At 41.7% G+C, this 144,179-nt stretch overlaps 1 protein-coding gene across 3 annotated transcripts; it reads left to right on the top strand.

The window, feature by feature from the left end:
- The first annotated feature begins 70,324 nt into the window (after positions 1–70,324).
- On the top strand, positions 70,325–143,853 carry GLS (glutaminase). Of its 3 annotated transcripts, XM_081876345.1 has the most exons (18): positions 70,325–70,715; positions 79,986–80,082; positions 80,598–80,719; positions 81,359–81,488; positions 82,354–82,433; positions 85,054–85,217; positions 89,354–89,412; positions 98,226–98,258; positions 99,611–99,669; positions 102,631–102,697; positions 103,394–103,444; positions 104,533–104,709; positions 105,663–105,794; positions 106,615–106,707; positions 136,503–136,564; positions 139,950–140,026; positions 140,125–140,188; positions 142,764–143,853. In XM_081876345.1, exons 1-18 carry the CDS (start codon positions 70,423–70,425, stop codon positions 142,918–142,920), a joined length of 1,917 nt encoding a protein of 638 aa, XP_081732471.1. In that variant the 5' UTR covers positions 70,325–70,422; the 3' UTR covers positions 142,921–143,853. The 3 variants fall into 3 exon arrangements, with proteins under 3 accessions (XP_081732471.1, XP_081732473.1, XP_081732472.1); XM_081876347.1 differs by lacking the exons at positions 136,503–136,564; positions 139,950–140,026; positions 140,125–140,188; positions 142,764–143,853 and adding an exon at positions 110,382–113,360; XM_081876346.1 differs by lacking the exons at positions 136,503–136,564; positions 139,950–140,026; positions 140,125–140,188; positions 142,764–143,853 and adding an exon at positions 108,352–113,360.
- Positions 143,854–144,179: the final 326 nt, after the last annotated feature.

Raw genomic sequence — 144,179 nt, 5'->3', positions numbered from 1 at the left:
AACAGTTTGGCACCATTTTTGAGTGAATTGGAGAATTTCAGATTTTTGCTGAAATTGTGACCCCGGGGCTTAGAAATTTTTTTTCCAACAGGTTTTGTTTTCGAGGGCAGATTTCTTGGCCTATGATAAAAAGGCTTCTGTTTCCACCGCCAAACCTGTAAGGGGAGATTTGACGAAAGTTTGGCACCGTTTTTGAGTGAATTGGAGAATCTCAGATTTTTGCTGAAATTGTGACCCCGGGGCTTAGAAATCTTTTTTTTCACAGGTGTTGTCTTCGAGGGCTGATTTCATTTCCTATGATAAAAAGCCTTCTGTTTCCACGGCCAAACCTTTCAGGGGAGAATTTGCAAGAGTTTGGCACCATTTTTGAGTGAATTGGAGAATTTCAGATTTTTGCTGAAATTGTGACCCCGGGGCTTAGAAATTTTTTTTTTAACAGGTGTTGTCTTTGAGGGCTGATTTCATTTCCTATGATAAAAAGCCTTCTGTTTCCACGGCCAAACCTTTCAGGGGAGAATTTGCAAGATTTTGGCACCATTTTTGAGTGAATTGGAGAATCTCAGATTTTTGCTGAAATTGTGACCCCGGGGCTTAGAAATTTTTTTCCAACAGGTTTTGTTTTCGAGGGCAGATTTCTTGGCCTATGATAAAAAGGCTTCTGTTTCCACCGCCAAACCTGTCAGGGGAGATTTGACGACAGTTTGGCACCGTTTTGAGTGAATTGGAGAATTTCAGATTTTTGTTGAAATTGTGACCCCGGCTTAGAAATTTTTTTCCCCACAGGTTAAGTTGTCGAGGGCTGATTTCTCGGCCTATGATAAAAAGCCTTCTGTTTCCACCGCCAAACCTTTCAGGGGAGAATTTGCAACAGTTTGGCACCATTTTTGAGTGAATTGGAGAATCAGATTTTTGCTGAAATTGTGACCCCGGGGCTTAGAATTTTTTTTTTCACAGGTTTTGTTTTCGAGGGCAGATTTCTTGGCCTATGATAAAAAGGCTTCTGTTTCCACCGCCAAACCTGTAAGGGGAGATTTGACGACAGTTTGGCACCATTTTTGAGTGAATTGGAGAATTTCATATTTTTGCTGAAATTGTGACCCCGGGGCTTAGAAAATTTTTTTTTCACAGGTGTTGTCTTCGAGGGCTGATTTCATTTCCTATGATAAAAAGGCTTCTGTTTCCACGGCCAAACCTTTCAGGGGAGAATTTGCAACAGTTTGGCACCATTTTTGAGTGAATTGGAGAATTTCAGATTTTTGCTGAAATTGTGACCCCGGGGCTTAGAAACTTTTTTTCCAACAGGTTTTGTTTTCGAGGGCAGATTTCTTGGCCTATGATAAAAAGGCTTCTGTTTCCACCGCCAAACTTGTCAGGGGAGATTTGACGACAGTTTGGCACCGTTTTTGAGTGAATTGGAGAATTTCAGATTTTTGCTGAAATTGTGACCCCGGGGCTTAGAAATTTTTTTTTCACAGATTAAGTTGTCGAGGGCTCATTTCTTGGCCTATGATAAAAAGGTTTCTGTTTCCACCGCCAAACCTTTCAGGGGAGAATTTGCAACAGTTTGGCACCATTTTTGAGTGAATTGGAGAATTTCAGATTTTTGCTGAAATTGTGACCCCGGGGCTTAGAAACTTTTTTTCCAACAGGTTTTGTTTTCGAGGGCAGATTTCTTGGCCTATGATAAAAAGGCTTCTGTTTCCACCGCCAAACTTGTCAGGGGAGATTTGACGACAGTTTGGCACCGTTTTTGAGTGAATTGGAGAATTTCAGATTTTTGCTGAAATTGTGACCCCGGGGCTTAGAAATTTTTTTTTCACAGATTAAGTTGTCGAGGGCTCATTTCTTGGCCTATGATAAAAAGGTTTCTGTTTCCACCGCCAAACCTTTCAGGGGAGAATTTGCAACAGTTTGGGCACCATTTTTGAGTGAATTGGAGAATTTCAGATTTTTGCTGAAATTGTGACCCCGGGGCTTAGAAATTTTTTTTCCAACAGGTTTTGTTTTCGAGGGCAGATTTCTTGGCCTATGATAAAAAGGCTTCTGTTTCCACCGCCAAACCTGTAAGGGGAGATTTGACGAAAGTTTGCACCGTTTTTGAGTGAATTGGAGAATCTCAGATTTTGCTGAAATTGTGACCCCCGGGGCTTAGAAATCTTTTTTTTCACAGGTGTTGTCTTCGAGGGCTGATTTCATTTCCTATGATAAAAAGCCTTCTGTTTCCACGGCCAAACCTTTCAGGGGAGAATTTGCAAGAGTTTGGCACCATTTTTGAGTGAATTGGAGAATTTCAGATTTTTGCTGAAATTGTGACCCCGGGGCTTAGAAATTTTTTTTTTAACAGGTGTTGTCTTTGAGGGCTGATTTCATTTCCTATGATAAAAAGCCTTCTGTTTCCACGGCCAAACCTTTCAGGGGAGAATTTGCAAGATTTTGGCACCATTTTTGAGTGAATTGGAGAATCTCAGATTTTTGCTGAAATTGTGACCCCGGGGCTTAAAAATTTTTTTCCAACAGGTTTTGTTTTCGAGGGCAGATTTCTTGGCCTATGATAAAAAGGCTTCTGTTTCCACCGCCAAACCTGTCAGGGGAGATTTGACGACAGTTTGGCACCGTTTTGAGTGAATTGGAGAATTTCAGATTTTTGTTGAAATTGTGACCCCGGCTTAGAAATTTTTTTCCCCACAGGTTAAGTTGTCGAGGGCTGATTTCTCGGCCTATGATAAAAAGCCTTCTGTTTCCACGGCCAAACCTTTCAGGGGAGAATTTGCAACAGTTTGGCACCATTTTTGAGTGAATTGGAGAATCAGATTTTTGCTGAAATTGTGACCCCGGGGCTTAGAATTTTTTTTTTCACAGGTTTTGTTTTCGAGGGCAGATTTCTTGGCCTATGATAAAAAGGCTTCTGTTTCCACCGCCAAACCTGTAAGGGGAGATTTGACGACAGTTTGGCACCATTTTTGAGTGAATTGGAGAATTTCATATTTTTGCTGAAATTGTGACCCCGGGGCTTAGAAAATTTTTTTTTCACAGGTGTTGTCTTCGAGTGCTGATTTCATTTCCTATGATAAAAAGGCTTCTGTTTCCACGGCCAAACCTTTCAGGGGAGAATTTGCAACAGTTTGGCACCATTTTTGAGTGAATTGGAGAATTTCAGATTTTTGCTGAAATTGTGACCCCGGGGCTTAGAAACTTTTTTTCCAACAGGTTTTGTTTTCGAGGGCAGATTTCTTGGCCTATGATAAAAAGGCTTCTGTTTCCACCGCCAAACTTGTCAGGGGAGATTTGACGACAGTTTGGCACCGTTTTTGAGTGAATTGGAGAATTTCAGATTTTTGCTGAAATTGTGACCCCGGGGCTTAGAAATTTTTTTTTCACAGATTAAGTTGTCGAGGGCTCATTTCTTGGCCTATGATAAAAAGGTTTCTGTTTCCACCGCCAAACCTTTCAGGGGAGAATTTGCAACCGTTTGGCACCATTTTTGAGTGAATTGGAGAATTTCAGATTTTTGCTGAAATTGTGACCCCGGGGCTTAGAAATTTTTTTTTTAACAGGTGTTGTCTTTGAGGGCTGATTTCATTTCCTATGATAAAAAGCCTTCTGTTTCCACGGCCAAACCTTTCAGGGGAGAATTTGCAAGAGTTTGGCACCATTTTTGAGTGAATTGGACAATCTCAGATTTTTGCTGAAATTGTGACCCCGGGGCTTAGAAAATTTTTTTCCAACAGGTTTTGTTTTCGAGGGCAGATTTCTTGGCCTATGATAAAAAGGCTTCTGTTTCCACCGCCAAACCTGTCAGGGGAGATTTGACGACAGTTTGGCACCGTTTTGAGTGAATTGGAGAATTTCAGATTTTTGTTGAAATTGTGACCCCGGCTTAGAAATTTTTTTCCCCACAGGTTAAGTTGTCGAGGGCTGATTTTTCGGCCTATGATAAAAAGCCTTCTGTTTCCACGGCCAAACCTTTCAGGGGAGAATTTGCAACAGTTTGGCACCATTTTTGAGTGAATTGGAGAATCTCAGATTTTTGCTGAAATTGTGACCCCGGGGCTTAGAATTTTTTTTTTCACAGGTTTTGTCTTCGAGGGCGGATTTCATTTCCTATGATAAAAAGGCTTCTGTTTCCACGGCCAAACCTTTCAGGGGAGAATTTGCAACAGTTTGGCACCATTTTTGAGTGAATTGGAGAATTTCATATTTTTGCTGAAATTGTGACCCCGGGGCTTAGAAAATTTTTTTTTCACAGGTGTTGTCTTCGAGGGCTGATTTCATTTCCTATGATAAAAAGGCTTATGTTTCCACGGCCAAACCTTTCAGGGGAGAATTTGCAACAGTTTGGCACCATTTTTGAGTGAATTGGAGAATTTCAGATTTTTGCTGAAATTGTGACCCCGGGGCTTAGAAACTTTTTTTCCAACAGGTTTTGTTTTCGAGGGCAGATTTCTTGGCCTATGATAAAAAGGCTTCTGTTTCCACCGCCAAACTTGTCAGGGGAGATTTGACGACAGTTTGGCACCGTTTTTGAGTGAATTGGAGAATTTCAGATTTTTGCTGAAATTGTGACCCCGGGGCTTAGAAATTTTTTTTTCACAGATTAAGTTGTCGAGGGCTCATTTCTTGGCCTATGATAAAAAGGTTTCTGTTTCCACCGCCAAACCTTTCAGGGGAGAATTTGCAACAGTTTGGCACCATTTTTGAGTGAATTGGAGAATTTAAGATTTTTGCTGAAATTGTGACCCCGGGGCTTAGAAATTTTTTTTCCAACAGGTTTTGTTTTCGAGGGCAGATTTCTTGGCCTATGATAAAAAGGCTTCTGTTTCCACCGCCAAACCTGTAAGGGGAGATTTGACGAAAGTTTGGCACCGTTTTTGAGTGAATTGGAGAATCTCAGATTTTTGCTGAAATTGTGACCCCGGGGCTTAGAAATCTTTTTTTTCACAGGTGTTGTCTTCGAGGGCTGATTTCATTTCCTATGATAAAAAGCCTTCTGTTTCCACGGCCAAACCTTTCAGGGGAGAATTTGCAAGAGTTTGGCACCATTTTTGAGTGAATTGGAGAATTTCAGATTTTTGCTGAAATTGTGACCCCGGGGCTTAGAAATTTTTTTTTTAACAGGTGTTGTCGTTGAGGGCTGATTTCATTTCCTATGATAAAAAGCCTTCTGTTTCCACGGCCAAACCTTTCAGGGGAGAATTTGCAAGATTTTGGCACCATTTTTGAGTGAATTGGAGAATCTCAGATTTTTGCTGAAATTGTGACCCCGGGGCTTAAAAATTTTTTTCCAACAGGTTTTGTTTTCGAGGGCAGATTTCTTGGACTATGTTAAAAAGGCTTCTGTTTCCACCGCCAAACCTGTCAGGGGAGATTTGACGACAGTTTGGCACCGTTTTGAGTGAATTGGAGAATTTCAGATTTTTGTTGAAATTGTGACCCCGGCTTAGAATTTTTTTTTTCACAGGTTTTGTTTTCGAGGGCAGATTTCTTGGCCTATGATAAAAAGGCTTCTGTTTCCACCGCCAAACCTGTAAGGGGAGATTTGACGACAGTTTGGCACCATTTTTGAGTGAATTGGAGAATTTCATATTTTTGCTGAAATTGTGACCCCGGGGCTTAGAAAATTTTTTTTTCACAGGTGTTGTCTTCGAGGGCTGATTTCATTTCCTATGATAAAAAGGCTTCTGTTTCCACGGCCAAACCTTTCAGGGGAGAATTTGCAACAGTTTGGCACCATTTTTGAGTGAATTGGAGAATTTCAGATTTTTGCTGAAATTGTGACCCCGGGGCTTAGAAACTTTTTTTCCAACAGGTTTTGTTTTCGAGGGCAGATTTCTTGGCCTATGATAAAAAGGCTTCTGTTTCCACCGCCAAACTTGTCAGGGGAGATTTGACGACAGTTTGGCACCGTTTTTGAGTGAATTGGAGAATTTCAGATTTTTGCTGAAATTGTGACCCCGGGGCTTAGAAAATTTTTTTTCACAGATTAAGTTGTCGAGGGCTCATTTCTTGGCCTATGATAAAAAGGTTTCTGTTTCCACCGCCAAACCTTTCAGGGGAGAATTTGCAACCGTTTGGCACCATTTTTGAGTGAATTGGAGAATTTCAGATTTTTGCTGAAATTGTGACCCCGGGGCTTAGAAATTTTTTTTTTAACAGGTGTTGTCTTTGAGGGCTGATTTCATTTCCTATGATAAAAGGCTTCTGTTTCCACCGCCAAACCTGTCAGGGGAGATTTGACGACAGTTTGGCACCGTTTTGAGTGAATTGGAGAATTTCAGATTTTTGTTGAAATTGTGACCCCGGCTTAGAAATTTTTTTCCCCACAGGTTAAGTTGTCGAGGGCTGATTTTTCGGCCTATGATAAAAAGCCTTCTGTTTCCACGGCCAAACCTTTCAGGGGAGAATTTGCAACAGTTTGGCACCATTTTTGAGTGAATTGGAGAATCTCAGATTTTTGCTGAAATTGTGACCCCGGGGCTTAGAAATTTTTTTTTCACAGGTTTTGTCTTCGAGGGCGGATTTCATTTCCTATGATAAAAAGGCTTCTGTTTCCACGGCCAAACCTTTCAGGGGAGAATTTGCAACAGTTTGGCACCATTTTTGAGTGAATTGGAGAATTTCATATTTTTGCTGAAATTGTGACCCCCCCGCGGGGCTTAGAAAATTTTTTTTTCACAGGTGTTGTCTTCGAGGGCTGATTTCATTTCCTATGATAAAAAGGCTTCTGTTTCCACGGCCAAACCTTTCAGGGGAGAATTTGCAACAGTTTGGCACCATTTTTGAGTGAATTGGAGAATTTCAGATTTTTGCTGAAATTGTGACCCCGGGGCTTAGAAACTTTTTTTCCAACATGTTTTGTTTTCGAGGGCAGATTTCTTGGCCTATGATAAAAAGGCTTCTGTTTCCACCGCCAAACTTGTCAGGGGAGATTTGACGACAGTTTGGCACCGTTTTTGAGTGAATTGGAGAATTTCAGATTTTTGCTGAAATTGTGACCCCGGGGCTTAGAAATTTTTTTTTCACAGATTAAGTTGTCGAGGGCTCATTTCTTGGCCTATGATAAAAAGGTTTCTGTTTCCACCGCCAAACCTTTCAGGGGAGAATTTGCAACAGTTTGGCACCATTTTTGAGTGAATTGGAGAATTTAAGATTTTTGCTGAAATTGTGACCCCGGGGCTTAGAAATTTTTTTTCCAACAGGTTTTGTTTTCGAGGGCAGATTTCTTGGCCTATGATAAAAAGGCTTCTGTTTCCACCGCCAAACCTGTCAGGGGAGATTTGACGACAGTTTGGCACCGTTTTGAGTGAATTGGAGAATTTCAGATTTTTGTTGAAATTGTGACCCCGGCTTAGAAATTTTTTTCCCCACAGGTTAAGTTGTCGAGGGCTGATTTTTCGGCCTATGATAAAAAGCCTTCTGTTTCCACGGCCAAACCTTTCAGGGGAGAATTTGCAACAGTTTGGCACCATTTTTGAGTGAATTGGAGAATTTCATATTTTTGCTGAAATTGTGACCCCCCCGCGGGGCTTAGAAAATTTTTTTTTCACAGGTGTTGTCTTCGAGGGCTGATTTCATTTCCTATGATAAAAAGGCTTCTGTTTCCACGGCCAAACCTTTCAGGGGAGAATTTGCAACAGTTTGGCACCATTTTTGAGTGAATTGGAGAATTTCAGATTTTTGCTGAAATTGTGACCCCGGGGCTTAGAAACTTTTTTTCCAACATGTTTTGTTTTCGAGGGCAGATTTCTTGGCCTATGATAAAAAGGCTTCTGTTTCCACCGCCAAACTTGTCAGGGGAGATTTGACGACAGTTTGGCACCGTTTTTGAGTGAATTGGAGAATTTCAGATTTTTGCTGAAATTGTGACCCCGGGGCTTAGAAATTTTTTTCCCCACAGGTTTTGTCTTCGATGGCTGATTTCATTTCCTATGATAAAAAGCCTTCTGTTTCCACCGCCAAACCTTTCAGGGGAGAATTTGCAACAGTTTGGCACCATTTTTGAGTGAATTGGAGAATTTCATATTTTTGCTGAAATTGTGACCCCGGGGCTCAGAAATTTTTTTTTCACAGGTGTTGTCTATGAGTGCTGATTTCATTTCCTATGATAAAAAGCGTTCTGTTTCCACGGCCAAACCTTTCAGGGGAGAATTTGCAACAGTTTGGCACCATTTTTGAGTGAATAGGAGAATCTCAGATTTTTGCTGAAATTGTGACCCCGGGGCTTAGAAACTTTTTTTCCAACAGGTTTTGTTTTCGAGGGCAGATTTCTTGGCCTATGATAAAAAGGCTTCTGTTTCCACCGCCAAACTTGTCAGGGGAGATTTGACGACAGTTTGGCACCGTTTTTGAGTGAATTGGAGAATTTCAGATTTTTGCTGAAATTGTGACCCCGGGGCTTAGAAATTTTTTTTTCACAGATTAAGTTGTCGAGGGCTCATTTCTTGGCCTATGATAAAAAGGTTTCTGTTTCCACCGCCAAACCTTTCAGGGGAGAATTTGCAACAGTTTGGCACCATTTTTGAGTGAATTGGAGAATTTAAGATTTTTGCTGAAATTGTGACCCCGGGGCTTAGAAATGTTTTTTTCCAACAGGTTTTGTTTTCGAGGGCAGATTTCTTGGCCTATGATAAAAAGGCTTCTGTTTCCACCGCCAAACCTGTAAGGGGAGATTTGACGACAGTTTGGCACCGTTTTTGAGTGAATTGGAGAATCTCAGATTTTTGCTGAAATTGTGACCCCGGGGCTTAGAAATCTTTTTTTTCACAGGTGTTGTCTTCGAGGGCTGATTTCTTGGCCTATGATAAAAAGCCTTCTGTTTCCACGGCCAAACCTTTCAGGGGAGAATTTGCAACAGTTTGGCACCATTTTTGAGTGAATTGGAGAATTTCATATTTTTGCTGAAATTGTGACCCCGGGGCTTAGAAAATTTTTTCCCCACAGGTTTTGTCTTCGATGGCTGATTTCATTTCCTATGATAAAAAGGCTTCTGTTTCCACCGCCAAACCTTTCAGGGGAGAATTTGCAACCGTTTGGCACCATTTTTGAATGAATTGGAGAATTTCAGCTTTTTGCTGAAATTGTGACCCCGGGGCTCAGAAATTTTTTTTTCACAGGTGTTGTCTATGGGTGCTGATTTCATTTCCTATGATAAAAAGCGTTCTGTTTCCACGGCCAAACCTTTCAGGGGAGAATTTGCAACAGTTTGGCACCATTTTTGAGTGAATTGGAGAATCTCAGATTTTTGCTGAAATTGTGACCCCGGGGCTTAGAAATTTTTTTTCCAACAGGTTTTGTTTTCGAGGGCAGATTTCTTGGCCTATGATAAAAAGGCTTCTGTTTCCACCGCCAAACCTGTAAGGGTAGATTTGACGACAGTTTGGCACCGTTTTTGAGTGAATTGGAGAATTTCAGATTTTTGCTGAAATTGTGACCCCGGGGCTTAGAAATTTTTTTTTCACAGATTAAGTTGTCGAGGGCTCATTTCTTGGCCTATGATAAAAAGGTTTCTGTTTCCACCGCCCAACCTTTCAGGGGAGAATTTGCAACCGTTTGGCACCATTTTTGAGTGAATTGGAGAATTTCAGATTTTTGCTGAAATTGTGACCCCGGGGCTTAGAAATTTTTTTTTTAACACGTGTTGTCTTTGAGGGCTGATTTCATTTCCTATGATAAAAAGCCTTCTGTTTCCACGGCCAAACCTTTCAGGGGAGAATTTGCAAGAGTTTGGCACCATTTTTGAGTGAATTGGACAATCTCAGATTTTTGCTGAAATTGTGACCCCGGGGCTTAGAAAATTTTTTTCCAACAGGTTTTGTTTTCGAGGGCAGATTTCTTGGCCTATGATAAAAAGGCTTCTGTTTCCACCGCCAAACCTGTCAGGGGAGATTTGACGACAGTTTGGCACCGTTTTGAGTGAATTGGAGAATTTCAGATTTTTGTTGAAATTGTGACCCCGGCTTAGAAATTTTTTTCCCCACAGGTTAAGTTGTCGAGGGCTGATTTTTCGGCCTATGATAAAAAGCCTTCTGTTTCCACGGCCAAACCTTTCAGGGGAGAATTTGCAACAGTTTGGCACCATTTTTGAGTGAATTGGAGAATCTCAGATTTTTGCTGAAATTGTGACCCCGGGGCTTAGAATTTTTTTTTTCACAGGTTTTGTCTTCGAGGGCGGATTTCATTTCCTATGATAAAAAGGCTTCTGTTTCCACGGCCAAACCTTTCAGGGGAGAATTTGCAACAGTTTGGCACCATTTTTGAGTGAATTGGAGAATTTCATATTTTTGCTGAAATTGTGACCCCGGGGCTTAGAAAATTTTTTTTTCACAGGTGTTGTCTTCGAGGGCTGATTTCATTTCCTATGATAAAAAGGCTTATGTTTCCACGGCCAAACCTTTCAGGGGAGAATTTGCAACAGTTTGGCACCATTTTTGAGTGAATTGGAGAATTTCAGATTTTTGCTGAAATTGTGACCCCGGGGCTTAGAAACTTTTTTTCCAACAGGTTTTGTTTTCGAGGGCAGATTTCTTGGCCTATGATAAAAAGGCTTCTGTTTCCACCGCCAAACTTGTCAGGGGAGATTTGACGACAGTTTGGCACCGTTTTTGAGTGAATTGGAGAATTTCAGATTTTTGCTGAAATTGTGACCCCGGGGCTTAGAAATTTTTTTTTCACAGATTAAGTTGTCGAGGGCTCATTTCTTGGCCTATGATAAAAAGGTTTCTGTTTCCACCGCCAAACCTTTCAGGGGAGAATTTGCAACAGTTTGGCACCATTTTTGAGTGAATTGGAGAATTTCAGATTTTTGCTGAAATTGTGACCCCGGGGCTTAGAAATTTTTTTTCCAACAGGTTTTGTTTTCGAGGGCAGATTTCTTGGCCTATGATAAAAAGGCTTCTGTTTCCACCGCCAAACCTGTAAGGGGAGATTTGACGAAAGTTTGGCACCGTTTTTGAGTGAATTGGAGAATCTCAGATTTTTGCTGAAATTGTGACCCCGGGGCTTAGAAATCTTTTTTTTCACAGGTGTTGTCTTCGAGGGCTGATTTCATTTCCTATGATAAAAAGCCTTCTGTTTCCACGGCCAAACCTTTCAGGGGAGAATTTGCAAGAGTTTGGCACCATTTTTGAGTGAATTGGAGAATTTCAGATTTTTGCTGAAATTGTGACCCCGGGGCTTAGAAATTTTTTTTTTAACAGGTGTTGTCTTTGAGGGCTGATTTCATTTCCTATGATAAAAAGCCTTCTGTTTCCACGGCCAAACCTTTCAGGGGAGAATTTGCAACAGTTTGGCACCATTTTTGAGTGAATTGGAGAATCTCAGATTTTTGCTGAAATTGTGACCCCGGGGCTTAAAAATTTTTTTCCAACAGGTTTTGTTTTCGAGGGCAGATTTCTTGGCCTATGATAAAAAGGCTTCTGTTTCCACCGCCAAACCTGTCAGGGGAGATTTGACGACAGTTTGGCACCGTTTTGAGTGAATTGGAGAATTTCAGATTTTTGTTGAAATTGTGACCCCGGCTTAGAATTTTTTTTTTCACAGGTTTTGTTTTCGAGGGCAGATTTCTTGGCCTATGATAAAAAGGCTTCTGTTTCCACCGCCAAACCTGTAAGGGGAGATTTGACGACAGTTTGGCACCATTTTTGAGTGAATTGGAGAATTTCATATTTTTGCTGAAATTGTGACCCCGGGGCTTAGAAAATTTTTTTTTCACAGGTGTTGTCTTCGAGGGCTGATTTCATTTCCTATGATAAAAAGGCTTCTGTTTCCACGGCCAAACCTTTCAGGGGAGAATTTGCAACAGTTTGGCACCATTTTTGAGTGAATTGGAGAATTTCAGATTTTTGCTGAAATTGTGACCCCGGGGCTTAGAAACTTTTTTTCCAACAGGTTTTGTTTTCGAGGGCAGATTTCTTGGCCTATGATAAAAAGGCTTCTGTTTCCACCGCCAAACTTGTCAGGGGAGATTTGACGACAGTTTGGCACCGTTTTTGAGTGAATTGGAGAATTTCAGATTTTTGCTGAAATTGTGACCCCGGGGCTTAGAAATTTTTTTTTCACAGATTAAGTTGTCGAGGGCTCATTTCTTGGCCTATGATAAAAAGGTTTCTGTTTCCACCGCCAAACCTTTCAGGGGAGAATTTGCAACCGTTTGGCACCATTTTTGAGTGAATTGGAGAATTTCAGATTTTTGCTGAAATTGTGACCCCGGGGCTTAGAAATTTTTTTTTTAACAGGTGTTGTCTTTGAGGGCTGATTTCATTTCCTATGATAAAAAGCCTTCTGTTTCCACGGCCAAACCTTTCAGGGGAGAATTTGCAACCGTTTGGCACCATTTTTGAGTGAATTGGACAATCTCAGATTTTTGCTGAAATTGTGACCCCGGGGCTTAGAAAATTTTTTTCCAACAGGTTTTGTTTTCGAGGGCAGATTTCTTGGCCTATGATAAAAAGGCTTCTGTTTCCACCGCCAAACCTGTCAGGGGAGATTTGACGACAGTTTGGCACCGTTTTGAGTGAATTGGAGAATTTCAGATTTTTGTTGAAATTGTGACCCCGGCTTAGAAATTTTTTTCCCCACAGGTTAAGTTGTCGAGGGCTGATTTTTCGGCCTATGATAAAAAGCCTTCTGTTTCCACGGCCAAACCTTTCAGGGGAGAATTTGCAACAGTTTGGCACCATTTTTGAGTGAATTGGAGAATCTCAGATTTTTGCTGAAATTGTGACCCCGGGGCTTAGAAATTTTTTTTTCACAGGTTTTGTCTTCGAGGGCGGATTTCATTTCCTATGATAAAAAGGCTTCTGTTTCCACGGCCAAACCTTTCAGGGGAGAATTTGCAACAGTTTGGCACCATTTTTGAGTGAATTGGAGAATTTCATATTTTTGCTGAAATTGTGACCCCGGGGCTTAGAAAATTTTTTTTTCACAGGTGTTGTCTTCGAGGGCTGATTTCATTTCCTATGATAAAAAGGCTTATGTTTCCACGGCCAAACCTTTCAGGGGAGAATTTGCAACAGTTTGGCACCATTTTTGAGTGAATTGGAGAATTTCAGATTTTTGCTGAAATTGTGACCCCGGGGCTTAGAAACTTTTTTTCCAACAGGTTTTGTTTTCGAGGGCAGATTTCTTGGCCTATGATAAAAAGGCTTCTGTTTCCACCGCCAAACTTGTCAGGGGAGATTTGACGACAGTTTGGCACCGTTTTTGAGTGAATTGGAGAATTTCAGATTTTTGCTGAAATTGTGACCCCGGGGCTTAGAAATTTTTTTTTCACAGATTAAGTTGTCGAGGGCTCATTTCTTGGCCTATGATAAAAAGGTTTCTGTTTCCACCGCCAAACCTTTCAGGGGAGAATTTGCAACAGTTTGGCACCATTTTTGAGTGAATTGGAGAATTTAAGATTTTTGCTGAAATTGTGACCCCGGGGCTTAGAAATTTTTTTTCCAACAGGTTTTGTTTTCGAGGGCAGATTTCTTGGCCTATGATAAAAAGGCTTCTGTTTCCACCGCCAAACCTGTCAGGGGAGATTTGACGACAGTTTGGCACCGTTTTGAGTGAATTGGAGAATTTCAGATTTTTGTTGAAATTGTGACCCCGGCTTAGAAATTTTTTTCCCCACAGGTTAAGTTGTCGAGGGCTGATTTTTCGGCCTATGATAAAAAGCCTTCTGTTTCCACGGCCAAACCTTTCAGGGGAGAATTTGCAACAGTTTGGCACCATTTTTGAGTGAATTGGAGAATTTCATATTTTTGCTGAAATTATGAGAATTTCATATTTTTGCTGAAATTTTGCTGAAATTTTTTTTTTCACAGGTTTTGTCTTCAAGGGCGGATTTCATTTCCTATGATAAAAAGGCTTCTGTTTCCACGGCCAAACCTTTCAGGGGAGAATTTGCAACAGTTTGGCACCATTTTTGAGTGAATTGGAGAATTTCATATTTTTGCTGAAATTGTGACCCCCCCGCGGGGCTTAGAAAATTTTTTTTCACAGGTGTTGTCTTCGAGGGCTGATTTCATTTCCTATGATAAAAAGGCTTCTGTTTCCACGGCCAAACCTTTCAGGGGAGAATTTGCAACAGTTTGGCACCATTTTTGAGTGAATTGGAGAATTTCAGATTTTTGCTGAAATTGTGACCCCGGGGCTTAGAAACTTTTTTTCCAACAGGTTTTGTTTTCGAGGGCAGATTTCTTGGCCTATGATAAAAAGGCTTCTGTTTCCACCGCCAAACTTGTCAGGGGAGATTTGACGACAGTTTGGCACCGTTTTTGAGTGAATTGGAGAATTTCAGATTTTTGCTGAAATTGTGACCCCGGGGCTTAGAAAATTTTTTCCCCACAGGTTTTGTCTTCGATGGCTGATTTCATTTCCTATGATAAAAAGCCTTCTGTTTCCACCGCCAAACCTTTCAGGGGAGAATTTGCAACAGTTTGGCACCATTTTTGAGTGAATTGGAGAATTTCATATTTTTGCTGAAATTGTGACCCCGGGGCTCAGAAATTTTTTTTTCACAGGTGTTGTCTATGAGTGCTGATTTCATTTCCTATGATAAAAAGCGTTCTGTTTCCACGGCCAAACCTTTCAGGGGAGAATTTGCAACAGTTTGGCACCATTTTTGAGTGAATAGGAGAATCTCAGATTTTTGCTGAAATTGTGACCCCGGGGCTTAGAAACTTTTTTTCCAACAGGTTTTGTTTTCGAGGGCAGATTTCTTGGCCTATGATAAAAAGGCTTCTGTTTCCACCGCCAAACTTGTCAGGGGAGATTTGACGACAGTTTGGCACCGTTTTTGAGTGAATTGGAGAATTTCAGATTTTTGCTGAAATTGTGACCCCGGGGCTTAGAAATTTTTTTTTCACAGATTAAGTTGTCGAGGGCTCATTTCTTGGCCTATGATAAAAAGGTTTCTGTTTCCACCGCCAAACCTTTCAGGGGAGAATTTGCAACAGTTTGGCACCATTTTTGAGTGAATTGGAGAATTTAAGATTTTTGCTGAAATTGTGACCCCGGGGCTTAGAAATTTTTTTTCCAACAGGTTTTGTTTTCGAGGGCAGATTTCTTGGCCTATGATAAAAAGGCTTCTGTTTCCACCGCCAAACCTGTAAGGGGAGATTTGACGACAGTTTGGCACCGTTTTTGAGTGAATTGGAGAATCTCAGATTTTTGCTGAAATTGTGACCCCGGGGCTTAGAAATCTTTTTTTTCACAGGTGTTGTCTTCGAGGGCTGATTTCTTGGCCTATGATAAAAAGCCTTCTGTTTCCACGGCCAAACCTTTCAGGGGAGAATTTGCAACAGTTTGGCACCATTTTTGAGTGAATTGGAGAATTTCATATTTTTGCTGAAATTGTGACCCCGGGGCTTAGAAAATTTTTTCCCCACAGGTTTTGTCTTCGATGGCTGATTTCATTTCCTATGATAAAAAGGCTTCTGTTTCCACCGCCAAACCTTTCAGGGGAGAATTTGCAACCGTTTGGCACCATTTTTGAATGAATTGGAGAATTTCAGCTTTTTGCTGAAATTGTGACCCCGGGGCTCAGAAATTTTTTTTTCACAGGTGTTGTCTATGAGTGCTGATTTCATTTCCTATGATAAAAAGCGTTCTGTTTCCACGGCCAAACCTTTCAGGGGAGAATTTGCAACAGTTTGGCACCATTTTTGAGTGAATTGGAGAATCTCAGATTTTTGCTGAAATTGTGACCCCGGGGCTTAGAAATTTTTTTTCCAACAGGTTTTGTTTTCGAGGGCAGATTTCTTGGCCTATGATAAAAAGGCTTCTGTTTCCACCGCCAAACCTGTAAGGGTAGATTTGACGACAGTTTGGCACCGTTTTTGAGTGAATTGGAGAATTTCAGATTTTTGCTGAAATTGTGACCCCGGGGCTTACAATTTTTTTTTTTCCACAGGTGTTGTCTTCGAGGGCTGATTTCATTTCCTATGATAAACAGCCTTCTGTTTCCACCGGCAAACCTTTCAGGGGAGAATTTGAAAGAGTTCGGTACCATTTTTGAGTGAATTGGAGAATTTCAGATTTTTGCTGAAATTGTGACCCCGGGGCTTAGAAATTTTTTTTTTCACAGGTGTTGTCTTCGAGGGCTGATTTCATTTCCTATGATAAAAAGCCTTCTGTTTCCACGGCCAAACCTTTCAGGGGAGAATTTGCAACAGTTTGGCACCATTTTTGAGTGAATTGGAGAATTTCAGATTTTTGCTGAAATTGTGACCCCGGGGCTTAGAAATTTTTTTCCCAACAGGTTTTGTTTTCGAGGGCAGATTTCTTGGCCTATGATAAAAAGCCTTCTGTTTCCACGGCCAAACCTTTCAGGGGAGAATTTGCAACAGTTTGGCACCATTTTTGAGTGAATTGGAGAATTTCAGATTTTTGCTGAAATTGTGACCCCGGGGCTTAGAAATTTTTTTTCCCCACAGGTTTTGTCTTCGAGGGCTGATTTCTTGGCCTATGATAAAAAGCCTTCTGTTTCCACGGCCAAACCTTTCAGGGGAGAATTTGCAAGAGTTTGGCACCATTTTTGAGTGAATTGGAGAATTTCAGATTTTTGCTGAAATTGTGACCCCGGGGCTTAGAAATTTTTTTCCCCACAGGTTAAGTTGTCGAGGGCTGATTTCTCGGCCTATGATAAAAAGGCTTATGTTTCCACGGCCAAACCTTTCAGGGGAGAATTTGCAACAGTTTGGCACCATTTTTGAGTGAATTTGAGAATCTCAGATTTTTGCTGAAATTGTGACCCCGAGGCTTAGAATTTTTTTTTTCACAGGTTAAGTTGCCGAGGGCTCATTTCTTGGCCTATGATAAAAAAGGTTTCTGTTTCCACCGCCAAACCTTTCAGGGGAGAATTTGCAACCGTTTGGCACCATTTTTGAGTGAATTGGAGAATTTCAGATTTTTGCTGAAATTGTGACCCCGGGGCTTAGAAATTTTTTTTTTAACAGGTGTTGTCTTTGAGGGCTGATTTCATTTCCTATGATAAAAAGCCTTCTGTTTCCACGGCCAAACCTTTCAGGGGAGAATTTGCAAGAGTTTGGCACCATTTTTGAGTGAATTGGACAATCTCAGATTTTTGCTGAAATTGTGACCCCGGGGCTTAGAAAATTTTTTTCCAACAGGTTTTGTTTTCGAGGGCAGATTTCTTGGCCTATGATAAAAAGGCTTCTGTTTCCACCGCCAAACCTGTCAGGGGAGATTTGACGACAGTTTGGCACCGTTTTGAGTGAATTGGAGAATTTCAGATTTTTGTTGAAATTGTGACCCCGGCTTAGAAATTTTTTTCCCCACAGGTTAAGTTGTCGAGGGCTGATTTTTCGGCCTATGATAAAAAGCCTTCTGTTTCCACGGCCAAACCTTTCAGGGGAGAATTTGCAACAGTTTTGCACCATTTTTGAGTGAATTGGAAAATCTCAGATTTTTGCTGAAATTGTGACCCCGGGGCTTAGAATTTTTTTTTTCACAGGTTTTGTCTTCGAGGGCGGATTTCATTTCCTATGATAAAAAGGCTTCTGTTTCCACGGCCAAACCTTTCAGGGGAGAATTTGCAACAGTTTGGCACCATTTTTGAGTGAATTGGAGAATTTCATATTTTTGCTGAAATTGTGACCCCGGGGCTTAGAAAATTTTTTTTTCACAGGTGTTGTCTTCGAGGGCTGATTTCATTTCCTATGATAAAAAGGCTTCTGTTTCCACCGCCAAACTTGTCAGGGGAGATTTGATGACAGTTTGGCACCGTTTTTGAGTGAATTGGAGAATTTCAGATTTTTGCTGAAATTGTGACCCCGGGGCTTAGAAATTTTTTTTTCACAGATTAAGTTGTCGAGGGCTCATTTCTTGGCCTATGATAAAAAGGTTTCTGTTTCCACCGCCAAACCTTTCAGGGGAGAATTTGCAACAGTTTGGCACCATTTTTGAGTGAATTGGAGAATCTCAGATTTTTGCTGAAATTGTGACCCCGGGGCTTAGAAATTTTTTTTTCACAGATTAAGTTGTCGAGGGCTCATTTCTTGGCCTATGATAAAAAGGTTTCTGTTTCCACCGCCAAACCTTTCAGGGGAGAATTTGCAACAGTTTGGCACCATTTTTGAGTGAATTGGAGAATTTCATATTTTTGCTGAAATTGTGACCCCGGGGCTTAGAAAATTTTTTTTTCACAGGTGTTGTCTTCGTGGGCTGATTTCATTTCCTATGATAAAAAGCCTTCTGTTTCCACGGCCAAACCTTTCAGGGGAGAATTTGCAAGAGTTTGGCACCATTTTTGAGTGAATTGGAGAATTTCAGATTTTTGCTGAAATTGTGACCCCGGGGCTTAGAAATTTTTTTTTTAACAGGTGTTGTCTTTGAGGGCTGATTTCATTTCCTATGATAAAAAGCCTTCTGTTTCCACGGCCAAACCTTTCAGGGGAGAATTTGCAAGAGTTTGGCACCATTTTTGAGTGAATTGGACAATCTCAGATTTTTGCTGAAATTGTGACCCCGGGGCTTAGAAAATTTTTTTCCAACAGGTTTTGTTTTCGAGGGCAGATTTCTTGGCCTATGATAAAAAGGCTTCTGTTTCCACCGCCAAACCTGTCAGGGGAGATTTGACGACAGTTTGGCACCGTTTTGAGTGAATTGGAGAATTTCAGATTTTTGTTGAAATTGTGACCCCGGCTTAGAAATTTTTTTCCCCACAGGTTAAGTTGTCGAGGGCTGATTTTTCGGCCTATGATAAAAAGCCTTCTGTTTCCACGTCCAAACCTTTCAGGGGAGAATTTGCAACAGTTTGGCACCATTTTTGAGTGAATTGGAAAATCTCAGATTTTTGCTGAAATTGTGACCCCGGGGCTTAGAATTTTTTTTTTCACAGGTTTTGTTTTCGAGGGCGGATTTCATTTCCTATGATAAAAAGGCTTCTGTTTCCACGGCCAAACCTTTCAGGGGAGAATTTGCAACAGTTTGGCACCATTTTTGAGTGAATTGGAGAATTTCATATTTTTGCTGAAATTGTGACCCCGGGGCTTAGAAAATTTTTTTTTCACAGGTGTTGTCTTCGAGGGCTGATTTCATTTCCTATGATAAAAAGGCTTCTGTTTCCACCGCCAAACTTGTCAGGGGAGATTTGATGACAGTTTGGCACCGTTTTTGAGTGAATTGGAGAATTTCAGATTTTTGCTGAAATTGTGACCCCGGGGCTTAGAAATTTTTTTTTCACAGATTAAGTTGTCGAGGGCTCATTTCTTGGCCTATGATAAAAAGGTTTCTGTTTCCACCGCCAAACCTTTCAGGGGAGAATTTGCAACAGTTTGGCACCATTTTTGAGTGAATTGGAGAATCTCAGATTTTTGCTGAAATTGTGACCCCGGGGCTTAGAAATTTTTTTTTCACAGATTAAGTTGTCGAGGGCTCATTTCTTGGCCTATGATAAAAAGGTTTCTGTTTCCACCGCCAAACCTTTCAGGGGAGAATTTGCAACAGTTTGGCACCATTTTTGAGTGAATTGGAGAATTTCATATTTTTGCTGAAATTGTGACCCCGGGGCTTAGAAATTTTTTTTTTCACAGGTGTTGTCTTCGAGGGCTGATTTCATTTCCTATGATAAAAAGGCTTCTGTTTCCACGGCCAAACCTTTCAGGGGAGAATTTGCAACAGTTTGGCACCATTTTTGAGTGAATTGGAGAATTTCAGATTTTTGCTGAAATTGTGACCCCGGGGCTTAGAAATTTTTTTTTTAACAGGTGTTGTCTTTGAGGGCTGATTTCATTTCCTATGATAAAAAGCCTTCTGTTTCCACGGCCAAACCTTTCAGGGGAGAATTTGCAAGATTTTGGCACCATTTTTGAGTGAATTGGAGAATCTCAGATTTTTGCTGAAATTGTGACCCCGGGGCTTAAAAATTTTTTTCCAACAGGTTTTGTTTTCGAGGGCAGATTTCTTGGCCTATGATAAAAAGGCTTCTGTTTCCACGGCCAAACCTGTCAGGGGAGATTTGACGACAGTTTGGCACCGTTTTGAGTGAATTGGAGAATTTCAGATTTTTGTTGAAATTGTGACCCCGGCTTAGAAATTTTTTTCCCCACAGGTTAAGTTGTCGAGGGCTGATTTCTCGGCCTATGATAAAAAGCCTTCTGTTTCCACGGCCAAACCTTTCAGGGGAGAATTTGCAACAGTTTGGCACCATTTTTGAGTGAATTGGAGAATCTCAGATTTTTGCTGAAATTGTGACCCCGGGGCTTAGAATTTTTTTTTTCACAGGTTTTGTTTTCGAGGGCAGATTTCTTGGCCTATGATAAAAAGGCTTCTGTTTCCACCGCCAAACCTGTAAGGGGAGATTTGACGACAGTTTGGCACCATTTTTGAGTGAATTGGAGAATTTCATATTTTTGCTGAAATTGTGACCCCGGGGCTTAGAAAATTTTTTTTTCACAGGTGTTGTCTTCGAGGGCTGATTTCATTTCCTATGATAAAAAGGCTTCTGTTTCCACCGCCAAACCTTTCAGGGGAGAATTTGCAACAGTTTGGCACCATTTTTGAGTGAATTGGAGAATTTCAGATTTTTGCTGAAATTGTGACCCCGGGGCTTAGAAATTTTTTTCCCAACAGGTTTTGTTTTCGAGGGCAGATTTCTTGGCCTATGATAAAAAGCCTTCTGTTTCCACGGCCAAACCTTTCAGGGGAGAATTTGCAACAGTTTGGCACCATTTTTGAGTGAATTGGAGAATTTCAGATTTTTGCTGAAATTGTGACCCCGGGGCTTAGAAATTTTTTTTCCCCACAGGTTTTGTCTTCGAGGGCTGATTTCTTGGCCTATGATAAAAAGCCTTCTGTTTCCACGGCCAACCTTTCAGGGGAGAATTTGCAAGAGTTTGGCACCATTTTTGAGTGAATTGGAGAATTTCAGATTTTTGCTGAAATTGTGACCCCGGGGCTTAGAAATTTTTTTCCCCACAGGTTAAGTTGTCGAGGGCTGATTTCTCGGCCTATGATAAAAAGGCTTATGTTTCCACGGCCAAACCTTTCAGGGGAGAATTTGCAACAGTTTGGCACCATTTTTGAGTGAATTTGAGAATCTCAGATTTTTGCTGAAATTGTGACCCCGAGGCTTAGAATTTTTTTTTTCACAGGTTAAGTTGTCGAGGGCTCATTTCTTGGCCTATGATAAAAAAGGTTTCTGTTTCCACCGCCAAACCTTTCAGGGGAGAATTTGCAACCGTTTGGCACCATTTTTGAGTGAATTGGAGAATTTCAGATTTTTGCTGAAATTGTGACCCCGGGGCTTAGAAATTTTTTTTTTAACAGGTGTTGTCTTTGAGGGCTGATTTCATTTCCTATGATAAAAAGCCTTCTGTTTCCACGGCCAAACCTTTCAGGGGAGAATTTGCAAGAGTTTGGCACCATTTTTGCGTGAATTGGACAATCTCAGATTTTTGCTGAAATTGTGACCCCGGGGCTTAGAAAATTTTTTTCCAAGAGGTTTTGTTTTCGAGGGCAGATTTCTTGGCCTATGATAAAAAGGCTTCTGTTTCCACCGCCAAACCTGTCAGGGGAGATTTGACGACAGTTTGGCACCGTTTTGAGTGAATTGGAGAATTTCAGATTTTTGTTGAAATTGTGACCCCGGCTTAGAAATTTTTTTCCCCACAGGTTAAGTTGTCGAGGGCTGATTTTTCGGCCTATGATAAAAAGCCTTCTGTTTCCACGGCCAAACCTTTCAGGGGAGAATTTGCAAGAGTTTGGCACCATTTTTGAGTGAATTGGAGAATCTCAGATTTTTGCTGAAATTGTGACCCCGGGGCTTAGAATTTTTTTTTTCACAGGTTTTGTCTTCGAGGGCGGATTTCATTTCCTATGATAAAAAGGCTTCTGTTTCCACGGCCAAACCTTTCAGGGGAGAATTTGCAACAGTTTGGCACCATTTTTGAGTGAATTGGAGAATTTCATATTTTTGCTGAAATTGTGACCCCGGGGCTTAGAAATTTTTTTTTTCACAGGTGTTGTCTTCGAGGGCTGATTTCATTTCCTATGATAAAAAGCCTTCTGTTTCCACGGCCAAACCTTTCAGGGGAGAATTTGCAAGAGTTTGGCACCATTTTTGAGTGAATTGGAGAATTTCAGATTTTTGCTGAAATTGTGACCCCGGGGCTTAGAAATTTTTTTTTTAACAGGTGTTGTCTTTGAGGGCTGATTTCATTTCCTATGATAAAAAGCCTTCTGTTTCCACGGCCAAACCTTTCAGGGGAGAATTTGCAACAGTTTGGCACCATTTTTGAGTGAATTGGAGAATCTCAGATTTTTGCTGAAATTGTGACCCCGGGGCTTAAAAATTTTTTTCCAACAGGTTTTGTTTTCGAGGGCAGATTTCTTGGCCTATGATAAAAAGGCTTCTGTTTCCACCGCCAAACCTGTCAGGGGAGATTTGACGACAGTTTGGCACCGTTTTGAGTGAATTGGAGAATTTCAGATTTTTGTTGAAATTGTGACCCCGGCTTAGAAATTTTTTTCCCCACAGGTTAAGTTGTCGAGGGCTGATTTTTCGGCCTATGATAAAAAGCCTTCTGTTTCCACGGCCAAACCTTTCAGGGGAGAATTTGCAACAGTTTGGCACCATTTTTGAGTGAATTGGAGAATCTCAGATTTTTGCTGAAATTGTGACCCCGGGGCTTAGAATTTTTTTTTTCACAGGTTTTGTTTTCGAGGGCAGATTTCTTGGCCTATGATAAAAAGGCTTCTGTTTCCACCGCCAAACCTGTAAGGGGAGATTTGACGACAGTTTGGCACCATTTTTGAGTGAATTGGAGAATTTCATATTTTTGCTGAAATTGTGACCCCGGGGCTTAGAAAATTTTTTTTCCACAGGTGTTGTCTTCGAGGGCTGATTTCATTTCCTATGATAAAAAGGCTTCTGTTTCCACCGCCAAACCTTTCAGGGGAGAATTTGCAACAGTTTGGCACCATTTTTGAGTGAATTGGAGAATTTCAGATTTTTGCTGAAATTGTGACCCCGGGGCTTAGAAATTTTTTTCCCAACAGGTTTTGTTTTCGAGGGCAGATTTCTTGGCCTATGATAAAAAGCCTTCTGTTTCCACGGCCAAACCTTTCAGGGGAGAATTTGCAACAGTTTGGCACCATTTTTGAGTGAATTGGAGAATTTCAGATTTTTGCTGAAATTGTGACCCCGGGGCTTAGAAATTTTTTTTCCCCACAGGTTTTGTCTTCGAGGGCTGATTTCTTGGCCTATGATAAAAAGCCTTCTGTTTCCACGGCCAAACCTTTCAGGGGAGAATTTGCAAGAGTTTGGCACCATTTTTGAGTGAATTGGAGAATTTCAGATTTTTGCTGAAATTGTGACCCCGGGGCTTAGAAATTTTTTTCCCCACAGGTTAAGTTGTCGAGGGCTGATTTCTCGGCCTATGATAAAAAGGCTTATGTTTCCACGGCCAAACCTTTCAGGGGAGAATTTGCAACAGTTTGGCACCATTTTTGAGTGAATTTGAGAATCTCAGATTTTTGCTGAAATTGTGACCCCGAGGCTTAGAATTTTTTTTTTCACAGGTTAAGTTGTCGAGGGCTCATTTCTTGGCCTATGATAAAAAAGGTTTCTGTTTCCACCGCCAAACCTTTCAGGGGAGAATTTGCAACCGTTTGGCACCATTTTTGAGTGAATTGGAGAATTTCAGATTTTTGCTGAAATTGTGACCCCGGGGCTTAGAAATTTTTTTTTTAACAGGTGTTGTCTTTGAGGGCTGATTTCATTTCCTATGATAAAAAGCCTTCTGTTTCCACGGCCAAACCTTTCAGGGGAGAATTTGCAAGAGTTTGGCACCATTTTTGAGTGAATTGGACAATCTCAGATTTTTGCTGAAATTGTGACCCCGGGGCTTAGAAAATTTTTTTCCAACAGGTTTTGTTTTCGAGGGCAGATTTCTTGGCCTATGATAAAAAGGCTTCTGTTTCCACCGCCAAACCTGTCAGGGGAGATTTGACGACAGTTTGGCACCGTTTTGAGTGAATTGGAGAATTTCAGATTTTTGTTGAAATTGTGACCCCGGCTTAGAATTTTTTTTCCCCACAGGTTAAGTTGTCGAGGGCTGATTTTTCGGCCTATGATAAAAAGCCTTCTGTTTCCACGGCCAAACCTTTCAGGGGAGAATTTGCAAGAGTTTGGCACCATTTTTGAGTGAATTGGAGAATCTCAGATTTTTGCTGAAATTGTGACCCCGGGGCTTAGAATTTTTTTTTTCACAGGTTTTGTCTTCGAGGGCGGATTTCATTTCCTATGATAAAAAGGCTTCTGTTTCCACGGCCAAACCTTTCAGGGGAGAATTTGCAACAGTTTGGCACCATTTTTGAGTGAATTGGAGAATTTCATATTTTTGCTGAAATTGTGACCCCGGGGCTTAGAAAATTTTTTTTTCACAGGTGTTGTCTTCGAGGGCTGATTTCATTTCCTATGATAAAAATGCTTCTGTTTCCACGGCCAAACCTTTCAGGGGAGAATTTGCAACAGTTTGGCACCATTTTTGAGTGAATTGGAGAATTTCAGATTTTTGCTGAAATTGTGACCCCGGGGCTTAGAAACTTTTTTTCCAACAGGTTTTGTTTTCGAGGGCAGATTTCTTGGCCTATGATAAAAAGGCTTCTGTTTCCACCGCCAAACTTGTCAGGGGAGATTTGACGACAGTTTGGCACCGTTTTTGAGTGAATTGGAGAATTTCAGATTTTTGCTGAAATTGTGACCCCAGGGCTTAGAAATTTTTTTTTCACAGATTAAGTTGTCGAGGGCTGATTTCTTGGCCAATGATAAAAAGGTTTCTGTTTCCACCGCCAAACCTTTCAGGGGAGAATTTGCAACAGTTTGGCACCATTTTTGAGTGAATTGGAGAATTTCATATTTTTGCTGAAATTGTGACCCCGGGGCTTAGAAATTTTTTTTCCAACAGGTTTTGTTTTCGAGGGCAGATTTCTTGGCCTATGATAAAAAGGCTTCTGTTTCCACCGCCAAACCTGTAAGGGGAGATTTGACGACAGTTTGGCACCGTTTTTGAGTGAATTGGAGAATCTCAGATTTTTGCTGAAATTGTGACCCCGGGGCTTAGAAATCTTTTTTTTCACAGGTGTTGTCTTCGAGGGCTGATTTCATTTCCTATGATAAAAAGCCTTCTGTTTCCACGGCCAAACCTTTCAGGGGAGAATATGCAAGAGTTTGGCACCATTTTTGAGTGAATTGGAGAATTTCAGATTTTTGCTGAAATTGTGACCCCGGGGCTTAGAAATTTTTTTTTTAACAGGTGTTGTCTTTGAGGGCTGATTTCATTTCCTATGATAAAAAGCCTTCTGTTTCCACGGCCAAACCTTTCAGTGGAGAATTTGCAAGATTTTGGCACCATTTTTGAGTGAATTGGAGAATCTCAGATTTTTGCTGAAATTGTGACCCCGGGGCTTAAAAATTTTTTTCCAACAGGTTTTGTTTTCGAGGGCAGATTTCTTGGCCTATGATAAAAAGGCTTCTGTTTCCACCGCCAAACCTGTAAGGGGAGATTTGACGACAGTTTGGCACCATTTTTGAGTGAATTGGAGAATTTCATATTTTTGCTGAAATTGTGACCCCGGGGCTTAGAAATTTTTTTTTTCACAGGTGTTGTCTTCGAGGGCTGATTTCATTTCCTATGATAAGAAGCCTTCTGTTTCCACCGGCAAACCTTTCAGGGGAGAATTTGAAAGAGTTCAGTACCATTTTTGAGTGAATTGGAGAATTTCAGATTTTTGCTGAAATTGTGACCCCGGGGCTTAGAAATTTTTTTTTTCACAGGTGTTGTCTTCGAGGGCTGATTTCATTTCCTATGATAAAAAGCCTTCTGTTTCCACGGCCAAACCTTTCAGGGGAGAATTTGCAACAGTTTGGCACCATTTTTGAGTGAATTGGAGAATTTCAGATTTTTGCTGAAATTGTGACCCCGGGGCTTAGAAATTTTTTTCCCAACAGGTTTTGTTTTCGAGGGCAGATTTCTTGGCCTATGATAAAAAGCCTTCTGTTTCCACGGCCAACCTTTCAGGGGAGAATTTGCAAGAGTTTGGCACCATTTTTGAGTGAATTGGAGAATTTCAGATTTTTGCTGAAATTGTGACCCCGGGGCTTAGAAATTTTTTTCCCCACAGGTTAAGTTGTCGAGGGCTGATTTCTTGGCCTATGATAAAAAGCCTTCTGTTTCCACGGCCAAACCTTTCAGGGGAGAATTTGCAACAGTTTGGCACCATTTTTGAGTGAATTTGAGAATCTCAGATTTTTGCTGAAATTGTGACCCCGAGGCTTAGAATTTTTTTTTTCACAGGTTAAGTTGTCGAGGGCTCATTTCTTGGCCTATGATAAAAAAGGTTTCTGTTTCCACCGCCAAACCTTTCAGGGTAGAATTTGCAACAGTTTGGCACCATTTTTGAGTGAATTGGAGAATTTCAGATTTTTGCTGAAATTGTGACCCCGGGGCTTAGAATTTTTTTTCCCCACAGGTTTTGTCTTCGAGGGCTGATTTCTCGGCCTATGATAAAAAGGCTTCTGTTTCCACCGCCAAACCTTTCAGGGGAGAATTTGCAAGAGTTTGGCACCATTTTTGAGTGAATTGGAGAATTTCAGATTCGGGGCTTAGAAATTTTTTTTTCACAGGTGTTGTCTTTGAGGGCTGATTTCTCGGCCTATGATAAAAAGCCTTCTGTTTCCACGGCCAAACCTTTCAGGGGAGAATTTGCAACAGTTTGGCACCATTTTTGAGTGAATTGGAGAATCTCAGATTTTTGCTGAAATTGTGACCCCGGGGCTTAGAATTTTTTTTTTCACAGGTTAAGTTGTCAAGGGCTGATTTCTTGGCCTATGATAAAAAGGCTTCTGTTTCCACCGCCAAACCTTTCACGGCAGAATTTGCAAGAGTTTGGCACCATTTTTGAGTGAATTGGAGAATTTCAGATTTTTGCTGAAATTGTGACCCCGGGGCTTAGAAATTTTTTTTTACAGGTGTTGTCTTCGAGGGCTGATTTCATTTCCTATGATAAAAAGCCTTCTGTTTCCACGGCCAAACCTTTCAGGGGAGAATTTGCAAGATTTTGGCACCATTTTTGAGTGAATTGGAGAATTTCAGATTTTTGCTGAAATTGTGACCCCGGGGCTTACAATTTTTCCCCCCCACAGCTTTTGTCTTCGAGGGCTGATTTCATTTCCTATGATAAAAAGGCTTCTGTTTCCACCGCCAAACCTGTCAGGGGAGATTTGACGACAGTTTGGCACCGTTTTTGAGTGAATTGGAGAATTTCAGATTTTTGCTGAAATTGTGACCCCGGGGCTTAGAATTTTTTTTTTTCCACAGGTGTTGTCTTTGAGGGCTGATTTCATTTCCTATGATAAAAAGCCTTCTGTTTCCACCGCCAAACCTTTCAGGGGAGAATTTGCAACAGTTTGGCACCATTTTTGAGTGAATTGGAGAATTTCAGATTTTTGCTGAAATTGTGACCCCGGGGCTTACAAATTTTTTCCCCCCACAGCTTTTGTCTTCGAGGGCTGATTTCATTTCCTATGATAAAAAGGCTTCTGTTTCCACCGCCAAACCTTTCAGGGGAGAATTTGCAACAGTTTGGCACCATTTTTGAGTGAATTGGATAATTTCAGATTTTTGCTGAAATTGTGATTCCGGGGCTTAGAATTTTTTTCCCCACAGGTTTTGTCTTCGGGGGCTGATTTCATTTCCTATGATAAAAAGGCTTCTGTTTCCACCGCCAAACCTTTCAGGGGAGAATTTGGAAGAGTTTGGCACCATTTTTGAGTGAATTTGAGAATTTCAGATTTTTGCTGAAATTGTGACCCCGGGGCTTACAAATTTTTTCCCCCCACAGCTTTTGTCTTCGAGGGCTGATTTCATTTCCTATGATAAAAAGCCTTCTGTTTCCACCGCCAAACCTTTCAGGGGAGAATTTGCAAGAGTTTGGCACCATTTTTGAGTGAATTGGAGAATTTCAGATTTTTGCTTAAATTGTGACCCCGGGGCTTACAAATTTTTTTCCCCCATAGCTTTTGTCTTTGAGGGCTGATTTCATTTCCTATGATAAAAAGCCTTCTGTTTCCACCGCCAAACCTTTCAGGGGAGAATTTGCAACAGTTAGGCACCATTTTTGAGTGAATTTGAGAATTTCAGATTTTTGCTGAAATTGTGACCCCGGGGCTTAGAAATTTTTTTTTTCACAGGTTAAGTTGTCGAGGACTGATTTCATTTCCTATGATAAAAAGGCTTCTGTTTCCACCGGCAAACCTTTCAGGGGAGAATTTGCAACAGTTTGGCACCATTTTTGAGTGAATTGGAGAATCTAAGATTTTTGCTGAAATTGTGACCCCGGGGCTTAGAAATGTTTTTTTTCACAGGTGTTGTCTTTGAGGGCTGATTTCATTTCCTATGATAAAATGCCTTCTGTTTCCACCGGCAAACCTTTCAGGGGAGAATTTGCAACAGTTTGGCACCATTTTTGAGTGAATTGGAGAATTTCAGATTTTTGCTGAAATTGTTACCCCGGGGCTTACAATTTTTTTCCCCCACAGCTTTTGTCTTCGAGGGCTGATTTCATTTCCTATGATAAAAAGCCTTCTGTTTCCACGGCCAAACCTTTCAGGGGAGAATTTGCGACAGTTTGGCACCATTTTTGAGTGAATTGGAGAATTTCAGATTTTTGCTGAAATAGTTACCCAGGGGCTTAAATTTTTTTTTTTTCACAGGTTAAGTTGTCGAGGGCTGATTTCTCGGCCTATGATAAAAAGCCTTCTGTTTCCACCGCCAAACCTTTCAGGGGAGAATTTGCAACAGTTTGGCACCATTTTTGAGTGAATTGGAGAATTTCAGATTTTTGCTGAAATTGTGACCCCGGGGCTTACAAATTTTTTTCCCCCACAGCTTTTGTCTTCGAGGGCTGATTTCATTTCCTATGATAAAAAGGCTTCTGTTTCCACCGCCAAACCTTTCAGGGGAGAATTTGCAAGAGTTTGGCACCATTTTTGAGTGAATTGGAGAATTTCAGATTTTTGCTGAAATTGTGACCCCGGGGCTTACAAATTTTTTTTCCCCACAGCTTTTGTCTTTGAGGGCTGATTTCATTTCCTATGATAAAAAGGCTTCTGTTTCCACCGCCAAACCTTTCAGGGGAGAATTTGCAACAGTTAGGCACCATTTTTGAGTGAATTTGAGAATTTCAGATTTTTGCTGAAATTGTGACCCCGGGGCTTAGAAATTTTTTTTTCCACAGGTGTTGTCTTTGAGGGCTGATTTCATTTCCTATGATAAAAAGGCTTCTGTTTCCACCGGCAAACCTTTCAGGGAGAATTTGCAAGAGTTTGGCAGTATTTTTGAGTGAATTGGAGAATTTCAGATTTTTGCTGAAATTGTGACCCCGGGGCTTGGAAATTTTTTCCCCCACAGGTTAAGTTGTCGAGGACTGATTTCTCGGCCTATGATAAAAAGGCTTATGTTTCCACCGCCAAACCTTTCAGGGGAGAATTTGCAACAGTTTGGCACCATTTTTGAGTGAATTGGAGAATCTCAGATTTTTGCTGAAAATGTGACCCCGGGGCTTAGAAATGTTTTTTTTCACAGGTGTTGTCTTCGAGGGCTGATTTCATTTCCTATGATAAAAAGCCTTCTGTTTCCACGGCCAAACCTTTCAGGGGAGAATTTGCAACAGTTTGGCACCATTTTTGAGTGAATTGGAGAATTTCAGATTTTTGCTGAAATTGTGACCCCGGGGCTTACAAATTTTTTTTCCCCACAGCTTTTGTCTTCGAGGGCTGATTTCATTTCCTATGATAAAAAGCCTTCTGTTTCCACCGCCAAACCTTTCAGGGGAGAATTTGCAAGAGTTTGGCACCATTTTTGAGTGAATTGGAGAATTTCAGATTTTTGCTGAAATTGTGACCCCGGGGCTTAGAATTTTTTTTCCCACAGGTTAAGTTGTCAAGGGCTGATTTCTTGGCCTGTGATAAAAAGGCTTCTGTTTCCACCGCCAAACCTTTCAGGGGAGAATTTGCAACAGTTTGGCACCATTTTTGAGTGAATTGGAGAATCTCAGATTTTTGCTGAAATTGTGACTCCGGGGCTTAGAATTTTTTTCCCCACAGGTTAAGTTGTCAAGGGCAGATTTCTTGGCCCATGATAAAAAGCCTTCTGTTTCCACCGCCAAACCTTTCAGGGGAGAATTTGCAAGAGTTTGGCAGTATTTTTGAGTGAATTGGAGAATTTCAGATTTTTGCTGAAATTGTGACCCCGGGGCTTAGAAATTTTTTTTTCACAGGTTTTGTCTTCGAGGGCTGATTTCATTTCCTATGATAAAAAGGCTTCTGTTTCCACCGCCAAACCTTTCAGGGGAGAATTTGCAACAGTTTGGCAGTATTTTTGAGTGAATTGGAGAATTTCAGATTTTTGCTGAAATTGTGACCCCGGGGCTTAGAATTTTTTTTTTCACAGGTTAATTTGTCAAGGGCTGATTTCTTGGCCTATGATAAAAAGGCTTCTGTTTCCACCGCCAAACCTTTCACGGCAGAATTTGCAAGAGTTTGGCACCATTTTTGAGTGAATTGGAGAATTTCAGATTTTTGCTGAAATTGTGACCCCGGGGCTTAGAATTTTTTTTCCCACAGGTTAAGTTGTCAAGGGCTGATTTCTTGGCCTGTGATAAAAAGGCTTCTGTTTCCACCGCCAAACCTTTCAGGGGAGAATTTGCAACAGTTTGGCACCATTTTTGAGTGAATTGGAGAATCTCAGATTTTTGCTGAAATTGTGACCCCGGGGCTTAGAAATGTTTTTTTTTACAGGTGTTGTCTTCGAGGGCTGATTTCATTTCCTATGATAAAAAGCCTTCTGTTTCCACCGCCAAACCTTTCAGGGGAGAATTTGCAACAGTTTGGCACCATTTTTGAGTGAATTGGAGAATTTCAGTTTTTTGCTGAAATTGTGACCCCGGGGCTTACAATTCCCCCCCCCACAGCTTTTGTCTTCGAGGGCTGATTTCATTTCCTATGATAAAAAGCCTTCTGTTTCCACCGCCAAACCTTTCAGGGGAGAATTTGCAACAGTTTGGCACCGTTTTTGAGTGAATTTGAGAATTTCAGATTTTTGCTGAAATTGTGACCCCGGGGCTTACAATTCCCCCCCCCCCACAGCTTTTGTCTTCGAGGGCTGATTTCATTTCCTATGATAAAAAGCCTTCTGTTTCCACCGCCAAACCTTTCAGGGGAGAATTTGCAACAGTTTGGCACCATTTTTGAGTGAATTGGAGAATCTCAGATTTTTGCTGAAATTGTGACCCCGGGGCTTAGAAATGTTTTTTTTTACAGGTGTTGTCTTCGAGGGCTGATTTCATTTCCTATGATAAAAAGCCTTCTGTTTCCACCGCCAAACCTTTCAGGGGAGAATTTGCAACAGTTTGGCACCATTTTTGAGTGAATTGGAGAATTTCAGTTTTTTGCTGAAATTGTGACCCCGGGGCTTACAATTCCCCCCCCCACAGCTTTTGTCTTCGAGGGCTGATTTCATTTCCTATGATAAAAAGCCTTCTGTTTCCACCGCCAAACCTTTCAGGGGAGAATTTGCAACAGTTTGGCACCGTTTTTGAGTGAATTTGAGAATTTCAGATTTTTGCTGAAATTGTGACCCCGGGGCTTAGAAATTTTTTTTTCCACAGGTGTTGTCTTTGAGGGCTGATTTCATTTCCTATGATAAAAAGGCTTCTGTTTCCACCGGCAAACCTTTCAGGGGAGAATTTGCAAGAGTTTGGCAGTATTTTTGAGTGAATTGGAGAATTTCAGATTTTTGCTGAAAATGTGACCCCGGGGCTTAGAAATGTTTTTTTTCACAGGTGTTGTCTTCGAGGGCTGATTTCTCGGCCTATGATAAAAAGCCTTCTGTTTCCACGGCCAAACCTTTCAGGGGAGAATTTGCAACAGTTTGGCACCATTTTTGAGTGAATTGGAGAATTTCAGATTTTTGCTGAAATTGTGACCCCGGGGCTTAGAAATTTTTTTCCCACAGGTTAAGTTGTCAAGGGCTGATTTCTTGGCCTGTGATAAAAAGGCTTCTGTTTCCACCGCCAAACCTTTCAGGGGAGAATTTGCAACAGTTTGGCACCATTTTTGAGTGAATTGGAGAATCTCAGATTTTTGCTGAAATTGTGACCCCGGGGCTTAGAAATGTTTTTTTTCACAGGTGTTGTCTTCGAGGGCTGATTTCATTTCCTATGATAAAAAGCCTTCTGTTTCCACGGCCAAACCTTTCAGGGGAGAATTTGCAAGAGTTTGGCACCATTTTTGAGTGAATTGGAGAATTTCAGATTTTTGCTGAAATTGTGACCCCGGGGCTTAGAAATGTTTTTTTACAGGTGTTGTCTTCGAGGGCTGATTTCATTTCCTATGATAAAAAGCCTTCTGTTTCCACCGCCAAACCTTTCAGGGGAGAATTTGCAACAGTTTGGCACCATTTTTGAGTGAATTGGAGAATTTCAGATTTTTGCTGAAATTGTGACCCCGGGGCTTACAATTCCCCCCCCCCCCACAGCTTTTGTCTTCGAGGGCTGATTTCATTTCCTATGATAAAAAGGCTTCTGTTTCCACCGCCAAACCTGTCAGGGGAGATTTGACGACAGTTTGGCACCATTTTTGAGTGAATTTGAGAATTTCAGATTTTTGCTGAAATTGTGACCCCGGGGCTTACAAATTTTTTCCCCCCACAGCTTTTGTCTTCGAGGGCTGATTTCATTTCCTATGATAAAAAGCCTTCTGTTTCCACCGCCAAACCTTTCAGGGGAGAATTTGCAAGAGTTTGGCACCATTTTTGAGTGAATTGGAGAATTTCAGATTTTTGCTTAAATTGTGACCCCGGGGCTTACAAATTTTTTTCCCCCATAGCTTTTGTCTTTGAGGGCTGATTTCATTTCCTATGATAAAAAGCCTTCTGTTTCCACCGCCAAACCTTTCAGGGGAGAATTTGCAACAGTTAGGCACCATTTTTGAGTGAATTTGAGAATTTCAGATTTTTGCTGAAATTGTGACCCCGGGGCTTAGAAATTTTTTTTTTTCACAGGTTAAGTTGTCGAGGACTGATTTCATTTCCTATGATAAAAAGGCTTCTGTTTCCACCGGCAAACCTTTCAGGGGAGAATTTGCAACAGTTTGGCACCATTTTTGAGTGAATTGGAGAATCTCAGATTTTTGCTGAAAATGTGACCCCGGGGCTTAGAAATGTTTTTTTTCACAGGTGTTGTCTTTGAGGGCTGATTTCATTTCCTATGATAAAATGCCTTCTGTTTCCACCGGCAAACCTTTCAGGGGAGAATTTGCAACAGTTTGGCACCATTTTTGAGTGAATTGGAGAATTTCAGATTTTTGCTGAAATTGTTACCCCGGGGCTTACAATTTTTTTCCCCCACAGCTTTTGTCTTCGAGGGCTGATTTCATTTCCTATGATAAAAAGCCTTCTGTTTCCACGGCGAAACCTTTCAGGGGAGAATTTGCGACAGTTTGGCACCATTTTTGAGCGAATTGGAGAATTTCAGATTTTTGCTGAAATAGTTACCCAGGGGCTTAAATTTTTTTTTTTTCACAGGTTAAGTTGTCGAGGGCTGATTTCTCGGCCTATGATAAAAAGCCTTCTGTTTCCACCGCCAAACCTTTCAGGGGAGAATTTGCAACAGTTTGGCACCATTTTTGAGTGAATTGGAGAATTTCAGATTTTTGCTGAAATTGTGACCCCGGGGCTTACAAATTTTTTTCCCCCACAGCTTTTGTCTTCGAGGGCTGATTTCATTTCCTATGATAAAAAGGCTTCTGTTTCCACCGCCAAACCTTTCAGGGGAGAATTTGCAACAGTTTGGCACCATTTTTGAGTGAATTGGATAATTTCAGATTTTTGCTGAAATTGTGATTCCGGGGCTTAGAATTTTTTTTCCCACAGGTTTTGTCCTCGAGGGCTGATTTCATTTCCTATGATAAAAAGGCTTCTGTTTCCACCGCCAAACCTTTCAGGGGAGAATTTGGAAGAGTTTGGCACCATTTTTGAGTGAATTGGAGAATTTCAGATTTTTGCTGAAATTGTGACCCCGGGGCTTACAAATTTTTTCCCCCCACAGCTTTTGTCTTCGAGGGCTGATTTCATTTCCTATGATAAAAAGCCTTCTGTTTCCACCGCCAAACCTTTCAGGGGAGAATTTGCAAGAGTTTGGCACCATTTTTGAGTGAATTGGAGAATTTCAGATTTTTGCTGAAATTGTGACCCCGGGGCTTACAAATTTTTTTTCCCCACAGCTTTTGTCTTTGAGGGCTGATTTCATTTCCTATGATAAAAAGCCTTCTGTTTCCACCGCCAAACCTTTCAGGGGAGAATTTGCAAGAGTTTGGCACCATTTTTGAGTGAATTTGAGAATTTCAGATTTTTGCTGAAATTGTGACCCCGGGGCTTAGAAATTTTTTTTTCCACAGGTGTTGTCTTTGAGGGCTGATTTCATTTCCTATGATAAAAAGGCTTCTGTTTCCACCGGCAAACCTTTCAGGGGAGAATTTGCAAGAGTTTGGCAGTATTTTTGAGTGAATTGGAGAATTTCAGATTTTTGCTGAAATTGTGACCCCGGGGCTTGGAAATTTTTTCCCCCACAGGTTAAGTTGTCGAGGACTGATTTCTCGGCCTATGATAAAAAGGCTTATGTTTCCACCGCCAAACCTTTCAGGGGAGAATTTGCAACAGTTTGGCACCATTTTTGAGTGAATTGGAGAATCTCAGATTTTTGCTGAAAATGTGACCCCGGGGCTTAGAAATGTTTTTTTTCACAGGTGTTGTCTTCGAGGGCTGATTTCATTTCCTATGATAAAAAGCCTTCTGTTTCCACGGCCAAACCTTTCAGGGGAGAATTTGCAACAGTTTGGCACCATTTTTGAGTGAATTGGAGAATTTCAGATTTTTGCTGAAATTGTGACCCCGGGGCTTACAAATTTTTTTTCCCCACAGCTTTTGTCTTCGAGGGCTGATTTCATTTCCTATGATAAAAAGCCTTCTGTTTCCACCGCCAAACCTTTCAGGGGAGAATTTGCAAGAGTTTGGCACCATTTTTGAGTGAATTGGAGAATTTCAGATTTTTGCTGAAATTGTGACCCCGGGGCTTAGAAATTTTTTTTTCACAGGTTTTGTCTTCGAGGGCTGATTTCATTTCCTATGATAAAAAGGCTTCTGTTTCCACCGCCAAACCTTTCAGGGGAGAATTTGCAACAGTTTGGCAGTATTTTTGAGTGAATTGGAGAATTTCAGATTTTTGCTGAAATTGTGACCCCGGGGCTTAGAATTTTTTTTCCCACAGGTTAAGTTGTCAAGGGCTGATTTCTTGGCCTGTGATAAAAAGGCTTCTGTTTCCACCGCCAAACCTTTCAGGGGAGAATTTGCAACAGTTTGGCACCATTTTTGAGTGAATTGGAGAATCTCAGATTTTTGCTGAAATTGTGACTCCGGGGCTTAGAATTTTTTTCCCCACAGGTTAAGTTGTCAAGGGCTGATTTCTTGGCCCATGATAAAAAGCCTTCTGTTTCCACCGCCAAACCTTTCAGGGGAGAATTTGCAAGAGTTTGGCAGTATTTTTGAGTGAATTGGAGAATTTCAGATTTTTGCTGAAATTGTGACCCCGGGGCTTAGAAATTTTTTTTTCACAGGTTTTGTCTTCGAGGGCTGATTTCATTTCCTATGATAAAAAGGCTTCTGTTTCCACCGCCAAACCTTTCAGGGGAGAATTTGCAACAGTTTGGCAGTATTTTTGAGTGAATTGGAGAATTTCAGATTTTTGCTGAAATTGTGACCCCGGGGCTTAGAATTTTTTTTTTCACAGGTTAATTTGTCAAGGGCTGATTTCTTGGCCTATGATAAAAAGGCTTCTGTTTCCACCGCCAAACCTTTCACGGCAGAATTTGCAAGAGTTTGGCACCATTTTTGAGTGAATTGGAGAATTTCAGATTTTTGCTGAAATTGTGACCCCGGGGCTTAGAATTTTTTTTCCCACAGGTTAAGTTGTCAAGGGCTGATTTCTTGGCCTGTGATAAAAAGGCTTCTGTTTCCACCGCCAAACCTTTCAGGGGAGAATTTGCAACAGTTTGGCACCATTTTTGAGTGAATTGGAGAATCTCAGATTTTTGCTGAAATTGTGACCCCGGGGCTTAGAAATGTTTTTTTTTACAGGTGTTGTCTTCGAGGGCTGATTTCATTTCCTATGATAAAAAGCCTTCTGTTTCCACCGCCAAACCTTTCAGGGGAGAATTTGCAACAGTTTGGCACCATTTTTGAGTGAATTGGAGAATTTCAGTTTTTTGCTGAAATTGTGACCCCGGGGCTTACAATTCCCCCCCCCACAGCTTTTGTCTTCGAGGGCTGATTTCATTTCCTATGATAAAAAGCCTTCTGTTTCCACCGCCAAACCTTTCAGGGGAGAATTTGCAACAGTTTGGCACCGTTTTTGAGTGAATTTGAGAATTTCAGATTTTTGCTGAAATTGTGACCCCGGGGCTTAGAAATTTTTTTTTCCACAGGTGTTGTCTTTGAGGGCTGATTTCATTTCCTATGATAAAAAGGCTTCTGTTTCCACCGGCAAACCTTTCAGGGGAGAATTTGCAAGAGTTTGGCAGTATTTTTGAGTGAATTGGAGAATTTCAGATTTTTGCTGAAATTGTGACCCCGGGGCTTAGAAATTTTTTCCCCCACAGGTTAAGTTGTCGAGGACTGATTTCTCGGCCTATGATAAAAAGGCTTATGTTTCCACCGCCAAACCTTTCAGGGGAGAATTTGCAACAGTTTGGCACCATTTTTGAGTGAATTGGAGAATCTCAGATTTTTGCTGAAAATGTGACCCCGGGGCTTAGAAATGTTTTTTTTCACAGGTGTTGTCTTCGAGGGCTGATTTCATTTCCTATGATAAAAAGCCTTCTGTTTCCACGGCCAAACCTTTCAGGGGAGAATTTGCAACAGTTTGGCACCATTTTTGAGTGAATTGGAGAATTTCAGATTTTTGCTGAAATTGTGACCCCGGGGCTTACAAATTTTTTTTCCCCACAGCTTTTGTCTTCGAGGGCTGATTTCATTTCCTATGATAAAAAGCCTTCTGTTTCCACCGCCAAACCTTTCAGGGGAGAATTTGCAAGAGTTTGGCACCATTTTTGAGTGAATTGGAGAATTTCAGATTTTTGCTGAAATTGTGACCCCGGGGCTTAGAAATTTTTTTTTCACAGGTTTTGTCTTCGAGGGCTGATTTCATTTCCTATGATAAAAAGGCTTCTGTTTCCACCGCCAAACCTTTCAGGGGAGAATTTGCAACAGTTTGGCAGTATTTTTGAGTGAATTGGAGAATTTCAGATTTTTGCTGAAATTGTGACCCCGGGGCTTAGAATTTTTTTTCCCACAGGTTAAGTTGTCAAGGGCTGATTTCTTGGCCTGTGATAAAAAGGCTTCTGTTTCCACCGCCAAACCTTTCAGGGGAGAATTTGCAACAGTTTGGCACCATTTTTGAGTGAATTGGAGAATCTCAGATTTTTGCTGAAATTGTGACTCCGGGGCTTAGAATTTTTTTCCCCACAGGTTAAGTTGTCAAGGGCTGATTTCTTGGCCCATGATAAAAAGCCTTCTGTTTCCACCGCCAAACCTTTCAGGGGAGAATTTGCAAGAGTTTGGCAGTATTTTTGAGTGAATTGGAGAATTTCAGATTTTTGCTGAAATTGTGACCCCGGGGCTCAGAAATTTTTTTTTCACAGGTTTTGTCTTCGAGGGCTGATTTCATTTCCTATGATAAAAAGGCTTCTGTTTCCACCGCCAAACCTTTCAGGGGAGAATTTGCAACAGTTTGGCAGTATTTTTGAGTGAATTGGAGAATTTCAGATTTTTGCTGAAATTGTGACCCCGGGGCTTAGAATTTTTTTTTTCACAGGTTAATTTGTCAAGGGCTGATTTCTTGGCCTATGATAAAAAGGCTTCTGTTTCCACCGCCAAACCTTTCACGGCAGAATTTGCAAGAGTTTGGCACCATTTTTGAGTGAATTGGAGAATTTCAGATTTTTGCTGAAATTGTGACCCCGGGGCTTAGAATTTTTTTTCCCACAGGTTAAGTTGTCAAGGGCTGATTTCTTGGCCTGTGATAAAAAGGCTTCTGTTTCCACCGCCAAACCTTTCAGGGGAGAATTTGCAACAGTTTGGCACCATTTTTGAGTGAATTGGAGAATCTCAGATTTTTGCTGAAATTGTGACCCCGGGGCTTAGAAATGTTTTTTTTTACAGGTGTTGTCTTCGAGGGCTGATTTCATTTCCTATGATAAAAAGCCTTCTGTTTCCACCGCCAAACCTTTCAGGGGAGAATTTGCAACAGTTTGGCACCATTTTTGAGTGAATTGGAGAATTTCAGTTTTTTGCTGAAATTGTGACCCCGGGGCTTACAATTCCCCCCCCCACAGCTTTTGTCTTCGAGGGCTGATTTCATTTCCTATGATAAAAAGCCTTCTGTTTCCACCGCCAAACCTTTCAGGGGAGAATTTGCAACAGTTTGGCACCGTTTTTGAGTGAATTTGAGAATTTCAGATTTTTGCTGAAATTGTGACCCCGGGGCTTAGAAATTTTTTTTTCCACAGGTGTTGTCTTTGAGGGCTGATTTCATTTCCTATGATAAAAAGGCTTCTGTTTCCACCGGCAAACCTTTCAGGGGAGAATTTGCAAGAGTTTGGCAGTATTTTTGAGTGAATTGGAGAATTTCAGATTTTTGCTGAAATTGTGACCCCGGGGCTTAGAAATTTTTTCCCCCACAGGTTAAGTTGTCGAGGACTGATTTCTCGGCCTATGATAAAAAGGCTTATGTTTCCACCGCCAAACCTTTCAGGGGAGAATTTGCAACAGTTTGGCACCATTTTTGAGTGAATTGGAGAATCTCAGATTTTTGCTGAAAATGTGACCCCGGGGCTTACAAATTTTTTCCCCCCACAGCTTTTGTCTTCGAGGGCTGATTTCATTTCCTATGATAAAAAGCCTTCTGTTTCCACGGCCAAACCTTTCAGGGGAGAATTTGCAACAGTTTGGCACCATTTTTGAGTGAATTGGAGAATTTCAGATTTTTGCTGAAATTGTGACCCCGGGGCTTAGAAATTTTTTTCCCACAGGTTAAGTTGTCAAGGGCTGATTTCTTGGCCTGTGATAAAAAGCCTTCTGTTTCCACGGCCAAACCTTTCAGGGGAGAATTTGCAACAGTTTGGCACCATTTTTGAGTGAATTGGAGAATTTCAGATTTTTGCTGAAATTGTGACCCCGGGGCTTAGAAATGTTTTTTTACAGGTGTTGTCTTCGAGGGCTGATTTCATTTCCTATGATAAAAAGCCTTCTGTTTCCACCGCCAAACCTTTCAGGGGAGAATTTGCAACAGTTTGGCACCATTTTTGAGTGAATTGGAGAATTTCAGATTTTTGCTGAAATTGTGACCCCGGGGCTTACAATTCCCCCCCCCCACAGCTTTTGTCTTCGAGGGCTGATTTCATTTCCTATGATAAAAAGGCTTCTGTTTCCACCGCCAAACCTGTCAGGGGAGATTTGACGACAGTTTGGCACCGTTTTTGAGTGAATTGGAGAATTTCAGATTTTTGCTGAAATTGTGACCCCGGGGCTTAGAATTTTTTTTTTTTCACCGGTGTTGTCTTTGAGGGCTTATTTCATTTCCTATGATAAAAAGCCTTCTGTTTCCACGGCCAAACCTTTCAGGGGAGAATTTGCAACAGTTTGGCACCATTTTTGAGTGAATTGGAGAATTTCAGATTTTTGCTGAAATTGTTACCCCGGGGGTTACAATTTTTTTCCCCCACAGCTTTTGTCTTCGAGGGCTGATTTCATTTCCTATGATAAAAAGCCTTCTGTTTCCACGGCCAAACCTTTCAGGGGAGAATTTGCGACAGTTTGGCACCATTTTTGAGTGAATTGGAGAATTTCAGATTTTTGCTGAAATAGTTACCCAGGGGCTTAAATTTTTTTTTTTCACAGGTTAAGTTGTCGAGGGCTGATTTCTCGGCCTATGATAAAAAGCCTTCTGTTTCCACCGCCAAACCTTTCAGGGGAGAATTTGCAACAGTTTGGCACCATTTTTGAGTGAATTGGAGAATTTCAGATTTTTGCTGAAATTGTGACCCCGGGGCTTACAAATTTTTTCCCCCCACAGCTTTTGTCTTCGAGGGCTGATTTCATTTCCTATGATAAAAAGGCTTCTGTTTCCACCGCCAAACCTTTCAGGGGAGAATTTGCAACAGTTTGGCACCATTTTTGAGTGAATTGGATAATTTCAGATTTTTGCTGAAATTGTGATTCCGGGGCTTAGAATTTTTTTTCCCACAGGTTTTGTCTTCGAGGGCTGATTTCATTTCCTATGATAAAAAGCCTTCTGTTTCCACGGCCAAACCTTTCAGGGGAGAATTTGCGACAGTTTGGCACCATTTTTGAGTGAATTGGAGAATTTCAGATTTTTGCTGAAATAGTTACCCAGGGGCTTAAATTTTTTTTTTTCACAGGTTAAGTTGTCGAGGGCTGATTTCTCGGCCTATGATAAAAAGCCTTCTGTTTCCACCGCCAAACCTTTCAGGGGAGAATTTGCAACAGTTTGGCACCATTTTTGAGTGAATTGGAGAATTTCAGATTTTTGCTGAAATTGTGACCCCGGGGCTTACAAATTTTTTTCCCCCACAGCTTTTGTCTTCGAGGGCTGATTTCATTTCCTATGATAAAAAGGCTTCTGTTTCCACCGCCAAACCTTTCAGGGGAGAATTTGCAACAGTTTGGCACCATTTTTGAGTGAATTGGATAATTTCAGATTTTTGCTGAAATTGTGATTCCGGGGCTTAGAATTTTTTTTCCCACAGGTTTTGTCTTCGAGGGCTGATTTCATTTCCTATGATAAAAAGGCTTCTGTTTCCACCGCCAAACCTTTCAGGGGAGAATTTGGAAGAGTTTGGCACCATTTTTGAGTGAATTGGAGAATTTCAGATTTTTGCTGAAATTGTGACCCCGGGGCTTACAAATTTTTTCCCCCCACAGCTTTTGTCTTCGAGGGCTGATTTCATTTCCTATGATAAAAAGCCTTCTGTTTCCACCGCCAAACCTTTCAGGGGAGAATTTGCAAGAGTTTGGCAGTATTTTTGAGTGAATTGGAGAATTTCAGATTTTTGCTGAAATTGTGACCCCGGGGCTTAGAAATTTTTTCCCCCACAGGTTAAGTTGTCAAGGACTGATTTCTCGGCCTATGATAAAAAGGCTTATGTTTCCACCGCCAAACCTTTCAGGGGAGAATTTGCAACAGTTTGGCACCATTTTTGAGTGAATTGCAGAATCTCAGATTTTTGCTGAAAATGTGACCCCGGGGCTTAGAAATGTTTTTTTTCACAGGTGTTGTCTTCGAGGGCTGATTTCATTTCCTATGATAAAAAGCCTTCTGTTTCCACGGCCAAACCTTTCAGGGGAGAATTTGCAACAGTTTGGCACCATTTTTGAGTGAATTGGAGAATTTCAGATTTTTGCTGAAATTGTGACCCCGGGGCTTAGAATTTTTTTTCCCACAGGTTAAGTTGTCAAGGGCTGATTTCTTGGCCTGTGATAAAAAGGCTTCTGTTTCCACCGCCAAACCTTTCAGGGGAGAATTTGCAACAGTTTGGCACCATTTTTGAGTGAATTGGAGAATCTCAGATTTTTGCTGAAATTGTGACCCCGGGGCTTAGAAATGTTTTTTTTCACAGGTGTTGTCTTCGAGGGCTGATTTCATTTCCTATGATAAAAAAGCCTTCTGTTTCCACGGCCAAACCTTTCAGGGGAGAATTTGCAAGAGTTTGGCACCATTTTTGAGTGAATTGGAGAATTTCAGATTTTTGCTGAAATTGTGACCCCGGGGCTTAGAAATTTTTTTTTACAGGTGTTGTCTTCGAGGGCTGATTTCATTTCCTATGATAAAAAGCCTTCTGTTTCCACCGCCAAACCTTTCAGGGGAGAATTTGCAACAGTTTGGCACCATTTTTGAGTGAATTGGAGAATTTCAGATTTTTGCTGAAATTGTGACCCCGGGGCTTACAATTCCCCCCCCCACAGCTTTTGTCTTCGAGGGCTGATTTCATTTCCTATGATAAAAAGGCTTCTGTTTCCACCGCCAAACCTGTCAGGGGAGATTTGACGACAGTTTGGCACCGTTTTTGAGTGAATTGGAGAATTTCAGATTTTTGCTGAAATTGTGACCCCGGGGCTTAGAATTTTTTTTTTTTCACCGGTGTTGTCTTTGAGGGCTTATTTCATTTCCTATGATAAAAAGCCTTCTGTTTCCACGGCCAAACCTTTCAGGGGAGAATTTGCAACAGTTTGGCACCATTTTTGAGTGAATTGGAGAATTTCAGATTTTTGCTGAAATTGTTACCCCGGGGCTTACAATTTTTTCCCCCCACAGCTTTTGTCTTCGAGGGCTGATTTCATTTCCTATGATAAAAAGCCTTCTGTTTCCACGGCCAAACCTTTCAGGGGAGAATTTGCGACAGTTTGGCACCATTTTTGAGTGAATTGGAGAATTTCAGATTTTTGCTGAAATAGTTACCCAGGGGCTTAAATTTTTTTTTTTCACAGGTTAAGTTGTCGAGGGCTGATTTCTCGGCCTATGATAAAAAGCCTTCTGTTTCCACCGCCAAACCTTTCAGGGGAGAATTTGCAACAGTTTGGCACCATTTTTGAGTGAATTGGAGAATTTCAGATTTTTGCTGAAATTGTGACCCCGGGGCTTACAAATTTTTTTCCCCCTCAGCTTTTGTCTTCGAGGGCTGATTTCATTTCCTATGATAAAAAGGCTTCTGTTTCCACCGCCAAACCTTTCAGGGGAGAATTTGCAACAGTTTGGCACCATTTTTGAGTGAATTGGATAATTTCAGATTTTTGCTGAAATTGTGATTCCGGGGCTTAGAATTTTTTTTCCCACAGGTTTTGTCTTCGAGGGCTGATTTCATTTCCTATGATAAAAAGGCTTCTGTTTCCACCGCCAAACCTTTCAGGGGAGAATTTGGAAGAGTTTGGCACCATTTTTGAGTGAATTGGAGAATTTCAGATTTTTGCTGAAATTGTGACCCCGGGGCTTACAAATTTTTTCCCCCCACAGCTTTTGTCTTCGAGGGCTGATTTCATTTCCTATGATAAAAAGCCTTCTGTTTCCACCGCCAAACCTTTCAGGGGAGAATTTGCAAGAGTTTGGCAGTATTTTTGAGTGAATTGGAGAATTTCAGATTTTTGCTGAAATTGTGACCCCGGGGCTTAGAAATTTTTTCCCCCACAGGTTAAGTTGTCAAGGACTGATTTCTCGGCCTATGATAAAAAGGCTTATGTTTCCACCGCCAAACCTTTCAGGGGAGAATTTGCAACAGTTTGGCACCATTTTTGAGTGAATTGCAGAATCTCAGATTTTTGCTGAAAATGTGACCCCGGGGCTTAGAAATGTTTTTTTTCACAGGTGTTGTCTTCGAGGGCTGATTTCATTTCCTATGATAAAAAGCCTTCTGTTTCCACGGCCAAACCTTTCAGGGGAGAATTTGCAACAGTTTGGCACCATTTTTGAGTGAATTGGAGAATTTCAGATTTTTGCTGAAATTGTGACCCCGGGGCTTAGAATTTTTTTTCCCACAGGTTAAGTTGTCAAGGGCTGATTTCTTGGCCTGTGATAAAAAGGCTTCTGTTTCCACCGCCAAACCTTTCAGGGGAGAATTTGCAACAGTTTGGCACCATTTTTGAGTGAATTGGAGAATCTCAGATTTTTGCTGAAATTGTGACCCCGGGGCTTAGAAATGTTTTTTTTCACAGGTGTTGTCTTCGAGGGCTGATTTCATTTCCTATGATAAAAAAGCCTTCTGTTTCCACGGCCAAACCTTTCAGGGGAGAATTTGCAAGAGTTTGGCACCATTTTTGAGTGAATTGGAGAATTTCAGATTTTTGCTGAAATTGTGACCCCGGGGCTTAGAAATTTTTTTTTACAGGTGTTGTCTTCGAGGGCTGATTTCATTTCCTATGATAAAAAGCCTTCTGTTTCCACCGCCAAACCTTTCAGGGGAGAATTTGCAACAGTTTGGCACCATTTTTGAGTGAATTGGAGAATTTCAGATTTTTGCTGAAATTGTGACCCCGGGGCTTACAATTCCCCCCCCCACAGCTTTTGTCTTCGAGGGCTGATTTCATTTCCTATGATAAAAAGGCTTCTGTTTCCACCGCCAAACCTGTCAGGGGAGATTTGACGACAGTTTGGCACCGTTTTTGAGTGAATTGGAGAATTTCAGATTTTTGCTGAAATTGTGACCCCGGGGCTTAGAATTTTTTTTTTTTCACCGGTGTTGTCTTTGAGGGCTTATTTCATTTCCTATGATAAAAAGCCTTCTGTTTCCACGGCCAAACCTTTCAGGGGAGAATTTGCAACAGTTTGGCACCATTTTTGAGTGAATTGGAGAATTTCAGATTTTTGCTGAAATTGTTACCCCGGGGCTTACAATTTTTTCCCCCCACAGCTTTTGTCTTCGAGGGCTGATTTCATTTCCTATGATAAAAAGCCTTCTGTTTCCACGGCCAAACCTTTCAGGGGAGAATTTGCGACAGTTTGGCACCATTTTTGAGTGAATTGGAGAATTTCAGATTTTTGCTGAAATAGTTACCCAGGGGCTTAAATTTTTTTTTTTCACAGGTTAAGTTGTCGAGGGCTGATTTCTCGGCCTATGATAAAAAGCCTTCTGTTTCCACCGCCAAACCTTTCAGGGGAGAATTTGCAACAGTTTGGCACCATTTTTGAGTGAATTGGAGAATTTCAGATTTTTGCTGAAATTGTGACCCCGGGGCTTACAAATTTTTTTCCCCCTCAGCTTTTGTCTTCGAGGGCTGATTTCATTTCCTATGATAAAAAGGCTTCTGTTTCCACCGCCAAACCTTTCAGGGGAGAATTTGCAACAGTTTGGCACCATTTTTGAGTGAATTGGATAATTTCAGATTTTTGCTGAAATTGTGATTCCGGGGCTTAGAATTTTTTTTCCCACAGGTTTTGTCTTCGAGGGCTGATTTCATTTCCTATGATAAAAAGGCTTCTGTTTCCACCGCCAAACCTTTCAGGGGAGAATTTGGAAGAGTTTGGCACCATTTTTGAGTGAATTGGAGAATTTCAGATTTTTGCTGAAATTGTGACCCCGGGGCTTACAAATTTTTCCCCCCCACAGCTTTTGTCTTCGAGGGCTGATTTCATTTCCTATGATAAAAAGCCTTCTGTTTCCACCGCCAAACCTTTCAGGGGAGAATTTGCAAGAGTTTGGCACCATTTTTGAGTGAATTGGAGAATTTCAGATTTTTGCTGAAATTGTGACCCCGGGGCTTACAAATTTTTTTTCCCCACAGCTTTTGTCTTTGAGGGCTGATTTCATTTCCTATGATAAAAAGCCTTCTGTTTCCACCGCCAAACCTTTCAGGGGAGAATTTGCAACAGTTAGGCACCATTTTTGAGTGAATTTGAGAATTTCAGATTTTTGCTGAAATTGTGACCCCGGGGCTTAGAAATTTTTTTTTCCACAGGTGTTGTCTTTGAGGGCTGATTTCATTTCCTATGATAAAAAGGCTTCTGTTTCCACCGCCAAACCTTTCAGGGGAGAATTTGCAAGAGTTTGGCAGTATTTTTGAGTGAATTGGAGAATTTCAGATTTTTGCTGAAATTGTGACCCCGGGGCTTAGAAATTTTTTCCACCACAGGTTAAGTTGTCGAGGACTGATTTCTCGGCCTATGATAAAAAGGCTTATGTTTCCACCGCCAAACCTTTCAGGGGAGAATTTGCAACAGTTTGGCACCATTTTTGAGTGAATTGGAGAATTTCAGATTTTTGCTGAAATTGTGACCCCGGGGCTTACAAATTTTTTCCCCCCACAGCTTTTGTCTTCGAGGGCTGATTTCATTTCCTATGATAAAAAGGCTTCTGTTTCCACCGCCAAACCTTTCAGGGGAGAATTTGCAAGAGTTTGGCACCATTTTTGAGTGAATTGGAGAATTTCAGATTTTTGCTGAAATTGTGACCCCGGTGCTTACAAATTTTTTTTCCCCACAGCTTTTGTCTTTGAGGGCTGATTTCATTTCCTATGATAAAAAGCCTTCTGTTTCCACCGCCAAACCTTTCAGGGGAGAATTTGCAACAGTTTGGCACCATTTTTGAGTGAATTGCAGAATCTCAGATTTTTGCTGAAATTGTGACCCCGGGGCTTAGAAATTTTTTTTCCAACAGGTTTTGTTTTCGAGGGCAGATTTCTTGGCCTATGATAAAAAGGCTTCTGTTTCCACCGCCAAACCTGTCAGGGGAGATTTGACGACAGTTTGGCACCGTTTTTGAGTGAATTGGAGAATTTCAGATTTTTGCTGAAATTGTGACCCTGGGGCTTACAATTTTTTTTTTCCACAGGTGTTGTCTTTGAGGGCTGATTTCATTTCCTATGATAAAAAGGCTTCTGTTTCCACCGGCAAACCTTTCAGGGGAGAATTTGCAAGAGTTTGGCAGTATTTTTGAGTGAATTGGAGAATTTCAGATTTTTGCTGAAATTGTGACCCCGGGGCTTAGAAATTTTTTCCACCACAGGTTAAGTTGTCGAGGACTGATTTCTCGGCCTATGATAAAAAGGCTTATGTTTCCACCGCCAAACCTTTCAGGGGAGAATTTGCAACAGTTTGGCACCATTTTTGAGTGAATTGGAGAATCTCAGATTTTTGCTGAAAATGTGACCCCGGGGCTTAGAAATGTTTTTTTTCACAGGTGTTGTCTTCGAGGGCTGATTTCATTTCCTATGATAAAAAGCCTTCTGTTTCCACGGCCAAACCTTTCAGGGGAGAATTTGCAACAGTTTGGCACCATTTTTGAGTGAATTGGAGAATTTCAGATTTTTGCTGAAATTGTGACCCCGGGGGCTTACAAATTTTTTTTCCCCACAGCTTTTGTCTTCGAGGGCTGATTTCATTTCCTATGATAAAAAGCCTTCTGTTTCCACCGCCAAACCTTTCAGGGGAGAATTTGCAACAGTTTGGCACCATTTTTGAGTGAATTGGAGAATTTCAGATTTTTGCTGAAATTGTGACCCCGGGGCTTACAAATTTTTTTCCCCACAGGTTAAGTTGTCAAGGGCTGATTTCTTGGCCCATGATAAAAAGCCTTCTCTTTCCACCGCCAAACCTTTCAGGGGAGAATTTGCAAGAGTTTGGCACCATTTTTGAGTGAATTGGAGAATTTCAGATTTTTGCTGAAATTGTGACCCCGGGGCTTAGAAATTTTTTTTTCACAGGTTTTGTCTTCGAGGGCTGATTTCATTTCCTATGATAAAAAGGCTTCTGTTTCCACCGCCAAACCTTTCAGGGGAGAATTTGCAACAGTTTGGCAGTATTTTTGAGTGAATTGGAGAATTTCAGATTTTTGCTGAAATTGTGACCCCGGGGCTTAGAATTTTTTTTTTTCACAGGTTAATTTGTCAAGGGCTGATTTCTTGGCCTATGATAAAAAGCCTTCTGTTTCCACCGCCAAACCTTTCAGGGGAGAATTTGCAAGAGTTTGGCACCATTTTTGAGTGAATTGGAGAATTTCAGATTTTTGCTGAAATTGTGACCCCGGGGCTTAGAAATTTTTTTTTCACAGGTTTTGTCTTCGAGGGCTGATTTCATTTCCTATGATAAAAAGGCTTCTGTTTCCACCGCCAAACCTTTCAGGGGAGAATTTGCAACAGTTTGGCAGTATTTTTGAGTGAATTGGAGAATTTCAGATTTTTGCTGAAATTGTGACCCCGGGGCTTAGAATTTTTTTTCCCACAGGTTAAGTTGTCAAGGGCTGATTTCTTGGCCTGTGATAAAAAGGCTTCTGTTTCCACCGCCAAACCTTTCAGGGGAGAATTTGCAACTGTTTGGCTGTATTTTTGAGTGAATTTGAGAATTTCAGATTTTTGTCCAGGCAAACAGCTTCTTGCCCTTGAAGCAGTCTGTGAGGGTTGCAGTGAGTTGCGAGAAGCTGGGCACAAACTTCTGGTAATAGTTAGCGAAGCCCAAGAACCTCTGCAGAGCCTTCTTCATCTTGGGCTTCTGCCACTCCCAACACTGCCTTCACCTTCGCAGGATCCATGTATACTCCGTCAGGCGACACTATCCCAAAAAATCCACTTCCCTCACTTGCAACTGGCACTTCCCCAACTTGCAGTAGAGCCTGTGCACCCGCAGTCGTCGCAACACCTCCTTTACATGTTGCATGTGCTCATCAAAGCTCTCCAAGTTGATCAAAATATCGTTGAGGTAAGCTAGCACATTCCTGTCCAGCAAGCCTGCCAAAGACATGGTTTATAAAGTCCCTGGAAGGTGGCAGTGCCCGACTACAACCCAAACAGCATCACTAGACACTCAAAAGTCGCATATCTGGTATTAAAGGCCGTCTTACACTCATCACCTTGCCTCACATGTATCAGATTAATGAAAATTTTCGCTGATCTCAACCTCTCTAGCAGATCCCCAATATGTGGCAAGGGATACCTGCTGAGAATCATGAGTTGGTTGGTCTTTCTGTAGTCCATGATGAGCCTTTTCTCTGGGGTGTCCTTCTTATTTACAAAAAAGACTGGGGCTCCTCCTGGCACCTTTGTTGGCCAGATAAAACCCCTTGCCAAATTCTTCCACAAGAACTCCCTCAGCTAGGCTAACTCCGCCTCCAACATGGAGTAGAGACGACTGGTGGGTATTTGGGCCCCTGGAACCAGGTCTATTTTGCAGTCATAAGGTCGGTGTGGGAGTAACCTATCTGCCTCCTTCTCGCAGAACACGTCCCTAAAGGCCTTATACTGCGGAGGTATGAAACTCTCTTCTCCCGTGAGTTTTCCTCCTACCCCCCCTTTCACTCCCACCTCTCTAGGTGTTTTGCGCCCCAAACAATTCACTTGGCAATAGGCTGACGCGAACGTTAAGGACCGTTGTCCCCAAGTGTTTGAATGGATGGTCTTAAACCCCAGTGGTCCTGATCCAGATTCTCCTAACCGTCCGGTGGTTTCTGTTCGGAGAAAAAGAAGAGAGAGAGCTCTCCATCGTCATGTGCACCTTGGCCCAGAGCAATCTGGCAGCCAGAGGAGAAGAAGAAGAAGAGAAGAAGAGGAGTTTGGATTTGATATCCCGCTTTATCACTACCCTAGGGAGTCTCAAAGTGGCTAATATTCTCCTTTCCCTTCCTCCCCCACAACAAACACTCTGTGAGGTGAGTGGGGCTGAGAGACTTCAAAGAAGTGTGACTGGCCCAAGGTCACCCAGCAGCTGCATGTGGAGGAGCGGAGACACGAACCCGGTTCACCAGATTACGAGTCTACCGCTCTTAACCACTACACCACACTGGCTCCATGTAGGAGTTGCTACATGGACACCTGATGCCTTGCCTTGCCTCTGCTTCCTTCCACATCTACTGTACTGCTGCATTTCAGACTATAACCATCTGGCTTGTCGTTCTAGAATGATGATATTTGCCTCAGGCCCCTTTCACCTCTGACTGCCATTTCTGGAATTAAGCTGGTGCCTGCCACAGAACGCCCTTGCCTCTGATGCCTTAACCAGCACTGTATTCCCACAAGCCCTAAAACCTGAGTATTCGGAGAGGGGCTGAATCCTCCAGACCCTTATAAATACACACAATCAGTTAAGTCAACGACAGGGAGCAGTAGGTAATATTCTCCCTCCATTTTGTTTGTTTGCGCAACTTTCTCCATGGCATGGGGTGGGGAGGCGGGAGGAATTCAGGTTCAGGTATCCATTTAGCTAAACTCTACTTAGAATTATAGAGTTGTAAGGGAGCCAAAGGGTCGAACCAACTGCAATAGCTAACATTACTTTTTTTAAAGGACAAAATTGGGTGGGAGAGACAAACACCCTTGTAGCATCTTGGCACCGCAATGTGGATTGATGGGAGCTTTTTTAAAAAACAACAACCAACAACCTATTTTTACTTTTATTTTTAAAAGGGGGCACTCGGGGGTGTCGCTAAAACCTTTTGGGGATGCAGATATGGCCCATGGGCTAGGCCCCTCTGCTCTACCACATTATGGACTCCGCTATAAGAGGTAAAAGGTAAAAGACCCCTGGACGGTTAAGTCCAGTCAAAGGCGACTATGGGGTTGCGGCGCTCATCTCGCTTTCAGGCCGAGGAGCTGGTGTTTATCCATAGGCAGATTTCCGGGTCATGTGTCCAGCCTGACTAAACCGCTTCTGGCACAACAGGACACCGTGACAGAATCCAGAGCGTATGGAAACGCTGTTTACCTTCCCGCCGCAGCAGTACCTATTTATCTACTTGCACTGGTGTGCTTTCAAACTGCTAGGTTGGCAGGAGCTGGGACAGAGCAACAGGAGCTCACTCCGTTGCGGGGATTCAAACCACCGAGCTTCCGATCATCAAGCCCAAGAGGCTCTGTGGTTTAGACCACAGCGCCACCCGCATCCCTATACAGCTGCAAATATAACGTGTGTTTTTTTAAAAAAATATTTTTATTAAGTAATTTCAACATAACAAATTATCAAACCATATAATCACATATGTTATTTCCCCCCTTTTTTCCCATTCCCCCTTCAACCCCCCCCCCACCAAGGACTTCCCTCAGCTCCTCTCTCTGATTTCTCTGCACATATTATTCTCTGCATGTTATAAAATTATACATATCTTTACCTTCTCTAAATTTGTGTATGTTTATTCAAAACCTGCCAAGGAGTCCAGTTCATTATTTTTTTTAAGATAAATTGTAAAAAGTTCCCATTCTTCCTTAAAGTCACAGTTGTCTTTTATCACGCAGTTTGTATGTCAATTTAGCCAACTCTGCATAGCTCATCAATTTTTCTTGCCACTGTTCTTTCTTTGGGATTTCCTCATTCTTCCATCCTTGTGCTATCAAGACTCTTGCCGCTGTTGTAGCATACATAAATAAATTCTTTGCTTTTCTTGGCAGGTCTTGTCCTACAATCCCTAACAAAAATGCTTCTGTGGTTTTTTTTACAAATGTCATTTTAAACATTTTTTTTCAATTAATTGTATATCATTTCCCCAAATTTTTTAACTTCTCTACATTCCCACCACATATGCAAATATAATGTTTTAAGTACATTATACAAATGTGGCACTAGATGGCAATGGTGAGCTTATGGCAAATTCAACATATTTTCCAAAAGTTTTTTTTTAAAAAAAGCATTTTCACAGCATTTTCTATATATGTGTCTAGATTCCACCTATGACACATTTCAGCCATTTCTGTCACAGCTAATGGCAGTGGACTCCTCCCCCTTATAGTTTTCCGTTAGGGTAAGAACAATATGCCCCTTCATGGATCACTGCCTTGTCGTGGCGAAGGGGCTTGAATAACTCAGAGAAGGTATGAACTATACCATGCAGGACACCCAAGATGGACAGGTCATAGTGGAGAGTTTTGACCAAACGTAATCCACCTGGAGCAGGAACCGGCAAGCCACTCCAGTATCCCTGCCAAGAAAACAAAGACAACAGGCATATAAAAGTTATGACGCTGGAAGGTGAGCCCCTCAGGTCGGAAAGCAGCCAACATGCTACTGAGGAAGCTACCAGCATGAGTTTGACCAAACTGTGGGAGGCAGTGGAAGACAGGAGGGCCTGGCGTGCTCTGGTCCATGGGGTCACGAAGAGTCGGACACGACTAAACGACTAAACAACAACAACAAAGAACAATATGACATAACATTAGACCTTTGTGTGGGAGAGTTAGCAAGGCTTTCTCTCCCTGTGTGTGTCTCTGTGCATGCACTTGTGAGTTAATTAGTTTCTTTCTCTCTGTGTCACACAAACACCGGTTAGGTCACAGCTAGTGAGAGTATTAATTTTGTTCTCCTCACATGACCCTTGTGGTTCAGTGGTAAACAGCTGCTGGCTGCCCTCTTGCCGTGATTTCCTCTCTCTGCTACATATCTCTTGCAAAGCATATATATTTTGGGCTTTGACCCATATTGCTCTCATAAAGCTATCACTATGCCATTTATCAAGCAGGCATGTTTGGGCATGTGACTGCATCAATAGTTTCAAAGTGTGAACTCGGATATAACAGGGCACTGGGGGAGGCCGTCTATTGTCCAGGACTGGGCTGGCCAGAGTTATGTGGAGAGCTTGCAAGGCACAGTCATGGGACGATATGTGAGCTATATGACCTATGGAGCTGTCGCTTGCAGCCAATCTCTGGGCATCGCGATGCATGACTTTTCTGTATCTTGTGTTCCATTTACGGGTTACACCTGATGTAGCCAATATATCACTTAAGGTCGTTCAGTTCATCGGCAGCAGTTTCATCTACAAAGGAGAAATCTCAAGCTTTTACTACTACTACTCCTAAAAAAATAATAAAATTTTATTTATATCCCGCCCTCTCCAGCCGAAGCCAGGCTCAAAGCGGCTAACAACAGTAAACTACACTTCAGTGACTTGGGAGAAAAGAAAACTGCGGGTTTTCCCCCAGGGCAAGTTATAAATAAACAATTAAAATGAAAGTAAAACCAAACCTTTCAGCAGCTGTGGTTCAAACTATGGAGTAGGCGCTTGTGTATGTGTGTGTGTGTGTAGATATTGTTATAGATTTGGGGGGACCAGATCTATACCAAACTGCTATCAGAGTAGTTCTGATTAGCTGACAGTTTTTTAAAATGCCCCTCCCCTGAGCTGTCATTTAAATCGGTTGCCAAATGACTTCCATTTTGCGGGGGAGGGGGGGACATGAAAGGTTTGTTATTTATTTATTTTTTTAAAGTTGTATTAATAAATTGTGTACCAAGATCAACAGGAATATGCCAAATACATCAAAAACTAATTGATGATGATATGATGTTATTCTTTAAACCCCGCCAATCTGGCTGGGTTTCCGCAGCTACTCCAGTAAAATATAAAAACCTAATAAAATGGCAAACATTAAAAACTTCCCGATACAGGGCTGCCTTCGGATGTCTTCTAAAAGTTGTGTAGGAAAACGAACATGTTCCTCATCATGTTAATGGTAAGCAGCTCGTGAACTCTGCCCAAATTAGATTTTATGATCGCTAAGTCATGTTCACCCACAATATACTGTTTGGCACTGGTCTCCGCATCTCTTTTAGATTTAGATTGTGACATTTTCTTTCGACCAAGCCTTCTAGGAAGTTTGTTTTAACGTTCTTATATCTTCCTTTTTGAAAAATTTATGAGCCGTTGCTCTTCAGTTGGAGATAAGACCTGAAGGTTAAGTAGCTGCTGATCCTAACTGGAATAAGCAGGCTGGTTTCATAAATGAAGTCTGCACACAGAGGTTATCCCTTGTAACTGCTTGATTGGGTGGAAGGCGAAGAACATTTGGAGAAACAGTTTCATCTTGTTAAATTCAAGTTCCAGGGAGCTCAAACAGATACTGTTAATATTTGACCACTTCCTTGTAGGATAAAATTCAAGGTGAGAATTTGCTACTTAAAATTCAGTGAGCTTGTAATTCACTCTGAGCTGTTTTACACAGGCCCCATAATATTGATCTATCTTTACACGAGGCTCCAGTCCAAAATCCACTTACCATAAGAGCAAAATCTCATTGAACTCAGTAGGGCTTACTTCAGAGTAAATATGCATAGGCTTGTACTATGGGAGGATAGGGCTATGAATGGCTACAAGTCAAGATGTTGTTGTTGTTAAAATTAATATACAGAGGTGCCTCAGAAGTCAAATGGAATCAGTTCTGGAAGTCTGTTTGACTTCCAAAATGTTTGAAAACCAAGTCATGACTTCTGACTTGCTGCAGGAAGCTCATGCAGCCAATAGGAAGCCGCAGAGGATGTTCAGATTCCAAAGAACATTCGCAAACCAGAACACACACTTCTGGGTTTGCGGAGTTCAGGGGCCAAAATGTTCGACTCGCAAGGCGTTCGGGATCCAAGGTACAACTGTACTGCCCTCCATCTGCAGCAGTCAGGGTAGTTCTACTTATGCAGACCCTCCAAGTGTTCCTATTTTTCAGGGACAGTCCCAGATTCACAGAAGCCATCCAATTTCTGATTTGATCCCAGAATGTCCTGCTTTTCCTTAGGAAAATGGCATGCATCTACCTCTGTCTTTTATATGTCTACACCCATTATGCTCTTTGTAGCATAGATCATGTGTGGCACAAATGACCCTCCAGGATGTTATTCTAAGTCCATCATGAGTTAGGACCAGAGTGTAAAACCATCTATCCTTGAAACTTCCTGGAAGAAAGAAGAAGCAAGGGAGGTGAGATAAAGGAAGGAATGTCAACAGCCTGACAAAAGTCAGATTGCCAGGAGAAATAGGGGCATTATTATGCTGATGAGTCGGGGAGGAAGAGCACCATCACCTCCCCCAAATATTTAGGGGTAGTCCGATAAAGGATTCCGGGGGGCGTTGCCTTGTCCAAAACCTATGGAGGCTAGGGCCTAAAGCGCGCTCCCGAGTGGTGACCCCTCAGGGAGCGCCTAGCGATGTGCATCTCAGGGGCTCCCCCTGTTGGTGTTAACCCCTTCCGTTTTTATCCCGGATAGTCTGATAGGACTAATGCCTAAAGCCAATACCACTCTTATCTGTAACCAATAAAGTTGTGGCCATTTGTTGCCCATTAACCTTAAATTCTGGTGTCCGGTGTCTTTATTTTACTCCAACTGGTGGGGGGCGGGAATTGCCATGCAACAGTGAAAGACATGTGACATTTGAGACCAAATGGCCTGGGCACATTTGAGGCATTCCAAGGTGATTGCTTTTCTTAATTCAAATACACAACAAAATTTATTAAACCTTTACCTATGGGGAGCAGTGAGGATTCCCACAGGTCCCCATTTCCTGTTCATTTCTGTAGATAAGGTAAACGTAAAGGACCCCTGGATGGTTAAGTCGAGTTGAATTTGACTATGGGGTGTGGCGCTCATCTCCACTTTCAAGACCAAGGGAGTCGGCATTTGTCCACAGATAGCTTTCTGGGTCATGTGGCCAGCATGACTAAACCGCTTCTGGCACAATGGGACACTGTGACAGAAACCACAGTGCACTGAAACGCCGTTTACCTTCCCGCCGCAGCGGTACCTATTTATCTACTTGCACTGGCATACTTTCGAACTGCTAGGTTGGCAGGAGCTGGGACAGAACAACGGGAGCTCACCCCGTCGCAGGGATTCGAACCGCCAACCTTATGATCAGCAAGCTCAAACTTGCTGATTTCCGTAGAAAGCAAAGTTATTATGGGGGGTGGGAATCTGTTACAAGATGGGCAGTTACTTTTACAGCAGGAAACTATTTCCATCAGTGTTAAAGCATGCATCTCTACCTCTGCCTGTTGTTATAGCATATGCCATCTCACGGCATAGAGCATGTGTAGTAACTTTGTAATAAAATAATTATGTGGCATTGTCAATTATTAATCAGGAGAGGCCTGACTATTTCTCCTTCCTATAACTCGGTCAATGTCATAAACCTTCAGTCATCACCGGAATTTTCATGCTTAGGAACGGTTTGGAAGATTAGAATCTTGTTCAAACACAGGTGAATGACCTTATACTGCAAGGGAACATTGTGTGATGTTTCAGGTAAGCATGCTGTCAAAAACTAGAAACATGAGATAAAATTCCCCCTATACAGAAGAAACAAAATCCTTTATTAGACACGAGGTTCACGTATGGGGGGGGGGGGAAGCTTTCCAAACAAAAATGGATACCAGAAGAAAATCCAAGTGGCATGGCTTTTGTTAAAGGGATTATTTTTGTTGATTTTCATAGATGTTTTCCTGCACTGCCAGCTTAAGCAATTTTGTTGCACGTCTCTTGATGCCCGACACATTTCTAAAAGCTCAGCATTCTGGAATTGTAAGACTTCTGTTGAACAAATGAAATGAGAAATTCAAGAACAAAAGATCAAGCTCACAAGCATCTGCTGTATGCCAGCCTTATACCAGAGAGTTCTTGCTGCTAGATATTAGGAACTGTCATATACTGTCAGACTAAAAGGTAAAGGTAAAGGGACCCCTGACCATTAGGTCCAGTCGTGACTGACTCTAGGGTTGCAGCACTCATCTCGCTTTATTGGCCGAGGGAGCCGGCGTACAGCTTCCGGGTCATGTGGCCAGCATGACTAAGTCGCTTCTGGAGAACCAGAGCAGCACACGGAAACGCCGTTTACCTTCCCGCCGGAGCGGTACCTATTTATCTACTTGCACTTTGAGGTGCTTTCGAACTGCTGGTTGGCAGGAGGGGATTCGAACTGCTGACCTTCTGATCGGCAAGTCCTAGGCTCTGTGGTTTAACCCACAGCGCCACCCACGTCCCTGTCAGACTACTGGCCCATTAAAGCTAAAACAGCCTGCTCTAACAAGCAGCCATTCTGAGTCCTGACCAGAATAGCCAATGTTCAAGGATGATAGGAGTTGTAGTTCCAATTTCTGGAGAGCAACACATTGATTTCCCATTGCCTTTATCTTATGTCTGCAAAACATAAATTGAAAAAGGTGAGGTGATTCATGCACACAGGGTTTTACAGAAACCCCATCACCAAAACACCAGTCTCTCTCTCTCTCTCTCTCTCTCTCTCTCTCTCTCTCTCTCTCTCTCTCCCCACCCACACCCATTAGCAGAGGTTGGGTGGCCATCTGTATTGGATACTTTAGCTGAGATTCCTGCATTGCAGAGGGTTGGACTAGATGACCCTTGGGGTCCCTTCCAGCTGTATGATTTTTGGAGTGGGTAATTTGTCACATATGTGGTGATATTTTGGTGGGTGGTCTCCATTGACAGGCCCCTACTTCAGTTTGTTCCTCGCCGGAGCAGAAACTAGCCATTTTGTTTTTGGCGGCAAGTCCAAATTTCAACAGCCCAGTGTGAAGGAACACCACCACACAGCACGTACTTAAATAACTCAAATCCATGTATTTCAGTAAGTCTGCATAGAGGAGGATGGTTGGATACCACCCTGTAATTTCAGCTTGTGAAAAATATAAAAAACAATAACATAGACCTATCACTCTTGTGTGAGTCTTGTAACTAACATAGTATACGTAGCTCTCATCAAAGTAAAAGATGACTGATACCCCACCCCTTTTGAGACTTTAGCCTCGTCCCCTCCCTTTTCCTTCCTCAGGATGCATTAATTAATTGCCTTTTGGGCACTATGCAGTCCTTTGACTCCTTCAGTAAGACTCTCTAACTGGGTTTTTAATGAAATGGATGAATCAGATTTGAATGTTATATATAGCTTTCTGCAGCCAATCGGAAGCTGCGCCTTGATTCCTGAACATTTTGGAAGTCGAACAGACTTCTGGAACGGATTCTGTTTGACTTCCGAGGTACGACTATAATAATACTAATACTACTACTACTAATAATAATATTTATACCCCACTCATCTGATTGGGTTGCTCCAGCCACTCTGGGCAGCTTCCAACATATATAGAAACATAACAAAACATTAAACATTTAAAAATAACCCCCCAAAAAATAAAATAGTCAAGGGGGTCACCCCTGAAATATTGCTATTCAAATGGAATGGTGTGCATGTGGCACATCTGTGATCAGTTATGCAGGCAGGGCTTGCCTGGACTCCCTAATATTTTATTCAATATTATTCAAATAATATTTTATTTATTGAATAAAATTTATTCAATATTTATTCAATATTTTATTCATTTTATTTATTTTATTCATACTCTCCAACATTTCTCCGATGAAAACATCCTATTCAATAATAATAATAGTAATATTTATACCTCACCTATCTGTCTGGGTTGCCCCAGCTACTCTGGGCCACTTCCAGCATATATAAAAACATAATAAAACTTTAAACATTGAAAAAACTTCCCTATACATGGCTGCCTTCAGGTGTCTTCTAAAGGTTGTATATTTACTTATCTCCTTGGCTCGGGGGTCGCATAACTCCATACCCTCCAACCTTTCTCAGATGAAAATAGGGACGTCCTAAGGAAAAGCGGGACATTCCAGGATCAAAACAGAAACCTGGGCAGCTTCTGTAAATCCAGGATTGTCCCTGGAAAACAGAGACACTTGGAAGGTCTCAGGTTACAGCAGAAGTTTTGCCATATTGCTGCTACTTTTGTTTTATTTTCTAGACAAACAACCCTAGATTCCTCAAGGGCAATAAACACTGGTTAGTTGCAGCTACCACTATCAGCAGGTGGAAATGGTCGGGGAGTAGAATCACTATCCGCTTCCTTTGCAGGAAGCAAATGCCCATAGCTCAATCAATGGTTGTTAGCTGGACTGTTGCCATGGCTGTGGAAGCACTGATAAGAGACAGCAGTCAAAATGGGCAGAAATTAATGGAAGCGAATGTATTTAGCAACCACACAGGAAAGGCGCAGAAGACTGAACATGCTGGGAGTGCCAGTAAAAATAAAATCAGTACATCATCTGGGAGTGTCCATTTAAAGTAGATGATAACATAGAAACACCACCATGAATAGATGGCAGTAGGCTTGTTCACACATTGTACACTGAACACAGGTACAAGCTGTCTCTACACATGTGCAAGTGTTTGTGTGAAAGGGTCAATTGATGCAATCGATCCTTATTGCAGTCAAAGACCAGACAACAGAAATAGCATCAAGAACATGTACTACACCCTTGTGGGTGCGGGTGGCGCTGTGGTCTAAACCACTGAGCCTCTTGGGCATGCCAATCAAAAGGTCAGGGGGTTGAATCCCCGTGATGGGGTGAGCTTCCATTGCTCTGTCCCAGCTCCTGCCAACCTAGCAGTTCAACCTGTGCAGCAATCCTGTTTGCTGTCCTGGCTTCTGCCTTCATCCCGCTGCCCTGAAGAGGCTTCACGCGACTATCCCAGAAGCCAGAACAGTCAGAGGCTATCCCAGAAGCCAGATCCCTTTTCTGTTCTGGCTTCTGGGATTCAGAATATTTCCCCCCCCCCTTGTTTTCCTCCTCCAAAAACTAGGTGTGCCTTATGGTCTGGTGTGTCTTATGGAACGAAAAATACGGTATTCTAACCAGTCGAAAACACCTGAGGGATGAAGCTAGTGGCCTGGAAAGAGTTCTGAGAGCCAATCACAGATGTCCATCCCCTGAACCTGAGGATGCCTTTTCTTGATCTAGAGGCCATAGGTTTCCCATGCTGTATTTCATGCCTGCTCACCAATGCACACTTCTCTAATTAATTTTTTTGCATAGAATCATAAGCAAGGTTGTATTTCTGCTAACTGAGTTACACATCTTATATCTTGAGCACATTTCAAGCCCGTGACTTCTCCCACAGCATCCAGGAACTGCTGTTTACTCCTCCCAGCACCATTAACAAACTATAGTTCCTAGAGTTCTTTGAGGAAAGACGCGGAACTTCATTGTTCATGTCGATGTGGCAGGGGTAGCAAAACCAGGGCAAGAGCATTGGAAAGAGGGGATGGCGACACATCGTTTGCAAGCCTTTGCCCACATAGCCAGTTCGTTCTCCAGACCAATGTTAGCTAACCAGGTGCAATCTCCTTGTGTATATACAAACATAAATTGGCCCAGGAGTGCTGTATATCAGCGTAGGTCAAGTTGATAAGATAAATGTATCAATGTCAAACAAGAACTTGTCCAAATGATTGGACACGTTGCAGATCTGTTGATCCAAGAGTTACACCACCATCAACATTTTTTTACTTTTTCAAAGAGAACTAGCTGGATAGGATGTAGCTTGGATTATGGCGTGGGGGTTTCCCCCTCCCATATCTCTTGCTGACGGAAGTTAATATTTTTTTTGGGAGTTTTGCAATGCTGATAACAATAGCAAAGGCACACTTAAGGTGCTTCCAAGAACTGTGGATTCTGTCTAAGTAAAGATACTAATTTCATGTCATGATGGTTCCTTGTGTCCACCATGACTGCAGATCAGAGAAAGGGGTGACTGGAAGTTTCAGCCGAGACAGTCACGCCATAGCCCATAATTCTCCTTGCACGGCTCATCAGATACCACAGGCTCATAGTGAATTCCCAGGTATGTTGCCTCCACTAAATCAGGAAAGCCTTGCAGTGAAGAGGCCACCAGATTCCTAGCCTGCTTGCCAAATATAGCTGGTTGCCCGCCCTTTGGGCCTGAGCTGGGGGTGGAGCAGATCCGCGAGTTTTGGTTTCTCTCACCTTCTCAGTTTTCCAATCCTGAATTCAGTTTTACAGATCTCCACATACATTTCCACCTAAGTGGTGTGAAAATTCATCATCACTTTAGCGCAATTTTATCAATTTATGCAATTTTGCCTAATACACACATTTTTTTGTGCAAAAGCAATTTTGCCCAATACAATGCATTTTTGCATGCTATTTTCACTAATGTGTGCATTTACCCTAGGATATGCACTTTCGTACATATTACCCAGACAGAGAAGTGCTTTGCAAAATTCAGAAAAGTGCAGATTTTAAAAGGATGGTTTTGTTTTGCTTTGCACATTGTTTTGGAAATTCGAACGGTTTCTCTTCTACCCCTGTCCTGAGCAGTAAAGCCTCATATTGCACAGACATTTGAAAGCTTGTATGCTGCATTTTGAATAGTAGTGCATTCCTTCTAGGTGGTGATGATACTCTGCAACATTTTGTTGCAGTCTGACTTGTATATATTGCCAGAATCAGAGGTGGTTGAATGCCAATCTATGTGAAGCAATATGGAGCTGTTGACTGTGGTATGCATCCTTAGGTATGCAGAACTATGCGAGTTTGCCATGAAAAGAAAGATTAAAGAATGCAAAACGAAACAATTCAAGGAGGCACTGTACAATATCAAACACTCTGACCTAAACAACAATAAAACTCTGTCCACAGGGTTACAATTTAAATAAACCTGGCACACGAGGAAAAGGAAAGAGGAAGGATGTAAGGAGAGACAATGGAGGAAGTGAGACTCAATTAACATATCTCTGTTAATTAGGGGAAAGTGCATGAAAAGAGATATCTGGGAGGGACTGAGTCATGCAAATATCTGGAGGCAACAGATTCCACAGATATGACTGTGCCAAAGAAATTGGACAGAGGCGTGAGACAGCATATGTCTCATTAGTCCACCTCGTGATATTCGTACTAGAGGAACGCAGAGCTCTGGAAGAAGTGTAAAGTGGAATTTAGAGGAGAAAAATAGGAGGAACAGAGGGCAAGCATTAATTTTTTTAAAATGGGGGAAATTAAATGAACCCAGCTAGAGAAAAAACACAAAGAGTAAAAAAAAAAAAAGAGGTGATGCATAGTCCTATCAATTGAAATAGAAGTAGGTAAAGAAAGGTAAAGGACCTCTGGAGGGTTAAGATCAGTCAAAGGCAACTATGGGGAGCGGTGCTCATCTCGCCTTCAGGCCAAGGGAGCTGGCGTTTGTCCGCAGACAGCTTTCCGGGTCATGTGGCCAGCATGACTAAACCGCTTCTAGTGCAACGGAACACTGTGATGGAAACCAGAGTGCACAGAAGCACCGTTAACCTTCCCGCCACAGCGGTACCTATTTATCTACTTGCACTAGTGTGCTTTTGAAATGCTAGATTGGCAGGAGCTGGGACAGAGCAACGGGAGCTCACCCCGTTGTGGGAATTTGAACTGCCAACCTTCAGATTGGCAAACCCAAGGGGCTCAGTGGATTAGACCACAGCGCCACCCGCGTCCCCGGAATAGAAGTGAAGTTAAGCGATAGAGTGGATGCCAGTGGGTTTGGATGGGATGAAGGAAGATCAGCAAGTAAGGTATGAATAATAATAATTTATTATTTATACCCCACCCATCTGGCTGGGTTTCCCCAGCCACTCTGGGCGGCTTCCAACAAAATATTAAAACACAATGGTCCATTAAACATTAAAAGCTTCCCTAAACAGGGCTACCTTTAGAGGTCTTCTAAAAGTCTGGTAGTTGTTTATTTCCTTGACATCTGGTGGGAGGGTGTTCCACAGGGTGGGTGCCACTACCAAGAAGGCCCTCTGCCTCGTTCCCTGTAACTTGGCTTCTCACAGCAAGGGAACCACCAGAAGGCCCTCGATGCTGGACCTCAGTGTCCGGGCAGAACAATGGAGGTGGAGACGCTCCTTCAGGTATACTGGACCGAGACTGTTTAAGGCTTTAAAGGTCAGCACCAACACTTTGAATTGTGCTTGGAAACATACTGGGAGCCAATGTAGATATTTCAAGGCTGGTGTTATGTGGTTTCGGCGTCCACTTCCAGTCACCAGTCTAGCTGCCACATTCTGGATTAGCTGTAGTTTTCAGGTCACCTTCAAAGGTAGCCCCACATAGAGCGCATTGCAGTAATCCAAGTGAGAGGTAACTAGAGCATGCACCACTCTGGCGAGACAGTCTGTGGGCAGATAGGGGCTCACTCTGCGTACCAGAAGGAGCTGGTAAACAGCTGCCCTGGACACAGAATTTACCTGCACCTCCATGGACAGTTGTGAGTCCAAAATGACTCCCAGGCTGCGCACCTGGTCCTTCAGGGGCAAAGTTACCCCATTCAGGACCAGGGAGTCCTCCACACCTGCCTGCCTCCTGTCCCCCAAATACAGTACTTCTGTCTTGTCAGGATTCAACCTCAATCTGTTAGCCACCATCCATCCTCCAACCGCCTCCAGACACTCACACAGAACCTTCACTGCCTTCACTGGTTCTGATTTGAAAGAGAGGTAGAGCTGGGTATCATCTGCATACTGATGAACACCCAGCCCAAACCCCCTGATGATCTCTCCCAGCAGCTGCATGTAGATGTTGAAAAGCATGGGGGAGAGGACCGAACCCTGAGGCACCCCACAAGTGAGGGCCCAGGGGGTCTGAACACTCATCCCCCACACCACTTTCTGAACATGGCCCAGGAGGAAGGAGCGAAACCACTGTATAACAGTGCCCCCAGCTCCCAGCCCCTCAAGACGGTATGAAAATGAAGAGGCATAGATGATCACTGGCTATCAATGACTATTAGACATGGGGGCTATGTTCTGCTTCTACTGTTGGAGGCAGTATGACTTGGATGGAGAGACCACTGATGTCCTGCTTTTGGACTTCCCTCAAACTTCTGATTGGCCACTGCAAGAACAGTTTGGTGGGCTAGATAGACCCATGGCGTGATCCAGCAGGGTTCTTCAGAGAAAATAATAATAATAATAATAATAATAATAATAATAATAATAATAATAATTTATACCATAGTTAAAGCTATGGTTTTCCCAGTAGTGATGTATGGAAGTGAGAGCTGGACCATAAAGAAGGCTGATCACCGAAGAATTGATGCTTTTGAATTATGGTGCTGGAGGAGACTCTTGAGAGTCCCATGGACTGCAAGAAGATCAAACCTCTCCATTCTGAAGGAAATCAGCCCTGAGTGCTCACTGGAAGGACAGATCCTGAAGCTGAGGCTCCAATACTCTGGCCACCTCATGAGAAGGGAAGACTCCCTGGAAAAGACCCTGATGTTGGGAAATATGGAGGGCACAAGGAGAAGGGGACGACAGAGGACGAGATGGTTGGACAGTATTCTCAAAGCTACTAACATGAGTTTGACCAAACTGCGGGAGCAGTGGAAGACAGGAGTGCCTGGCGTGCTCTGGTCCATGGGGTCACGAAGAATTGGGCACGACTAAATGACTAAACAACAACAACAATTTATACCCTGCTCACCTGGCTGGGTTTCCCCAGCCACTCTGGGTGGCTTGCAGCACATATAAAACCATAGTAAAATGTCAAACATTAAAAACTTTTATGAATATTAATAAGCACACAATGACGTAATCAAAAATGTGCCTGAAGATGCAGTGAAAAACACAAGGTCAGTCAAACTCACAAACTCAAGATTTCTGGTGTGCGACATACAGAACTGGAAATGGAAGGAACTCAGGAAGAAGCTGAAAGAAAGAGAAAAAGACGCTCAGAGAAATTCAACTTAAGGAAGCAAAATATTGTCCAAAAAGAAACATAGCCAACAGGGAGAAAGAGGGGGGTGGGACTGAAGATGGGGTACAATCTTGGGCCCCCAAAAACAAAAGAACATATGAATCATGCCATTGGCAACAGAGAGAGAGAAAGGATGAGTTTTTAAAAGTATTTGGAATCCTGAGAACACCAAAAGAGTGAGGAAACGAAACAGAAAAATGTCGATTAGTGGAAAGACAATAGGAACAGCTGGACAGATGAGAAAGCAACTATAAAGGAACAAGGCGGCAGAAACCAAAAGTCATATGAAGGTGGTAAAAGACTAGAAATCTCACAAAGAAATAGAAGAAAGATTTAAAAATGACAGTTACAGATAGGTAGCCGTGTTGGTCTGCCATGGTCAAAACAAAATAAAAAAATTCCTTCCAGTAGCACCTTAAAGACCAACTGAGTTAGTTCTAGGTATGAGCTTTCGTGTGCATGCACACTTCTTCAGATAAATGACAGCATTTCATTAGACAGAAAAAGAAAATCAGTAAAATAAAGCTATTTCGGAAGAATGCAAAATCCATAAATCAGGTTAAAAGAAATACTTTCTAAGCATTGCACAAGTACAACTGTTCTAAGCATTTAGCGAAGAAAGGCAAAGTAGGAGTGATTACAGCTGGCATCAAAGAAAGATTTAAAAGATGAAAGGGGGTCTAAAGAACAGGCAGGAGGTTTGAACTATGCAGTGTAGGATAGAAATCGGGTAAATTTTTAACGTATCGTACAGTGGATTCATAACACTTTTGTAATTTTTGCAATTTTACATTGCTTTGTGTGCCTCTACAGAGTTTTTTTCCATTAATGGATGGATGGATGGAAGGCAGTTTGTTTGTACATTCTTAAAACAAATAAATGAAAGCAGGAGACAAAAGAAAATCAAGATGATGAAAAAGAAGCTAGAAAAGAGGGAAATGAAGGGTTTCATAGAAATTAAAGAAGAAGCAAATTCGGGAATAGTAGCAACATTGGAATTAGCATTGCTATATCTGTAAGGTAAAGGTAAAGGGACCCCTGACCACTAGGTCCAGTCGTGGCAGACTCTGGGGTTGCGGCGCTCATCTCGCTTTATTGGCCGAGGGAGCTGGCGTACAGCTTCTGGGTCATGTGGCCAGCATGACTAAGCCGCTTCTGGCGAACCAGAGCAGCGCACAGAAACGCCGTTTACCTTCCCGCCGGAGCGGTACCTATTTATCTACTTGCACTTTGACATGCTTTCGAACTGCTAGGTTGGCAGGAGAGGGACCGAGCAATGGGAGCTCACACCGTCGCGGGGATTCGAACTGCCAACCTTCTGATCGGCAAGTCCTAGGCTCTGTGGTTTAACCCACAGTGCCACCCGTGCCCTAATTATATCTGTATATAGGACCAAATCAATATGCTACTAATAGAAAGAAGTGGGATATCTCCTTATAGCAGCCAGAACATTGGTAGCCCAACATTGAGAGCACCTAAAGGGGCTCACCTGGGACAGGTGGTACAATAAGGTGTGGGAAACAGCCCTAGCAAAAAAGCTAATGCAATGCTAGCATCTGGCAAGCGGCAAGAATAAAAAAAGACTCCTTCGCTGCAAACTGGTGTTTTATACCTTTCACAAACCAAGAAGGAACATGACGTTTTGTACCTTCAGTCCTTCAGACCAAATGGCTTGTCTAATGAGGAAATCAATTTATTTTTCTTCCGTGCACCCGATTGTAAAAGAAAGAAGCATACTTAATTCCCGATTTCCACATGTGCTTTCGTTTCTGTGTTTTGCTTTTGCTTATGGTTGTTATACTTATGTGAAAAACACTTCAGTAAATATGTTTTCAACAACAGAGGGAAAGAGGGAAGTGATGAAGAGTCCAGGAGCAAGTTGCATTTTCATGAGGCCTGGACACAAATGTGAATTTTGAATGTCTTTGTCTGAGGTACTGTAAGCTGTAATTTAACCAGTGGAGCCTCACTCATTGACTTGTTTTTCTCAGAGCAGCTAAATGCTGAAGAACCAAACTTTGATGTGGAAGAATTCAGGGAGGTTCTTTGCCTTATCTTTTGCTGAGAAGTTGCAAAATGAAAAGAAAACCAAAATGATTACCGTGTGCTAGGGTTGTCTTGGACCATCTCCACATGTTAGTATGATCTTCCCAGAACCACCAGACTGATCATTGTTGTGGAAAGAGTGCTAAAATGATGAGTCTTTAATGTTCTTTGGCCCATCCCAGCAGCTGCCTGGGTCAAAGATGGAGGGAGTTGGGAGGATGTGTGAAGGCAACTGGAACCACTTACAGTAGGGAGACCCCATAACATGATGGGGCAGGAGTTCTGCAGGCCCATGGAAAACTGCAGCTATCCCTGGTAGAGAACCTTCATTTGTCTAGCGCCTGTGAAATCATTTTGCAATGGAAAATGCACAAATAATGTTATATAATATCTAATTTCCTCATTTTTATCATATGATCTCTTAATCTCTCCCTTCATCTATCATATTGCAATCTGGCTATCAGATCGCTGTTCTCCAACTGTTTGCCTTTTACATGTTTTCTAGGTTAAAATTACCATAGTTACTGTTTATACTTCTGTTCCTTCTCCTCCAGGGAATCTGTTGAATAGGAACTATTCCCATTTGAGTTGGAATGACAAATAATTGTAATTGGTGCCAGAATAAAATACATATTATTTTCAGTATGGAGAGCTGAAAACAACCTTTTGTGTTGGTATTATGTGCCCAGTGGGTATTCTGCCTTTATTCACATTTATACGGTATGTGCTGAATCCAGTTAGAGTCAAGTTTCCCGAGAGGAATATGATTTGCTTCTAGAAATCAGGATTTATGTGTCCGAATCTTTAGCTTTTCTGTTCAGAAATCTATTTTTCTACATTAAATGTGATGCAACCGGCCAAACTGCTTAAAATAGCATTGTAAAAACATTCCATGTCACTTTCAAGATAATCCTTAGTTTCTGCTCCTTATATAATATTGGTCCTGCAGATCTGATGTGCTGATTTATAGTTCCTCTCAAACATTTGTTGATGGATTTGCCTGAACTGGAAAAAACCTCTGCTGCCTTCCTCCCAGAGGTTTTCTACAAAGGAATTAGCAAACTTTCCTTTGCATTATAGAGATGAAAATGTAACTATCAACAAATGATAATTTGTGAGGAGTCATAGAGTAGGATGGATTTACTGTTCATAAGCTATAGGGCACAGAATCGTGGTATAGATATAAAGATACGTGAGCCTTATAAAGTTGTGGAGATTTCCAAATAAATTAGATACTTGAAAACTGGAATATGTATAGCCTAAGACATCTTAATTACTAGAAGAATGTTAAAATGCCATATTTTTACATTTCCACTACAAAACCAGGCTATCAGTTATAACCCCAAATTGTTAAACTACTTCCATACTAACCAGATAACTATGAAATATGAGATATACTAATTGGAGAGAGATGACATATGGTATCAGGAGCAGGATTTTGTATACAGTATTTAAAGAATATGGACCTCAGAGATCTATAAATGACTGGATCATCTATAAATTGCCACAGCCCTTTTTTTTAACCCCTCATATTTTCAGTAGTTTGGGTGTTGAAGAGATTTCGATCAAAATGTATTAATTGCTAATTGCTTAAGGATTATGTTATAAATTACTGCTGTGTGTCTATATATATCCCTATGAATGTAAATGTGGGTTCCTCCTTTCCCCCAGAAGGTGGCAGCACATTTGGTATGTCATGAAAAGTAACTTGTATCCATGGTAACTACAGCGTGACATTACTTACAGCTGTTCCCTCCATTCCTAACACATTTTAAATGAGTCAGGAATAGAAAGTGCTACATATGTAATACGTGCTCAGATCAACACCTTCAGGAACACTTTAACTGTTTCTGATACTAAGCCTTGCTAAAAGGTGCTAAACGGTCATTTTATTGCCATGGGGCTGACTGTTTCCCTTTCGCTAACGAAAAAGATAAAGGGACTTCTCCATTTCATGACAGAACATGTCTATTTTAGCGAAATCCCACGGAAAATTTGGAAAGGTTCTAAAATGTTGCTGCCTATGCATTTTTAAATTTTTAAATGCATAGGCATCAAAACGCATTTTAAATGCATGTGCATTGAAATGCATTTTAAATGCATATGTATTTAAATGCACATTTAAATGTATGTATTTAAATGCATATGCATTTTTTGAATGCACTCCCCCCGCCGGCTTTTTGTATCCCTTTCTATCGGCGTCGATCCAAACTCTCTCTCCTTCTTAACTCAAAACTTCCGTTTTCAAATAAGATATTAAAAAGAAAACGACGTCCTCGGGGTTCAGAGATCTGCTGCCTTTTCCCCTTTCTGCTCGTGTCAGTTACTCGACCAAAGCGCCTGGGGTTTGTGCAAACTTCCAGAAACAGAAACTGTAACCAGTTGTTTTTTTTAAAAAAGGAGAATGCCAAAAATGTCTGAGCTTGAGGGACGAAGAGGGAAAACCGAGCATGATGACGTTGAACTTGCAATAAGACATCTGGGCTAAAATGCCCAGGAATCTAATCACAGGCGAATCCTACGTGCCCTTTCGAGCGTCTGCCTCCTGCCCACACAAGTTTTCCTGCCCACTAGTCCTGCTGGCCGATCTCCCCCCACTTAGCTCCCTACTTAGGCCTCTGGGCAAGCTATTGATCCTTCTCTTTTCTCTGATTTTTTTTTTTTAATAATTTTTATTAATTTTACAACATAAACAAAAAACAAACAAACATAACACGACTACCCCATACCTCCCCTTCACTGCATCCTTGTTTTAAAATTTTTTAGCAATCCTTCATCCATTTTTATATTTAATTCTCTTTAAAATTTTCTTAAGCTTAAATTTTTACAGCTGTAATTCTTTATATCAAATCCCTTGACATCTTAACATTCCGAAATTTTACAACAATTTTTAAGATAAATTTTAAATTTTTTCCAGTCCTCTTCCACTGTCTCTCTCCTCTGGTCACGAATTCTGCCGGTCATCTCTGCCAGTCCCATAAATTCAGTCACCTTGGTCTGCCATTCTTCCAGAGTAGGTAGTTCTTTAGTCTTCCAGTACTTTGCCAAAAGAATTCTTGCTGCTGTTGTTGCGTACATAAAAAATGTTCTATCTTTCTTTGGAATCATTTGGCCTACCATGCCCAAGAGAAAAGCCTCCGGTTTCTTTGCAAATGTCCACTTAAGGATTTTCTTAATTTCATTATAGATCATTTCCCAGTAGGCCTTAATCTTCGGGCAGGTCCACCAAAGATGATAAAAAGTTCCTTCGCATTCATTATGATTTTCTCTCTCAAACACATTATATGTCAGTCTTGGGGCGATGTCTATCTACCCTGTTTCTGGGGTGCAAATGAAATCCAATCCAATCCGAGCATGCACCGACCGAAAAAAAAAATGGTTTATTACTATTTTTATTAGTATTCTTTTGCATTGCTTCAAAACCAGCATATCATCCAGGATTAACGTATTGTTGGGGTGCAAGCTCTGGAAAGCTGCCACCGCCACAAATCCTTTTTGCGAAGGGGCTGGCTAGTCAGCGTGGTGGCGTCCAGATTGTGGCAACCCACAACCTGGTAGAGTTGGAAGGGGCACCCCAAGGGTCATCCAGTCCAACCCCCTGCAATATTTGAAGGGAGCCGCTTCGGCTGTCCCTGCTTTTTAAAATCTCCACCTCAGTTATTGTGCATTCATAACAAACTAAGCAACGGCTCTGCCCCAGGAATATAGTCAATTTGTAGAGGGAGGAGTGATCGTCCCAGACTTTAGGAATCGCTCAACTATGGGGGAAAAAAACCTAACGGTTTGGGGGCGGGGAGATTGCAGCCCGCCTCACCAGGGACTAGTGACCTAGCTGTCAGGTTCTCTTCTCCTGTTTTCTTGGTTTGACACCCTGTTGCCCCATTCCCTCTTGAAAAGCTATTTTTCTCCCAACATTTGTTGGTGGTGGGGGGGAGAGCCAGGAATCCTATCGAATATTTCCCTTCCCCTCAGGCCCAAGGGCGTTTATTGAAACAAAACAACAACAACAACGTGAGAAGTGTTAATTGTGCTTGTACACTTGTGGCTGAGGGGGGGGGGAGAGAGCAGGGGAAACACCCCGAAATCTCTGAGGGCTGGAAGCAGCCTCGGAGTTGGCTGGACTTCGGCTATCTCCCCTCACAGCCCGCCGCTCCCTCCTTTCCCCTCTGCAGGCCCAGCTCCAAGTGCGCCACATCTTCCAGCCTCCCCTTGAAGGGGGGAGGAGGCGCCGGGCCTTGGGCCGCTTTCGGAGGATTGACGCGCGGGCTGAGCCAATGGCCTCCGACAGCGTCGGGCGGTGACGGCGGCCGCCGCCCAATCGGCGGCTCGCGCCCTGAGGCGGGCCCCGCCGGGGCGTGTGAGAGAAGCGGGGACGTCGGGTCGGCGGCTGGCTGAGGCACTTTCCTTCCCGCTCGGCAGCTGAAGGGAGAGAGAGAGAGAGGGAGAGAGAGGATGATGCGGCTCCGGAGCCCCGCGCTGCTGAGGGACCTGCTGAGGCTCAGCCAGAGCGGAGCGGCGGCTGTTGGCGGGCCTGGCTGCTGCCGCCGCCCGTTGCTGAGGCGGCTCCATCCCGCCGCCGCCGCCGCCGGTTGCGCCCGCTCCTTATGCACCCGCTCGGAGGGGATTCTGGACGAGCCGGGAAAGGGCCCTCCGCCGCCTCAGCAGCAGCAGCCGGCGTCGCCCTCGGCGGAGAAGCCCGGCGCCAACAACAGCCACAGCGCCGAAGCCGGCGGCATGGGCGACAAGTGAGTGCGGGTGGCGGAGAGGGGATGCCAGGCCACGCGGGGAGGAGGAGGAGGAGGAGGAGGATGCCAACCGGCTGCAAGGGAGGCGCCTCGGTTTCCTCCCTGCCTTTGACACGTGACAGGGCGCCCGCCGCCTTGCACGTCAGCACGGGGCAGTCCCGTGTTCCCCTCCCCACGCACTTAGGATCTTCCAAAAATAATAATAAGTTTTTATTTATATATTTTGGCCACGCGGGGAGGATGCTGCTGCTCGGCTTCCTCCCTGCCTTTGACACGTGACAGGGCGCCCGCCGCCTTGCACGTCAGCACGGGGCAGTCCCGTGTTCCCCTCCCCACGCACTTAGGATCTTCCAAAAATAATAATAAGTTTTTATTTATATATTTTGGCCACGCGGGGAGGATGCTACTGCTCGGCTTCCTCCTTGCCTTTGACACGTGACAGGGCGCCCGCCGCCTTGCACGTCAGGGTGGGGGCAGTCCTGCGTTTCTCTAGCCACACACTTAGGCTCTTTATTGCCATCCCCCCTTGAATAAGTTCTCGTTTATGTATTTCCGGGAGGAGCGTGGGGGAAGAAGTTACAACAGCATTTTCCAATTTGCAGTTATTTAACTTTGGGCTCTCCAGCCCTCCCCACCCCCCTAAAAAAAAATCCCTCCATGGTTTCCCTAATTTTCTAAATAGTGCTGCACGAAATACCTTTATAGAGTTATACCGTTATAACTCTATACTTTATCTTCATGGTGTTTTCAAATATAACCACTTAAAGTTCTTCAAACCTTCCAAAATTGGTACGTACAGGTTTTTCTAGGAGTGCAAAACCCAAGCTGAAGCTTGTGTCCTTTTGCTATGTGTGCATGGATAAGTTTAGTTTCCCCTGCCAGGGGTCCATATTCCTCTTGACGTTTAGTTTCCCCACAGGAATTGGGAGCCACTCTCATGCTCCCTGGGTTTTGGGGCGTGCACTGCCCTGACCCAAGGGTTTGGTTTCGGAAAACTTCAAGTCATGTGGTTGAAAGATGCCTCTAAGCATGTGCTGACTGCTCCTCCTCATTGCTGAATAAAATTTTGGTGAGCGCTCCACTCATCTAAGGACTCCAAAGAAGTGGGGCCCCAAGCCAGGCATGCAGGTGGCTTCCTGTTAAACTTGAAGTCCAGCACCTTTGATTTTAAACTTTAGACACTGCTGCTGAGACTCTTGCTTTGCAGGGGGTTGGGCTAGATGACCCCTCTGGGTCCCTTCCAAATCTGATTCTATGAATCCACGTGAGAAATGCTGTTCATTTGTGGTATGTTGATGCTTGCTGGTTGTGGTGTTAAAGCCTGTTAGCTACAGCCACAAAGTGACTGACAGCACAACCCTGTGCATGTTTACTTGGAAGTAAGCATTTGGTGTAGCTTACTGTCTAAGAAGTGTGTTCAGGTCTGTAGCTATAGAAGCATGATCTACCATCTTCTCCTTTGAGAAAGGGTTGTAGCTCGGTGACAGATCACATGCTCTGCATACAAAAAGTCCCAGGTTTCAATTTCTGTCATTTCTAGATAGAGTTGTGAAGGTCTCTTGCCAGAAACCCTGGAGGACCACAGTGTTGATGGTACTGAGCTAGATGAGCAGTGGCCTGGTGTATTTTTGGTTTCTATGGAAGCCGCCCAGAGTGGCTGGGGAAACCCAGCCAGATGGGCGGGGTACAAATAATAAATTATTATTATTATTATTATTATTATTGGTGTAAGGCAGCTTCTTTTGTCATATGTTTACAAAATAATGGGAACTCCTGTACTGCTGGGTGTGTTGGATGAAGGAATGTGTGTATAAAAGTGATCACTTACATGTAGCATTGGCAATGTATTATTCAGATTTGATCAGGCAGCGATTTGCGGTATTATACTGCTCCCTTCCCAATGCAAAGCTTTATCACTGTACAGAATGCAAGAGTGGATGAATTCAGAGAATTTTGTCCCTGAAATGCTACACTGGCTGCTGTGTCATCCTTTACCCTTCTTGGATCAGTTTTCTTGACCCTTGCAAGTTCCCAGCCTCAAGAACTGAATGTTACAGATAGCGTAAGATGAAACATTTATCTTTAACAATGAAACATCTGAGTTGTTGCATATAGCTTGTGAAGAATATTCTAGTTGAATTAGTCATTCCTTCAGTGTTGGCAAAAGAGATAAGTGGATACACATCTTAGAATGAATGGCATTGTTAGTCTTAAAGTGGCACAAAAGTTTTTTTATTTTTCTCTCTAGGAAGGCACTGTGATAAATATCCCCCCCCCCCCCAGTAAAGATAATGTTGGCTACATGAAGAAACTGAATTATCAAGTTTGATGCAAATTTTCTGGCTCCCCCCCCCACCAGATCAGTGACAATTGGTCATACAGAATATTATTTTTGTATTGGCTAGTATCTCAAGGTTGTAAGTAAAATAATTTAATTTTAAAAGCTGGTTTTGGTAACACAAGTAGGCAGTGCTAGAGATCACCTTTAAAACTTTGGCTAAGGTAGTGTGCAATATCTCGATCATTGGCTGGTATGTAGATGAAACTGCTTTGAGATTAAAGCAGGCATGGGGCAGGATTAATGAAAAGATAATATAAATCTAAGTTTTATGTCCAGAGACTCTGCATTGGTTTCTGGAGCACACAGGGTGTCAGTTATGGCTTTGAGGAATAGTATGCAGAACCAGAGATCTTGGTGCTTACTCTTAACTTTAGTACTACAGTGATATTTGGGCAGCACATTTTACATATTTGCTGTGTATTATTGTCGAAAGTGAACAAAAGCTGCCTGCTATAAATAATGGTTACTCAGATTAAGGCTTACTGTTATCTCACACTGGGTAAAATATGTTCTCTTAGCTGAATAATTTAAAGTAAAAAACTTTTTTGTCTTTTTTATTTCCATGAAATATAATTTTACATCCCCTTTAAAAAAGTGGATCAGAAGCTATTATAGTACTGCAGAGTAGTATGCAGTCTTTAGAACAATCTTTGCCAAGCTGGTGCCCTCCTGCTGGCCTGGGCTCATGGTATAGTTGAAAACATCTGAAAGGCACCAGATTGGCAAAGACTGTTTTAAAACATTCATTGGTACCATCTTCTAAACTGCTCACTTTCATCTGGAATAACAATGGAAATATCAAGAAAAGTTCTGAGACGGAGGCCCACAATAGTTATGCATTGTTGTTTGTGTTTTCTCCCAACTCTTTTTCAAAACCAAAAGCATCCTGGAAGTTATGAGGATGGGCAGAGGAAGGGGCTGCTTATTTATTCCACCCCTAGATATTTTCACTTTTGAATCCCACCATGAGAAAATATGCAGGTTGTATTTTTTCTTCTTCATGGAAAAGTAACTAGAGGGTGATTTTGAATGGGAAAATAGCTTGAGGGTAAAAAGTTAAAGTGCTTGTCCCTCCTATCACCATATAACTGTTGTCAACTACCAGTATATACCTTGAAACCAGCAGAGGTCTATATGGAGCTTTCAGGGGTCAGGAAAATAATGTAAGCAGACAGTTGTATGGTGCCCATGGTTCAAGTTCATGCCACTACAGACCTGAAAGGATGTGAGGCTATTTCCCTGCAGAAGCTAAGCTGGTTTAACTGGTTAGTGCCTGGATGGGATACTGCCTGGGAACCACACATACGTTGCCTTGTTTCATGATGAAAGAAAGACTCTCAGCAGACATTCTGCAAAGACACCAGGCTCTGCAACTTAAAAGGAATTAAGTAACACTAAAATCAATTAACTTCATTAGTTTTTGGATTTGTTGATGGTGGAATATAAATACTTTAGCATGGGATTTGTAGTTGAAATTTAAGTTGCTTTTGCAGTGAGAATTGTGTGGAGGTAAGAAGGGCTGTTTTCATTGACCCCAGCCCCAATAAACTCCATGTGTCGGAGAAAGTCTGGAATTGAGTAGCCTGTTCTGCATGTGTTCTTGCTAGTGAACACAGAGTTTTAAATAAGGTGTGAGCCTGCATATATAGAGTAGGCTTCCCACATCATACATTCTCCCACCAATACAGCGTGATGGAATGGGAGAAGGAACCAGCTGTCTCTGCTGCAGCTTGCAGTTAGTGAAAAAAGTGCTTAGCCATGACTCCCAGTTCAGGCTACGTGCTAAGCCAAAGTTTGGCTTAGCACAGTGTGACGCAGGAGCAAAAAGGACCCAGGAGGAGAAAAGCAGCTGGTAGCATCTCTCTGGGAGCCTGCATGTGTGTGTGGCCTCAGTAAGTCATAGTTTGGCTTGGCATGTCATGCTGTCATCCACATCAGGTAACCAATGAAGCTGTCAAATAGACTAAACCTGGTGAGATGCTTCCAGATACTGTTTTGAATATTACGTCCGTGCATTACAGTTAGTCATAGTTTGGCTTGGCATGTCATGCTATCATCCACATCAGGTAACCAATGAAGCTGTCAAATAGACTAAACCTGGTGAGATGCTTCCAGATACTGTTTTGAATATTACGTCCGTGCATTACAGTTAGCCCTTTGCATGCAGTTAATTGCATAACCACCTTAAAGTTTCTTGGCCACATTTCTTGTATATGTGGACTGTCCCAGGTTAAAGTTCTCAGAGTTCTTAACCTAGCTCACGGTTGTCATCTGAACTAGTCACATGTTTAACCCATTATCAGTGATAGTCCATTATTTGAAAAATAAGACTTTAGAGCCGTCTTGCCCCCAAATGGCAGCTAGATATTACATTTGGTGACTGTAACCTTGGTTTAAGGAGCCATTTGGCATCTAGCTTATATATCTGAGTTTCTAACAATGGCTAGGTTTGGGGCAGAATCCAGAAGTACATCCAGAGTTTGAACTGGAGCCTTCAAAGGAAGTGTTGCCCCATCCAACACAGTTTGAATCCCTATTCCCTGATCCATCTTAATGTTAATCTTATATAATGTATAAATACCTCAGAAGTGTTTCCAGTAGCTAAAAGTAGCAAATTAGTGGTTGGGGTAGGAATCTTGACTACAGCACATTGTTGCCATGAGCCTTTGACTTAACTCAGTGTGGTGTAGGAGTACGGTCATGAGCCTCTTTCTAGGAGCCCTCATGGATCCAGTAAGCCATACAGTAAGCCATATTATTATAAGTTCCATTATAATAGTGCCAAACTTTAGAATTTTAAAAAATTCTAAGTTTTTTAAAATACTGCATTCAATTGGCATTCATTACAGTGGTGCCCTGCAAGACGAACGCCTCGCAAGATGGAAAACCCGCTAGACGAAAGGGTTTTCCGTTTTGGAGGCGCTTCGCAAAACGAATTTCCCTATGGGCTTGCTTCGCAAGACGAAATGTCTTGCGAGTTCCTGCGGGTCCCCCCCCCCTTTTCCTAAGCCCTAAGCCGCTTATCAGCTGATCCGCTGATAAGCCGCTTATCAGCTGATCCGCTAAAAGCCGCTAAACCGCTAATAGCGCTAATCCGCTAAGCTGTCAATGGGCTTGCTTCGCAAGACGAAAAAACCGCTATACGAAGAGCCTCACGGAATGGATTAATTTCGTCTTGCGAGGCACCACTGTACAGTGGTACCTTAGTTTACAACCATAATCTGTTCCAGAGGTCCGTTTGTAAACCAAAACAGGTTGTAACCCAAGGCGCGCTTTCAGCAATGGGGCCTCCAAAAAATATTGTTTGTAATAAAAAAAGGGTTGTAATCCAAAAAAAGGTTGCAAACCGGGACACGCACTTCCAGGTTTGTAATCCAAGACGTATGCAAACCAAGGTACCACTGTATTTGGGTGGGGAAGTTAGATCCCCAGGATAGGGAAATGACCAAAATCTGAAGAGTTACAGTAGCAGTCCTATATCAGGGCAATCCAGAAACACAGTGTCTTAAGGAGAAGCTGAGGACAAGCATGGTGAGGCAGTCCAATAAGGTGTGAAGTAAAGCCGAGGGCAAACACAGCAGAGCAGTCCAAAGGTAGGCAGATTTTCAAGAGGCAGGGGTCTGTAGCACAGGGTCAGTCAGGGTAGACAGCAGCTGCAACTTGTTTAATTCAGTCTTCAGCAGTCTCTGCTTTCATTTTTGAAGGGCCTGGTTCATATGGCCCTTGAGGCACACAGCCCCTTAGTGGCAGTTACAGATAGGTAGCCGTGTTGGTCTGCCATAGTCAAAACAAAACAAATTCCTTCCAGTAGCACCTTAAAGACCAACTAAGTCAGTTCTTGGTATGAGCTTTCGTGTGCATGCACACTTCTTCAGATAAGATAGCCCCTTAGTGGGTGGCTGCTGGTGGCTGTACCATTGGAAGCCAGCATTCCCTGGGACTGGAGGTAGTTTGACCTCCCCTTTTGATTCCACAAGTGAGAAAGTTGTCCCAGGTGTGTTGGCAAACTCATTCACAGCTTCAGATTGGTGTAAGGTCACTTCTCCAGAGATGTTTGTGGGTTTGTGCCTGTGTTAGCGCTGGAGTCAGGAGGCCCCATTAAGTTTTTCAGCTTTATGTCATCAGGGTCCATCCGATGAGTCATCTCTGCTTAGTCATGGGTTAGACATGACATAGACAGGATCTTTTTTACTTCTGTGAGATCCTTCATGGAACAAAAGCCTAGCCACTCCTGCTTTATGCCATGCTTTTACATTAGAAGGCTTTATAATACAGGTGGCGATCGTATTATATGCTCATTGGCGGGGTGTGCATAAATGCACCCCACTCTGTTATGCCATGCCCCTATTCTGCCCCCGGTCTGCCCTCTTTGGATCCAAAAAGACCTGTGCGTTGGCGATCACTTGTCAATTGGATGCGCCTAAAATGGTCGTCGCCTATATCCTTTTAAGTTTATGAAAAACAAACTGATTCTTATACGGAGCTTCTCTTATGTCTTAAATTGCATCTTTTCATTTATTTGCCTAATGAGAACAACAAACTCATACATAGAAAACTATGTACAGTCGTACCTTGGAAGTTGAACGGAATCCATCATGGAAGTCCATTCGACTTCCAAAATGTTAGAAAACCAAAGTGCGGCTTCTGATTGGCTGCATGAGGCCATGGAAGCCCATTTGGATGTTTTGCATCCAAAAATAGTTCACAAACCAGTCACTTTGCTGCGTTCGGGAACCAAAACGTTTGGGGACTAAGCTGTAGTACAAAACATAGAAGTTTATAGGTTATGTGGTTAGTGCATATAAAATGAAAGAAGTGTGTGACTTGACTGAGTATGTGATTTCACTGAATGACATTTTGGAAGAAAGAGACTACTGTTCTCGTTATAGTTTTGACTATTAAAAAGAGTGAGGCTTTCTCCTGCTTCACTCTAAGAATGCCTTTGTGGGAAGTAATCTGGAGATTGGAAAATATGCAAAGGAAAAAGTAATTTAACTGAACTGTACATTTCTAAAAATGTAATTAGTAACATAATCAGCTAAGACTGAGTAATTTGATTGGTTTAGTACCCATTCCAAACTTGTGGAATCGGAAATGAAACTTGTGATTTTCATTTTCAGGTGATTATAACGCATGATAAAATGAATACAGTTGTCATTATTCCCTGCCTCCCCCTATAAAATCTTAAAAGTAGAATGGAAGTTTATACTGTTAAAAGACTTAGACATATCCTAGTAAAAAAACGTCCACACAAAATTTTGAATGTGCTGTGATACTTGATAATATAGTGACACCCCCCCCCATGAGAAATTTCTTTTAGCTGCTGCGGGAGGAGTCTGTTGTATCCAGTCGAGTCTCCTCACTGTTGAAAGACCGTGATCCACCATGACTTTGTGCGCTAAAAGGTGGAAGGTGGTATTTTTGCAAGTCCCCCCACCCTTTCCTGCACCCCCATATGCTAACTGCCAGGCTATTACGAAAAGTCTCACAACCCTCTGGACCAGATTGGAAGGGTACCAGGAGCTACTGAGGGACCCAACAAAAAGTGGCCTCTATCTTTTTAGCTAATGGAAGCCTCCGCTGGATCAAAACACCTTGGAAAGGGACATGATTGGGTGCTGCCAACACAGTTTAAAAGTATCATGGCATTTTCTCCCCCCACCCCCGACTTGTTTACCAAACATAAATCAAACATACTTGATCAGTCCAGAATTGGTGTTAGGATAATGACTAGGTCACTAACATTTCCATTTTGCAAACGGAGAACTGAGATTCAGTAACAGGTTTCAAATTCACTGTATGGTCTTGTACCAAGCTTTTGAAGGGCAGCACCATGTTTGCAACACAGTGACTGTTAATGCGTTCTGCCTTCAAATTAGCTTTCTATGCATTTTTCAGGTTTAAACTTTGCAGATAAGAAACATTCACTTGCATATAGTAAAGATAACTGTGACAATACCATGCCCACTTTATATCTTAGCTCTTTTTGGCATATGCTGAATATGTGTTTTTCTAAGTAATGATGCTAAAACACTGCTCTTAGGTTGAACAAACATTATATAACAGTATTGACCTGGGAAATAGGGGGAGAAAAAGCTTATACTGCAGTTTAACTGATAAGCTTTGTACAATAATAGTCCATTTAAGGTATTTTCTGTATGAAAATTGAACGTTTGTCATGTTTGTTTTCTCGGCTGGGTTACTTTCAAAGCTAAATATTGGGCTAGTCTGCTTGATTTAACTGCAGCAGCTGTGAATGATATGCAGTCTATATACTTTTTCAAAAACATAATATTTCACAAAACTAATGCTTAATATTTTGAATTTTGAACACTAGCATTCTTAACATACTATAATCAAAGTATGTGCATATTTTAGGAGACTTGTACATGCCACATGAAACATAAAGCTTACAATAAACATTAATAGGTTACACTTATTTACAGTTTCATAATGTGTTTTACCATAGCCCTTCTGCACTAGGGAAATATCTGAATACCTAGTTCTGCTCCACACATTGTTTTAAGTTTTTCATAGTTAGAGAATCTATTATTATGGGGGAATGTATGCATTATATTCAGCTATACTTTATAGTTTTCTGACATGTACATTTTCTTAGCTTGAAATCATACTTTTCTACCTCAGGATCCTTTGGGAGGAAGGGTGGAATAGACATTTAATATATAAGTAATGCTGTAAAATGAAAATGAACTAAGCAGCAGAAGTTGCTTATGTAAGTAAGAAAATGCCTGTTTCTAGTTAGATATGATAGCTTAATAAAATTGTCAGTCGAATGTTTGTGTTAGCAGGTGGGCATATACTTACCCAAATAGTGGTCAGATGTGTTTCAGTGGTGAAATGATAAGAGTATCAGTGGCCTAGAATTTTGTTGTTGTTTCTCACCCTTTCCATGTATTGTTTCTTCTCAGTAAGATAAAGCAAGGTCTTTTGCCTAGTTTGGAGGATTTGCTGTTCTATACTATTGCAGAAGGGCAAGAAAAAATACCAGTTCACAAATTCATCACGGTAAGCTTTTTTGTTTTGTTTTAAATAGACTCTATGGTAAATAGCACAGTTTAATACTTTTTTGGTAACCTTCAAAAAGCAGGGCATGGCTCAAGGTTGCTAAAGGTCAGTTTTATTCTTCATTACATTTATACCTCACCATTCCTTCAAGGAGCTGATGGTAGCAAATATGATGTACCCCTCCTCATTTTATCCTCACAGCAACTCAGTGTGTTGATAGGATGGTTATTAAAGATGAACATTCCATACATTTAACTCTCTAAATATGTCCGTCTATGATATAATCTGCTTACTCTTGTAGTAAAACTGAGGGTACACTGTTATAAATCTTCTAAATGTGTTTATGACAAGGTATTGAAAAACAGAACTACTCTGAATGTGTCTGTCAGCTGTCAATTGCGTTGTGTTGGAAAATGAGATCAGATGGTGCTTGATACCAGGGTAGCATATTATCCGAGTCAATGTTTAGAGCAGGAAATATTTCTAATGTTCTACTCCTTTACTCTTTTTTACAGGCCCTGAAATCAACAGGTTTACGTACATCTGATCCAAGACTGAAAGAATGCATGGATATGCTAAGATTGACTCTTCAAACAACATCAGATGGTGTCATGCTTGATAAAGATCTCTTTAAAAAGTAAATACCTATTTATTAATCTAAAACAAAAACTTAAAATTTGCCACATTCAGCTTATTGATATGAAAATAGTGTGATGGGAGGGGGGGAACTTGAGTGAGGCAAACTAACAATATTCCTAGAAAAATCATTTGACAAAATTTGATTCATTTTGCTGGCAAAATTTTGCTGGCAAAGATTTCAAAAGACTTGTACCATAATGTTATCGTATTAACATATAACCTTTGTCCCTTGGTGACTGGATCACTATTGGAGCCAAGCTATTAGGGCCACTCCTGCTTGATTACAATTAACATGTCACAATTTTTAAAATTTAATGGCGGCTACAGGAATGTGGACTGATCAGGTCTTTAAAGAGAGCACTGAATGTTCCCTGCCCCTGCAGCACAGTCCTGATGATCTCACCTCAAAGCAACTAGTTCTGGGAGGGGAGCTTCCATAATTTAATAACTATAAATATTTAGACATTTTAACTCTTACTTGGCATGTAATGGAAAAACACTATACTGTCTAGTTACTACTAAGCTCTTGCTTTTGCTCTTGCATGTATGAGTGAGCTTGCTTAGGCCTTCACATGTGTACTGAATGATAATGAACATAACTGAGATTTTCACTCATATTTTTTTTCATGTTTCATAGGTGTGTCCAAAGCAATATTGTCTTGCTTACTCAGGCTTTCAGACGAAAGTTTGTCATTCCAGATTTTGTGTCATTTACTTCTCACATTGATGAACTGTATGAAAATGCTAAAACACAATCTGGAGGAACGGTGAGTGTTCATATGAAATATTTGTTGTGTTAGTATGTTTTCATGTACGTTTAAGAAAAAAACCTTCCTTATTCCGCAGTTGGGCAATACTTTTATTAGGACCAACCAAAAAGTCACAAAAATGTGACAAGCTTCTGAGTTTCCCAGAGCTCTTCTGGTGAGTTGTTACACAAAGCAGGGAGTTCAAGCTGGAAAACATTTTGCCTGATGAAGAACTCTGGAGAAGCTTGTTGAATTTTGTGACTAGTATAGATATTTTGGTCCTGATAAAGAAATTGCCCAGCTGGGGTCCCCCCCCTTAAGGGCCAACCTTTGCTCTTTATGTTCCTTGAAGAACATGGCCACTGGAATTCTTGATTTCAGAATCAGTGCAAGACATGAATTCCGTGTTTCTTTTCAGTTTTAGATATTTTTGGTTGTCTTTCTTCATTTAGAAGTATATTTGCTACTACTTCCAAATTAAAACACAAGATGCTGTAAAAATAGCAGTGATACAAAAAAACACAAAACTAAACACCCAAGCAGCATAAAATCATTCAACAGTTTGTCATGGGCTCCAAGCCAACAGTATTTGTAAGCAGCTTTTGTTGGTTTGGCACAATAATTGATGGATACATTATTTTGGCCTGTGGTATACATGTTAATTCAAGTAAGCTCCTGTCAAGGGCTGTGTGATTAAACATCCTTGAAAGTTTGTGATAAAAGAACCTTCCCTGTACACTTGTTGTTTGGGGGAGTTTGGGTTTGAACTTAGTTTTATTTATCTCTCTAGCATTTTTTTCTTAGTTGTACTTTTCCTCCAAGACACTTGTAGTAATGCAGTGTGACATTCTTAAATTGACATTATTAATCTCATTTTGGATAGGTTGCTGACTATATTCCACAACTGGCTAAATTCAGTCCTGACTTGTGGGCAGTTTCTGTTTGTACAGTTGATGGACAGAGGTAAGGTACAATTCTTAAATATCTTAACTGTCCCAATTTCAGCTATAGGTGATAGAAGCAGTACGCTAACTTTGAGGAAATAAATTTGCATCAAGGCAATTCTGTAAAATCCATGGTGTGTATTCTTTACTGCACTAGCTGTAGGGTTTGCTTTTTATTTATGTTCTGTTCAGTACACTCTCATATTCAGTATAGATCTAGGGTGACATTTCTTTAAACAATGGCTTAGCGCAAATGAACAAATGAGCAGGATTTTGGAGAGAAGATTTTGGCTGATAAGTGATGGTTTGGGCTTGCATTGTGTCTAAACCTGGGCTTGCAATTTGTATGAAGAAGACAAACCACAAGTAGCAAGCAGGAACAACCCTTGGTTACAGCTCATGGCTTGTCTGGACTGATGTTTGCTTAGCATGATTTGGCTTAGCATTCTGTGTGATCTGGTTTCTAGTTTCTTCCTAATATATAGAAGAATTTTTGGTAGTCATATCAGTAGCAGTTTGCCTAAGCACTTTTCTGAGCGTATTTCTGAAATAGTGTTAAGACTTTGTAGTTTTGCTCAGTTTGAGAGTGGGTAGTTATCCAGATTATCTATACTAGGGGTAGGCAACCTAAGGCCCGTGGGCCACAAGCGGTCATTTAACCGGCGACGAGCTGCCCGCTCAGCAAGTCACCGTGCGGTGCCGAAAATCGCGTCTGGGCATGCTCAGATGCCGAAAATTGTGTCTGTACAGACGCAGATGTCAAAAATCGTGTCTGCACAGACACAGACACCAGAAATTGTGTCGACGCAGACACCAGAAATCACAGCCACGCGTGCTCATAGAGCCCACGTAGGGATCTCCACTGGAGTGAACCGGCCCAGTCGAGATAAACCTTGCCGACCCCTGATCTATACAGTAATGCTACTGCATAGCTAGCCTCTAATTAAGGTGAGATCCTTGGCTATTAAAACCAATGAGAGATGTGACTTTGGTAGGTTGTGGCTTGTACGATTGAAGCTCATATATATATATTTAGAATTTATTCTACACCATTTTGGTGTATGTGTTCTGGTTACTAGATTTTTATGCCAGTCTCTTTGAAAGTAATGAGGAAATTGCCTGTTTCTCAGATCCAAGCCAACAGGTTAGAAATTTACAAACAATGAAAATACCGAGGTCTTGACGCATTTTAAGCGTAACACTTCCTCTGAGGACATGTTGAGAATCAGATAAAGCAGTGTTGAACTAAAATGATATACTAAGTTTTGATTTTGGTTTCATTTTCATTATTATATATCAGATTTTTAACAGTTGTCTCACATACCTTTTTAATCTTTTAATTCAAATACTGGACACACAGCACTTCTCACAGGGAAGTGCAGGAAGCCCCAAATAGTTGTTTTTCTGGCTTGAGGCCAGGTCATAGGATCTAATTCAGGGGAAAGTTTCCAGCCTTTGGAGCTCAGTTTCCTGAGTTAGTCCACAAAAATGAATCTTAGTAAATCTCCCTGGCATGACTAAATAAAAGCTCAGCTCAGTTCACTTCTAGGTGTGTGTCTGGGGGGAAGCTAATCATTGGACTACAACTCCCAGCAACATTGACTATGCTGGCTGAGGCTGATGGGAGTTAAAATCCAACAACATGTGGCAGTCCACTGGTTAACCACCCCTTCTATATATTTATTTATTTCTTGATTTTTTACGCTGCTTGATTGTTAAAAAAGACATACCCACAAAACAGTTTGCAAAAAAGATGAAATAAATCAGCAAGAAACTTGAAGATGGTAAAATAACAATAGAGTCAAACAGATGAAAACTTGCATCAGCCCCTTATTATGATTCTCATTGTTAAAGATTTCATACTCCCCCTCTCTGCTCTTGCATTGTAGCTCTTCGTCTGATTACCTTGTTTTGGCAAGCTGTAGCTTGCGGTTTCATCAAAGTCTGTAAACTATGGTTTGCACTTATCTTTTAAGCCTGAACAGGAAACTGCTGAGGGCAAGATTAAACTATGGCTTGTCTTTGGAAGAAATGCCTGTGCAATTTATAACCTTCCTGTTTACGTGCCCTGCCACATATTGTAGCTGTTGTATTTTTGCAGGGTTTTCCTTAGAGATGTGGGATAAACAGACATATAGTCCCCCACCCACAACCATATAAACACAAACACTCTTCTTCTCCCCTTGCCCTTGATGTGTGAGAATGGGAAAGTTAAAACCTCCTCTTCTGTTGCGTTGAGATTATTCTGCTTCCCCTCAGCCCAATTGTAGTCAATACTGTATTGCAGCCAATACTGTTTTCTTAGAGGTTCCGGGGGAGCCAGTTATTCATGCTTTATTATTATTGTTGCAACACTTAAAGAACTGTACGGTTGAATATTTTAACTGGCAATTTTTGCATATATGTTTTAATTGTTTACCTTTCCCACCCAAACAAACTAGGATAGTAGTGAAATAATTATAATAATAATAAACCTATATTCCAGCCTGATGCATCATATAAACGGAACAAAAATAATAGAACCCGCTTCAAAAGTCCCTTTCCCTAGGATTATATGTATTTCTCAAACCTAGTGTGACAATTTTTATTTTCCCCTTAAGTTGAAATGCACAATTACTAATACGTTATTTGTCTCTCAGGCATTCTGTTGGAGATACCAAAGTTCCATTTTGTCTTCAGTCCTGTGTGAAGCCTTTGAAGTATGCTATTGCTGTTAATGACCTTGGCACGGACTATGTACACAGATATGTTGGTAAAGAGCCTAGTGGACTAAGATTCAACAAATTGTTCCTCAATGAAGATGGTAAGTTAGCTGAATATGTATTTGCCACTTCCCAATATTCTATCTTAAAAAAAACCAGTGAGGGATGGGGAAGATGGAGAAGTGGGTACAAGGGAAGAATGAACTGGAGTGCCCCCTCCCCCTGTCTGTTCTATGAAATTGCCTGGGCAGATCTTTTTTTCTGGTTTTAGATATAATTGCAGCTAACGTCATTTTAGGGACGCGGGTGGCGCTGTGGGTAAAACCTCAGTGCCTAGGACTTGCCGATCGTATGGTCGGTGGTTCAAATCCCCGCGGTGGAGTGAGCTCCCGTCTTTCGGTCCCAGCTCCTGCCCACCTAGCAGTTCGAAAGCACCCTTAAATGCAAGTAGATAAATAGGTACCGCTTTATAGCGGGAAGGTAAACGGCGTTTCCATGTGCTGCGCTGGTGCTGGCTCGCCAGAGCAGCTTCGTCACGCTGGCCACGTGACCCGGAAGTGTCTGCGGACAGCGCTGGCCCCCGGCCTCTTAAGTGAGATGGGCGCACAACCCTAGAGTCGGACACGACTGGCCCGTACGGGCAGGGGTACCTTTACCTTTACCTTTAATGTCATTTTATGGTTTAAGGAGAGTGAATGAGAAGATGTTGTACATATTCAGATGTGCTTGCCAGAGTGCTTGGGTAGCAGACTGTGTAAAACAAAGAAACCTGAGTGCATACTTTAGCTCGATATTTTCCTGGGAAAATTGTGGTGTTTGCATTGTCCCACATAAGCGTTTGGTGTGTTCCATACCAGAGTTGGGTTGTGGGGAAAGGATTGTAGCACCAGGGTGAGAGAAAAGGTTTAAAGAACTTCTCTATCCAGTCCAGTGCTGTGATGATTCTTCCCCCCTCCCCCCGCCCCACCTGCTTAACCTTTCTCTTCTCTTCAAATGTGTGGGTTAATCACTCCTGTTCTAGAATTGCGGGCATGATTAATGCCAAGTAAACCCACTGGTTTCTGGGCCAGTCCTATAGTTCATACAGATGCACAACAGGGATCCTTGTGGGACAACTATTACCCTTTGCATATCCTCATCCTGGACCCTGCCATTCCTAGTGACCCCAAAGTGAAGCAGCAGTGTTACCGAAAAACCAAGATTGCATACTTAGGAGTTCACCCATGCAGCTGCATGGTCTGTTGCCATTCATAGGTACTTGTTCATGGTTATGGCTACCAGCATATTTCCAGTCTGTAGATCCAGTATCAAGAAGTAGTGACCATCTTTGAAAGATTCTCTAATCTCAATGAACCTTTTGGCGCTCAAATTCACAAGGCTTTCCCCTCCAGGTCAGGAAAGGGAACACTGTCTTGAAAGAGCAGAGGACAGCATTTCCTCTCTGCCCTCTCATGGAGGGGGAGGGACAGAATTAGAGTGCTATGTGAGAGGGCTGTGTGCCTCTGTGCATGCAATCATATGCGTGCAAGTATGAGCGCATGACTGCATGAACAAGAGAAAATGTATATGTGATGTACATACTTTGGTCATGCAGTCCTTGGAAGGGTGGCAGATTGCCAATGTGAATGTGACCTGTAGGCTGGAAAAGATTAGCCGTTGCTGTTGTTGAGTGAAACTCCTTCCTTCCTTCTGATTTATGGTGATAAGATAATGAGGGACATTGTTTGTCAGTCTTCTCTGTTATAGAAAGTAATACTATTGGTAACCTAACATCAGTGGGAGTTGTGCTGTCAGTTTATGTGATATCCTTGACTATATATGGTCTCCCATGTGCTGTGGTTATAAACACCACATTGTACCTATGGTGCACTTGGCAATGTTTTGTGTGGAGAAAAGAAATCCTTTATGTGAACATTAGTCTGCCAAATTTCTCCCATGCAGCAGGGCTTTACTGCCTCCTTTCCCGCTGCAAACCCCTAAGACCTCTTCTGGGGGCAGGGGGCCCTTTAGAACAGCATAGGATGTGACATTAGGGTTCTAGGGTGTGGTTGGTGGGGATTGACTGCTGCTTTGTTGCTCATCAGTTGATAGAGTTAATAAATTGCTCTTAAGTAAAAATCTTTTTTTAAAAATTGCATGTTTTTCTGGGTGATACCTCACTGTGGCGCCCCACCTGTTCAACCGACTATTGCTTGTATGAACAGAACTTCCCTTTCCCCGCTCCTTTCCCCTGCAATACCCCACATGCTCCCCAAATTTGCTCTGGAGGGTTGGGGCAAATTGGGGAGGGGACAGTTGCATTCTTTGCTATGATGTTGGATCTCACCCTCTGTGTGGCTTTTTGCATAAGCTGTCACTAAATATGTTGAAAGGTGAAATTACATTCTGGTGACTCGTCTAGCTGAGGAATGAAAAACTGGGTTTATTAGTGAAAAACCTGCATACTCCCAGTATCTTTGCTTGGTGAGAGAAGACACCTCTCGGTTGCCATGACACCAAATTAATTTTTAATACAATGATAATTAAGAGATGGCAGTTGAAGACCATGTGATCCTTCTGCCGAGGAATAGATTTCATGTGTTTGTTTATCTGAAAGGAAATGCTTGTAATTTAGAAATACAGTACACATTTTTGGCTTAAAGCTACTGCTAAAAAATAGATATTTAGTCATAAAATTAGCCTGTCTAGCTCTTTTTGTATTTTAATATAGTTTTATTAGTGTTCACAGATGTCATACAGACTCTGGAAAGTTCTTAATTTAACAATTAATGTGGAGCATTTAAACAGCTCTGTACATTAAGGATTTGTGCTGGTTTATACTTTGAATAGCGAATATAGGTTTGAAAGACAGAACTTTAATTAAGCATCGACAAATACTGATATAGAAAAGTCCCCTTGGTAGTCTGAGATGTAACTGATGCTACTTTTTGTTGAGACATTAAAAAGAAGCTTGGTTTTATTTTGGAGTTGTTTGTTGTAAAGAATGTATATTATGTGAATAAAATAATAAAGGATTTGAAAAGGGGGGAAAAAGAAGAAACTTGGTCCAGAGGTCTGCTGGTTCCATAGGCTGTCTGTTAATTTCCATTTTTGCCCTCTTTGCCCTTTTTGGACCCATCTGTGGAAATCATTAGCCTAGGAGCATAAGTAACTTCGTTCACTTGTAGATGTATTTAGCCTTGAATTCCAGGCCATTAACTTCTTGATGGTGATTACTAAGCTCTTAATACATAAGAACTAGGATACTGTAATGTCCTTGGCACAGTTCCAAGTGTGTGAATATCAGCAGTTGTTTCCACAGGCAGGATGCGCCAACTGTTGTGTCTAAAAGTTACTGCTATGTGCCAACTCAATATTTCATTAGGAGTAGAGCGCATGCACTTTCATTGACTATCCTAAATATAGTCCACTAGTTTTCGTATATCACAGTGTCATCTTAACAGTATGGATAATCATCGCTGAATGTTGAAAACAGCTGAGGTAATTTCACCTCACCATAAGACGTTAAAAAAAAAATACTAAGATTTGTTCTAGGACTGTGAACTATTTTTTTTTACCTGTTGTCTCCTTGCATATATTTTGACAGCATATTTTATTGGATACCCTTGCACCACTGTAGCCAAGATGTTCTAGTTCAGTAACAACTCCCTTTTCTGCATGTAGAATTTATAGCTGAAACATAAATGGGGTGTAGTAAACAGAACAAAACTAATTCAATGTTGAGATTTCCAAATCTGTCTGCGCAAGCATATCAGCTTGCCAGACTGAATTATCTCTCCCAGTACATTCTGGGGATTCTCCTGGACCCTTCCCACTGAGCTTATTTGGGGGGGCAGGGGGGAGCCCTTTGCAGAAGTGGAAGTACTAGAACAGGGTTCATTAGGTGAATAAAGCCCCATGTTAATAAGTTTGTATATGTTAATCAATTTTTTTAAAAAAAGTTTGCTGCGTTTAGTTTAATTGAAAACTTATATTTCTACTGTTACTCAGAGTAGAGTTAACTTCTTTTTAGATGACGTGAATGCATGTGCCATTATCTCTGGCATGCAAGAGCTGTCTATTTCATTTCATTATTCTGGTTTGGAATTTAGTCCACTTATGCAGTAGGGAATCCTGACTACATGTGGAATGTTGGTTGATGGAGAAGAGAATAGATTGTGCTGGTTTTCACACACGTTTTGTTAATTTAATTCCTTGGGTAGTGAATGTACATGACTGAATAACTTTTGTTTTGCAGACAAACCTCACAATCCTATGGTGAATGCTGGAGCAATTGTGATCACTTCCTTGATCAAGGTAAAATATTTACACAAATTTTCTGAACTGCATTATTAACATTTTTGTGTAAAGCTATGTTGTGCAATGTTAGATATTGCACGGACAATGAAAATTTTAATTTGAATTGCAGTTTGTAGTCCACACAAGCATGCGGGCAAATATGCAAAAATATTTGAATCTAGAGGGGTATGTGTGAAAGTAACTGTTTTCCTTGTTAGTTTTCTGAAACTAAACCCTACCCTGTATGTTCAAAAACCAGTTCTGAGGTATGGTACGAAATAATTTTAAGGGGAAATGCTCCTGGTGTGTTATTTCTCTCTTCTCCCTCCTCCTTTAAATTTGCTGGATTCCAAACTGCTGTTTGAAATAGGTTGGGTTAAAGATGGGCTCCTACTTTTTTCAGAGTAACACATGCTTCTCTAGATTTGTGGCCTGAATTATATTAAAATGGAAGGAATATTAGATAAGCATAACACCTTCTACTTGAGATTTTATGGATTCTGTGAAACATGCAACTCATTTTAAAGTCTGTTAAATGAGAACTTGTACATCAATTTTAATATACAGTTTAAATTGTTTCTTACATATTTTAGCATTTGTTGCAGTGATGCTCTTCTAGAAGATTTAAAACAAAAATTGTTTCTACATCAAGTGTATATTTTGAATGACAGAATTGTTTATTATATTTACAAGTATTAACATACTTTGGGTGTTTACATCATCAATATGCCTTAATTGCTCATTTAGTGTGATGAGATATCTGTAAGAATAAAAAACTTATACTGGAAGCAGTGGCTCTCTAGAAATAAGTGAAAGCTAATCAACATTTCACTCCCCTAGTAGCCTTAAAAATGGACAACCTATGCTGTTGATTACATCTTAACATCCATTAATTTGTTTTCAGACTTTTAGATATGAGAGGCTACTTCAGTCTTGGCTCATGATTTTCTGCTTTTCGTTATATTGAATAAAATAAAATAAAATCATGCTTAAAACATTTATCTTTAATAGCTATAGGTGAAGGAAAATGGCCTTAATTATGACAGGTAAATTTATTCATGTTTAACTTTTCTCTGTAGGTTTAAATAACTTTGAAATTCATTTTGACAGTGGGTTAGAATAAGCAATATACAATACATCAAATACTTGACTGTAATTATTGCCACAGTACAGTCTGTTACAAAGTACTGTAGGGTAAAATCCAAAGTGCAAACTTTCCTGGAAATAAGTTCCACTGTAATTAGTCTAAAATGTGCTTTTCTATCACAACAGTGTAGGTTTCAGACTGTTGTAATATTCTGCAGTTTTAGTTTTTACTGCATGCAATCGTGATATCATGACAAGGACACTATAGCAACTTTTGTAGCCAGTACTGGATTGCATTGAAACTTTGCATGTAGTATACTTGCATGTCCAGCAGACATAAATCACCATATTGCATCATCTGTTTAAAGTGATTGTAAGACATTTTTTGTGATACATCTACTGGGAAGCTATTTTGTAAAAACTGAGTGACTATGAAAACTTAGGAATCAGCACTGGGTTTTCAATACTTGGTTTTAATTTAAAAATATTTTCGCTATCATTCTGAGTTAATTGTAAGCTCACACTTAGTAACATTCACAACCACAGGTTAATGGTATGTTTGTTTGGAAATAAGCCTTGCTGTCTCCAATGAGACCTACTTCTAATGCCTATGTATAGAATTAGAGTAGCTTCATACATGAATTTGGAGCATTTGTTAGCTCAAGATCATAGAATACTAAAATTTCTGTGCTTGGTCTAGTACAGAGTGCCAAGTCAAATGGCTGTTTAAGGCTACAATCCAAAGATGTAATCTGTTTTGTTGAAGAGGGTGCAAAACCTTGGGAATTCATTCATTGCCTATCTTAAATGTGTACCTTATTACATGTTGTTTTTCGCAACTGTATATGCAATAGGGCAATAGTTCTAACTGGTTAGCATATTTTGTTTACTACTGCCTTTCATGATGCCTTTCTAAACCTACTGCCATTTGAAACCATTAAAATATAACACATATAGTGGCAAGACAATGCTGAGTTGTACCAAAGTCCTTTCCTGTATATAAGGAAAGTTATAGAAGCTCCTTTAGCTTGAGTGGTTAAAGCATATTAGTCACTGACTCCTAAAGTATGGTACATAAGAGAAAGTAAAGTTATTTTCTAGAGCAGTCAATGGCCACCACTGATAGAACATTAAGCCATGATTTTAAGGGTCTGGGTTTAAAGAGTGCAACAAGCCAGGCGTTGACTTACTTTGGCTGTGATGTGGTAGCTGCGGGAGTTGCATAGGACCATTGCAGGAAGTGTTTGAGCACTAGCAAGCTAACATAAAGCCATAGTTTGTTTTAAACTATGGTTTGATGTCATGTACAAATTGGGCCAGTGATAAACATCTCAATTAAAATTAAACTCACTTTGTACAGTACTTAGATGCAGCTGTATTGAGTGTGCAGTAAAGATGTGCCGGGTTTTTGTTGGCCACTCCTGGGGAGATTGCTGGGCTAAATAGATCTCAGATATGGCCTAAGAAAGCCGTTCTTAGTGACTAAGGTTTCTTGTTCTTGCGCATACTCTGGACTGTTGCTTCTCAAAGAGCTACTATACAGTTTTGGATCTTGCATAGTGGCAGCCGTATGTCAGGAGCTGTGCATAAAAGCCTTAATGAATGAGAGATGCTTGCTATGTCAACCTGCTGAATAATAGTGTATTGACAGCTACAAATCTGTGATGTAGGACATAGGTGACTGATCGGCATTAGAATTCGAAAGATTTTAATTCTCATGCAACATACCGCATGACCACTGTTAAGAGAGAGAGGTCATCTAGAGAGGTCAAGTGAATAAAAGCCTCAGTGTAACAAATCTTCAGAGCTGGTGCTCTGTGGGAATACAAAATAGTTATAATCATGTACATAAGTGAGCAGAGAATGCAATAACAATGATTGCTCCTTTTCACCCATTTTCTGTGTGCACCACCATAACATGAGGTGAATTCTTCCTTTGGTCAGACCTTGCAGTTCTTACCATGGTCGAAATTTATACGTACACGTTACAATTTTACAGTTTGGTGTTACTACCTTTCCCCGCCCCCTGGCAAGTGCACAATTTAATTAATGAAAGCTATTCTCTTTTCCTAAATTCTAAATACAAAAATCCCCTTATGTGGGAATCCCAAGCTCTAGTTAAAAGATACATGAGTCTTAAATAAACTGCTGTATCTGAACGTCTTTGCAGTTTCTAGATTTACAGTTTGAAACAGTACAGTGGTGTCCCGCAAGACGAATGCCTCGCAAGACGGAAAACTCGCTAGACGAAAGAGTTTTCTGTTTTGGAGGTGCTTCGCAAAACGAATTTCCTATGGGCTTGCTTCGCAAGACGAAAATGTCTTGCGAGTTCCTGCGGGGTTTTTTTCCTCCCCCCCCCTTTTTCTAAGCCGCTAAGCCGCTTATCCGATAAGCCGCTAAAAGCCGCTAAACCGCTAATAGCGCTAATCCGCTAAGCCGTCAATGGGCTTGCTTTGCAAGACGAAAAAACCACTAGACGAAGAGACTCGCGGAACGGATTCTTTTCGTCTTGCGAGGCACCACTGTATTTGTAATTATTATTTTTAGGTATAGTTAAGCATAGCAATTGGAGGTAAGCCCTAATTGCCAGCCATTAACCCCTCAGAAGACATGGTTTTCCATTATTGAAATATTTGTCCTAATGCTTGTAGTGGTCACTTTTTCAGCTAATGTTTGATAAGTTTTGCAGGGCCCATTGCAATCCAGAATAAACTCCCAGAAAATAGACTAGGTTGGTTTATATACCCAGCGGACCCTTTTTGTTTAATTTTTTATATAGAGACAGTGAAAGAATCGGGATAGCTAATAGAACTGATGTCAAAGTATGTTTTGGAGAGTAAATATTCTTCAAGGTTTTTTTGCATTCACTTAGAGGAAACTCTTTAGAAATTCAGTATCAGAACTGAGAATGGATGCTGCTTGTCAATGGATGGGCTCCATCAATGAAAGGATTCAACAACCTTATCTAAAAATGAGGGGAAGGAAAACCACTTATAAATCATTTTTTTCAGCTTCAGCTATGAAATAATAAATGCAATCATGAGAGCTAACAAAGTAATACCTGGAATAGACCCATTGAAATAAGTGGAGTTAAGTAATGTTCTTGTGGACATATTCCTAGTGATCAAACTGACTAGGGCAACCTAAGTCTCAGATTGGAACCCATTTACTTATGAAAATGGTGGAGAACTGAACTAACCTCTATCTGCATAGAAGTTGTACTAGATGTAATGAAAGCTAGCAGGCTCATCCCTATAAATGTTATACGACAACTCTGCTCTTCATACCCTATAGCTTCTGAATATATTCAGCCTTTTGTTCTGTGTTTCAGCTGATTACTCAGTTTAGTAATCCTGCAGCTAAATGGATATATGTACAGAAACAGCTTTATTTCTTTAAACATAGATCACATTTCCCTTTCCCTCCCTCCTGCTTACTCAGACATGATACTTGTCTTTTCTTATAGGTTCTTCAAAATTTTATATATATCTGAAAAAAATATTAATAGTAACTTGCTTAGTTTTCCAATGCATGGTCTGTTGTTTATGAAAATATTAATTAATACAACACTTCTGCTGTTTGAGGTTGTCTCTTTCATCTTGACAATCCTTTATTCCAATTTTATAGAAGTAGTCCCACTGAGTGAATTGACCAAGGCTCCCCAGTATGTCCATTTCTGAGGTGAGACCTACTTAATCCAGGGTCTCCTAGATTCCAATTCAAGCTAGGCTAGAAGTGTTGGTCAGATGTAAAACACAACCAAAGCAAAAGATTATTAAACAATATGGTCTATTTGTGTTCGAAGGTTTAAATGTAACTTGTAAGCAACAATTACAAATTGAGTTTACATATTAAAATTCTAGCCATAAATATAATACTAGTCATAAATATAATACAAGAATTGATCTTGTTTGTGTTTCAATATGCTCTCAAATCATTCAGTCAAGCCCTGATCATAGGCTAGATCCAGAAAAAGTAATATTTTGAGCAGACCCTTTGAAATCAGTGGGACAAATCATCTGTGACTTCCAATTTGCACACTGAAAGTTCTCTTCAGTGCCACTGTTTGGGAAAACTGTATGCATATGGTGTTGATTTTGCTGATAGTTATTTTCCTGACATTGAACTTATGTGGCAGTTTTGGCATATACTGGGTTTCACGCAACTCCAGTGAGCATGTGGTTTATGGATATTTATTTGAATAATTCTGGAACTTTGAATCAGGATATCTTAAGTATTCTGACACCCCCCCCCCAAAAAAAAATCTGTTCTGGGGGATTCTTTCAACCCTGGGGATGTTGCAGAGGGAGGTGGGGTAAGTTCTGTTGCACAGGTGCTATTCCTTGCAAGTACATAGTTGCATAATCAGCCTTTGGAGGAAGAACCACATAAGCTTGCATAATACAAGTCAAGTAACAGTATTAAGCACAGAATTAAACATGGTGAGGTAGTACCTCAAAACTGAGAGCTATAAGAAAAATCTAAGTATTGCTGAGATCCTATTGCATGCTGATGCAATTATAATATAAATAAATAAAATGAGAGCCTATCCTCTAATTTAATATGGATATGTAAACGTTCTTTTAAAAACTTGCATGAATGGTGTGTCATTGGATTGTCTCAGTCTAAAACTACTTTGTGTTCATAGACGTTCATTGTATATACACAAAAGTGTGCATATACACATAAATATACATTCAAGCATGCACACTGCAAGTGTGTATATGTATATATTATGTTTGTGAAGTTATTGCATGGTACGTTTGTAGACAGATGAACTGCTTGTAAAACTTCATATATATAAAACTTGAGACTCCACAAAGTGGAAAATTAGACTGAAGTCAAAATAAAATTTGGAGAGAACAAAGAACTGCTCTGTGTTCCACCTTAAAGTTGCCAGGGGAAATGTTTTCACAATTTCCGGGGGGGACACAAGTCTCAAATATTTGGTGCCTCATTTCTGGTTGACTTTACCTACAACTTTTGCCTCCTTTAATCTGTAAAAGAAAACTGGCGGTGTTAAGAACCTGCATTAAGAGTCCCATTTTAACGAATAGTTCATGCAGTACAAGCTAAATCCAAGTTTAGGGTTTTGCTTTTTAAAGATGCTTACTTTTTAATCAATGTGCTTAAACTGGTATCTAGAAGGTCCTGTGAAAGAGTGTTTTTTGTGTGTGTCAGGGGTTGTGTTTTTTTTGGAGCTAAAGGCAGGGAAACCCTGAATTTGATAAATGCTGAAATAAGTTTGCTCAGACACCATTGTTTGCTATGTTTACTCTGCTAATAGTATCAAACATATGAAGATGCTCCTTTGTTTTTTTGCAGTTAAGGTCGGGTGCGGGGAAAGAACCAATCCTTTCTGTACTTTTGGCATTAAGCATCTTTCTCCTCACCCTGTAATACGGGGGAGAAATGCAAAACTTGTTTCAGTTTTTAACTGCCTTAACCTTAACGACAATGACCAGTACGGCATCCCGTAACTAATGCTGACCCACTTTCCCAAAGCAACATTCACTGTGCATTTAAAAGGTTTTTGTGGTTTAAATGTTGTTACATATTTTACAGCATTAGGATCTATGGAATATTTTGACAACTGCAACAGTTCAATGAAGTTGGTAATTTCTTCTTTTAATTATTTTTTCATTGAACAGATTTGGAGTTACACTTTTTTAAAAGCTTGTTTTTCTAATGCCTTTCAACACAATGCTTAACCTTTTTAGCGTATTTCTTAAATAGTCATTGACTATGGGTAGCAGTATTTTTACTTTATTGGTTCATAACTTTTGACACAACAGTGTGGTATTCTTTCAGCTGGTGATCATACGTGTATGACTGCACATCACTAGATGAGCTGGTGCGTGTGGCTTCACAGATTATCTGCAACACCCTAATCCACTTGTAGAATGGGAAATGAGGCTGGCTTTATGCATTTCATGAGTAGAATTCTGGTACATACAGGATTCAGGTTTTTTTTTTCTTTCCCCTATATTAAACATAGTGCAAGTAATGTTTTTTGGATTGATTTGAGGTAGTGCTTTTAGATAACAGAACTAAATAACATATTAACCCAATGTTTCTGAGGCATTAAGTAATGCCTATTAATTTGTGACAGTCTGTTTTTAAAATTTATTAAGTATATTTATAATAATAAAATAAACTTATGCAATATGCACCCATCCATCCTGATGCTTAACAATAGATTCCCAGCCACATTTAGTTCTGGAGACGGTCTGTTGTTAAAATGGTATTCACAACAAATCTCTTAGAAATTGCCTGTCAAGTTAGTCCTTTGGACACACAGATACAGTTGCTAGACTGTTGTTCAAGATAAGGACAATGCTCCTTTATCCTATACCACCGCATTCCCATCAAATATGGTAAATCTGCCTTATTTAAAATACCCTACCTCCATAGCGGTTTATAGCTGTGTTTCCATAGTGTTTATTTTTTAAATTTTGAGCTGGCAACCAGGGATATTCTTGAAAAAGACAGCACAGTTAAAAAAACCAGTTTTGTTTTTTTGACAAAAGGAAATACCCATTTTAAATCTCCACATATCAAGTATCTGTAGCAAGAACTTGATTCTGTGGCCACAACCCAGAGTAGAGTGAATGGAGATCTGTACAGAGAGGCTTTCCCTTTTGGGGTAGCAAGTTCTCTTTGCCCCCAATATAATTTACGCAGAGTAACAGCTTGGGCCAGGGCTCCTAGATATATGCACCCAGGCATTGATGATTGCAGGCTTTACACTTGCTATATCATATAGCAAGCATGAAAACATAACAGTGTCAATTGTAGAGTTGCCTTATATAGTTCCTTGAGTTTCTAAGCAAGGGTACAATGCTGAAATAGAGGCTGTGTCAAGGTAGAGGGAGAGAAGCATAAGGATTGTGCTCTGCCCTTTGAGTCCCACTGATGCTTAACTGGACATTTTAACATGTTTGCCAGTTAATAAAATCCAGGAATCTTTTGAACTACATTTGGACAGTATATCTGCTACTGCAATTTCTGTTATACTGGAAGATGTTTACCTATAAAACTTTGGAATTAATGGCTGGGGTGTAAAGATGCTTATGCACATACCCAGGATTTTCCATGTGTGCATCAGGGCATCCTTGATACTTTCCCCAATTGCTGTTTGTGCTGTTTTGGAGTCATTTCCTAAGTTTTGACAGCAGCTTAACAAGTGGCGGAAGGGATGCACAAATGGAAGTTCCCAGCAGGGCTCTTTGGTTATTGCTAGACTTTTTCATGCAGTTGCCCTTATAGCAGTGGTAACACTCATCTTCTACTCAATAGTTTACGTACAACCGTCACTGGCCCCTAAATAAAATAGCACTGAACATTCTAGTATCCAGCATAATGTAAAATAAAGTCTTGGACTACAAGAATGGAACGTTCATGTATCCACTGATTACAATAAACTATAAGTGAATTTTGAAGGCACTAATTCATAATTGAGTAGAGCACTTAAAATAAAGCTAGCCTTATTCAATGTTCATCTCTGTTTCCTCACCTTAGTAATTTTCAAAAACTGAAACTTTCTGTAGTGTTCTTAAGTTTGATATAAACAATTTAGTAATCTAACTTTAGGTATTTAGACTAATAAATAAAACAATAGTTTAATATTAAATATTTAAGTAGTTATAGATTATTATGAATTATTTTCTTTAAACTAAGTTAAATTAGAATTAAAACTTCTCTTGTATTAACAAACTTTGTAAATATGTCTTCTTTCCTTTCAGCAAGGAGCAAATAATGCTGAGAAATTTGACTATGTAAGTGAACCATCAAACCTTTTAAAAATTATTTCCCATAGTTGAGTTTGAAACTGCAGGGTCAGATTTTATTGTCGTATTTGCATTTTTTTCTTCATTTCTGATCTGTGAACTGGCGTTCAAAGTCTAATTTAAGCAATAGAAAAGAAAAGCCATAATCTTGCTCCTGTAGAATGAACTTGGGTTCTGAAACACACCAAGCTATGATAAACTTTTCATAGTTGGTGCTTTTGAGAATCAGTTTCTTTCCTTTTTGTATTATTTTCAATTTCTGAAAGTCTACATTGCTGCTGAAGAAGGAACTTCAGTTTCAAAACAAGCCAAACGTCAATAAACTTTAATAGTTGGCTGTCAGGGAACTGCCATCGGCTCAGGGGCGAGAGGGGAAAAGCTGAATGGATTACAGAGAGCCCCCAAAGATCGTGGGAAGCAGCACTTCCTCAGTGGAGGAAGGAAGCCACGCCTCTAGTGGAGAGGAGATGCGGGGCTCGGAGGAGGCATGGCGATGCCAGGACACCTTGCCTGAGCAAAGCGGGGAGGAGGGAGGTCCTCCTTTACCCACGCCCTCCTTGCGCAGTAGGCTTCCGCGCAGAGAGGGGAGGCACAGACTGGGGGTTGAGAAACTACTCTGCTGGGGAAGATTTAAGCACTGCCCACTCTCAGATTCTGCCAGTGAATGAGCAAGACACGGAATAGAAGCTCTCTGCATTCTAAAGGTTTTTACCACCAATAAGAAAGCTTTAGAACAGACTATTGAGGCATATTGCCTGATTGCTCTTGAGCAACCAACTGATACCTCTAACACTGGCGAAAACAGCAAAAACATTGAAACACCTAAGTATTGTTTGTGGAGCTTAACAGCCCAGTTCTCACAAAATGCTAAGCCATTGTTCAGCATTATAGGGACAGTCCTTGGAGCACACATTGCCCTTTCATCTTTCAGTCCAAGGAGGAAATGGAAGCATTTGTTTCCTGGTTTAAAATAACCACAGTTTACATCTAAACTGGACCAAAACTGTAGTTACTTTACACTATGGTTTATTGAAATAAGCCAGATAATAAACCCTACTTTGATCTTGTCTTGTTTCATTAAACAGTCAGCTAAATTAACCTGAGTCCCTCAATGGGACATGACATAATAAACTGGCTTCCTCTAGACCACAGAAGTGGAAGCTCCCAATCTCATGGCTGTGCTGAAGGAGGAGTGGAAGTGCATAAACCTAAGGCTTGTTCTCGTGATGCAAAACCAAGGTTTCATATTTCATCTGAACCAGGCCAATGAATGTTGAATCCTAGGCATATGGGGATATGTTACTGCACATTCTGAAAACATTGTGATGCTTCTTTAATAGGTGATGCAGTTCATGAATAAGATGGCTGGAAATGAATACGTTGGGTTCAGTAATGCCACGTAAGTATGTTTTTTAGTTTTAAAAATTTCCTCTTTACCCAGTTTCTTCTTGCGTCTATACTTAGTTCTGCTACCGTAAGTTAGGTAGTAAGTACGTTGGAACCTCGGTTTTCGAACGTAATCCGTTCCGGAAGACCGTTCAACTTCCGAAACGTTCAAAAACCAAGTCACAATGGGCAGTCGGCAATTTCAATGGAGAAAATCAAAAAACCCTCGGTGGAGGCCGTTCAATTTCCAAGGCATGTTTGAAAATGAAAGCAATTACTTCCAGGTTTTTGGTGTTTGAAAACTGAAATGTTCGGCTTTGGAGACCCTTGAAAACCGAGGTTCCACTGTAGTTCAAACAAATATTGGTTTATTCAAATGGAGCATTATTTATGCTTGTCCTCACCAAACATTCCCTTTTCTGAGTCCTGTAGCACTTAAGGAAAAGGAGATGTGATTCCTGCAAAGGCTCAGGGAGGCAATTTCTCCTTTATAAGTTTGGCTTTGGGGGAAAGCACCAGCAGTGCCTCATTACTGTTGCCGCCTCCAAAACTCCACTTCTTCCAAGCTCTCTTGAGAGAAGAAAATATATTTCTTTTTCTTTTTTTTAGGATTTTTCTTTTTTGGGGGGGATCAGTAGCAGGGCATGCCCAACTGCAGTACAAAAACTAGTTCTCTCCATATTATTGTGGAGGGAAATAGGTGGTTTTTCAACTGCAGAGTTGGGTGGAAGGTTCCCTCTGCAATAACTGAGCAGAAAAGGAAAGAGACCACCACCACCCCTTTTCTCCACGAGAAAGGCAGGCAGTACTGTTCCTTTTTCCATCCGGTTCTGCTGGATGCAGCGGCTGGTGTTTTTTCTCAGCAGCTCAACGTGCCAGGAGGGAAAAGCATTTTTGAGGGTGAAAGGAGAAAGAGTTTTTGCCACGAGCAGGACATTTTGCGAAAGCACAGGGAGTGTTCACTGGACAGCAGAAGGACATTGCCACTAGCAAATAAGATTATGAAATCCTGATTAAAATACGCTCAGGATGCTTGAAAAAAAAAAGGACATTCTAAAATTCCATTGCTTCATTGCCTTCGTTTCAGCCAACAAAAGTCAACCAGAATAAACAGATCTTAAAAGCTGCTGAAAGATGTTTTGGCATTGGAGCATCTTCTACGGAAAGAGCTGGATTGCTGTAGTTCAGCCGTCCCTGAGTGAATGCTTCTCTGTGTCTTTTGCAGTCTATACTTGACTCATGATGTTATGTGGTCTGGCTCAAGGAACAGTCTGCTTTGGAAATGCTCAAACCAAACTGTTAATAGCTTTGTAAAAGTTATGGAGGGAGGTAGCACCTTGAACTGTGTTTCAAAAGCAATATGAAGCCAGTGCAGATTCTAGAGTGCTGGTAGAATTGGCATCCATTGATGGCTTGCCAGGAAGCAGCCTGCTGTACCAGTTAAAGCCTGGCCTAGCTTCAAAGTTCATAGAAAGGTGCATGATCAGAGTTGGAAAGGAACACGAGGGCTATTTAGTCCAACCCTTCAATGCTGGAATCTTTTGCCCAACATGGGACTCAAACCCACAACCCTGAGATTAAGAGTCTCATGCTGTACCCACTGAGCTACATTATATGGGAACTGCAGGTTGCCACTCCCTTGCTCATCCAATATATGCAATGAATCATGTCAAGTCAAGTCAAGTCAAGTTTTATTGCGGCAAAAGCCAGCGATACAGAACACCACAAGATCAAACAAAAGGAAATCAACAACAGCATCAAGAGAGAAAAAAAATTACACAAGGGAACTTCACAGTGTGCCATTCAGCAAAAGAGATTTACGCTTCCTGCTAAAGTGCAAAATTTGGCCACCTCATATGATATTGAGCTTGAGGAATCTTCCAGAAGGTATTTTCGTAGAATTTCGGGGGAGGATTCCAAATAATGTTGAAGGTGTATAAATTTTGATAAAAGCGGCAAAATAAGTTGAACTCGTTCTTCACTATAAAATTCGCAAAATAGAAGGATGTGAGTGACAGATTCTACCTTATTAGACATACAGGGGCAGAGACGCGCATGCATTGGTGCCCGTGTAAATTTGCCGTACAGCACTGCTGAGGGCATTGTCTCAAAGCAGGCTCTGGAGAAAGCCCATCTATAAGCTTCGTTAGTGATGTTAGTTAAGTAAGGGGCAGCTGCAAAATTAGACCAAGCTTTTAAACATCTATACATCTCCGGGAGTAGGGCGTCTTCCCACTGAGCTACATTATATGGGAACTGCAGGTTGCCACTCCCTTGCTCATCCAATATATGCAATGAATCATGTATAGGTTTGCACTGGCCGTATTTTACGACCCTTCCTAGTTTCCTTATTTAATAATTTGCAGTTTTACTGAAAATTTATTCAAATTGGACAATGGAGAAATGCTCAATAGGCATTTGTTGTTGTTTTGGCCAGTAATGCCCTATGACACTAATTTGTTTTTAAACTAAGTTTAAACTAAGCTTGTGTCTTGCTAAAGCTGTAGATTGGGTAGCTGACATTTTTTGGGCCAGTGGACAGGCACATTTGGATTTTTTTAAAATTTCCTGGGGGCTGCCACATCCAAAAGAAAAGAAAAAAAAAAGACAGGACCACAAAAAGGCACAGGCGTGCTCCCCCTCCTCCCCATCAGTGGAAAAAAGTCGTGTACACCAACCATCACTATGCTCAGTGTGGCTTTTTAAGGGATTAAAGACAAAGACCTTTCGCAGACACCACGGGAGAGGCACCCATGAGTCGGCAACCATTGATGTAGCCACTTAAGCCTCTCTCTTAAAGAAGGTAGCAGAACTATCAACATTAACAAAATGTCATCAGTATACAGAAATTAATTCTGTCTTGCTAAATGAATATTATGGTGTTTTTAAAAAAGTTGTATCCTAGTCAGAAGCTTTCAGTACTGTTAATAAGTGTCCTGGTCTTAAGGTGCATTTTCATATTTCCTCACACTAGGTTCCAGTCTGAAAGAGAGAGTGGAGATCGCAACTTTGCAATAGGTTACTATCTGAAAGAGAAAAAGGTATGTTGGAGGAGTACATAGCCACCAGATTCTTCACTTTTCAGGCCATGTACTAAGCAAACTACCACAGAACAGCCTTTCACATACAGTCAAACCTCAGTTGTCAAACGTAATCTGTTCCGGAAGACAGTTCGACTTCCAAAATGTTCGACAACCGAGGATCAAAGCTCAGTCGGCAAAGTCAATGGAGGAAAAAATAAAAAAATATCTCCCCGGAAGCCACCCGGCTTCCAAAAATTGTTCGAAAACAGGAGCAGTTACTTCCAGGTTTTTGGCATTTGGGAGCCGAAACGTTCCAAAACGGAGGTGTTTGGGAGCCAAGGTGTGACTATATGCATAATATGTATAGGATATAATGGTGATTCACCAAAGCGTGCATGCAAGGTAAAGCAGCAGTTTCTGCTGTCTGGAAGCACACTTAACGGACTTGTTTATTTGTATGCCACTTTTCCACAAGATGGTGTCCAAAGTGGCTCTTGCATATCTGATAAACAGCAATAAATATAAGTCACTTGCACTTCTGCATTCTTGTCAGATGTACCTATTCCTCTACAAATATGAAGTCACAAACAGCCTGTTCTGCCAGCAAAAACTACCTCTAATTGGCTTTTGGCTGTGATGTCATGATACCACCTCCATATCTGTGAAACCTCATGGCCTAGCTTGTGTACTAAAATCCTCTGCTACTTTTTCTAGTGTTTTCCAGAAGGCACAGATATGGTTGGCATATTGGACTTCTACTTCCAGGTAATTATCTGAACTTCATGTCTATAATCCTGAAAGTGAAATGTATAAAGCTACAGAAATAATTGGGCAAGTGTAACGTTGACAAAAATCTCAAAATTGGGGTCAACAGTTAACTATACTGCAATACTTAACTAACTTACTTTTGCATATTTCATAAAGACAATAAAAATGCTGTACCCCAATATCAGATGCTATCAAACTATCTTTAAATTGTTATTGTAGCTTTAATCTATGGAAGTTAGAGTAAGTTATCTTAGCAGTGGATTCCTATTACAGTGGTATCTCAGGTTACAAACAGCCTAGCCAATGAACTTTTTGGATTACGAACACTTCAAAACCGGAAATGAGTGTTCTGGTTTGCGTATTATTTTTTAGATTGCGAACGTACTCTGGGTGTGTACTTCTGTTTTGTTGGCACAGCCTTCCCTTGCTCAGCGCAGCGCAGCAGCAGCAGAGGGACCCAGTGTTTTCTCCCCACAACGCATGCCAGGCCCACGCTCCCTCGCCCCGGTCCCTCGGCACCCTCTGCTCTCCCAGACTCGAGAGGTGCGCCTCCTACCGTCTGGCGCAAAGCACCAGCTCAAGAGCAAATGGTGGCAAATGAGGGAGCCGCCTGCAGCCCAGAACAGTGTGCCACAAACCCTGTGCTTTGCCTACTGCTTCCTCCGGATTGTCCTGGTTGCCATAACCGGGCTCCCCATTCCTTCCGGTTCCATCCTGCCTCCTTCCCAGAGCGGGGCGGGCTCAGCAACGCAGGCGGGCAGCTGGAGCCAGGGAGCCCAAAGAGCCGTGCACCTGCCATTCCGTTTTCCTGCAGTCGGCGCTTCCACAACAGAGGGACCCAGAAGCGGAGAAGGGGGTCGCTGCAGCATCATCCCGTGGAAGCGCCGACTGCAGACAAATGGAATGAAGGCGTGCAGCTCTTTGGCTTTCCTCCCTAATCTGCTGACAGGTCGTTCCATAAGCTGCAATCTATAGCTGGATCTAGTTTTTGTAAGGCAGTCTTTTAATCTGTTTACTTACGCAGTATACCACTTGTGTGTCATAGTTTGTAACTGTTCCTACTCTCACTCCCCACCTTTCTTAAGCTGTGTTCCATAGAAGTGACTTGCGAATCGGCCAGTGTAATGGCAGCAACATTGGCTAATGGAGGGTTTTGCCCAATCACTGGCGAGAGGGTACTGAGCCCAGAAGCCGTTCGGAACACTCTAAGTTTAATGCACTCCTGTGGCATGTATGACTTCTCAGGACAGTTTGCCTTCCACGTAAGTAGCATTTTCAAACTAGCATTTAGTAGACACCCCAATAGGAAACATTTAGGCTAAGTGGTATCATTCACTCTCTAAAGTAGCAATTTTAAGCATTTACTTAATGTTACTTTATCTAAAATGTTTATATGCTGCCTTCCATCAAAACTGATTCAGTTCATAACAATATAAAGTGACAAGACACAAAGTTGAAAATACAACTCAAGAAAACAAAGCTAACAGTAAAAGCTGTAGTTCAAATAGCAAATAAATAAATAAATAACCCAGCAGAGCGTTATTTAAATAAATAAAATAAGTAGGTGAGAACAAAAGGTTTAGCGAAGTTGACACCAAGCAAACATCCATGGGGAGGTCATTACAGCTGCTTCCCTTCTGATGGCAGGCGCACTCTGACAAGGGCGTTGGAATTAAGAGTATGGGGACACTGATACTGAATCTCAAACTGTTTAGGACTTTGCCTGTTTGTTTCAGGGTCCAATTCTTTCATGAAATTCTTTTAAAAGCAGGTGTGATTGTGGTCTTAATGAACTGTTCTAGTTGATGTTCTGAATTGAAGCTTCCAGTCAGTCTTTGGAGACTGTTTCACATGTAACAACACACCGCAGTAGCTCAACCAGGAGATTATGGCAGCCTAGGTCACCATAGTAATACTGTCCCTATCCAGCAGTGGTCACAGCTGCAGCTAGTCAAAGGCACTTCGTCCTTTGGAGGCCCAAGTTGTGTCTGTGATAATGGCAAACTCCGAGCTTACCTGTATGAGTGCACCAACTAAATAATACCTGGGACATGAGTTGACACCAATAAGTCAATCCTGAAAAGCTGTCTTTAGGACTACTTCAGTTATGGATGGCCACCAAACATTTAAATTCTGATATCTTTTTAAGTCCTTAATTTTTAAATATATTTTAAACCCTTCAATGTAAGCCTTCCTGTTGTTCCCTTTAATCTAGGTTGGTCTTCCTGCAAAATCAGGGGTTGCTGGTGGCATTCTGCTGGTTGTTCCCAATGTTATGGGCATGATGTGCTGGTCCCCTCCTCTGGACAAGATGGGCAACAGCGTTAAGGGGATACACTTTTGCCACGTAAGCAGCATGCCTTCTCACTTGCATATTTTCTTTGGTTTGCATCAGAATTTTATTAGACTTTCTGTTTTCATGCCCACCTCTAATTTCGTCATAATCTAACAGATGGGCAGGCAAAGCTGTACTTGCTCTGCAGAATTGGTTTTTGCAAGTGCTTGGAAAATGTCATCTGGAAAAACCTTTTTCAGATTCCAGCATGAACGGTGGTTCATGTTAGGGCTGAGCCAGATACTAAGGCGTGTACATTATTTCAATGTGAAAGAAGATATTCAGGGCTCCCCGATGTTTGCCAGAGCCACACCCGTCTCATCCGGCTTGTTACTGTTTGTTCCTTGCCCCATTTGGCTGCAATTTGCATGGTATTTTGAGAAAATAGCCAGCTGTCTTCTGAATAAGAGAGCTCCAAAAAGCAGCTGGTCAGTGTTATATCATGATGTCACTGAGGCTACCTGTTAAACAAAAATGATGCTAAATCTGCAGCTTTAAGCTGCAGCTGCAAAGAGGGAGTACATTTTGCAGGTGAAAAAAGTCTTCCAGAATGCACTTATCTGTTTCAGTCTAGCAGTTCACATATTGTTGGCTGCCAAAAATGCTGGTTCTTTGCTTTCTGTTCACCTACGAATCCATATGTTTCAACAATATTTCAAACCAATTTTAGATTATTATTATTATTGCAAAATTCATATCAACCAGTGAGCTTTTCTAATGGGCTCCAGTTAGCTATGTAATTGGATAATAACAGACAAAATGTGTAAAGCATAGAAACCTATAAACTTTGCTGGTTTGCACATAGAACAATGTGATGTTCTGACCATTGCAGGAACTGGTATCTTTGTGCAATTTCCATAATTACGATAATTTGAGGCACTTTGCGAAGAAGCTTGATCCTCGCAGGGAAGGTGGTGATCAGCGGGTAAGTAGGAAAGGTATTTCAGGTTATTAGTGTGTATTGTGTATTTACTAGGTTTCTCCTTTTCCAAAATAAGATCGATCAATGACATGTATTGCATTAATATGTAAATTCTAGTGGTTCAAGTTCAGTTTACCTAATTGCCATAAGTGGAGCTTAGTGCCAGATGTTGTGTTTTTGCTATTTTGCCTACTCTGTTAGTAACTTGGCACCTGGTAGCACACTAGGTTTTGCTGTTGCTTTTAGCATGCCTTGGTTTGGTTTAGTATATTCAAGCCAGCCTCAAGCAAGGCCGTCATTTATATAAAGATCTAAAGTCATCTTGGGCCAATTAACTGTGGAGCAACATTGGCATACCTTCCAAAGTACAGTGGTACCTTGGTTTTCGAGTGTCTCAGAAGCCGAACATTTCGATTTCCAAACACCAAAAACCCAGAAGTGAATGCTTCAGTTTTCAAACATGCCTTGGAAGTCAAACGGCTTCTGATGCGTGCTTCTCAATTTTCTCAATTGAATTTGCCGACCACCTTTTGCCACCTCAGTTGTCGAACATTTTGGAAGTCGAACGGTCTTCCGGAACAGGTTACGTTCGACAACCGGGGTACCACTGTACAGTGGTGCCCCGCAAGACGAATGCCTCGCAAGACGAAAAACCCGCTAGATGAAAGGGTTTTCCGTTTTGGAGGCGCTTCACAAAATGAATTTCCCTATGGGCTTGCTTCGCAAGACGAAATGTCTTGCGAGTTTTTCCGACTTTTTTCCCCTTTCCCCCCCTTTTTCTAAGCCGCTTATCTGCTTATCCACTAAGCTGATAAGCCGCTAAAAGCCGCTAAAAGCCGCTAAGCCGCTAATAGCGCTAATCTGCTAAGCCGTCAATGGGCTTGCTTCGCAAGACGAAAAAACCGCTAGACGAAGAGAATCGCGGAACGGATTCTTTTTGTCTTGCGAGGCACCACTGTATAGTCAAGTCTCCATGTACATGTTTGCAGTATAGATGCAAAAAAAAATCCTTTGTTATTCTTGGTGCTCAGGGTAGCAGTTGTGAACTGCCTTTTGCAGTGTCTGGTGCTCTGTTGGCTGCATTAAGAATTGCTAGAAAAAGGAAGGAAGCTTCCCATTTATTTTTTCTCCTAACTATACTGAATGGCTTGGAGAGACGGTTATCCAATCTTCCTCTTCTGGCTATAGCTCTTAGGTCTCACAGAGTACTTTGGGGGGCACAGTTTTGATATGGGGGGGGACTATGATTTTTGGCCAGGTCAAGCAGACCCATGGCTAGGATCGCCATGCTATTGTGGGAATGACCCTCTGCCCACCTGCAGCTCCAAGGCCGGGGAGCAGCAGTGTGTGAAGCCTTATGGGGAGGGGATAGCTGAAGAAGGAAAGCAAACCCCCGAATCCAAGAATTGGGCCTTCTGAATATCCCCAACTTCCCGTATAGTGAATCTTGCCTTCCCTCCCCCTCAACCTTCTGCATTGCAGAAATCCCCTTAACTGTCTCAAAACTGAATGCATAACTATGTCAAGAGGTAGCGGAAAGTCAGTGCTAACAGCTGGCTTAACGCTAATTGCTAAATATCAATAATGCTAGAATGTTTCCCCCCCACCGGTAATCTAACAAATAATGTGTGTTGCTTGAACAACTAGCATTCCTATGGACCGCTGGACTATGAGAGCCTTCAGCACGAACTTGCATTAAAAGAGACTGTGTGGAAAAAAGTGTCACCCGAGGCAAACGAGGACATCTCCACCACTGTAGTGTATAGAATGGAAGGTCGAGGAGAGCAAAACTAAAGAAATGGGCTCTAGTTTCAGAGAGAGTTGGTTTTCGTCTTTAAACATGCTCCCGTTTTTCTAGATCGCACAGTTCCAGAGAAGCTAGTTTTGTTTTCAGTGTTTTGTAAATAACTGCTCCGAGATACCAAAGATTAGTATCTGGTTTTATGCAGATTCCTTTTAATCGCTTTTTCAGACAGCAAGTGGAAATAAAGCACGAAAATGTGTGTGGCCTATACTTGCAATTGTATCATGCTTAAGGAATGAATTCAAAAGGGAATTTCATGGGGTATTTTAAAAAAAATACAGAAAATTTGCAGTGCAGCAAAACACAAAGGTATATTGGCTACAAAAGAAAATTGGAACAATAGATGTAGAAAATAATAATACCCGAATCATATATTTTTTATAAGTGGATAAATTTTACTGTTGTCACAATTTGCTTAGATTTTAACAGACTGTTAAACAAATCCTCTGTTAGATTTTTCTCTCTCTCTGTCTTTTAGTATCTTAATCCTAAACATTTGGAAGCAGGTTCATTTGCTTTCAGTTCAAGCAAATATATGCAAAGTCATTCATTCAACTTGTGCAACATTGGAAAAGGCTGAAAATGAATGGAGGTGATAGGATTCTTTGTATCAGTCGTTATGTAACAATATGTAGAAACCTAGTTTAAACAACTCTTAAATATATTGAATATTGAAATATACCAAAGTATAGAATAGTATTGATAAGTTCAAGTTAATCTTCTAATAGCAGCATATTAGGAAACCATGCTTGTGTTGTGCCTTTGACTTCTGAAAAATGATAGAACCAATGGTTGAGAGACACACACTCCATATATATTATAACATATATATTACTCTAGATTCTGCCAGAAATAAATAACAGTAGGTGCAATAAGAAAGAAACCATTTCACATTTGAGAGCCCTTTAACACACGGAGGCATTGCTTTTCTGTCATTCGCTGAAAGTGGTATTAAATGCTTTTCAGAACCTCCAGTTTTAACATAGCAAGGGGAAGGAACTTTGTGGTAGTCTGCACATTTTTACATGCAGAACCAGCCAGGTTCAAATCCTGGCACCTCCAGGTAGATCTGGAGGTTTTGTATGAAACTCCTAGAGAGTTGTTGCCAGTCACTGTAAAGTTTGGCTGTAGTGAGGTGGATGAGCTGGTGGTCTGACTTCATACACGTCAACTTCCTATGTAATTAGCAACCCTGTTTCCCCTTGACCAATATCTTCTTAGAATGTCTGCTCACAGGAAATTTACACTCAACAAATGCCCTTTCTAATGTTGATTAAAAGCTTCCTGTTCAGAAGCTCAACCTGCTTCATTGCTTCTGTGATCCTTGTGGCTGAAAGAGCGGTGAGGAATTACCCTTTATTTAGTTAGCTTCTGTTCCTGGCGTGTGTCAATTTAAGTCTGTGCTGCTTCACTATAATGAAATAAAAGAAGGGATAAAAAGTAATAATGGAAAGCAACACCTCTTTCCTCCCTCACTCTCTTTTGTGGGGGACAGAAGTGCAGTCAGTGACATTGCTGCGCTTTCTGTGGAAAGAGGGGGGGTCAGGGATCAGCACTTTGTGAGTGCACCAGTTCCAGTACAGGATTGGTTCTGGCAATGTACCTGAAAACACTAACCTCACCACCAGCTCTCCCTCCCAGTAAATGCAACAATGGTCCTCAGAGGAGATTAGGTATCCAGCACTACCTCTCCCTTAAAAAAAAAGGGGGGGTTAAATAAAGGGCAGTTTATCCCCACCTGCTGACTTGGAGAAGCAATAAAACGGTCTGAAACAGGAAGCTTTCACGTGAAAGGTACAGTTCCCCTAAGAAGTCCTAATAGTTAATTGCTCATACACAACTGACAGGATGTTGCTGCAATTGCATTTTACAGCAAAACCCCCACAACAAATCAGGTCTGGGAAAAGCACAGAAGGATAACACAAAACACTAGATTGCAATGATTTAACAACAGCGTTGTGCCGATTCCTTGCAAAAATTGAATGAACAAGAGACGTCCACCCCAGAGGAAAGGGTTAGTGTGGAAGCAACCTACATCTTTGATCTAGAACCAGCCATGAAGAAAGTAGACCATGATCCACTTGTGTACCACTTAGCACCTTTGGGCTGCTGGGATTCCTGAAAAGAATGCTGGATTAAGTGGATGCGAGTCTGATTTTGTACAGTACTTCTCAATGTAATCACTGGCTAACTTTTTAATGCTTTTTAATGATTATTCCTAAACTGCTAGGAGATCTGGACTATGAAGTCTGTCTTTGTGAGTTTAAAACATGTTGGTGAATCACACAAGAGTGAAATAATGCTGTCCCTGTCCTTGATAAGGGACATTCAAACCTTTGAGTGGGAATGGAGGGCAAGGGAGAGAGGCAGTATCTGTAATTAAGGGATGGGTGTTTTGTGTATCTGCCATCCTCCCGAATGAATTAGGAGACCCCTGCAGTTTTCTGAACATGAAATCTTCTCTAAAAGAGGAGAGAGTTGCAATCTGAAGACCCACCACCAGTAGATCCCAAGGAAGGAAAATATCCAAACAACCCCTCAGACAAACATGGGTGTCTTCATTGTATGGGAGATGTGGGCGGTGACTGATGAACCTGAGCAGCAATAAAAAGGCCATGCACTAAGCCAGGGATGTGCTCTTAAAGCTTTAAAAAGAAGAGCACAGGAGATGAAATAAACCAAAAACAAAAAGCATTCAAAAATTCTATGGGGTCTGGAATGATAAATCAGCACAACTGTTGGGAGTGTGGAATGTGGCACTCAGAGTCTCCTGTATTGTTGTGATTGGGATGACCTGAATAATTGTATTTGGACTGGAAGGTGTTACTCGTCACACTCCTATTGGTAGGGTGGCCTATTGAAGACAATCTGGTATCTTCAGCTGGTGCAAAATTCAGCCACTAGAATACTTGTAGGGGCTAGGCGGTTCGTTATACCAATTTTACATTGGTTATCCACTTGTTTGGGGGCGTAGTTTAAATGTTATTTGAAGGACCTCCTATATCTTACATGAATCTCCCTGGGTCCTAAGATTGATCTCACAGGTCCTGCTTCCTGGCCTACCACTAAGGCTGATCAAGGTCAGTGAGTATCAGGGACAGGGCCTTGTTAGTAGCGGCCCCCGTATTCAAATAATTCCCTTTCCTGAGAATTCTGCTTGGCCCCTTCCCTTGAGGTCTTTAAGCAAACTCAGATGGTGTTTTTTATACTGCTGGGCTTCTTGATTGCCCCCTATATTGCTGGCTGCCTATAATTTTATTTTCTGCTGTTTAGTTATGGGGTTGTTGGTTTTTTTTGCATTCAACTGTTTTATGTTTACACATCTGTTATAAGCTGCCTTGTGATGGCTTGCCCTAAAACGGAGAGTGGCAATTAATAATAATAACAACAGTTCTGTCCTCTTTAAATTTCTGTGGCACTGGATGCTTTGTGAGGAGAGAGGATGAAGCATGGACTTGTGTTAGCCTCTGTAATCCTCCACTCCTGTGCATATTTTTCTCCCCGTTTCCTTGGGTATATTGGCCTCACACTTTCAGAAAGTTGAGCCTACACAAGGTTTAGCCTGGAGGATGGCTCATGTGAGACCAGTAATTTATGTGGTATGGAAAGTGATGCTCAGGGAATGGGTTTCATCACTTTGTGATGGAGGTAACACTTCCCTGACCCATCAGCGCTGTTACGACTTATCTGGGCTGTTGGTTTCAGTTAATTACAAAATATTTACTGGTCTTTGGCGTCCTTTTGGTGTCCTTCGCATGCCCCTATAATTGGTTCAGTGCGTTTAAGTTTAAAGCAATTTAAGCTCTTTCCTTTACTAACTTACGGTTGTACTCCACAAAGTTGTCCTGTCCGTGCAATAATTTCTGCTTGTGCAATGAAAGTTCCCCTCCCTCTCCTCTCTGCAATACTCCAGAGTTTGGAGGGGTGGGGGGAAATAACATAGGAAGAGAGAAGGGACTTGTGCAAAAGAGATGACTTCTTTGGTTGCAATCCATAATGCCTGGACCAATATGAATGAGCAACCTCAACTGTCCAAAACCTTTCATACAGGCCTCACTGCTATGTGCATGAGCTGAAACAAGCTCAAGCCTCAGGTTTGTGTGTGCTCCTCTACAGCATTTGATTTCACTTTCTATTAATCCTGGCTTGTCATAAAGTATGAAATGGAGACCTTGATTTAAATTTTTTTAACTCTGGCTGGCTAAACCAGCTGCTTTGCTATGACCAGCGTTCATTATTTGAAATTTATTTCTGATTTGTGTGTAACGACAAGCCCAGCGTTCACAGAAAGTGAAACAAAACCAGCCATGTGAGCATCTCTACAAAAGAAAATGTAATATGAATGAACATTCTGGCGAATGTAGGTTTTGCATTCAAGTTCAACACCATCTGAAGCACCTCGTGTATGAAAATGCTCTATATGACCTTAAGAAAAAGGATGTGAACTCAGCTTATTGGTTGAACAGAGCAGTGGCTACATTCCAGTGGGGAATTTGTCAGATGAGCAAGACCATGAATATGTTATTAAAAGCTGATAGAATATTAGCATGCTTTTGTCTAAATATTCTTAATAAAGCTTAATGTACATTTGTGTTCACGGCAATAACAGTTCTTGATATTCAAGCATTTTACTTGTCGTATTTCTTTTCCCTTTTCCTTTTTTGTTGGCATCATTAATGCTCCTTTAGAAATGTAAATGCATTTAGATTTTGCTTTGGCATGTGCTGTATGCTTTTGCTTCAGTTGAAGTGATATGTCATGTGTCCCATTTTTTTTTCATTTGCATTGTATGCTATTTATGTATCTCCAGCACATACACTTTTGTATCATAATAAATTTTATTTTGAGCTGCTCAGTTTGTATTTTTTTGTTCCTTTTCAAAAGCAACTAGATCGATGATTTGAAACTAGGAATAAAAAACACTTTCCATAATCTGTGTTTAAATCAAAATAGCATTCTGTATAAATTTGAAGTATTGGGAGTTCAGTATAAGCTCTAGCCAGCTTTTAGTTCCATTTTAAAGTTGTAATTTTAACTTTTTTGCATAACAGCTCTTGTTTGTTGTCTAGTCCTGCAATTTTTGTTAGAGCAACATTATATTTGGTGTGGTGTTTTGGGAACATGTTGGCTTGAATCCAAACAGCGGCATGCCGTATTTGCTGCCACTACCCACATTTCTGATGTAGAACATTGTGCTAACTGAAGAAGCATTCCTGAGTGTTTGAAAAATCTTTGGTTTAGGGTGGTGGTGGGTGAAAGGCTAGTTAGGACCAGTTGGCAAAAACAGGTGATTCTCACCCCTCCCTGCAAATTATCAGAAATGCCATACATTCATGCACTGGGCACTTTGGTTTATGTAACTTATATAATGATGCTTCCTTACTAGGTCATACAGTTTACAGTTTTGAGCTTAAACAAGTGTCTAATTAGTCTAATACCTTATGTTATATCCTTTACAAGCTGTATGCTTGTGTAGGCAAGAACTGATCACACAGATGAACATTTCCTTTGCTATTTTTTATCAAAGCAGCTCCCAACAGCCAAAAAAATTGCCTTTTTGGCAGGTAGGGTTGCTGTGCAAAATCATTTTCAAGAAGCTTTTCTGCCTTTGTGCATGCACATAATTCTGGGGATTGTGACTGTAAACGCCAATTGAGAATTAAAAAAAAAAAATTAGTTCACTGAAATCATTGGCCACAGTTAGACACAGCTAACTGCATTCAGAAATGACTGGTTTCTCCCGGGTTTAATCTTGTGCACCTTGCTGCATCTTTATAGATTTGGTTATTGTGACTAACTGCTAATAATGCAAAATGTATAGAATGGAATGGAAGCCAAAGGAAATGGTAAAAGGAAATGGCAAGGAAATACAAGGAAGGCAAAACAACATGCACACTTCTTGGAAATACTGTTGTTTGTGCTTTTCCCCCAGGTCTTGATAATACCATAACATCCTTCTGGACCGTCTAGAGGGGCTGGGAGCTGGGGGGCACTGTTATACAGTGGTTTCGCTCCTTCCTCCTGGGCCGTGTTCAGAAAGTGGTGGGGGGGGGATGAGTGTTCAGACCCCTGGGCCCTCACTTGTGGGGTGCCTCAGGGTTCCGTCCTCTCCCCCATGCTTTTTAACATCTATATGAAGCCGCTGGGAGAGATCATCAGGGGGTTTGGACTGGGTGTCCATCAATATGCAGATGATACCCAGCTCTACCTCTCTTTCAAATCAGAACCAGTGAAGACGGTGAAGGTCCTGTGTGAGTGCCTGGAGGCGGTTGGAGGATGGATGGCGGCTAATGGATTGAGGTTGAATCCTGACAAGACAGAAGTACTGTCTTGGGGGACAGGGGGCGGGCTGGTGTGGAGGACTCCCTGGTCCTGAATGGGGTAACTGTGCCCCTGAAGGACCAGGTGCGCAACCTGGGAGTCATTTTGGACTCACAGCTGTCCATGGAGGCGCAGGTCAATTCTGTATCCAGGGCAGCTGTCTACCAACTCCACCTGGTACGCAGGCTGAGACCCTACCTGCCCGCGGACTGTCTCGCCAGAGTGGTGCATGCTCTAGTTATCTCCCGCTTGGACTACTGCAATGCGCTCTACGTGGGGCTACCTTTGAAGGTGACTCAGAAACTACAACTAATCCAGAATGCGGCAGCTAGACTGGTGACTGGGGGCGGCCGCCGAGACCACATAACACCGGTCTTGAAAGACCTTCATTGGCTCCCAGTACGTTTCCGAGCACAATTCAAAGTGCTGGTGTTGACCTTTAAAGCCCTAAACGGCCTCGGTCCAGTATACCTGAAGGAGCGTCTCCTCCCCCATCGTTCTGCCCGGACGCTGAGGTCCAGCGCCGAGGGCCTTCTGGCGGTTCCCTCATTGCGAAAAGCAAAGCTACAGGGAACCAGGCAGAGGGCCTTCTCGGTAGTGGCGCCTGCCCTGTGGAACGCCCTCCCATCAGATGTCAAAGCAATAAATAACTACCTGACATTCAGAAGACATCTTAAGGCAGCCCTGTTCAGGGAAGTTTTTAATCTGTGATATTTTAGTTATTTTTGGTTTTATGGAAGCCGCCCAGAGTGGCTGGGGAAACCCAGCCAGATGGGCGGGGTACAAATAATAAATTATTATTATTATTACAGTGGTACCTCTGGTTATGAATGATTCTGGTTACGAGCTCCGCTAACCTGGAAGTAGCTGCTCCTGGTTGCAAACTTTGCCCTCAGGATAAGAACTGTTTCAGCTTAAGAACGGGCCTCAGGAATGAATTAAGTTCGTAACCAGAGGTACCACTGTACATGCCATTGAGATTCCAATTCTATACCCACTTACTAGGGAATAAGCCCCGCTGAAGTCTGTAGGGCATATTGCTGAGTAAACATGTATAGTCGTACCTTGGAAGTCAAACGGAATCTGTTCCAGAAATCCGTTCGACTTCCAAAACGTTTGAAAACCAAATTGCGGCTTCTGATTGGCTGCAAGAAGCTACTACAGCAAATCAGAAGCCGCGGAAGCACCGTCGGATGTTCGGGTTCCAAAAGAACGTTCACAAACTGGAACACTCACTTCCGGGTTTGCGGCGTTTGGGAGCCAAAACGTACGAATTCCAGGGCGTTCGACAACCAAGGTACGACTGTATAGGATTGTGCTATAACATATGACACACAGTGTGTGCTTGGTGGTGTTTATTTTTAATTATTTTACTGAGCAACATTAAAACCTCTGTATGTGATTTTGATAACGAGCAGTTTATCTGAAATAAATATTAAATCTAAAGTCTCTTCCCAGTAAGCGTCAGATTATCATATACAAAAAAGTAGCCTTCAAACTTTGTGTCCCATCTATAGGGGATCCAAAATCAGTAGAGGGGAAACGCAGTTTGCTAGGTGACTCGTATTCTCTACAGTGAGGAATTCACTGTGCCATTATTTGAAGTAGTTGTAGATTTGGTGATTGAAAGTGTCCTGCGAAACTTGCTAGGTAAACAAAACTCAACCTGTCATTGTTTGGGTGCTAGTAGATCTGTATAAAGAACCAGAATATAAGAACCAAGTGTATTGATCTCTGTGGTTGGGGTGATCCCAAATCCACAGGTTTCCCTCTTCCCTTAAATGATGGGAACAGCTTTGTCATGCAGATCCCCTCTGCCCCCGAATCTGGTCCACAAGCTGTGTATACTTCAAGTAATAAAGACACTTGTCAGGTGTTCCTGTCCAGTCCTCCTTTCATGCTAGTTTCCTTAGGAGGATGCCGAAAGCTCACTTTCCTTATTTAAGGTTAATTATTATCAAAGTCATAGGTAAGGCACAAGCAGGAGAAACTAAAGTCCAAACAGCATTAAATCATCTCAAATCCTAGTACTCCAGCTTAACTCGAACGTAGATTTACGGCATACTAAGCTAGGTAATCCTCGGCTTGTCATGCAACATCTATTTTTATTTCTGTTCTCTAGATCTGCACCTGAGAATAGAGGTTGCTTCCCAATATTCCTGCCCCATTTTTGAGCAATGTCCTTTAAAAAATATTGCCACATTTGCTCGGTATTTTACAAGTTTGTTGTGGCTGTTAGTGCTGCGAAGCCAACTTTGTGCCTTGCAGAAAAGAAGAAAGAGAATCATGGAGTTGGAAGGGACCCCAAGGCTCATCCAGTCCAACCCCCAGCAAAGCAGGAATCTCTTGCCCAACGTGGAGCTTGAACCCACAACCCTGAGATTAAGAGCCTCATGCTCTACCGACTGAGCTAACAGATACTCAGCATAGTACTTCTCTGGATCATCTTCACACTAAATTCATTCTTTTCCCTGGAGTGTATTATTTCAAGGCTGATTTAATCCTTGTACCTGACAATTGTGGTTAGTGAGCATTATTTTTTGAGTCGATATGCGGTACTCACGTTTCAGCTGATTCTCTGAAGTTTGCGGATACAAGGTTTATTAATTTTTTCCATCCCTGAAACATCCAGCTGCAGACCAGTATTGCACAAACAATTATTCTAAATGTCTTAGCACATATATCTATGTGGACTGGGCAACTGGTTAAAAACTGAGTAGTTTGGAAGGCTTTCATTTCATAAAGGTAAAGGGAGCCCTGACAGTTAAGTCCAGTTGCGGACGACTTTGGGGTTGCAGCGCTCATCTCACTTTACTGGCTGAGGGAGCCGGTGTTTGTCCACTCTGCAGACAGTTTTTCCGGATCATGTGGCCAGCATGACTAAGCCACTTCTGGCGAACCAGAGCAGCGCATGGAAACGCCATTTACCTTCCCGACGGAGTGGTATCTATTTATCTACTTGCACTTTGACGTGCTTTTGAACCGCTAGGTGGGCAGGAGCTGAGACCGAGCAACGGGAGCTCACCCTGTCGCGGGGATTCGAACTGCCGACCTTTTGATCGGCAAGCCCTAGGCTCAGTGGTTTAGACCACAGCGCCACCCGCGTCCCGTTTTTCATTTCATATTTGTCAACAAAACCCAGATTACAAAAACCACACTAGTGTGAAGAAACAAACACGGTAGTACAAAATCATATTTCAATAGTGAATTAAAACAAAGATTTGGGCATTATTTCCAAGTTAAACATCAACATTCAGTTAAAACTTTTCTGCTTTTTGCCACTTTTTAAAGACGGCCATCCAATCATTCATTTTATTTCACAGATTCTTGCAGCAAAATAAATTTGATATTTCATAGTTCATTTAGACCTTTTCACACAGTTCTGTAGCAATACTACAGTTTCCATTTAAAGTTCACAATCACACCTGTTATATTTTGTCCTTTAGTAAAGTTTGTTTGACATCCATGAATATATTTAAGAGTTTTAATTCAGCTGTCAAGATGTCCATAACTTTGAAAACCTGATGCACAGATCTCGAACAACGCAAGTCTGGTGTGGTACGGTTTTCTCCAGTTATAAATCTGTGTTCCTTCCCATGCTAACAGGTAAGATACCTGTCGTTGTAACTTTAATTATACTATTGGTTAAAGGATTGAATAAAACAGTCAAGCAGGCTATATACAATTTGGATGAAAGTCCAGCCAATCTTAGAGATTTACCACTTTAAATTTCAAAATAGATAAATTGATTTCATCTTTTATAACTGGTGGCTTCAAAAGTTATTATCGTGCATTGAGAACTTCTAGGGGTTTTCAACTGATCCCCAAATGCTGAAATCTGGTTCTAAACAATATTTATTAAAATATTATACAAAAGCAAAAAACAAAAGTTGCCTTTTCTACTGGGCTCTCACCTTGGTTTTGAACAGGTTTTCAAATACTGTTTCTTAGTGGTGTGTTGTGGTGGGTTTTTGTTCTTGTTTTTTTAATTCGTCAGAAAGTTGCTGATCTGCATGGTTTATTATTTTTGCTTCGGAAAAGTTCAAAAAATTCCATCTGATAACACTTTAAAAAAACATTTAATTATTGGCTTTGGTGATGGTGAACTTCATTTTGCTTGTGTTAGATTTGACTAGGAAATTCTGAGCTTTTCAACAAGTGTATTTTTTTGGGGGGGGGAACACCCCCTGGCTCATAATGTTTGCATAGGTGTGCTAAAAGCGTCACACGCAAGGGCATTTGTTGCATTGTCCCCATGAATGGCAGTTCCCAACACTAGACAAAGATCCTTTTGAAAGTTCAGCTGCCACCCTGGAAACACTGTCCAGATTTACCTGGGATCAGAAGAAGATCTTACATGTGAATAGGAGGCAGCAATTGTGTAAAACCTTTGCAAGTAAAATTGAGTAAATAGACCCACATATCAAACATAGGCACCAGACAAAAGACTGCTTCAGTGATCACGTGGTTCACAGCAATCCAGTAAGAGTTTCTTGTGTTTAAAGGAATTTTGCACGTTATACGCCTTCCTTAGTCATCAAGCATGCTCCATGTCGACTGCATGTGCAGAATCTTAACAGAATCACACATTAAATCCAAAACCAGAGAACGTAGGAATGGCATGATTTATTATTTAGCTTGTTTTGAAGACAAGTTCGTTCTAGTTTGTAATGGTGAACTTCAGAGACTGCTTTCGCCATTTAACTCTTTGAGATCTTGGATTTTTGAGATCTAAAAGATTCTACCCCCCCCCCCCATAATATTGTCACATGTTTAACATGCCCACACTATTGAACTTCCACCTGTCGGTGTAGTTAGTTCATTGTTAAAAATTTCTCAGAAATAATAGTCTTAACATTGATTTTAAAAAAAACCTGATTTAACTGCATGCAACTTTCTTGTGTACTTAGTTTCTCATTAGTTTCTTGAGAGATATAGAAAAAATTACCTGATGTTAAATATATATATATACCGTACTTGATCTTGCAAAATAGTATATTCTTTAATGTGGCAGTAAGAAAATAATAATATCTAGCCGTTTGTTGGATTAAAATACTGCCAAATATTAAGCATTTGAAATTTTCCTAATCTTATGTAAAAGGAGGTGGTAAACTTTAGTAACTAAAGAGGCCCTATTTATTTTTTCTGATTGCTTTCAGGAAAATCTGCCCAAGTTTTCCACATTTTAAAGAAATCTTTTGGAGTGATGTTGGGCCCATTTACACATCCAGGTGTTATTTTTCTATAATAATAATTTATTCTATAATTCTATAATAATAATTTTTCTATAATAATAAAATTTCTAGATGATTACCATCTTCCTTATATCCTTCTGCTTTAAAAAAAAGATAACTTTTGTTTTCTCTGTATAGATGTGACACAAACTTCTCCAAGTTTCATTCCCCACAGTTCTTAATTTCTTTTTAAGATGTGTTTGTTACCTGCAAGAGAAGAACATGCTTTCTCCTCTTTTAATAAATGAGCCTTTTTTTAAATAAACTTTTCCCTGGATTTAATCCTTTGATACTTGATGAAAAGCATTTTAAATGCCGTCATGCTTGGATTTCAATATTAATTAGACATTTATTCTTTCTTTCCAATACAGTGAGAAGAAAGAGAAGAACAAAGGAGAACACACAAAATACAAATTTTATTCCCTTGGTTTTTTTAGGTAGTGCATGTAATGGTGAATCCTTCTAAATTTGCAATAATTCTTGGACATTCTCTGTTGCTTGCACTACGGTCAACTTTTTTGGCCCAGTTTGGATGTGGTTGCTAAACCGTGGCTTGGCGCTCAGGGCTGAGCCTTAGACTTCCTTCTCTGTTCTCATGGACTGTATCACACAAAATCATCCTCTTGAGTAGACCCATTTAAACAAATGGACATTACTAACTTAAGTCCATTGATTTAATGGGTTACACTAGTGTTGACAGTTGCGTGCAACCTTCAGGTTCCTACCTTCTAATCCGAATCTGGGGAAACCATGGTTTGCCATTACATCCAAACTGAGTAAGGTACAGTTTGGGGAAACCATTGTCTACCCCAAACCAGAGGTGGAAGGCAGAATTTGAAATGGAATTCTAGTTTTGGTTTGGAGGCAATACATGGTTTGCACAAACTAGAGTTTGCCTGACCTGGAAACAATGGCAAACTTAAACCATTCATTGTGGGAATAAATTCAGTGTTCCTATGGGGAGAAGGGAATGTGTGAGCCCAATGTTCAGCCCTGATGCCCAAACCCTGGCTTGTGTCTTTACATCCAAACTCAATTCATGCATTTTCCTTTCCTTCAAACGTACACTTAAATCTTGAGGTCTCTTCTTACTTCTTCTGAATGGATTTTGTTAAAGGCTCTGACCTCTAAACCCAAATGTCAGTGATACTCCCCATTTATTTCCTAGCAGTGTCTGCTTTTATCCTTAACATTGTTAACTTCACAAGAAACTATCTTTTTTCTCCTTTATGCCACTGGCGGGAATTGGGTTATCTTCTCCTGTATTCAGGCTACAGACTTTCCTGATCTTCCTCTGCCTCTTCTGAAAGCTCTCTTACTTTAATACTTCAAAGTTCACTTCCTTGATCTCTGCCTGTAGTCGAATCGTATCAACTCTCTGCATGTGTTGCTCCATTTAGATTTACTGAACCAAATATTTTGGGTGTGTGCTTCCTTTCCACTTACCTCTTCCAGTGCATTGAGTTTTGCCTCTTGTAATCTGATGTGTCAATTGTATAGTCCTCCGCTGTAGAACCGATTCTTAACCCACTTCGTAGTTATGAGATCAGTAACTTTCATTTTAAAAGAGGGCGATTTGAAATTCTGAATGCAATTTAAGTAGAAGGTGTTTGAGATAAGAAGCCTGCCTGTTTGCCTGCTATGCTTAGGACTTCTAGTCAGTTTCCCCTTGACCAGCAGATTTGTCTGCTGAGGAATGTGTGATTTCCTTAAAAGCAAAATCCCAAACCCAACTTAACGTTGTTTAGAAATGTATTAAGGGCTGATAGGACACTTGTAGATTTTGTGGTCTCCTCCTTTTTAAAGGCTCATTACATCCTGTGGCTTTCCCCATGTGTTCCCACTGTTTCCCATATTAAATTCTCATTCTTCTCAGATGATATAAATCTTACAGGGGTGCCTTGGTTCTCAAAAACTTAATCCGTTCCGGAAGTCCATTCCAAAACCAAGGCGCGCTTTCCCATAGAAAGTCATGCAAAACGGATTAATCCTTTCCAGATTTTTAAAAACAACTCCTAAAACAGCAAATTAACATGAATTTTACTATCTAACGAGACCATTGATTCATAAAATGAAAGCAATCATCAATGTACTATTCTATAAAATAAATAAGACAGTATTGTAGATGATAAAAATTAAAATTATTATTATTTTCTTACCTGCACTGATGATAGTTTGGATGGGGGGGCTTTTATCCATTTCCGCAGTCACACAATCAATCAGTAGCTGAACTGGGTTCCATACAGTCAGAAAAACAAATTAACTGAAAAAGCCTCAAAAACAAAAATGCAAAATAAATAGCAAAAACAAAAGCGCCAGACTTAATCCATTCTGGAATGTTTGAAAACCAAGGCACAGCTTCTGATTGGTGCAGGCACCCTGGAAACAATAGCCGACAGCCACTTCGGACGTTTAGCTTCCGAAAAACATTCAAAAACCGGAACACTTCTGGGTTTTCAGCATTTGGGAACCAAGGTGTTTGAGAACAAAGGTACTACTGTATAGCCAACATACCTGCTTGCGTATCTGGAGGGGAGGGTATGCTCAGTCCAGTAAAGGCAGGTAGAACCATTGAAGGTCAGTTTTAAAAACCCTGGCTTGAATTGTTGATTTGAAAGTCCTATTTTCAAAGTCTCCAGATTAGGTGCTTTGACTGAGCTGCTCTGCTCTAAATCTTTTAGTGGCAGGAGCGCATCTTAAAACTGCCAGTAGTTAAATATATTACTATATATAATAACAATGCAGGACAAGTGCAGATCCTTTTGAATTGCGACTTAGAAAGCGCAGCTCATTATCATTAGCATTACCAATAAATTTTGAAATACAAACGGCCATGCCAGCTATTTCTTGCCATGCAGTGATTCAAAATATGTTTGTCCCCACTGTGTAAACGGGATGCAAATCGCTGAGTTTGCATTGAAGCTCCCCGCCACCAATTATTAAAATAATTAGCAAATGCAAGTGGGAACTATGATGCTTCGCATGCGAGTACTTTCATTGGACTGAGGCATGTTGACACTTCTTTTTGCTTGATGACAGCGTTGAAAATCACTTGCAATAACAAGTAGGAAGAGTGCTGTTTGCCCAGTTTCTGTTTTTAGGCTTGGCCACTGTGTGAACGAAATACTGGACTGATCTATCATTATTATTATTATCAGTGCTTTTTTCCAGGGGGTACTCAAAGGTACACAGTACCAGCACCTCTTTTGTTGCTGTTAAAAAGTGTGGCACTTACTGGAACAGCTTCATGGAGAGTATTGGCGCCTATTTCTGGGTTGTTGTTTTTTTAAGTGTGACACTTACTGTAACAGCCTCACAGTGAGTTTTGGCACCTCTTTTTGTGGGGGGAAAACCCAGATTATTATTAATATTTAAATTTGTACACCGCCCTACATCTGCAGGTTTCAGGGCAGTCCGCAACATAAAATTACAATTCTACACGGCACATAATAAAAACAAGAACAAGAGCAACCCACATTTTAAAAGGGCATTTGATATCATCTAACAGGGTTCTTCTGATCTTACAAGAACAACTAAACATCATCAGGCTTAACCCCTCCAATTTCCTGTGGCTTGTTCTGTGTAGGTATATGGAACAGTTTAAAAACCTCATTCTCTTCTATGTGCTATGTATGATAGTGCATTTAATACTGGGCATAGCAGAAAATTTTGCTGTTTCCATATTTTTAAGGAAGTCCACATCTTGATGTAAAAACTGGAATGTAGTTATCCTTCAGATTCTGCCCTTCTCTGAATTTTACAATACAGTTTTCAACTCAAAACATGTTCCAAAATGGGTGCTTATTAAAAAAAAATGCTACTCCTTATAAAATATGTCTAGAAATGCCTGCACTGAGATAATATGAGTGGTATTCAACTAACTTCTGGCACACACAAAAGCGGGTCCGCTAAGCGCAACAAGACTTGTGCCCCTCTCTCTCCTCCACTCAGATGTGCCCTGCAGGCCCCATAAATCTGCTCTGGGGGTTTTGGGTGGGAACCCAGAGCAGGTTTGGGGGAGCAGGGGGAGGAGAGAATGTTTCGCCAACCAAGCAGAAGTCGTTCTGCACACTTGTAACCTTTAGCACTACGTAGACTGTGACCCATAGCATTTAAATACATATTTTGTGATTAAAATATACATGAAAAACATTTTTGTGGAGATTAATGTTAAGTCTGCATTTTCAGTAGGCATAGTAGGAAACATTCTTAGTTTGTAGGGATATATATATATATATTTGCTTTCGTAGATTTTCACGGGTACAGGAATGCAGGTTTTGGTGTCCTCGGGTGTCTTCCCGTGTAAAAGTTGGGGTGTCTAGGCGACGTTTCGACGAGGTCTCACTCGTCATCTTCAGGCTGGTGCTTTCGGCTTCTTGTTACTGGAACAGAGCAGGATCTCAGTGTTTGAGTTCCTATAAATACTGTAGAGGGGGTGTGGTGTATAGCCTCCAATGTTCTGGGCAGAGAGGAAGTTCCCAGGCTAGTGTGCCTTTTCTTCTTTTGTTCCTTAATTACTTGAGAGATATCTTGAGTGATTTCTTGAGTGATATCCTGAGTACCACTTAGGTGGGTCATTAGGTGTGGATTAGTTGTTAAAGTCTTTGTGTCTTGACCTCTTGAACTTCCTCTCTTTTCCAACACATGAAAGAAACAGGACACGAAATTAATTTTGCAGATTCCAAATTGCTCTTTAACACGGAACATCACCACAAGAGAATAATCATGGAAGCCATCGAGATAGAGAAACACCCTCACAACATGAACAAGCGTGACGACACATCCCGCTTGCCAGACATCTGGAAATTAGCCCTCCCCACAAAAACTGACACCAGATCCAGAGGCACACAGAACGCCAACACCAATCAACCACACCAGACCCAAACCCAGACCCTCTCCACAGATGAATTACAGACACCATCCAGTAGCCAATCCATGGTGGCACCTCCGGATGCTGCACCACCCTGCAATCCCTACACAGATCTGGCTGACACAAGCCACAAAACCACAGCTCGCCCCTATACACGAAGCCAAGCCAGAGCACAACTAAGTACAGTACAGCCATCTTCTCAAGAAAACTCTTCACAAAGTTCAAGAGGTCAAGACACAAAGACTTTAACAACTAATCCACACCTAATGACCCACCTAAGTGGTACTCAGGATATCACTCAAGAAATCACTCAAGATATCTCTCAAGTAATTAAGGAACAAAAGAAGAAAAGGCACACTAGCCTGGGAACTTCCTCTCTGCCCAGAACATTGGAGGCTATACACCACACCCCCTCTACAGTATTTATAGGAACTCAAACACTGAGATCCTGCTCTGTTCCAGTAACAAGAAGCCGAAAGCACCAGCCTGAAGATGACGAGTGAGACCTCGTCGAAACGTCGCCTAGACACCCCAACTTTTACACGGAAAGACACCCGAGGACACCAAAACCTGCATATATATATATATATATATATATATATATATATATATATATATATATTATTTAAATCTCACCTCTTTATCTAACCCAGGGTTTCCCAAACTCAGGTCACCACCTTTCCTTTTTTCTTTTTTGGGACTACAACTCCCATCATCCCTAGCTAGCAGGACCAGTGTTCAGGGTTGATGGGAACTGTAGTCCAAAAACATCAACAAACCCAAGTTTGGGAAACCCCAAATTCTAACCTCTCTTTACCATCTATCCTGCTCATCATATGCTTCTCTCTCATTTTCCGCAGGGTTTCACAGACCTCGGTGCACAATTTTACAAACCACTCTCATGTCCCCAATTAGTTATCCTGTTTTTTGTTCCTGGCCGAGAAAGCCTAAAATACTTGCGACTTCCAACCCCTTAAATATTTTGATTCCCTCCTTCATCCCAAAACTGTTCAAACATCTCCCTGTTTGCGAGTGTGTCCTTTAAAGGGAGTGGCCCTCTGAGTTATGTGGTCCTCAGTCTTCGTGTGATTTTAAATGTCAGAATCTGAGTGCTTTGAATTGGCTCCTGGAGCTAACAGCAAAGCTATTCCCCTGAGTAGGTGGACTGTGGTAATCTGAAAGGGCAGCCAGAGTGCATTGCCGCAGTCGATCTGCGGGTTACAAGTGCATGGATGATCTTTCGCAAGATCTTTGCGGGTCAGGAGGGAACGCAGCCAGTATTTTGTATACATCTGATATCCAAAGGTGTGTGTTGTCATCTGTTTCAGCTATCAAAGCTGAGCTCAAGAAGCTCTCCTGGCTGTGTGAGATCTGGTCCAGCCCATTAATTGCCAATTCATTATTTTCAGGCATTTTTTTTTTCCTCCCAGTCTTCCCTTATCTCCGTTTTTTCAGAATTCAGGCTGTCAACCCCCGCTGACTCTCGAATTACAGCTTCCAAACATTTGTCCAGGAACTGTTGCAGTCATTTCTTATAGCTTAGTTACCGAGGTGGATGGCAGTATAGCCAGGGCTATTTTTCTAGAAAAAAGAGTTGCCGGAACACACCACAAATGCTTCTCTTCTTCCCATTTGATGGCAATGGTGCCCGTCTGAATTTCTGCGAGCACTGAGTTTATCAGTGACAGTAGTCCAAAGCTACGTAGGATTTCTTGTCGTAGCTTCAGACAGATATTAAAATGTGATCTTCTTCTTTGGAGATCACTCGTAGCTGAGTAAGATTGTCTTCCATAAACACGGTTTTAACAGTGAGTTCGTAAGTGAATGTGGAGGCCAGTTCTGGATCCACACGTCCTTCCACAGTGGGGACATTGGTTTCTGGGTGGGAGTTGATCATGGTGAGGGTTTGCCAAGCATGCCTTCCTCTTAGCATGTTTCTCCCTTTCATCCTGAGTTCGAGCATCTTCAAAGCCCATGTAAAGGTAAAGGGACCCCTGACCATTAGGTCCAGTTGTGACCAACTCTGGGGTTGCAGCGCTCATCTCGCTTTATTGGCCGAGGGAGCCGGCGTACAGCTTCCAGGTCATGTGGCCAGCATGACTAAGCTGCTTCTGGCGAACCAGAGCAGTGCATGGAAACGCCGTTTACCTTCCTGCTGGAACGGTACCTATTTATCTACTTGCACTTTGACGTGCTTTCGAACTGCTAGGTTGGCAGGAGCTAGGACTGAACAACGGGATCTCACACCATCATTGGGATTTGAACTGCCGACCTGATCGGCAAGTCCTAGGCTCTGTGGTTTAACCCACAGTGTCACCCACGTCCCTTTGGTAAAGGCTGTTCTCCAACTGGAGTGCTCACAGGCCAGTGTTTCCCAGTTGTCGGTGTTTATACTACATTTTTTTAAAGATTTGCCTTGAACCTCTTTTGTTGTCCACCGGCATTACGCTTTCCATTTTTAAGTTCGGAATAGAGTAGTTGCTTTGGAAGATGATAGTCAGGCAACTGCACAACATGACAAGTCCAAGTTGATGCCAGTCCGTGGAACCCCAGAAGTTTGCTTTCAAGGGACATCATAGCTGCCCTCTGAGAGATAGCTTAAGGGAGAAAAAGAAGCCAAACCATTTTAGGGTTTCTCCATCAGTCTACTTGCTGGGTCAGTTGGTATAATAAAACGCCATTGCCCACAGGATCAGAAATCAATGAGAAGCCCAGAAGCGAAAACCAGTGCATATCCAAATTTTCATGCGTTGACAGTGGGTGAAATCCGTACGCACATCCCATAAATTCAGAGTGCTTTGGCTCGTGCACAGGGAGGGTGAAACTAACTTGTAACGGTGGCCTTATGGGATGTTGCTCTGGGAGGAGACTGTTCAGGGGGGGTCCTTGAAAGGGTAGCTTACAGGGTTTCCCAAACCTGGGAATCCAGCTGTTTTTGGACTATAACTCCCATCATCCTTAGCTAGCAGGACCAGTGGTCAGGGATGATGGGAACTGTAGTCCAAAAACAGCAGCAGCAAGCCCAAGTTTGGGAAACTGTTCTCTAATATGTGAGCAGAGGAGCTGTTCGCTCTGGTGATAGTCTTGGATTCTCTGTGTGTTCCGTGTCTGTTGGGGGACACATTATTAAAGAGAACGTTTTGCACGTCTCCACGAAGACACCCAGAAAACAATTGCCACGATTCCAGTGGCACATTTGAATGGCTGCTTTTATCTCCACGGTCAGAGAGCGTGCCTTTGAATGCAGGTTCCTTGGAAACACAAATGGGGAGTTGTGAGTGTTGCTGCGTCCAGGTCTGGTTTGTGGGTGTCACAGCGGTTCGCCACTGAGAACAGGATCCTGCCCTAGGTGGGTCATTGGCTCCTCTTGCGTTCTTACTTTACTGAACTTAACACCTAGTACGGTTTTCGAAGATCTCGGAAATCCAAATTATTGTTGCGTCCGGCTCTTTTGTCTAATAATTCTCAATCTTCGGAAATTGCATCCTTCTGTAGATAACGAATTTCTATATTAAGATGATTTGAGTGAAGGCTGGGAGAGCTTCCCGCTCGATCCATAGTTTGCTGCTGTTATTCTTTTCTGGGTTCCTTACACTTGTATTTTCAGCTCGACTTTTGAAACGGCCGAGAGCAAGCTGGGACTTTGTGGGGCTGCGGGAGGAGGTATCTGTGCAAATATAAATGCTTAGGTGGGCATCATTTCAAGTTAATTCTGCATCTGTGGTTCCAAAATGAAATCCCTGGAAGCAGCTTTGTGAGTTAATGCTGCCGCCGGCCTCCAAAAATAAAAGCTACCCTAACAGCATTGTGAAGTTAATGCCAGTGTGATTGTAGGGAGGCAGAGGGTTGAGGGGGAAATATCAAACAACCTACAGACACTACAATATTGTGACTGTGCACCACCTAGGGGGCAAACCAGGAGCTGTCTCCTGAGAAATGAAATTGAAATACTTTATTGTCACTTGTACAACTTGTATGCAGTGAGATTACACGAGCACCCCCCACTTAGTTCTGTTAGTCTTAATTCCCCTCGTTTACTGACCCACACCCACCAAACCCGAAACTCAGTTGCCCTGTTGTTATCTTTTCATTCAGCAGCCTAACAGCCCAGGGATAGAAGCTGTTCTTTACCCTGTTGGTGCGACTAATCATGCTTTTATATCTTCTGCCTGAGGGCAGGAGATCAAGAAAGTGCCGGCCAGGGTGTGAATCATCCCTGAGAATTTTCCTCACTCTCCTGAGGCAACGTTCTTCCGCTATTTCATCCAGCGGATTCACAGGACAGCCCATAATATCTTGTGCTGTATTCACCACCCTCTGTAGGCATTTCCTATCAGATGATGTCAAACCAGCATACCACACCGTGATGCAGTATGAAAGGACACTTTCTATTGTGGACCGGTAGAAGGAGATCATCAGATGTTGATTGACATCGTTCTTTCACAATACTCTGAGGAGATGGAGTCTCTGTTGGGCTTTCTTAACCACCTGGGTTGTATTTATTTTCCAAGTAAGATCTTCACTGAGATAAACTCCTAGGAATTTAAAGGAAGAGACTCTCTCCACACAGCCCTCCCCGATGTACAATGGGGCTAGTTCTCCTCTCTTCCTGCAAAAGTCCAACACCATCTCCCGAGTTGTCCAATTCCTGAGGTATTGATGATATTCCTCTTTGCTTGCTTGCAGTGACATGATTAAAAATAATGTGGCATCCCCAAACTGGGGAGTTTCATGGTTTTGGTAGGGTAGGGAAGTTTAGACCATCTTTCTGGGTGCTGTACCAGAATAGCCAGACTGAGTGCTTTACAGAGAGAGAGAGAGAGAGAGCGAGCGCACAATTGTTTTTGGCAAAATTGTACAGTACGAAAATCAATGCTGTTGCCGGCAAAGTCAAAAGCAGAATATATTGTAGTCTTTCTTTATTCATTCTGTGCCATTGCATTATCTCCCGCCATATCAACATATATATATATATATATATATAAAGTTTTTATTAAGATTTCCTTGGGTAACAAGTGTACGGCATCTCTGCTTTCAGTTCATAGAGTCCTTCCTACAAGTCAGTTACATTTGATGTGAGACCCTAATGTTATAGGCAATATGAGTTTGGGGGAGAAGAGGAATGGGGGGGGGATACACTTTTACATAGTGTTATGTGTGCAGTTTGTGTGTCAGTGTCACAGGGAAAGTAGGTTCCCTTTCCATTCATGTTTCTCTTTCCATTCATGTTTTCGTTGATTGGTTGCCTAAAGTTGACTGCAGTGAGTTTTGTTTGTGTGTAAAGGGGGGGGGGGGGTTGCTGTTGGGTCAAATTAGCCATATTGGAGTTCTTGTGTTTTTTCTTGTTGTCTAGTTGGGCTGTGTATGTAATAAAGGGGAGCCATACCAGGGTGAAGGTGTCCTCTTTTCTTTGTCCTCACACCAGTTTCAGTTTTGAGATGACCCTGAGGCTTCTTGCGGATACTAGATTTCTGCATGCAGGGTTTTTTGTGGAAGTTTTTCGCAGTTGCACTAATGATGATGATGATAATAATAATTTATTACTTATACCCCACCCATCTGGCTGGGCCTCCCCAGCCACTCTGGGCAGCTCCCAACAGAGTATTAAAAACAATAAAACATCAAGCATAAAAAAATTCCCTAAACAGGGCTGCCTTCAGATGTCTTCTAAAAGTCAGATAGTTGTTTATTTCCTTGACATCTGGTGGGAGGGCGTTCCACAGGGCGGGTGCCACTACCGAGAAGGCCCTCTGCCTGGTTCCTTGTAGCTTCACTTCTCGTAGTGAGGGAACCGCCAGAAAGCCCTCGGAGCTGGACTTCAGTGTCTGGGCTGAACGATAGGGGTGGAGACTCTCCTTCAGGTATACTGCAAGACTTGATGCTGTCGGAGGGCATCTCGTAACGTAGCGTTGAGGTTTTCGCTGCCATGTTCAGCACTACAGTTTCGTTTTAGCTTTGAAGTCTGGGGATGGGATTTGATCAGTTTTCACTTTCCTGGCGCTTGGTTTAGTTTTGAATAGGGCAAGGGTTGTGTGGTGGCACGGATTAACATGGTTCAGCGAAATTAAGTGTTCCCCTTTGTTTGAGTTTCCAGATACCATTTGTAACCTGTACCTGGCATGATGTCAACTGAGGCTATTTTTTTCAGATTCTTTCATACACAGGCATTGCATAGATATCTTACACTTGTTTCGTTGTTGCCTTTTTCCTTTTTATTTGATAGGAGGAGAGAGAAAACCTGCAATCGCAAATGCAGAGCTCTCCCAGTAAGCTACTGGTTCTGGTTCACCAGAAACACACTCACCTCAGACAGTACAGAATCTATTTTTTGCACATTGGCGCTAATCCCACTTTGAGCCGGATTAACAGGGGCACATCCTGTTAACAATAGGTGCCGAGGCCCTGCAAGGACAACAGCTGTTGCCTCATTTTGCTCTTGGGTGCAAGATCCTCAGGCTGCCTGTGAACTGGTCAGAATGCTAGTTTGATTGTGGCACAGCTGAAATCAAAGATTACTATCTTGAACGTCTTTGGAGCTGGGCCAAGTATAAACACGAAAGACGCCGCCACTTGGCTGCTGCTAATGCCTTTTCTTTGAACAGCAACACACAGAATTTAAGTCCGTTACAGTGCTCTGCAGATCCTAAAAGTCTGTTGGAAACAGGCCAGGAAAGCCATTGAGCAGTGCTGACACCAGGATTGTTTTATTAATGCCATGCTCTCGTGTGTGTTCTGCTTAAGTCAGTGAGCCAGGGAGGGTGTGTTGTGTGTGTGCACCGTTTGTGAGGTTTCAGAAAGTGAGATGAATTTGGTCAATTTTACTGAGCAGTTTTGCAGTTGTTGGGATGAATAAAATAGGTTCAGCACAGTGATATTTTTTCTAGAATGGCAATGGCACCCACCTCAAAGGTGCCAGAACTCAGTTCTGGCGGGGGGGGGGGGGGAAAGACCTGGTTTTGTATAATCTTACCCAAATGATTAGGGACGTGGGTTAAAGCACAGAGCCTAGGGCTTGCCGATCAGAAGGTCGGCGGTTCAAATCCCTGCGACGAGGTGAGCTCCTGTTGCTCGGTCCCTGCTCCTGCCAACCTAGCAGTTCGAAAGCACATCAAGATGCAAGTAGATAAATAGGTACCGCTCCGGCGGGAAGGTAAACGGCATTTCCGTGTGCTGCTCTGGTTCACCAGAAGCGGCTTAGTCATGCTGGCCACATGACCCGGAAGCTGTACGCCAGTTCCCTCGGCCAATAAAGCAAGATGAGCGCCGCAACCCCAGAGTTGGCCATGACTGGACCTAATGGTCAGGGGTCCCTTTACCTTTACCTTTACCTTTACCAAGATGATTGGCATTTGGTTAACACCTTTGTAAATGTTAATACCTTGAATTTAGCAAGAGATCTTTTTCTTAGTGGTATCTTTGATTAATGCTGCTCTCCTGCTTTTTTGTCGTCGGGATGTAAGGAAGAATTTCTCAACAAATGTAGCATTTCCGTTCTGCTTTCCTTTATTCCGCAGAGTAATCGTGTGGAAAGTTTTAAAGCCTCTAATATCTATATTTAATCATGAATCTAAAGGAGTGGGATGATTTTCAGATAGCAGGGAAGGAGTTGCCTGGAAAGCATCCCATTCCGACATCTGTAGATCAAACCACAGTGACCTCGGGCAGAAAAATCTCAGGGAATTTAATCAAGCTCTGAGCAAAATTGATTCATCTCAGGAATTTGTTTTTGCATGCACAGCAATCCAGAGGCTAGGTGAGGAGGGAATTGCCCCCCTTTTGAGCTGAGAAGGAAAATGTGTGTTTTAAGCGAAAACTAGACTGCCACGTTAGGAGCGATTCATTTAGGGAGTCTGAAACAGCTTGATGGACGAATCAGTCCTTAATCACAAATTCTTAATCACAAATTCCCATTCTAGGACAGCAGTTCTCAAACCTTTATCTTCATGACTAATAGAATATTGCTGGTGGAATATTGCTTATGTGTTTTGAAATACATACAGTGGTACCTCGGGTTAAGAACTTAATTCGTTCTGGAGGTCCGTTCTTAACCTGAAACTGTTCTTAACCTGAGGTACCACTTTAGCTAATGGGGCCTCCTGCTGCTGCTGCACCACCAGAGCACAATTTCTGTTCTCATTCTGAGGTAAAGTTCTTAACCTGAAGCACTATTTCTGGGTTAGTGGAGTCTGTAACCTGAAGCGTATGTAACCTGAAGCACCACTGTATATATAAATCGAAGCACATAGATGTAGTCTTGCCTTACTAATGCAATGGATGTGCTTCTGGGTTAAATAGAACAAAAACAAACTTAACGTTTTTCTTTTGCGCTGGTGTCAAAACCAGCACCGTATCAAGAAAATCATAAGTTGCTATTAAGGTTCCATTCGAGTGGGAAATGTTTGAGGGAAAATCACACTTGCCTCCATGTTGTCTTTTGAAAACTATGAGCCCAAAGCCAGGAGTTACACATAAGGGATTGCAGGCTGAAAAATCTTACCACGTTTAAACCAAGAAAATGGTAACTAGTTGCAAAGCTGGTTTATGTGATATTATTGGTTTCTGCTTCTTTTATTTTGCATCCTTCCATTTGGCTTTCCTGGTCTCAGCTCTTAAAAAAAACATCTTAAACATGAGTGCTGCCAGTGAACTGTTGAATAGATTTGGGAAATCATCCTGGCTTGGTATAAACTCACCCTTAAATGTTGGAAGCTGCCTTATTGCAGACACTGATCATCAGTCCACCAAGTTCAATATTTTCTATACTGATGGGCATGCAGGTTTTCAGATTGGACTGCCCCAACCCTACCTAAGGATGCTGGTGACTTAACACGAGCCCTTCTGCAAGCAGGGCATGTGCTCTCCCACCAAGCTGCTTCCTTACTATCACCAAAGCTTGGGGAAAAAATGGATTATTTGGCCAAGAGTTATTTGAGTCAATTTAATAATTTATTAGCCAGGCAGGGACATTTGACCTTTTGCGAATTCATCGTTCTTGTGGTTCTCGTGTTACTCTGCCAGTTCCTCCACTTCTGTATCTAAGCAAAACAGCGTCAAAGACTCTCTATTCCTTACCCACGCAAGGACGGAAGCTGCCACATTTTGAGTCAGTCTTGCAAATAGGCCAGGGTAGTGTATCATTGCCGCCGTATCCTTGACTCGCGTTCGTGGCTTTGAGTTCTGTTTGTTGGGGAGAGTTGCTGGCGATAATCTGTTTTTGCCAAGATAAAGCACTGGCAATTCAACAAATAGAGGCAAGCAGGTAGGCTGAGAGGTGAGCAGGCAGGCCTGCGCAGGGGTTGCACAAGGTGACAAAGTCTGGGACGAGCTGTGGCCCAATCCTGCTTCCTTCCACTTGGGAAGTGCCGTTCTGCTCACGGTTAAAGAGGAAGCAGGAACAGAAAACGAGAGGGTGGCATCTTCATGTACAAAAGTCAGAAGGGAGGGAGCCACCTTGCATACAGGTTTCCATGTGTTCTGGAACACTGAGGGGGTCAGGGTTCTGGAACATTGAGGTGTCAGGGTTCTGGAATGCTGAGGGGTCAGGGTTCTGGAACGCTGAGGGATCAAGGTTCTGGAATGCTTGAGGTGTCAGGGTTCTGGAACATTGAGGTATCAGGGTTCTGGAATGCTTGAGAGATCAGGGTTCCAAACTGCCTGAAAGCTCTGTGTGTGTGTGTGTGTGTGTGTGTGTGTGTGTGTGTGTGGACTCCCTTTCCTGTATATGTGGTGTCACCGGGAGGGGCCCACTTCCCACTAGCATGTTCCTAGTAGTGAACCCAAGTAGGGATCGAGTGGGTACTATTTGTTCTGGGAGATCCCTGTTTAAGTGGAACACACTGTATAGTGGTTCCTCTGGTTAAGAACTTAATTCGTTCCAGAGGTCCGTTCTTAACCTGAAACTGTTCTTAACCTGAGGTACCACTTTAGCTAATGGGGCCTCCCACTGCCACTGCATGATTTCTGTTCTCATCCTGAAGCAAAGTTCTTAACCCGAGGTACTATTTCTGGGTTAGCAGAGTCTGTAACCTGAAGCGTCTGTAACCTGAGGTACCACTGTAATTTCTTCTACAAATAGTGCTGGAGCTGGCTATGTGTTTTGGGGTCTCTGTGGGATGACTCTTACCATTATATATATATATATATATATATATATATATATATATATATGATGGGGGAGAGAAAGAGCTTGTCAAAAACTCACAGGCTTCCTCTTTGGAATGGACCCTGCACTGTGCTGCAGTTTCCCAGAAGCCTTTGCATGGGTCACGCCTTACTGGAAACAATATGGTTGCTGCCATGTTTGATGCCCTGGGTCCCTTTGGGAGGAAGGGTAGGGGTATAAATTGAATTAACTGGATAAATAACCTGTGCCTAAGTCCAACGTGTGAAATAGTAAGAGCTTGAAAAGTGTGCTCAGCACTTGTTGTATAAAGCTGTCTCCCAATAGTTTCTGCCTGTCCTATGTTTAATTATCTTATTTCACCCACTCTCTTGGGTCTCTTTAAATAATAAAATGTACATAAAATATAAATTTGCTACAAACGTGAATATATATTCTTTTTAAATAGTATTTTGGTTACCTGACATTGTAGTGGGGTAGGGTTAGGGTTATAATGCCAATATATTTCTGGCAATATATTTGGCAACCAGTGTACCCCTTTGGTTTCAGATAGTATATGGGTAGATGAGTCAAAAAAGCCTGGGACACAAATTTAGACCAAACTAAGCCTCCTAGAGCACAATATACATTGTGGTCAGAATTGAGTATATACTTCCAGTAAAAGGTAAAGGTAAAGGGACCCCTGACCATTAGGTCCAGTCGTGGCCAACTCTGGGGTTGCGGCGCTCATCTCGCTTTATTGGCCAAGGGAGCCGGCGTACAGCTTCCGGGTCATGTGGCCAGCATGACTAAGCCGCTTCTGGCGAACCAGAGAAGCGCACGGAAATGCCGTTTACCTTCCCGCCGGAGCGGTACCTATTTATCTACTTGCACTTTGACGTGCTTTCGAACTGCTAGGTTGGCAGGTGCAGGGACTGAGCAACGGGAGCTCACCCCGTCACGGGGATTCGAACCGCCAACCTTCTGATCAGCAAGTCCTAGGCTCTGTGGTTTAACCCACAGCGCCACCTACGTCCCATATACTTCCAGAGTTAATGCTAAATACATTACTTCTGGTAAATGAGCTGCTAGAGGGCTGTGAAAATTTGTGTCCTGGCCTTTGTAGACTCGACTACCCATGTACTATCTGAAACCAAAGGGGCGGATTGGTTGCCAGATGTGACTTTTTTGTTTTGTTTTTGCTCTCCTGCCCCACTATTAAATACAGCCTTTCTCAGATATCAGCTGCTAACCTTTCCAAGTGACAACTTTGGCTGTGTTCCACCGGTTTAATTGCTTTGAAGTTGTCCAGAACTAGAAATTTATACAGAGGCAAAGTTGCTGCTGATAAGGCTGACATGAAAGTTTGCAGGTGTTAGCATGTTTTTATACTCCCTTCTGCACCTCCCAGGAAAATAGAAAAAAAAACACACATTATAAATCCCTCCCCCTTTCCCTTCTCCATTACAGGTGAAATCTGTGATAAATCTCCTGTTTGCTGCCTACACTGGTGATGTGTCTGCACTACGAAGGTAAAATCCATATTTTGCTTTGTGCTGCATTATGTGAAATGTGTATGCCATATAGGGTAGCCATATTTCAAGAATTAAAAATCCGAGCTTTTTTTTTTTAAGTTTCTAAAACCCGGACATTTTGCAAATTTCCCCAAAAAATTCCCCCAGGCGCTAATTCCGTCATTGGAATCGTGGACGTATGGCAATCCTATATAATGTATATATTAAACTTGGCTGGGCCATGTTCAGAGACACTGTGAGCGATGGAAGATCCATTTGAACAATAATTATAGTCTTAGATTCCAGAGACACTCTATTCAAGGTGGAAAGAGGATTCAATTACTACATGGTTCCTTAATAATCATGTCTCCTGTGGGGAACCAGTGATATATTATTGAGTTTTATTGATTTTAATATGCTGTACACCGCTTTATTAAAAATATAAAGCGGCATAGAAATTTAAAAAATAAATAAAATAAAATAAAAATATAAGTAAATATAATATAAAATAAAAATACAATACCTACGGGACCGCCTCTCCTGGTATGTCCCACAGAGGAACTTACGGTCTGCAAATAAAAACATCCTGAAGGTCCCAGGCCTCAGAGAGGTTAGGCTGGCCTCAACTAGAGCCAGGGCTTTTTCGGCTGTGGCTCCCATCTGGTGGAACGCTCTGTCATAAGAGACTAGGGCCCTGCGGGACTTGACATCTTTCCGCAGGGCCTGCAAGACAGAGCTGTTCCGCCTGGCCTTTGGCCAGGGCACAGCCTGACTCCCTCCTCTGGCAATCTTCACAGAATTTTGCTTAACGGTTGCCATCAATTTGATTTTAATTAATTTTTATAATGAAATGTTTTTAGAATGTTGGATTATTTGATTGTTGTTAGCCGCCCTGAGCCCGGCTTCGGCTGGGGAGGGCGGGATATAAATAAATTATTATTATTATTATTATTATTATTATTATTATTATTATTATTATTATTAGTTCTGGCTGCAGAGTGGCCACATCTGCACCATACAGCCAGAGCACATGTCTTCCCCCCAGGGAATAATCCTGCAAACGGTAGTTTAAGGGCGCTGGGAATTGTCGCTTTGTGAGAGGTAATCTAAGGTTCTCTGGATTATTTCCGGTGAGCCATGACTTTGGCTCTGAGCACCAGTCGGTTCCTTTGAAGTTGACCTGACTTACCTAGAGAACTATCAGTGTACATAGTTTCAAGGTTTCGGGGGGATAAGATTGAGAGGAACGTTTCCAGGTGTCACTTACCCATGTTTCACACTTCCCTTCGAGCCTCCCAAGAAAAGAGGAGGGGGAGAAAGGCCATTTATATATGGTATAAATGTGATTTAAGTGCATTGTGTGCATGTGACCGCTGGCAATATAAATTATTTTTTAATACATAATATTGCGGTTGAGATGCACACTCCCCACAACCCTGTTTGTGCTCCATTATTTTATATGAATACTGTTGGGAATGCCAGGAACCTGTTGCATAAAGCTAGTACAATTGCGGGTTTTAAAAAGCATACCAATTAAAGCTTTCATCAATTAAATCTGCAGAGCAAGTGATTAAAGCTTACAGAGCCATGGTGAAAATATTACAGGAGCGAGATTACATGCCCTCTGCTCGTTTTTAAATTTTTTTGCCTTTGTTTTGAAACGTTTCTGCTTTTCTAGTTTATATGCAGAACCAATGGCTGCTCTGATGTTATTTTGTTTTACAAGCCAGCACAGTGCTTGAATGCAAAGGGGGGAACCAAGGCTTTTCAGAATGACTGGAAAGGAAGGAAAACTCTTCACACATAGAGCCTCCTAGCAAACGTATTACAATTTGGAAGATTGAAACACATTCCCCATTTAATGGCCCGGTTAGCTAAGGCATGGCAAACACTAACCATAGTTAAAGCTGAGGTGTCTGGCAGATGAACACTTAAACCTAACTTTATTATATTGAAGAATAGTTAAAAACACCAGCAGCTGAGCCTTGAGAGAGGTTCAAATTTCCCCACTCTTTATTCGAGCCAGCCCTGCTCAAATGCTGCTAGCCACATTTAACTATAGTTGAGCAGGAGGTCTAGGTTTGCACATAACACTAAGCTATGATTAATGTTAGCAAAGGCTTATAAAGCAACCACAAGCCTTAGTTAATGAATGACCTTCAACCAGAATTAATCATCCATAGTTAAGCCGCTAAGTTGGGTTCATACAATGCTTAAATCATGGTTTAATAAACCGTGGGTTTAGCATTAAGTGCAAACCAGGTCAGTGGGTGGTGCCCAATGCTATATTGTTGTTGTTGTTGTTGTTGTTTTATTTGTAACCAGCCCATCTGACTGGGGTGCTGAAGCCACTCTGGGCAGCTTCCAGCATATACCAAAACATACTGTATTTTTCTGTGTATAAGACTAGTTTTCCCCCCTAAAAAATAATGTCCAAAATTTGGGGGCGTCTTATACACAGGGGCCATCTCCCCCCATTTTCTTAAATTGGAGTCCCCCAAAATAGTGGGCGTCTTATACATGGGTGCATCTTATAGAAGGAAAATTGCAGTAATTAAACATTAAAAACTTTCCCTATACAGGGCTGCCTTCAGATGTCTTCTAAAGGTTGCGTAGCTGTTTCTCTCCTTGACATCTGATGGGAGGGCGTTCCACAGGGAGGGCACCACTACTGAGAAGGCCCTCTGTAGCTTCACTTCTCGCAGTGAGGGAACCAGCAGAAGACCCTCAGAGCTGGACTTCAGTGTCCAGGCTGGATGACAGGGATGGAGATGTTCCTTCAGGTACACTGGGCCAAGGCTGTTTAGGGCAGACACCCCCAAACTTGGTCCTCCAGATGTTTTGGGACTACAACTCCCATCATCCCTTGCTAACAGGACCAGTGGTCAGGGATGATGGGAATTGTAGTCCCAAAACATCTGGAGGACCAAGTTTGGGGGTGCCTGGTTTAGGGTGTTAAAGGTCAGCACCAGCACTTTGAATTATGCTCAGAAATGTACTGGGAGCCAATGTAGGTCTTTCAGGACCAGTGTTCGATTTCCTAATGAAAGGACTCAGTCAGTGAAATGAGGAAGAGAGGCATTTTTGGGTGAGTCCCCCTTCAGCCCTCCTGAATCTGCCTCCAGAAGGAGCCGCCAACACTTTGTGGAACAGATTTGGGAAGAGGGCAGAGGGTGAATTGCCCAAAATGGCCTTCCTCCCATTCCACTGACAAAGTTCTTCCATCAGCATATGGAAAGCTTTAGATACCGATCGATATATTTTGAACTTCTAATTAAGTTTTCCTCATATCCAAGGCTTAGGAAACACTAGATGCTTGGTTCTGCATTATTTGGGACTGAGCTCTTTATCCCCTCCCCCCCATTTTCCTCTCAAATTTTAATAATAATTTTATTTATTTCAGGTTTGCTTTGTCAGGCATGGATATGGAGCAGAGAGACTACGATTCCCGGACAGCGTTGCACGTAGCGGCTGCGGAAGGTTGTGGCAGTGAATAATCTCCGGCATTTCTTGTTAACATTTTAGCGTCGTTTAATATAACGAGTGCATAAAATTATCCTCCTCCTTGTGTTTTGTAGGTCACGTAGAGGTAGTTAAATTTTTGCTGGAAGCCTGCAAAGTGAATCCTTTCCCCAAAGACAGGTGAGCATCTGCACTTGAACATACAGGGGAGTATTCGCAGTCAATTAAATTACGGCAGCGCTGGCTTCGTGGGCACTGTTCTCCGAGGAATTTGTGTGCTGAAAAGCGGATATTTTATGGGGAACGTAATGAGAATTCTCTATATGCAAGCCAGGCGGCTGCTGATTCTGCTAATAGGGAAGGTGGGAGGCAGGGTTCTGGGCTTAGTTACAGAATATTCCTAGTCTACATGTGCTTGGGAAGGAATCAAGGCAGTGAAATGGGAAGAATATTATTATTATTATTATTATTATTATTATTATTATTATTATTATTATTAGAGTTTCTATACCACCCTATACCCAAAGGTCTCAGGGTGGTTCACAGAAAAGATCACAACATATATAAGCAGAATAAAAACAACAACCCAATAATATCCCCTGAAAAGAGCCACATTTAAAAGGGCACAAAATGTCAAACAGATCACCCAAAGGCCTGGTTAAAAAGGAACCTTTCTGCCTGGTGCCTAAAGGTGTGTAATGAAGGCGCCAGGCAAACTTCTTTGGGGAGAGCATTCCATAGACAGGGAGCCACTGCAGAGAAGGCCCTGTTCTTGAGTTGCCACCCTCTAGACCTCTCGAGGAGGCGGCACACGAAGGAGGGCCTCAGAAGATGATTTCAGGGTCCACATAGGTTAACATGGAAAGAGGCGGTCCTTGAGGTATTGCGGTCCTGAGCCGTTTAAGGCCTTATGGGTCAAAACCAGTGCTTTGAATTGGGCCCGGAAACTAACTGGTAGCCAGTGCAGTCGGACCAGGATCGGTGTAATATGCTCAAACCGTCTTGTTCCGTTGAACAACCTGGCCGTTGAATTCTGCACCAGCTGAAGTTTCTGAATCTTCGGAGGCAGCCCTACGTATAACAGATTGCAGTAATCTAACCTTGATGTTACCAGAGCATAGACAACAGTAGTTAGGCTACCCTTGTCCAGATAGGGGCGTAGCTGGACCACCAGCCAAAGCTGATGGAAGGCATTCCGGGCCACCTGAGCCTAGACATTGTGCTCCAATATTTTTTTTACATTTTGTCAACATCCTTCCCTGTACAAACTAACAGACTCCTAGCCTGGTTTTGTGCAATGCCAGATGTCCTTAAGCCTATTTAATTCAATGAGCTTTGGCACATTGAACCATTCCTGCATTGTTTGCGGGTTAGACTGGATGACCCTTGGGTCCCTTCCAGCTCTTAAGATTCTATGCACAGGTCAGACTGTGAGAGCACATATATCCATACTCAGGCCATCCTTGGTTTTATGGCTTATAATCAACTTCACTTTTGAGTTTCACCTTCAGTTTCATTGCTTTTGACGTAACCCCATGCGGAATTTTCTTTGGTACAGTGGTGCCTCGCAAGACGAAATTAATCCATTCCGTGAGGCTCTTCGTATAGCGGTTTTTTCGTCTTGCGAAGCAAGCCCATTGACAGCTTAGCGGATTAGCGCTATTAGCGGTTTAGCGGCTTTTAGCGGATCAGCTGTTAAGCGGCTTATCAGCGGATCAGCTGATAAGCGGCTTAGCGGCTTAGGAAAAGGGGGAAAAAAGAAAAAAAACCCCGCAGGAACTCGCAAGACATTTCGTCTTGCGAAGCAAGCCCATAGGGAAATTCGTTTTGCGAAGCGCCTCCAAAACGGAAAACCCTTCTTTCGTATAGCGGGTTTTTCGTCTTGCGAGGCATTCGTCTTGCGGGGCACCACTGTAGAATGAAATGGGCTTGTTAGCGGAGTCCCTTGTTTACAGAAAACAAACCTGAGGACCTCAAGGTTGCTTCAGATGCTTTGAGCTTCTTCTGCAGATTGCAACGGGTTCCTGTGGAGGAGAGAAACATGCAGCCTGCCTACAGATTGGGAACTGTGATGATGGCACAACCATTCACGTTGCATGGGTTTTCTTCCATGGTAGTTAAGTCATGCCTGAACCCTGTACTCCCTGCTGCGTTCCTCGCCGTAAACATCATTGTACATTAAAAAGCAATTAGGTTTATTGGGCGAGGTTGCGGCAGGACTTCCTCCCTCGTGTGGTTCCCCCAGAATCTGCTCCAGAAGGTTGGAGGGACCCTCTTGAGCTGTTTTTAGGGTGCACGAGGGTGGGGAGTAAGAGAAATCTTTAGTGCCATTGCACAAGCAGATTTTTGTTCTGCAAGCAGGCAGACGTGTTGCCCACTGCTTTCATTAAATGCTTGTGATTTAAAGACACCTATTGATGCCTCCTGCTGCGGCGACGATGTGTGATGTCACATGCTGATGTCACACATGCGTGCCGGGCACCCACAATGTTGGGTGGAACCTGACACACCATCTCCCTGCCTTTTCACTAGGGAAAAGAGAAACTCACTATCCCCATTTTAACTCCTCGCTTAACATACTGGCTGACCTCGGGCAAGTCACTCTATCAGCTTGCTTCTCTGGGTTATTTTAATTCTAAAAAGCTGCTCCAAGCTTGGATGAAAAGGGGGGCGGTTTTACAAATATGGCAAGAGCTTCCGATATATTTTGATACCCACATCATCTTCTTCAACCTGAATGTTTTTGCTCCTGCAGATGGAACAACACACCTATGGATGAAGCTTTGCATTTTGGACATCATGATGTATTTAAAATTCTTCAAGAATATCAGGTCCAGTACACGCCTCCGGACGATTCTGGCAGTGGAAAGGAAAACCAAACTGTGCAGAAGAACCTCGACGGCTTACTATAACCCTCTTTTCCCCCCTGCTAGATCCCAAGAATTGAGATTACTGATCTAATTAATGTGGAAAAAATGATTATGAAGAGCGTGTGTGTTTCTATTGGATAGTGATGTATCTTTGTTTCAGTGTTACAGGAGCTTTCTTCATCGCGCACAGACAAGTCTAGTTTCTCTTTCAGAAAAACAAAACTTCCATGTCTCCTTTCATGATGTGAGCAATATTACCTCGTGCTACTTATAACCGATAGGAAAAAAAAGAAATATTAGCTGCTGTTGGCTTTGTGCACTACTTTATTTATTTTTCTGTTTTCTGTGATGCTTCACTCCATGGTCAAGAACTCCCTCTCCCCCGTTCTGCTTTTTTTTAAAAAAAATTATTAATTGAAGCCGTCTGGGAAGTGTGCCTAAGCGGAACTGGGCCACACACAAGTGTCAATGTGGTCTTGCTAGGTTTTCAAGATTTGTTGCTGACGTGGATTTAGTTTGGATGCGTGATGTGGATTTAGTCTGTGTGTGTTGAGCTACAATCTGCACTTACGTATTTGTTGTGTTTTTAATTTCCCATGATACTTGTTTACATCATGTAAATTCTCAGAAGTATAGATTGTTGACTGGGGTCAGTGGTCTAGGCTTAACTTTTTATTCAAATATCGTTTTTATCAGGGAATCTGTTCTAAGGTTTGTTTGACCAAAAGATATAGAGGAATGTAATTAGAGAACTACGAGATCTTAGATGTTTCTATCAAATCTGCTTTATCTTCATGTCTGGCTGCTGAAACACTCTTCAGTCCTTTGGCAACCGCTGGTTTTTCACCAAATCGTCGTATACATACCACACTGGACTATGACTGACGGCAAGTGTTTACTCCTTGTATTCTTTATTTAGCAGTAGCAAATACTTCATTCCAATCAAGGACCTGCAGGTATAAATAGAGAACCTGGCATTTTATAGTGCGTAAATCTAAATTCAAATTATGTGTGGATAAAGGTGATGTGGGGGCTGGTTTCACGCCAGGGGAAATAATTGCAACAATGGTGTCAGAAGGGGACTTCCAACTAACCTCCATTCTCAACTTGGTGACACTCATGCTATGTGCAACTTGCTTAAGGGACCTGATCAAATGGATGTTCATCATGTCAGAATCAATCTAGATGCAAACAAATGATAAAGGTGGGAGCTATATGAAATCTTTGTGAACTTGAAATAAGGATTCCATGTGGTGTTGATGTTGCTACCCCTCCTGTGGAAGATCAGCTGAGCCATTACT

The sequence above is a fragment of the Podarcis erhardii genome (assembly GCF_964252035.2).
Source record: "Podarcis erhardii genome assembly, chromosome: 1".
Classification (NCBI taxonomy): domain Eukaryota; kingdom Metazoa; phylum Chordata; class Lepidosauria; order Squamata; family Lacertidae; genus Podarcis; species Podarcis erhardii.
Note: the sequence above shows the minus strand (reverse complement) of the source record. Positions and strands in the feature narration are given on the sequence as shown.

Bases quoted from the DNA above. Each gene is read 5' to 3' on its own strand.
- GLS (XM_081876345.1), top strand. From the start codon at position 70,423: ATGATGCGGCTCCGGAGCCCCGCGCTGCTGAGGGACCTGCTGAGGCTC. The intron at 80,083-80,597 runs GTAAGCTTTTTT...TCTTTTTTACAG, and splicing joins CAGTTCACAAATTCATCACG to GCCCTGAAATCAACAGGTTT. The intron at 81,489-82,353 runs GTGAGTGTTCAT...CATTTTGGATAG, and splicing joins AAACACAATCTGGAGGAACG to GTTGCTGACTATATTCCACA.